Below are 120,910 nucleotides of genomic sequence, written 5' to 3'. Positions count from 1 at the left end.
CTAGAATGACCATTTTAATCTAATAGTTGTAGAAAAGAAAACTGTAAGATTGTTCAGGTAGAGAATATTGTATCCCAGTCTAAATGCTACCTGATCTGCAAATGAATATACTTAACAAAAATAATTTTAACAAGCAAAGAGTTACCAACAGAATGTAATCATACTGGGGTGCTTTGATTTTTACCAATCTTTTCATAGCTTTATTAAAGATGAAAAACAGATTGTTTCAGAACTGGCTCTAGATAGGAGGTTGATAGTTCATTTAATCTGTCACATACGCATACAAGCACAACATATACTAAATGTACCCTGATTGTTCCAAGGCTATTTATGGAAAAATAGGAAAATGAAAATAAAGAATATTTAAAAAGATAAAAAAATTGTTAATTGCTATCACAGCTAATAATGCTTTATAATTAAACCGTGCATACAAACTGATTATATTTTATATTATTTTGTCATTCTAATAGCATAGCAGTCTATAAGCAGCTAAGTGCATTATGCTAACAATATTAAATGTGCAAAATTACTGATGTGTGCATTAGTAATTCGTTTAGTCGCAGCATTTGAAATACATACTTCTGTCCTTGTGTGTACTCATTGAGCATATTTATTATAGTGTACAACTATTTAGAGCTTTGCTTGTTTTCTAAATTGTAGGTGACTTGTAGAATATAATTGCTGATTGGTTGCTATGGGCAACATCACCAGTGATGTTGGCTTACACACTATAATAAATATTGCCCCTAAATGTGTGTGTCTTATAGAATAAAAGCATACAGTCATGCGGCAGGTAATGTCTTTTAGAGAAATGGCATATACTACCTACATATAAAGCATTCTAGTTTAATACTAAATTCTAGTTTAATATCCTGGAAACTGTACCTCCCTGGATTATGATTTGGGTTAATACAATGGTGCAGCACAGTGCATTAAACACCTTTTTGGAGTGTTATAAATGTGCCTTTTTTGTGTAATTTTTTGGATGTATTTTTGTTTCTTTATTAGCGTTACTATTCTCCCAATTTCTAGTCTGTACCTGAAAATGCTATCTGGTTTTTGTTATCATAGCGCAAAAAATTATCTGTATTGATATTTTTAACTACTCAACTTCATTTTCAGGCCCTTTCATATTGCTCTCTCATTCTGGTGTCTGTTGTCTATGCGTGGTTGCTAGGGTAATTTTTTCAACAAGGTAGCAATTTAAATTCCCAGTAAGTGTAGCTATAAAATATAAATATCAAAAAACCACAAAAATGCTAAAGACTAATTCTAGTTCTCTTAGAATACTGATGTCATCATTTTAACATGAACTAACCTTTTAGTCATCCATCTGGCTGCTGTGACTGTTACCTTTGTGTAAGCTGTAATGGTATTAATACTGAGATTAACTGCCCCGCCCCCCAGGCTGTAAAGACCCTGTATTTTTCACACCTATAAACTCCTGCATTGTTCACACCTCAGATTCAGGCTGTAAAGACCATGTATTGCTTTCACCTATAAGTTTCTGCATTGTTCACAGCTCAGGCTCAGACTGTGGGCACCCACATTGTTCACACATATGTAGGAGCAGAGCCAAAATTGTGTCACTGTATGCACAGCAGTACAAAATGTACATAGGCATGATTTCCCGGTCTCCTTCCTGCTCTGCCTGCCCTGCCTGTGTGTGCCATACTGTCTGCCCTATGCTGCCTGTGTGTGCCATACTCTGCCTGCCGTGCCATGTTCTGTCCAGTGTCAGACTAGCCCACCAGGAAACTCTTGGTGGGCTCAGGTGTCAGTGGGACCATCTTGCTTCTATCTATTTAGCCTATTTCATGGTCATTTCCTATTTCTGTATGGGGAAAAGGGAAGCTTGATAGATAGAAGAATACATAGAGTACAGTATGTAGAGAAGAGATTAGAATAATAGTTTGAGGGAGCAGAGGAGGAATTAAAGTTTTGAGAGTGGGCCCATGGTCCCGAGATTTCTGGTGGGCCCCTGCCATCTCAATCCAACACTGGTTCTGCCCTAGGCTGCCTGTGTGCGCCATACTCTGCTTGCCCTCCCCTATAAAGCATTTGTTGTCATACTCTGCCTGCCCTATGCTCCCTGTGTGTGAAATACACTGCCTGCCCTACAATTCCTGGGTGTGCCATACTCTACTTGTCCTACAATTCCTGTGTGTTATACGCTGCCTGTGTGTGCCATACTCTGCCCTATGCTGCCTGTGTGTGCATACTCTGCCTGCCCTATGTCACCTGTGTGTGCCATACTTTGCCTTCCCTAGGCTGCCTGTATGTGCCATACTTAGCCTGTCGTATTCTGTCCCTGTGCCATACTCTGCCTGCACTAAGCTGCCAATGTGTGCAATGCTTTGCTTGCCCTATGCTGCCTATGTGTGCCATGCTGTGCCTGCCCTATGACTCCTGTGTCTGCCTGTGGGACGTGAACCTGGCGGGGGTTGTTCTGGAAGTTTGTTAGCATTTGGAAATAGTTGTTAGGGCTCCCTAAGATGTTTGTTTATGATGTGCTTGGGGTTGCTGTTCTACTCACAGGGGAGGAGGAGGCATATGGTTTTAGGGGTGTGGCTTTGTATGACTTCATTTTGCATAATTTATGGGGGATATCCCTGCAGTGAGCACCAACCATTAAAAAAGTGGAGTGGACATCTGTGGCCAAAATTCTGGCCCTCAGTACCACAGAAGTTGGACAGCACTATTCTAAATAAGTCTTGTCTAACTTATTACATGTAGTGGGCCAATTATTTCTCATTCAGCATGTTGGAGGCAGATCATCCACTGCCAGGGGTGCAGGAGCTAGTGTAAAGTGAGTGCTGTGCTGAGCTGCTCCAGTTTAATACAGGATCCTTTATAATTTCTTGCCCCAGATGGCAATCTGATTTTGCTGCCTAAAGAAATAGGGTGGTGAGATCAAGCCTGTTTTCCTACTGAAAAAGGCAGTTATATTAAGGTGCTTTCTGAGCCTGCCCTTGCTGTAGAGTCTTGATTTTAAATTGTAGAGGGCTGGGATCATGAATAGTAAGATAATACTAAATGTAAATATTGTTTCAGCTTTTTGGGACCTTAAAAACTATAACTGATCATTTACAGTAAATATATTTTTCTTTTTCATTTTTTGGCATGAAAGTAGTTAAAAACAAAATCACAAACCAATATAAGTGAATGCATGATTCACCATATGAGCAATGTATGAAACAGAGAATTTCCTGTGACAGTTTCCAGACTGCTGCTCGCTCCTAGACTCCTCCTGCCCAGGGAGGTGCCAGATAGACAGAGTAATCAGTGCAGGATGAGAGATTGCAATACTCCAAGCAGGGGCAGTGCTGATAAACACACTTGCTAGTGCTGAGCTACAGGTTTTGCTCCAAGGAGTATGTGGTGCCTGGCTGAAAAGAACAGCTGAAGTCTCTGATAACTCTGGCATGCCAAACTCTGCATGCAAACACTTGGGAATTAATATCACAACAGAAACAGGGCAGAGAAGCACACGAATTTAATTCAATTGTAGAAGATGGATTGGAGATAGAATATTGATGCAGAACGAATGACACCAAACTGCCGTTGCCTGGAAGTGTTGAAGAAGACACAATGATTTTGCTAAACCATTCAAATCAAACATTTGAAGAGCCTTGTTCTGACTATATGAAAATAACTTTACTTCTGACTTTTTAACTGGCTTGCGTGTAAGCTGTACTTTAGATGGCTGTGCAATCATTACATTGTTTAATGGATGAGTAACTTCTCTAGTGCCTGCAATTTCCCCTTGAAAATGGAAGCTAATATTCCACCCCTGGTCTTTCTGCTTGTGACAGCTGGTCTGTGTTTATGCAATGGCCACATATCTGAAGAGACCCTACAAACTGCACAGGTAAATATCAAAGGCATACTTTATTGTTCTGTCTTATTTATAGCATGCTAGCGTACTCTGCAAGCTGAGAAAAATACACTACTTAGCCAACCTTGGCTCTACTGCTATTTTAAAACTACAACTCCCATCGTCCTCCCTCAACCTTGATGAAAATTGTGTTTCTGCTGTTGTTATTGTCGGTAACAACCTACTGCAGAATTCTTCTGTAGCTGCCTATACCTCTGTACCCCTGGGTGGTAATAAACCCTGACAAAACAAATGTTGGGAGTTTGTAAAAGGTATGTTTTACAGTTACACCTGAGCTGTTGCCATTGATGTTATTGGGTGCTGTGAGGTCTTCAGTAGAAATTAGACCACAGTTTTGGAAATACTTATTAATGTAAACTGTTAATGTTGCCATCTTGCAATTTACAAACCATTCCTATATACTATTATCTCCACTTCTAATTCATAAGCTGTATGCAACTTACTCGGTCAAGGTGTCATCAGTGTCAGATGTCATGCCTTATTCAGTTTTTCACATTCAATCTATTTACGATGCCTTTAGGGCCAAACAGCAGTTTTTCTTGCTTTGACTACCACCTCCAACAAAAAATTCTCTTTGCCCCTTTTTTCATTTACAATCTTTGCTCTTCCATAAAGAATGCAGTTTAAGCAAAAAATATGGAACACATACCAATTTATCAAACAGGTTACACTTTGTTTTCAAGGAATTGTTAACTTCTTAAAGAGATTGTGCTGCAGCTCCATTCTTACATATATGAAAAGTGCTACTTGAAATCTTGGGAGCATGGCTCGTTAATAAATGAAACATTGTTGAGCCTAATCAAACAAAGTTACTACGTATGTAAGAACCTGCAACTGAAATTCCATAAGGGATATGTCGCAGTTGTGTGAAATAGTTTCTTTGGACAGTGTTTGTAACTGGTAATAATGTCTTCTTAAAAATGTGCCCTAAAGCAACAGCAGCTATTAGTATAACTCAACACAAGCTTTGCTGTGTTGAGTGCAGGCATGAATCCTAAGAGTGCAGGGGTGGCCATGTGTTACCAGTACAGCGTCTACTTATACTGATGCTACTCCATCATCTATCTACCACCTCAGTGGCATTGTCAAGATTCCATAAAGTATGGAGCAAGTACATTCAATTGGGAGAAAAAAAACAAACCTATAATGATATTCCTAAACCTTTTTTTTTTTTATATAAAGAAGAATAATTGCAGTTACCCAGAAAGGTAATCTAATTAAGTTGTTTCTGGAGAATACTTCTGGAGATATCTTGAGATCTGCTTATAGCTTATGATCTACTTAGACGCTACTGTCTAAAAGCATACGAAGCAGCCAAGTTTATAAAGTAATATGGCTTAACAAAATCTATAAAAGAATTGTTTCAAGGTGTATAATTAACTATAATTAGCTTTATATTTCTGTTGAATTTGATGTAATATGCATTTTTACGAAGGGCTAGCCTGGTAAAAAAAAATATATTGATATCATAAACTGTTATCCACAGATCACAGTGTCGACTTTGCTGTAGTGGTGCTTAAAGCTACAATTGTGGTTATGCTCTGCGATAAAGTGTCTTAACTTTTCACTGTCTACAGCTCATTTCTCACTAATCCTATGGATGATGTGGCAGAGTGTCAGTATAGCTTTAAAATTAAAAGCAAACAAAACCTGTATTCTGTAAATGCTCAATATTAGCCCAAGGTGTTGACGTTATGTTTTATTAGTATGTTTATTGTTTTAATTGGAAAACATGTAGAGGGTAGCAATAGGCAAAGCGGACAATTTAGTAAATTCTAGTAATGGAGAGATGTTGTAGTGGTTATTATTGTTATTTGAATTAAACAATGTGTAGAGCACTGTTTTTTTATGGACTTGACTGCAATCTGTGGATTCTGGTAGATTCCAAATGGGCTGGGGCTATTTGGGCCTCTGTATACTGGGCCAGGACCTAATTTGAATGCCAGTATGTGCCTGACTCTCTCTTATTTATGTAGTCTCTGCCACTCTTGGCCCACTTTTGCCTTCTTGGCACATTCTGCTCTTGTTTTCATATGCAGCAGCCCAATGCAACATCTCTTCACTTCACCCCTATACCTAGTCTTTCAATGATGCCATGCACTTACCTTTAAAGTTCACATCAAAGTTCTCTAGTCATTTTCAGTGCATTGCACCAGTACTTTGTGAGGAGGCAGACCTTAGTAGAGGAATAATGAGGTGAAAGTTTTGGGAGACTGGGCCAGTATGGGGAAACTGTTAAAACGGCTTCATTAATTACTATAGACAAGAGTTTAACCATAGAGACAGCTAAGACAGATGATGCTGGGGGTGATGTGAGCACAGAGGTCCTGGTGATACGCTTTATGATAAAGCAAGCTGTCTTTAAAGATTTTGTGAATATAGGGACCTAAAATTATTTTGAACTGACCTGGTAACAGAGTTGTTATGCCTCTAATTAGAAATAAAAAAAATATATGACTTAGTTCGGACCTGAACTTGCTCTTTTAATTTTAATGGATCACATTGAGTCTGTTCATACTCAAAATCAAATCTGTCGTAATGGTTGATGCAAAAAGAGAGGATTCACAGTTCTTCCTCACCCAAACAGACTAGAACTCTGCTCTTAGTCCTCCATACGCCTGAATGGTCACATCACCCATTATGTATCCATTTAGCCTGGGGGCTGATCAGTCAGATGCCTTGCAGGCTGGACAGTGCATTAAAAGATAATTCATCTAATTGAGGTCCCAGGGGTATGATTTATAGGCTAGAGTGTTGGTTTAGGTCAAGATGTGGTGTAAGTTATAATTAGCTAATTACATGATAATTAAAGGCTTCTCAAAACTTTGAGATCTCAACTGTGAACACCTGGTTGTATTAATCAACTAAAATTAAAAGGCAGAAAAACATTTCCTTAAGTATATCTTGCCTATACCCACCTCTGTCTGAGTTGCTCTGTTTGGCTCTTAATCAACTTAAATAATTTTTAGTAAACAAAGACAGGCCTGCTTCTGTGTAAACACAACTACTGCTTATTTCTCACTGTGCAGTCCCTAGGCATCCCCAAATATAAAATGAAATCAAGTGAACTTCCAGCTTTGCAAGGAATTGAAAATGTATTTTAGTATAAAAGATTGATCCCTTTGCAAATTCCTGCTTTGGTGGTCAGAAACTGCCATCTGCTGCTGTCAGTACAAGGGCACACTGTAACATTAGTTGCAAACTTGGGGAGGGGGTTCACAGAAAACACACATTCTATCTTAGAACGGGACTGGTAACTTAATGATAACATCTGAAAGTGGTACATTTATATAATAAGAGCTAGCTGGGATCCTACAAACTTAAGGGTGAAGACACATGGAGATACTCAGTAGCAGCTACTTGTCAAGGCTACAAAATGTCAGAATATACCCTGCCATAGACAATACTGAGAATTGCCTCTGCTAAAACACATGACAGTTATCGGTAAATGATCAGCATTGTTTATTTTTGTAGCTGCTACAAGTATCTCCATGTGTCTAAAAACTTAATTTAGTGACAGAAAATGTCTCCTGGCTTGGAGTGTGTTGCCATTATTTCATCTGTATATACTGGATAAAAATGTTGTTTTTTGATGCACTGTGTTTAGAGACAGCCCCCTGCATATTGATGCACTGTGTGCTTCCAAGGGGTACTCTGGCACCAGGATAGTTTAGCCAGTTGCAAGCTCACTCTCCAGCAATTTGTGCTTGTATGGCCATAGTTGGAATGAGGTGGAGATTATGATCCCAATGGACCACAGGCAGAATTAAGCCTTTAACATATCACTTGAATGGCTTTGAGTAGAAGCAACCTGTATATATTTTTAAGGAATTATGGACTTTGTTTATGGCTCAGCCAGTATGCAATTGTTGAAAACTTGCATGTATTTTAAATTATTATGTAATTAGTATATTATAGAATAACTGTTATTGGCTGTCTTGAATTGAAATTAACAGCAGCCATAGATATACAGCATGGGAATTTTTTGGAGGATCATAACCTTCTGATAGACTACCACTTTAATGATTCAAAAAAGTTAGTAATAACAGAATGATTTCAAATGAACACTAAAGCGTTAATATTTGGGCTTTGTGTAGTTTTAAAGGCACAGTACACCCTTGTTTTAATTGTTTTTGCTTTTTATTGCATGAAACAGGGGAATCTGAAATAAAGCATAAAATCACATTCTACTTCCTGTTTGTATAAACACAATCAAAACAAATGAGCAGTCAGCTGAAAAGCATTCTCTATAAAAAACCCTCCGTTCCCCTAGCTGCAGTCTGTTAATGTTTGAGCTAAGGAGCAGCTTATTAGAGGACTTGTTTTGATTGTACACTGAAGAACAGCAAATAGAATATGACTTTTCATTTCCAATTTTTTTTGTTAAGTGAAAAAGAAAGTTTAAAACCATTGATATAATTAAAACAATAGGCAAAAAGTATGTTTAGCACAAGCCATCCTTATTGAACTAAAGTTGAAAAGGGGGGTATACTGCTCCTTTAAATTTGCTGCCTGTCTAGCTCCAGGTACATAATGACATGTTGGACCCATGGAGTTCCATCCATTCAAAGTGAAGAGGTTATGTATCATTTGAATAGACCATTATAGATAAAAACAACTATATAAACATTAACTTAGCGTTCGTACCCACAAGGATTTTTGGCTGGCCAAACTGGGCAAAGATCTGGTCGATTGGTGCATCTAACTTTGCCCTTGTATAAAAGAATACTTCTAACAAATATCATTATTTGATCCTTTCATCACTTTTTTAGAACCTTAAAATCCTAAACAGCTTTTGCATTGGTAAGTGGTGTTATCATTCAGAGTTACAGAGTGATACCCTGCTGGGTTTTGCAATAGCCAGGAAGCTACAAGTAGCTCATTAGCATCTAAAATAAATATCCTTCTCAAGGAAAGCATTTATGTGTATATGAATTTGCCGTTGCTACCCCAATCCATACTCCCCAGTGCATTTGTTGAGTTCTTCCCATTCTATTTTGGTGTGACCTAGGTTCAAATTAGAAGTTAAAAAACATAAATCCTGTTTCATTATAAAGGAAACATAAAAATGATTGTCTGAAAAGCCAATTACTAAGTCATTCGACAGTGTTCATGTGGGAGAAACAGACACACTCAAAAGCCGTTTGTGAGTTATTTTCTTCCAAACAGTACATGGAGTATAATAGTGTGAAATTAGCCGTCTCTGCTTTTGTCTAAAACTTTGTATGGGCACTTTTGTTAAACTGACTACCATGCTGTGCTTAATACAGTGCCTCTCTGAGTGCTGCTGTATCCTTTCATTGTGTACAACACACTGCAGGAAGTCTTTCATGTTCTCAGCAACTGGGCATGGATTCAGGCTAATGGACTGCCAGATGGGATTTTCATATTTACTTTCTACAATACAAAGTTGTGTGCACTCTGGGCACACCCTGTGATCAGTTTTGTTGTGAGGCTAGTCTGTCTAATTTAAAGAGATGGCAGGTTGGGTATCATTGTTTTTGCAAAACTTATAGCCCTATAAGTAAATTGGCATAATCTGCTCAACATCATAGTGACCTGGTTGGTTTGGTCTTGTCCCCTTCCACTTCAAATAATTATTCTTAGTTTGTTGGAATATCTTGTGCACTAACGAATATGGGTAATGTTGCAAACAGCTACTGAAACCTGACTTAGCCCCACAACTTATTTTGTGCCACATGGCAACCCCAAAAAAAGGTGCTTGCTACCCCCCTACCCATGGATCCTTACCTTTTACTAACAATCCCCCTTCCCTACCTACCTATCCCCTGGGTGTTATATTTTGTGATATTGAGTTGTTTGTACTTTATAATTGTGGTTATAACCATTGCAATCGCTTGTCATTGAATAATCAATAAATATCTATTACAATAAATACGGTAATGTGTATGCAGCTTAGGAAAAGGTAATAAGGAGGCCTGCACTTAGATTTCAATGGTAAGCCTTTGTGGTTATGGTTAGCAACTCTAAGTAAAAATAAATATTCATCAGCTAAAAAAAAATCATGTAAAAAAAAAATGCAAGGTGTTAGTAGGAAGCTATAGAGGGGCATCTATATTTATATTGTTTCCTAATGCCCTGTTATATACCTTATGTGAGGCAACCAATCTGTAAGACAAGCAAGATTTTAGTAAATATGTACAAGATGACACTCTCTGGATCCAGTCTTCTGCTAATATAAATATTTTTAGTTTGTTTGACTGCAGTATTCTGTAATATTTATATGTTTTGTTTAATTTAGAAATCAGAAAAAGAATAGCACACAGGCATTGCCATGTTTTTACACTTGGCCTATCTCCCAAATATCACACACAGCCTCTGGTCTCAATGATCTTTTTCAATTTACGGGATTTAATAAGCCAGTAGGATATGTTGTGCAAAATGTATTCACAGTCCCAGTGGTGCAGTTGTGACCATAATCAGATATGGTAGCAATCAACTGGGAAGCAATTTTAAGTGTATAGGTTATTTTTAAATAATCACTTTTTTATTGTCCTGTAACTACCTGTAAAAACAGCACACTGGGTGACCAAAGGTGGATATACATGGGCAGATTTAAGTTGGCGATTTGGCATCTTATCTGTCTGTGTGCGGGGTCCCCCAACGGGCCTACCCGACCAATTTTCTGTACGAAAATCAGGCAGATGTCGGTCAAGAAGGCTTGCTTTTCCATCGGATTGGGGACTGCATAGCTCATTGATGCTGTCCTTGCTCCAATGGCTCCTATAACCATGGTTGTAATTTTGATTGTTTGGCCCTAATATTACAGACTAAATTAGGAAATACATCAACATTAATGATAAAACCACAGGAAACATGAAACAGAACTTACTGTGTATTCAACTGATAGATTAAAAAAGGTATTCTTAATGGTAACTACAAAAGGCTTTTCCGGATAACAAGTATGTTATTGTTTTGTATGCCATCTCTTTTGTAAAGAAGCATATGTCCTGAGAATTAGCTATTTGGTCTACATTTTTCTTCAAAGAAAACAGGATCCAATTCTTGCAGATTACTTTTTCAACAAAACCTGAGCCTGGAAAGCATCTTGGCAACCTTAGGAAAAACATTTTATTATGTATAGCACTGAACTGTCGAAAGGACTTAACATAATTTTGAAGAACTGAAGAGTTGTGTTAGAAACAGTTACTTATGAGGGTCACAGTTGCCAAATGAGTACTCTAGCAGCCTGCAAGAAATGACTGTAGGGATTCTACTTGCTTTTCTGCCTACCCCTCGTTCAGCTTTTCAGCAGTCAAATAATGGTTTGACATCTGGTAAACAAAAAATGCTTATATACTATAATAATAGCATATGTTGGCATTTTGCAAGGCATGTAGAATTAGCATGAAATTAACATGGACAAGTGTTACCAGCATCTTGGTTTTATGAGGAAAATAATCAAGAGTTACTTGTAGTTCCTGCTCTGTTTTGCACATCATGTCCAATTGTCAGAAATGGCAAAATATTATCAACACAAAAATATCAATCTTATGTAACAAGAAACAAATTGAATTCCATCATTTTAGCCTGTGTACATTTAAAGGGATTCTGTCATGATTCTTATGATGTACATTTTATTTCTAAACTACACTGTTTACATAGAAAATAATTTACCATTTAAAATTTTATTCTTGATCCAATAGATATTTTTTAGTTGTAATATTGGTGTGTAGGCAGCCATCTCAGTGCATTGTGCCTGGGTCTGAGCTTCCAGAAGGAGCCAGCGCTACACATTAGAACTGCTTTCAGATAACCTACTGTTTCTTCTACTCCCATGTAACTGGAGGAGTCCCAAGCCAGACTTGGATTTTTTTACTATTGAGTGCTATTCTGAAATCTACCACGTTTAGCAATACAGGCATCAGGGAGCTGCTGTCTTGCTACCTCCCCATTGTTCTGCTGATCGGCTACTGAGGAGGAAATGGAGGGGGTGATATTGCTCCAATTTGCAGCACAGCAGTAAAGTGTGAATGAAATTTATCAGAGCACAAGTCACATGGATGTGTCACCCTAGGAAAATGAAGATCATGGCTAGCCCCATGTGAAAATTTGATGAAATATAAAAAAAATCTTTGCTTTTTTGAAAAACAGATTTCATTGCAGGATTCTGCCGGAGAAGCACTATTAACTGATGTGTTTTTTGTTGTTGTTTTTTTTCAAAAAAACATGTTGTTCCATGACAGTATTCCTTTAAACATGATTTAAAAATAGGAAATAATGCAATGTTATTAACCTTCAGAAGGAACATCAATCTCAGCTAAGGGCATATTTGCTATTAATCATCCCAGGGTCAGCCGGTTACATTTATCAGCTGTAGCCCCTCTTGGGTCTAAGGTCACAGTAATTAATTCTGTTATCCCTCTCCCACCCACATGTTAAATGATCATATTCTTTCCAGTGCATCCTAATATGAATATAAGAATGCTTTCCTTACAGCTGCAATAAAGGCTATTTTGGGATTGTATGTAGAAAGTCTATGCTATATAATTTTACTGTTATTTAATATGATAATCATTATGGTTATTGATAATAATTAGCATTACTGTATTTAGAGTATTAGCTTATGTTTCAGTACCCAAAGGTCTGACACCTCTTAAGCTAGATGAATGAAAAGGTATTTAAGGTATTATATTATCTGCTGATGAAATTTTGCAAAATAATAATTGGTCACCTGATGGTTTTGTGTATTTCCTGTATAGAATTCAATAGCTAGAAAATGACTGTAATCAACAAAATGCATTTGTTTCCTTCATTTAAACAGGAAACTAAAAGAAGTGTCTTATTAAGCAGCAAAACACTTTTAGACACGTTTGATTATAGAGCATGACAAGCTATTTTCTGGGCAAGATTAATGAGCTTCAGTTGGATTTGGAAGGCATTTGAATATTATAGCTGCCAAAGTTATGTGAACAGAATAAAGTAGCAAAGTAAGTCCGGTTTGATCGCAGTACCTTTGTGCTCCTCAACATGAGTTTGCTGAGGCAATCCTTCACCTTTACCCATGACGAATGAAGCCTTACAGCTCAAATTAATTTGTGAGACTGCTTTGGGGGCACCACATGGCAGGAACTTGCTCTCCACTTAATCAGCTCGGTTGCTTTTTTGTATATCAGCAGTGTTTTCTACCAAAGAAATAGTATCCTTTTATTAATTCATAGTGATACATTTAGTTTGATTCTGAATCAAAGTTGGGGCAGTTTGCATGTAAACGTATCTAAGAATTCTTATGAGTTTAGTTAAAGCTCATTATTATTAATGCAATCCATATTTCTTTACTTAACCTTATAATTAAGGAAGTATGATGTAGACTGGAAGTTTCCAACTGTGGGCCTGTGCAGCATGCCAAGGCTTTTCTTTACCTATACAAGGGATTTAGATACTTCTCTGTACGACATCTTGATTTTATTTTATTCTGGTCCCAAATAAGTGGCCTGTGCAAATGCCTTTCTCTTTGCAATGATACCAGTATAGTACAAAAATAGACAGTTTTGTGCAAGCATCATATATGATGGCATAATAACTTATTAAATGTAAGGCTTAAAGGAGGAGGAAAGGATACTAAAGAGTATCTAGAGTCATAACTCCAGTGCTGTCATCCGTGTCCTCATATTCTGCCTGTTTTTCAGATCAGAAGCCTCATATAAAAAAAAAGTTCTTTTATAAGAATACCCATCATGCCACACTCCTGTATTGTGAGTATTTGTGAGCGCGCTTTCACACACAACAACAATCTGTGCACAATACTTTTAAATGTACTTGCGTCTAGGGGGAGGCTGGAACTTTGCGCATGTGCATTTAGTAACACGTGCCATCTTTGTTGAACTTAAATATGCAAAATGGCGGCTGCAAAGGAGATGAAACATTGATATCTTTGAAAGCGGACTGTGAGAGATACAAATGCTATGAAGACAAAAAAAAGTTAGAAATCAGGTAAAGGCAAGGGAACTCTTTCCAAGTATAAAGTTTAACCCTTTCCTTCTCCTTTAATAAATAATATTGAGAACCAACAGTGACAGTTATGGAATAATAAGATAAAAACAAAAACTAAACTAGACTCAACAGAAGCCATATGCATATGTTTAGAACACTTCAATCTACAAGATAAAAAAATCAATTTAATTTATTTAGGGGCAAAACATCAAAAAGGTGCAGTTTTATTCTGTAAGGTACATGGAACAGTTATGTTCTAACCTACAAAATAGATAGAAGTTAATTTCTACAGAAGATAGTGTCCATATCTAGGCTTACCACCCTCTTGCTAAGTATATATAATATATATTGCTGCCCCTTCCTTTCTCATGTGCAGGCATTCATTAGAGGCACATAGAAGGTTTAAAGTAATTTATTTTCTCTGCTTACAGACTCAGGGACAGTATACCCCGAGTTATTGGGGGCCTGGGAGTATCTTTTATTTTAATATATTTTGTAACATGCAATTACTCCCTGATTTATGAACAAATTTATCATTTGGTACAGAACTCCATAAGCAGAAGACAGACAAGATGTATGTGCTTTCCTTATCAGCCTTCTTGAGAAATATACTGCTCCAACTCCCAAAACCAATGTAAACATAAATCAGACTGCCAGTGTAGTAATGTGTCTCACTGATAAGCTGCTACTCACCCTGTTGTTGGTCAGGTCAGCAGGAAATTACCTCCCTGCCTAAGCATTTAGTAGTTAATAGGCTGAATCACTGCTTGTTGTATTTGTATATATGAGGAAAAGGCAATGGCAAGGATAAGAGAACGAGAGTAAAAACTGATAGGCACAACAGAGTTCACCGAAGACAAAGAGTAAGGTTATAAAAATAAAAAAAATGAAAACTGTTTATATAGTGGATACATAACAGAGTTAATCTGTTTTAATGAAGAAGAGCAAATAGAATATGTAAATATAAGAGGCTTTCTATTACAATAACAGTTTTATTACAACAACATTTCAAATTTGTTAATGTAAAGATGTGTCCTCTTGTTCAAGCACTGCCCATAGAAATAGCTAAAACTAGAGCATAGGCACCATGAGTCTCTCAGCAAGAACAGAAGTAATCAAAACACCCTTCTCCATTGGAAGCCTTTAAACTGTTAAAAGAGGAACCTTGTGCCTATGGGCAAGTATTAGTCTGGTATACGGAGGTCAGAATCTGCCACAGACAGCACATTTACCATTTCATTGAATCAGAAACAACTACTTTCAGAGGTCATACTTTGGCTTCTGTGTAATAGGGCAAGTCAGTTTGTGCCATTGCCCTTAAAATACTGAATTTGTTTGTGATCCTGTTTCCAGAACTCATTTTCCAGCTGATTATTCTATGCCTTGCTTGGAATTTAGATTCCAGTGATCCACCCTGTGTGTCTCTTCATACTGTCCAAGGCACAACCTAAAAATAAAGGATCTTTTTTTAAATGAAGGTCTTCTGTTTTCTGGGCAGATAGAGAAGCAAAAGGTATTGTTACCTACACAACCTTTTACAATTAAACTGTTGACTTATACACATTTTAGATTTGTTGAGTTTTAGATATATGGATTTATATTTATACTGTGTGTTGTAATTTAAGTGGCAAAAATGTGTATTAGAAAAGTCAGTTCCCATGTAGTGGAAGCACATATGCCTGCTTAATGTGACAACCTGCTCAGAAAAAGCTATTTTTATATAGGACTTGTGGAAATGTAATTACTTTGTTTGTTGTATGTCTTGGTTTCACACTATTCAAAAATTATATTGTCTCTTTTTGGCATCTTAATCCCATTTCCTCATTGACTAACAGGAAAGTTTTCGTTTCCCCCTGCTACCAACATAACGGAAATCTCTGACTAGACCTCAAAATTAGTATTGTACGTGGCACTAGTATAATAAAGCAACTGCAAAGTTCCTGCGTTTATTATTCTAATCTGTTAAAGAAAATGGGTTATCTTTGGCAAGTGTCACTGTGTATGTAGGCATTAGTGTGACAGTGTACACAGACGTTTAAACAATAGAACTGTAGAACATATGAACAAGTACTGTTATTTAATATTTTTCTCATTATAATGGTCTACAATAATGGCTTTGAGGTTTTCTCTACTCATGATATCCATTTTTTTCAAATATTTTAGTGGCTTTGGATTTATTTCACAGTTTGTATATTTTATAATCCACTTGACTGTATCTATCATTTTTATTTTGTGTTTATGTATCGGAAGTGTTATTAATATTGATTTTGTTGTTGTGATGGTGATACTGAATGCCTTGCAGCTGTAATGCTTCCTTATTAACTCATGCCCTTATATTGTGTTATTTACTCCCTTTGAACCTAGAATGGAGTGTGGCTTAGAAATCAAGGGGAGCAGTATGACACCTTAAAATATAACAGGCTTAATTAGTTATTAATTTCTACATTTTCTTTTAACCTTTTCTGCATAGGTGTTTTTGGAAAAATATGGTTACCTTAAAGAAACAACTAAACATCATAGTGGCAAACAACTTGCATCAGCAGTCAGGTATGTGATCATGTTTTTGTATATTATTAGTAACTGCTGCCGTGCTAAGCCTGATATTAGGTGCATAATCCTGCAGCCTGTGCAATCCCACACCATTCATGCCCATGGCAAGCTAAAGCTGCTGCAAGATGTATTTTACACCCACTGGAAGAATATGAGATTGGCACCAACTGGTCCACGCTAACTAATTCATTCCAAAATATAAAGGTTTGCAGATGCAAATTATTCGTTTCCCTTTTTAAAGTTACTGATCCTTTAATATAGCAAATTCTGGTGGTTTACAGAACAGTACAAAAATTGTTAAGTGGCACTGTTGTACATAGCTCTGGTACTGATAAATACAACTCAGTGCACAGTTTTCTCCTTTCCCACTGAACTTGCTAAGGGAGGGCCTGAGGTACAGGGAGTTTGTGGCTTGCAACAAGGAGTCAACATAGCAATTAATGCCAGCCCTCAGCTTTTGCCAAATGACAATTTTACCACTTTTTTTTAAAGCCCTTTTCCCACTGTTGTTTGGCTGTCAAGAACTGTTATCATTTAGAAAAGACTTATTGTGCAGAACCAACACATCAGGTAGAGATAATAATTGTTGTACATGGCAGAATACAGAAGGGCCTATGTTAACCCATCAGAAAAGGACCACATAAACATACCAATACATCCTATCCCATATATATATATATATATATATATATATATATATGGGTTTGGAAACACAGGTCAACACACCATCACCATGTAGGAGTGCTGTACAACATATTAACCTACGTTGACATAAGCTATAAATCTGGTCTTGGTTATGGACTAGAGCATTTTTGAGATGAGGGCCTCTAAGATTTGCATTGTTCTTATTTAAGCCAATGGGAGCGATCACAGGCAGGGACTTTTCTTCACCTGAATATTTCACCCCCTCATGAGGAAACTTCTGGTGATTTTGGAAAATGAAGTGCCATGTATGTTTTCCCACTTGCAATTCACTTTATTGCTGCTATGAAAGCATTTTGTGGTGATTTGTTGTCACCAAAACAAATCTTCCAGTGTGCCATGAACCTTAAGTGTTTTCTTTCAACACTTTAGGGCTCTGGCACATGGGGAAGATTAGTCGCCCGCGATTAACTCCCTGTTCGCGGGCGACTAATCTCCCCGAGTTGCCTAGCCCTGCCATCCCACCGGCGAACATGTAAGTCGCCGGCGGGATGGCAGACGCGGCGGCGCGATTTCGCGCAAATCGCCGAAAAAGACTCGCGAGCGCCCGCGAACAGGGAGTTAATCGCGGGCGACTAATCTTCCCCGTGTGCCAGAGCCCTTAGTTCAGTGTTATTAGTTCACATAGATTTCAAGTGGACTGAAATGCTGTTATTTTGTCTGATTAACTCTCCTTTTCTAAAACTGTGATAATTTATGCTTATAATCCTCCTATATTCTCTTTCTCTAAAATTTATATAATATGCCAAGAGCCACACTATCAAGTGTTTGTTAGTATTAGTATTTATAAAGGGGCAACATATTTATCAGTGCTGTGCATTAGTAGGTGTAACCATGAAGCAAACAGAATACATACAAATACTAACCCATACAGTATATATTACACATAATGAGCCCGATTCACTAAAGTGCGAAATAACGTGCGCTATTTTTAGCATGCGTTAAAAATTTTACCGCTTCTTAATTTTGGCGACTTTTTGCACGATTCACTAATAGTACACTCGCGCTATTTTACGCGCGGTATTTCATGCGATATCCTTGTCGCGATAAAAAGCGTGCGCTGTATTTTCCGTATGCACGCTATTTATCGCATGCGCTAATTGTCGCGACATTACGCACGCGACAATCGGCAGCATAAAAATGGCTACATTTTGCCCTGGGAGAGCACAGAGTGCTAGAGAGTATAAATGTTTATTTGCAAAAAAAAACCCCAAAAAACCAATAAAAATATAAGTAAGAAAAAAAAAGAAATGCTAGAGATAAGAATATTTAGCCAAATACTTAGGGGTCCGTTAGCTAAAGTGGCTTAAATTAAGTTAGAGATTTTAGACACAGAATAAATGGCAAATATGTTATGGGCACTTTATTAAACGGGGACAAATATAATATTGCAATTATTCTGGCAACAAAACATTGGATTGGCAGTTATCACACTCGCCAGAAAATACGCTACGTACTAATTAACGCAAGTTTTACTATTCAGCAAAATGGGCTAAAGACAAAATTGTTGCCAGAATATTTGCAAACATTTAACCCATATATGTCTATGAAGATTCTCATTCATCCAGGTCATGATATACAGTATCTAGTAGAATTAAGTCTAAAACAACTGGACTTCTCTGAGTTTTTCTTGAAAACGTTTCACCACTCATCCGAGTGGCTTCTTCAGTTCAAATGACTGGTAGGGAATTCCCCGGTATTTAAACTCTTGATGGTAGTAGAGTCACTGACATCCAATCACAATGGTTCCATTGAACTTGTTCAGTTAGGTGTTAGCTGAAACTGACAGGTGTAAGAAGGTATGATCCAATCACAATGGTACCAAGATTCTCATTGATGAAGGTGTTAATCCTTCAAAGTACATGACTGGAAGTGTGAACTGTTGTGAAACTGCCGGGGTAAGGATGTCAACGCGCCATTGTATGTTGGTGACAAGCGGTGTCTCAGGCCCCCTCCTCTGTTCAGGGATGGTTTTTCCAGGTTGTGAAAACATCCGGTTAAAAGTATCAGCAGCCCTAGCTAATGCTAAAGCTCCCCCTTCCAATCTAAGTCTGCAAGAGAGGAGGGCTCTGACATCACTTGCCAAGGACTCAAGTGTCACCATCCTGCCAGCAGATAAAGGAAGGTGTACAGTGGTACTGAATACATCAGACTACCATGCCAAAGTGTCCACACTGCTCAACGATTCAGACACATATGAGCAACTCAAGAGAGATCCAACAAGCAACTACAAGAAGAAGGTTATAGACTGCTTGCAGCACCTTGAGAAGGAAAAGGTCATCAGTCCAGCTTTGTACCGTCGCCTTTACCCAGGCGAAGCCACTCCATGCCTATATGGACTCCCAAAAATACACAAAGAAGGAGCCCCTTTGAGGCCAATTGTCAGCAGCATTAACTGTGTGACTTATAACATTGCTAAATACGTGGCCAACATCTTAGCCCCCTTAGTTGGAAACACAGTACACCACATTCAGAACTCCATGGACTTTGTCAAAAAAGTGAAGGAGTTAAAGCTGGAGATCGATGATACAATGATGGTGTCCTATGACGTAACATCTCTGTTCACATGCATACCCACTGCCGAGGCAATTGATACAGTGAGGAAACGGCTGAAACAAGACACCACCCTCAGCAGCAGAACAAAGCTGACCCCAGAACAAGTTTGTTCCTTACTGGACCTATGTCTCAATACCACTTACTTCAAGCACAAGGAAGTTTTCTATAGACAAAAACATGGCTGTGCCATGGGTTCGCCTGTGTCTCCAATTGTAGCGAACCTTTACATGGAAGAAGTGGAAAAGAAAGCCCTGGACACCTTCAAGGGAACAACACCAAGTCATTGGTTCAGATATGTGGATGACACCTGGGTCAAAATTAAAGAACGCGAGGTTCCAGCCTTCACCAAACACATAAACTCGGTGGACAAAAACATCACGTTCACAAGGGAAGATGTGAAAGACAGCAAACTGGCTTTTTTGGACTGTGCTATAGTTATCAAAGAGGGGAGGGACCTGGATATTGAAGTATAGAGGAAACCCACCCACACAGACCAGTACTTGCTGTTTGATTCCCACCACCCTTTGGAACATAAACTCTACATCATCGGGCTGAAACTGTGGCATCCAATGCAGAGGCCAAGGAGAAAGAATATAAACATCTAAAAGGAGCTCTGAAAACTTGTGGGTACCCAGACTGGGCCTTCATCAAAACCAAATCAAAGACCAACAGAAAGACCAGACCTACAAACAGAAGGGAGGAACACAGCAGGCGAAACAACATAGTCATTCCATATGTTGCTGGAACATCAGAAAAACTTAGGAGAATTTTCAACAAACATCGCATTCCTGTGTTTTTCAAACCCAGCAACACCCTGAGACAGAAGCTGGTGCACCCGAAAGACCCAACACCCAAGCACATGAAAAGTAATGTGGTCTATGCTGTCCAGTGTAGTGAAGAGTGCTCAGACTTATACATTGGGGAGACAAAACAACCTCTCTGTAAGAGAATGGCCCAACATAGGCGGGCAAACTCCTCAGGACAAGACTCAGCGGTCTATCTACACCTCAAAGAAAAAGGTCACTCTTTTGAGGACAGTAACGTGCATATTTTGGACCGAGAGGACAGATGGTTTGAAAGAGGTGTGAAAGAGGCCATTTATGCCAACCTGGAAAAACCATCCCTGAACAGAGGAGGGGGCCTGAGACACCGCTTGTCACCAACATACAATGGCGCGTTGACATCCTTACCCTGGCAGTTTCACAACAGTTCACACTTCCAGTCATGTACTTTGAAGGATTAACACCTTCATCAATGAGAATCTTGGTACCATTGTGATTGGATCATACCTTCTTACACCTGTCAGTTTCAGCTAACACCTAACTGAACAAGTTCAATGGAACCATTGTGATTGGATGTCTGTGACTCTACTACCATCAAGAGTTTAAATACCGGGGAATTCCCTACCAGTCATTTGAACTGAAGAAGCCACTCGGATGAGTGGTGAAACGTTTTCGAGAAAAACTCAGAGAAGTCCAGTTGTTTTAGACTTAATTCTACTAGATACTGTTAACCCATATAGCATATGATGCTGTTACTGATAAATGTAAGAGTGTAGGGGAAACTACATGAAAGTATAGAATACCATATCAATGAAGGATAAATAATGACACATTACTCTGTTCAAAAGTATAAAACTAAAAACTTTTACTTAAAATAAAAAAGGGGGGGGGAAAACGTAGGGCTTGCTGCCCTTGAGTTCCTCAAAGTCCCTCCTGAGTTCAGCAACTTCCCCCCGGAGCTGGGCCAGCTCAGCCCTCATATTGTCCAGGTCCTCCTGCATGGACCGATGTTGTGGGCCTTCCTCGGCAGGAGAACCTGGTGGCTGGCATCCGGGGGGCTGGGGGGGAACCCAAGGGCCAGGGAAAGTGGGCTCAAACAGGGGGAGGAGTAAAGGGGGGGGTGTCCGGGGCCTCCATGGCCTCCTCGGCCTCGGGGGCCTCCTCTGCCTCCTCATCCTCTGGGGCCACGGGGGCCTGGCTCAGTCCTGAGGCCTTGCTGGGTCCTGAGCCCTTGCTCTGTCCTGGGGCCTTGCTGGGTCCTGGGGCCTGGCTTGGTCCTGGGGCCTTGCTGGGTCCTAGGGCCTGGCTTTGTCCTGGGGCCTCTGGGGCCTGGGCAGGTCCTTGAGCCAGGTCTGCCTGGGGTTGAGCCTCCGGAGGGAGGAGAGGCGTGATGTCGATATTGAGTTCTGTGAGACAGTATTGCAAGATGTTATTTAAATCTATTATACATATATATATATATACATTCATACACAGAGGGCCACCATCCTAAATAACGGGGCCCCTCACAACAACAGCTATTAGGTTGCGCAGGATAGCCCTCTTCCTCTCATGGATAGCCCCAGCGGCAGCCTGTCATACCCTGAGCGCAGGAGGAACTCTATAATGTAGTGCCTCTCCTCCATTAGCAGCTCTGACACCCCAGGCATGATGCTCTCAGTGTGGTGACAGCAGGCTCAATGACACAAAATGGCCACAAGTCGCACATGTCAAAAATCGCCTCAAAATGGCCGCAAGTCGCGCGTGATTACGAAGTCGCGACAAATCGCCAACATATACCTAGTAATGTATTTTGTGCGACTAAATATTTACCACTATTGTACTGTATAATATCGCGACTAAATTTTTACCGCTATATAGTACTGTATATTAGTAGCGAAATTCCATACATGCCAAGACTTTAGTGAAATTGAGTAAAAAGACACATACTTTAATAAATAACACTGTAAGTCCATATTTTATTGTACTTTTCTATAATTTTTCGCCTGCCTGTAGTAGGTGTTAATTTTCGCATAGCCGAATGCGATATTTAGCGTGCAAAAGTTATAGTGAATCATGCGATCGTATTCTTTTCAGCACGGAAATTAACGCATGCAGTAAAACTAGCGCGATAAATACCGCATGCGAAAATGGCGACATCGCATGTGGTAATGCTGTAGTGAATCGCGCGCTAATTATCGCGTCTTTTTTACCGAAAAAAAGCGTGCGATCATTTTTATCGCACTTTAGTGAATCAGGCCTATAGTGTAATAGTCTAAAAGAAGATTTTTTTTGGCTGATTTTATAAAAATGTTCCCATGGGTCTTCTCATTCTTTGCTTGTAAAAATCAATTTCATGCTTTAGGCCTCAGTTTCACCTTCCCGCCTCTTTTCATTTGCTACAGCTGGCAGCTGGAGATATCTTCAGAGAATCCATGCTTCTTCCAGATCCCTGCTTTGTCTGTCTCCTGTAACTATGCTTCTTTAATCATCTTTAACTTAACTGAACTTGACATCTTTTTTAATGCCTGGGTTTTGAAAATGTTTCTCTCAGAGAGTGAGACAGATAGAAAGAACAACATTAATAGCTGTGTTATTGGTATCTTAAAAATAGATGAAACGTTTTTGTAGACAAAATATGACATTTGATATATAAAATAGATAGATTAGAGTGATATATAGAATAGATTCAAGATAAATAAAAAGGGTTTACAAGATGAATATTCATAATTCCACACAGTATCTTAAAAGCATATACTGTATTTCATGAAATCTCTAGAGAGAGAAAAAAGCAATTGGACAGGGCTCCTTATACATGAGTATTATGGTCTGACTAAACTAAAACCAACAGCTGGTGAAATTCATCTTAGGTTTCAAAATTAATGAATACGTGAAACAGGGGGAAACGTGTGCCAATGGGGGTGGGGTGTCATTTATTTATTTGCTTATTTTCCTTTATATTTAATCATTTTCCACATTTTTTCCTAGGTCCCTATAAATATTAAGGCCTCTACATTGAAGGCCATCTGACCCATGTAGTAATCTGGTTTGGATCAGGGCAATTTAGTTCTCCCTGTATGTGTCCATATTGAACAAAGATATCTGTCAAACTGGTGTAAATGTATCCAGCTTTACCACTGAAATCACATTTACATGATCGTTTAAAGCCCTGCCCCCCAGTACCACAGTGGTTTCACATCTCATCAAATGAGCAGATCTTTTAGTGTATGGCCAGTTTTAGAAGATATGTTTTAGATTTTTGTGTTTCATACTCTATATAACCTAACCAGAGAGTGTTAACCCTAAATTTCACCATATTCTGCAGCATAAGGCCCCATACATTGCTGACAAAGCTGGGCCAGAAGTGCCTGCTCCCTATCTACTTGCCTCCACACCCCTGGACCTGTAATCACTTGAACCACTTTCTCCTCAAACTCTTTGGCTGTGCTAGCTTACCTGCAAAAAGCACTGGGTGTGCAATAGTAATAGTACTGCTAGAGAGAAGGCAGCAGTGACATGTGTTCAAGCTTCTACCTACCCCAAAGTTCTGGCTCTGCCACTTATAAGACCATGTTTTACCCATGTTCGTTCTTTCTTTTGTTTTCTCCAGATTTATGGGTGAGGTGGGTAAATCAACCTTGCATGCAAACTTACTGACAGGAACAACAAGAACGCTGTACTTTATTGCTTGTACAGTGCGTTTTAAGCATCCCACATTTCATTATATCCTATATCTGTTTCCTGCATGGTTGCAAAAACCATATATAAAGCATACTTATTAAACTAAAAAGTTGGGGGCACAGGAATTTAAGTAAGCATTTTCTGCCCCTAAGTTTGATTTGTTTTTCATTTATACAAAAGTGGACTTTTTTTTCCCAAGTTTTTCAGTGTTTCCCGTTATTTACTAAAGCATTTTTTTCTTAAGTGTTTCTTTTTTTTAAGTGTTAACAAACCCTATCATAATTTATAGCCAAGCAGCACCGTGGACATAATACTTCACATATAGGCTACACATAAATACTACTTATCCAGGTCCCAAACTTTCTAGGATGGCCACCATGTTGTTCAGTCAATTCAATAAATGCATCACTGAAGAATCACTTGTTATTTTCTTGCAATAGATTTAAAATACAGATATTATTCTGGGAGAAAGGAGGAGTACTTGTAAAGCAGAATCTATCAAGTAAGGCAGTTACATATTAACAGAAGATGGGGAGGTGATCCATTAGATCATGAAAAACATAACCATGGCACCACGGGAATTTGTTTTTAAAGTCAGCTGTTTGTGCCCCTGGTAAAGTACCGGTAGTTCTGTGACAGGTTACTTGGCTATCACATATATGGTTGTCACACAATTAATATAAAGCATACCCCTTTGTACAAATAGGTGATAAGCTGTAATGAATGAAGTGTAAAATGCATCCATTACAGAAATAGAAAGAACAGAAACACAATGAAATTGCTACATATATTTGTTTATTTTAAGGTGTTTTCATTATTTTGTTCAGATGACTGGCTGTATTGATGCTATCAGAATGTTTTATTGCAGAGAGTTTCAGTGGCTGTCACACCTGCCTGTCAGTGGAGATCTGGACTTCTCTACAGTAAAACAGATGATACAGCCTCGATGTGGCATGAAAGATGATGAATCGCTAGAACTGGTCAAAAGTCACCGTCAACAACGCAAGAAACGTTACATTTCCAAAAGTAAGTGAATCCATTTCCAAAAGTAAGTAAAGATATTGGTGTTTATCTTAAATAAAGACTGGCAGCTAAAGTAATGTTGCTGTTCAGTATCAAGTTTGTAGTATCAGCTAACAACATAAATGCAGCTTAAAGGCAAAACAACATGGGGCATTTCACAAAGTAACCAATTAGCACTTATCTATTATTAGTTTTAATGGTTGGTTGCTATGGGTTACTGGACTGGGGTATACTGTATAAAAAGAAGCTTATGATAGATCTGACAGTTTTGCTTGCTGCCTGTGTATGTTGTGTTCTCTGGAGTTCCAGAGTTTTTGCTTGAACTTTCTGTTAATTGTATGCCAATGGGTGCTATAGGCTTGTTTCATTTACTAAATAAAACTTAGTAGCCTTAACCTGTCGCCTAGAGGGGGACAGATACATTTGGGTCATACATCCTACGTTTAAGATTAAATAAGGCTCTGTGGTTGATATTTTAAATTACACTCCAACCAACCAGTAAGGCAGCACAAATTTAAAAAAATGAATGAATATAAATATATAGAAAATATGGGTTTTAATGCAGAATTACAAAAGAAAATGGACATCACCAGATGTCTAGGCACACCAGAGCTGGCACTCCGCTTGAGCACAACAAAATCTTGGGAAAATGGTATCTCTGATGTCCTAAAGCTTTTATTGTCTAATGTAATTCTGCATCAAAAGCCATATTTTCTTATAAGGCCAGCTGTCACGGAGCTGTGCAGGGCACCTTGAGTGGCTGAATGTGGAAGAGTGTTTCAGTCATCAGAGGTAGGGCTGCATTTAGGGGTTTATAACCCCTTGCATTGTTTAAATAATTAAAGTGACCTCCTATAACTTCTTCAGTGTCTTTCTTTCATTGATGTGTTGGGTTGGCTATTATTCACTGGTTAGTTAGACTTTCAGCTTAGTAATCACATATAGAACATCTGCCCTTAAAAATGTGTGTCCTGGTACAGAATTACATAAGATGTGCACATTTGTATGGTGAAACACCAAACAGATAATGCTAGCCTTTTGCCAGTGTAGCATCTGGTGTCAATACTTTTGACTTGGGAGCAAGGCCACTGACAAACTCAGGGTTCCCTTTTGCTTTGTTCCAATGAGAACACCCATGCTTCATCTGCATAATACTCATAATAATGCAGATGTCTGTATTATAGCATCATTTTTGCCTAGTAATGGTTGCAAAATTTTGTGATGAAAATGTGCAAAATGGTGCAAAGAACTGGCAAGAGGGGGGGACACATAGTGGATTGCACCCCTACCCCCCCCCCCCCGCAGGGGCCTCCACCCGACATCCTCCCCTGAATGCGCATATGTGAATGTATCAGGGGAGGATATCGGCGGCCAGGGAAAGCGCCAACAGGGTCGGATCTGAGCCGCTGGGACCCACCAGGGCCGGGGCCCACTTGGTATTTTCCTGGTGTCCCAGTCCGACCCTGTTCCTAGAAAAATAATCAGTCTGGACTCTAATTAATATATTGTATGGAATGCAATGTGAACCAACTCCTAAAAATAGAAATTCATTTCTTCAGGAAACAGGGTTCCAAACTTGTTTCCTGCTGCAGGGTTCTCCAGACTATACAACAACTTGAAATACGACCAGAAAATGTTCATGTACAATAGATGCCTCAATGCCTAGAGGGAAAGCCTCAACCACACTTTACTTTAGAGTGGTCGTGAAAATTGCAGTTCTTCCCCACCATATACTGGTAATGTGGTTATCATTATGCACTAGTTTGGTAGAAGGAAATTTGTTGTTGTTTTTCACAATTATTCACACACTTCACTACATAGTTATGTATTTATCTTAACCATAGGATTCAGCAGTCTGAGATCTGCAGTGCCTGAAATGTTTGTCTGTTAAAGGGCAATTAGCCTGGGGGGATCCTCTTGAAATAAGCTTTCAATCTGCCATTCAGGCTACACTGGAAAGAATGTAAAACATGCACAGATCTTGTCTCTTCTTCAAACAGAAAAAAGAAAACAGAAATGTATGAAGCAATAATAAGATTAAAATATTTTTCATAATCGGATTTTAGTTTAAACCTAATTATGTGTTCTGTAATATTTATTAAAGGAAGCATAAAACTTTTATGCTTTCAATTCAAAGCCCATTAACTCATGTCATAATATATTTATGTTAAAGCAATAGCACAGATCTTGCCCATTCAAGGGGATGGAAATGTAATGAGGTGTTGGAAAACCACTCACACTCGCCTTTATACTATAAACATATAGGTTTGTCCTGTGCCAGAAAGAAAATGCCATACTGAGACTTCTGGTAATGTAGAAGAAGGTCAGGGTGACAGGGTAAATCAAAGGGTCTCATGATAGCTATAGGATTGCACATTGCAGAATTACTATGCAAATTCAGCATGAACATGGTATCCATCATTTTGGCACTCTTTACCTTGCTAACCAATCACTCTCTGTCTCTTATTCTAATAAATCACCACCAGTCCCACTTAATTTAGGGATCACACAAAGTTCTGTACTTGGCTAGTTGTTATTCTCTCTAAAAATGCTGTCTTTGGGAGGCCTCATCTGCTCATTTGGCTTTCAATATTATCTGTAAACTCATCCGAACAAAAGCTGAACTGATCATCTATGACTCCTCCCTCACCTTGTCTGACACAATAGTCAAGTCAAGTTAGGGTAGGTGATATTGAAATACAACAACAGGAGTAGGACCTGTTGGAGTAAGGACCACATCAATGAGCCGATGTGGTCCCCGGCAAAATCAAACCTGCCCGATTCACATCTGCCCACTTTTAGGCCAGATAGTTGACTAGGCCAGTTGGGGGGTGGCCATACATAGGCAGATAAACTGCCAAATTCATCTGAAGGACCTGAATTTGCTGCTGAAATGTATGACCACCTCATGCATGCTCTCAGCCAATCCCATCTAAACTACTGCAACTTACTTCTAACTGGCTTTCCTAGCTCCCATCTCTTCACACAACAGTCTGTATTTAATTACTGCTACCAGAGGTCTCATCCAATAGAGTACAGGCCCCTCCACTTCAGATATCAGTATCATGCCTTCTTATAAAACAAAGAATAACCTATAAACATCTTCTTGTGACCTTCAAAGCCCTTCATTCTCCTGCACCTCCTGCACTGCCTGGTAACACCATCCACTTCTACCCATTTCTACTTACATTCGGAATGCCATCACTACATTTTCCTAAAAAAAAACACGTCTTGGGGAACTGGCATAAGATCTCACTCAGAACAGGCACTTGGCAGTAACAACCTCTTTAAACTACAGCACTAAAGGTGGCCACACACGTGGCGATCTGACGATGTTTCGTGCGACCATCAGTCGCACGAAACATTGTCAGATCTGCCACATACCATCAGGGGTGAAACAGGCAGATATGGAGGTAGAAACAATAGGATTTCTACCTCCTTCTGCCGATTCAGCCCTGACGGCAGATTTTGGTCAGACGCCTTCTATGGCGCCCGATCAAAATCTTTTAACCGGAGCTTCCTGCGATATCGGTCGACTCGCCGACATGCCATACACGCACCGAATATCGTACGAAACAAGGTTTCGTACGATAGTATCGGTGCGTGTATGGCCAGCTTTACTATCCTCCTACTGTGTCTGTAATTTAGATAGATACTAACTAGATATCAGCTGCTGTAGGATGCTGATAGTTGCAAAACAACAAATGCTGATGTGCCGCATGTTAAAGATGTAGTAAATCACTCTGTAGTAATTCTTATCTCTTGATACGCATGACATGAACTCTGAACGATACTCCAAAAAATTACTTTTCACAAAAAATTTTTTGTTTGTTTGTGTAGAGGCAGCTTAAAGAATCAATCCTAAAAGATTATGGTAATACCCATAAGCACTATTGTTCTCTTCTTTTGAGGTCTGACATTTTAGCATGTATAGCAAACACTAAAGTAGTCTATGGTCTTTAAGGTCATTGTAGGTTACTAGCTTTCCATGAACTGTTTACTTTACATGCAAATCTACCCAGTGAAATCCTTAACAGCCAGTGTTTAAATGAGGAGAGTCACAGCCCAGGGCTTACAAACACACAAAAAATGCAAAGAATTTTATTTAAGGCTTTTCAACAGATCCCAGGTGTTATTGAGCCATAAGCATAAAGATGTTACAGGCAAACATAGGTCTATCCAATCAATTTTGCTGTGACTTTAGCAGGTAGAAAAAGAACAATGTACTCATATTTATTCCACAGATTAATATCTGAATGTAATGAAATAATCACAGGGATGTGTGTCCTAACATGTTTTATTTAGATCACACAGAATCCTGAAAGAGAGGGCCCTCTTACTTGTATGCCAAATGCAGAGCTGTACAGTCTGCTTGGTGGCCATAGTGTGTATAAGCAGGAGCTGTAAAATATCTCAGATTTTCATTACTCCACAAAGAAAACTGTTGCTTAGTTTTCTTTGTGGTTGATTTTTACATACTTATTGTACAGTGCATTCTCTCTCCACCAATACTTAGGGGCAGATTTTTTAAAGTGTTCAATTAGAGCAAGGGTTGGGCCAAGCTGACCGGGCACCCTAGGAAACCCAACCAGCCATCTTGCCCCTGCACCCTCCTAAAAATCTCATAGGAATAAATAGAGAGTGGGTGAATTTTTCTGTGGTAAACTGTAATTTCTAATTTACTTTGATAAATTTGCCCATTAGTCAGTGCCTTTCTAGTAGGAATAACTAATAGCAGTCAAAAAGGCAATCGTTTTGCAATTTAGTAACTGCTAGAGCTTGGCTTCTCTAAACAATCTTCTGCCTCTTATTCCCTGCAAATCTGGCTGATTCCCAGTTGGTGGGTGTGAAACGGCTGTATCTGAGCTTGCTTTGACATGAGTGTTAGTGATGAGATCATTCTTCCAGTACAAAATATGCCATATTTCATGTACTTGCTGAGATGTTCCTTGTCTTTTTTTTGTGTTTAAACTGGTGTGCTTGGTATTTCAGTGTGTTCCTGTCCCTGCGGTTTCCAATAAATTATATTCTAAGTTTGATGACTAAGACATACAAAAAATACTGTAGGTGTTATTTGGCAAAATAAGAGAATTTTGGTTGTAGAACTTAAAGTCATTGACTAGATTCAGATAGGGCAGTGCAGCTGGTTATGGGTCCTGATATTAACCCAACAGGGATGTTTTTATATTTAGTACAGCCTGGCTCCAGTTAATAATAAGCTTTACCAATTTTACACTGTGATTTTAACATTATAACGAGGGCTTTGCATATGGAAACAATGTGCTATATTTGTAATATATAGGTATGGGACCTGTTATCCAGAATACTCGGGACCGGGGTTTGTCGGATAAGGGATATTTCGTAATTTGGCTCTCCATACCTTAAGTCTACTAAAAAATCATTAAACATAAAATGAATCCAATAGGATTGCGTTCCTCCAATAAGGATTAATTATACCTTAGTTGGGATCAAGTACAAGGTGTTTTTTATTATTACAGAGAAAAGGGAAATTGTTTTTAAAAATTTGAATTATTTGCTTATTATGGAGTCTATGGGAGATGGCCTTCCCATAGTTCAGAACTTTCTGGATAATGGGTTTCCGGATCCCATACCTGTAGCTGAAAGGTTATTTTAAATATTTTCTTTGAATAGAAACATGTATCATCTGTTTATTATTATTACATTTATTTTTAAAGCACCAATATATTTCACAGTGCTGTACATATGTGTACATAATTTACAAACAAACTGATACATGAGGTAATGAGAGCCCTAGTCGCAGGTTACAACATAATCCATCTCTTTTCTGATGCTGCCATCAGATTGGTAACTGTAACCAGATATGGCCCAATCTAATGTAACCAGCAACAGCTTTAAGCTACTACTAAACCAAATTCATAATCACAATAATATGGTTTCTGCTTAATCATAAATCAGTTCCTCAGTTCCCCATTCTATGGTTTAAATGTACAAGATATAATTAATAATCATTTGGGATCTTAATCTGTGATCACTAAACTCTAACCTTATGACTTTTATTCATCAGACACAATAAACACTGGATATTTCTTTAACACAGTATTGTTCCAGTTATTATTTGTCAGCTTGAGATCGAACTCTCCCTGCTTCATAGTCAGCCTGTTGTGTTGGGCAGACAAAGAACAATTATTGGCTTTGTCTCCAGCTGCCTTGACATGTTGCTGTCATTAATGTGCACTAAGAGTTCAAGTATGCCAACCTGAGCTTCATTTTTTAATGAATCTATGAATCAAACAGCTAATGGCCTTTGATCAAAAGACTAGGAATGTAGGCCGACATGTAGAAGATTATATAAAGGGAACCTTTAGTAGAATATGGAAATTATGTGAACAGTGTTTGACCCAGCATGTACAGAAGGCTTTAGCAGATATATATCTTATATATCTTATTATGTCTTTACCTGTAAGTGCAGCATATTTATAAAGAGCAAATTAAATCCTTTGCAGATTGAATGAACTGGTGCATATACCTGAGGCCAAAAAGAGGCATCTGTACATCTTATTTATGTTTCCTAAGTTTTGGATCACACATTCTGACAAAACACTTGTGACAATATTCATACGTATGCCATCTCAGAAGAACATGGCCATGCATGCAAGGGGCTTTTTTTATTGGGCCCCATTTACTAGTTGGCAGACCCCCACCAAGGGGGTCCAGGAGACCAGACTTATCAAAACATGGATGCTTGTCACAGAACTATGACCTGTATGAAACTAGTCTCCTTTATTTTACAGGTAAGAAATGGTACAAGCAACATTTAACTTATCAGATTGTCAACTGGCCCTGGTACTTATCCCAGCATCAGGTCAGGCAGGCGGTAAAAGCAGCGTTCCAGTTGTGGAGCAATGTTTCCTCTCTGACATTTTCTGAGGCTCTAAGAGACCCTGCAGACATCCGTTTGGCATTCTTTCATGGGGATCACAATGATGGTGCTGGAAACGCTTTTGATGGACCAGGTACTGAACTATTAATTCCTGTTAATGGTTCTTTTTTTATAACTTCTTGATTGAGCAGTTATCAAAAGCAGCGACATCCCATTTATGGCATTTTTATCTCTAGATAACAATGATGTTGCTCTTAGCTTGTACTTTGTTTTTCTATGACATAACCATTTTGACAAAAAAATTCTTGTTAACTTTTTAAGGTATTTCCATGTGGTCACAAAAAATATTTAACAAAGTGTAAATTCTCTTTCTTTTTTTTATCAACTCTAGAATATAAACAATTGATTTATTCCTAAATGCTGGACCAAATTTTCTACGTGCTATACACAGATATAAGTACTGAGTCCCTAAAAGAGGGAGGCTAGACTTCGAATTGGCACAACCATTCCACTTTGGAATCATGCAGAATGTTGTAAGCAGAGTACCACATTTCCTCCCTATCATGGATAATACAAACACTTTGCTAAATGAGCCGCAAGACCAGACAAGTTCCCAGTATGGAGCTTTCAGTTTAGGCATGTGCAACGTGCCTTAGTTTGCAATCAGTGTTCAGTGCTTTCTGACTGTTTCTTGAGGTAGTTTTTTGCTTTTCCATTTCCCATGTCGTCTCCTTAAACTCTTGCCAGATTTAATCCTCATAAATTGTGCTTTCTTCCATCCCTGCATAAGTTCTATGATGGTATATTTTGCAGGTGGTGCCCTGGCACATGCTTTTTTCCCCAGACGGGGGGAGGCCCATTTTGACAGTGCTGAGCACTGGTCATTGAATGGTAAAGGCCAAAACCTGTTTGTTGTATTGGCACATGAGATCGGACATACTTTGGGACTTCAGCATTCTCCCTTCAAAAATGCCCTGATGTCCCCTTACTACAAGAAACTGAATAAAGACTATGTACTGAACTTTGATGATGTCCTGGCCATCCAAAATTTGTACGGTATGTATTTGAATAATGTCATACCTGCATTTTTTGTTTTAACTGCTGATGTTATAGATTACATTTGTTGTGTTCTTTAGCACAAGTTTCAGCTTCCTAGTACTGAAAGCCTTGCAGACCTGATATCTGATCAGGGCATGTGCCCTTGCTCTGTGCTTTTGAAAGTACAGGTATAGGAGCTATCCAGAATGCTCGGGACCTGGGGCTTTCTGGATAAGGGATCTTTTCATAATTTGGACCTCCATACCTTAAACCTACTAAAAAATCATTTAAACATCATTTAAACCTAACAGGATTATTTTGCATCCAATAAGGATTAATTATATCTTAGTTTGGATCAAGTACAAGGTTCTGTTATTTTAACAGAGAAAAAGGAAATCATTTTTAAAAATTAGAATTATTTGCTAATAATGGAGTCTATGGGAGAGGCCTTTCCGTAATTCAGAACTTTCTGCATTTCCGGATAAGGGATCCTACACCTGTACTAGTAGAGTCAAACCCCAATTTTATGTATTCCCTATTTTACATTTTCACAGATTTGAGGGTTTGGTTTTTTTTTACAGCCACTTCACATTTCAGTGCATTTCAGTGTAGTATAAACCATTTTTACCAAATAAACAGATTTTACGTATCCCCATTTTATGCTTTCCCGGATTTTACTTTTATTTTAGCACCTCTGAAAATGTTGGTTTGACTGTATAACATTTTTATGAACAAGTTAGAACTCATTCAGCTGATTAAAACAAGAGGCCTGGCATTTCTGGGACAAAAAAATAACATTTAAATGTTGTGGATGAAAGGTGGTGGGCCCTTCTGTCCTGGTGTGCCATGAACAAATGTCCCTTTTGCGCTTTTTTAAAGTGACCCTGCTGTCAGGCAGTAAGGTTAAAATAGCAAAACACATATTCTATAATGTGTTGCATTAGTTAGCATTGATTAATTGCATATTTGAAGAATGAATCACAGAAAATATACAGTTTGCTGAAGTCCATATTTATGGAATACTGAGATCTTAGCTTTGGCAAACACTAGAAACTACAAGAGGTTTATAAGTACATACCATACTGTACAAAGTGCTACACCAGACAATTAGCCCATTCTTGTAGTACACACCTTGTGTATTACTTGTTAAAGATAGCTAGTAAGATTCTTTTATTTAACAAACCATGTAAACATTTAATATTTTGCCTGAATATCTGCTAGAATCTATTCATCACTAGCAAATAAGTCCACGTGCATCTGTGTTCATCCAAGTCACTCACTAATCTGATCTAATTAACTGATATCATGTGCATGGGATTATCCTTTAAAATTCTGTCATTTATTCATATACTTCTAGTATTCTAACATGAGAAATGTGCTTTCAGTTAGATTTTCTAGCTTCTTACTAGTGAAGAAGCAGGGCAGAATGGCAGACAAATATTTGTACAGTTCAGCTACACATATGTGTGGTTAATCACTATGCGGAACTACAAGCCTATATAGTTCTGTGACTCCTTATGATTCTAGAAATGTAGTCGGGTCACTAGTTGACTGAATTATATGAATAGTTAGTTTATGTGTGGGAAACTAAGGGGGGATTGCTTGTCTGTGCTATATTGGTCATGGCTAGTCCAGGCCCTTGTCTCCCTACTGCCTCCTCATTATTGTCGCAACTGTGTTGTCACTGTGCATGTGCGCTCGTTCACACAAGTGTGCCAATGCACATACATGGTAAAATGGCCAGTCGAGTTGCCTAGAGCACCCAGCTGGCCTGCCCGGCACTGATGACTGCTCTGTCAATGTATGTACAGGATCAAATACAAAATTCACAGAGAAAATGGAAATAATTTTTAAAATTGAAATTATTTGTTTAAAATGGAATCTACAGGAGATAGACTTCCAGTAATTCAGAGCTTTCTGGATAACAGGTTTCCATATAAGGGATCTAATACCCGTAATATCCTGAGTTATGTAAATACATAGCATGTACTTTGCTATTAACTATTTTATAGTAGCCTGTTGTATTTATAAGTCTACCAATGAAAATGTATTAGTGCAGGTAGTAACTATAAATAGTGGTTCATATCATGGAAAATAACAATTTGTTATTTAAGTCCACTGTCACACTTTGATGCAAAAATATGGTGTCTTTGCCATATATAAATGTAACAAAATGAAACAGTTTTGAAATGAAAACAGCAGACCAGTTTTGGTCCAGTTGAATTACAACAGACTTTTTCTAATAATATTCATTAAACCTCATTATTATGATTTGCTTATGTTTTTTGTCACTACAACAACATAACAGAATGTATAACTGCATTTATAAACCCTCTTATTCTGTACCTGTCTGCTGTCTTTATTTTAAATTGTTTGTATTTCAGGAGCGCCACCTAGTGGAAATCTTGTGCAACTCCCTGGAAAACAATTTGCCTTTTTTCAGGATTGGAGTCCAGAATCACATGAAGATACTAATTCAGGAATGAAACAGTCTTCCTACTGCCACTCTATCTTTGATGCCATCACATGGGGTAATAGTGCCAACCCTGTGATATTAAGGTTATGTGGGGCCTATTCTGTAATCCGACCCTCCCAAGATTATCTGCAATCTGGCTATGGGTGCTGGGTATTGTAGCTAACAGCTGTGGGTTTGTGAGCCTGCTATACTTGTTTTATAGCCATGAAATCTAGGGATCCCTAACACAGCTAGATGCATAGCACAGAAGTATAGAAATGGCAGTGACATGAATAGCAGATACATTTATACTGCACTCCTACAGTCAGGCTGTTTTAGATTTACATTACAAATTCTCCCAAGATAAAAAGCCCAAATTATTATAAAATTATTATAATTATAATTATTATAAAACATAATAAAATAATCATCTACTTAATAATAAGTAGATTTTTGTTCAGATATATAAAGATAGATCTAAAATACATTATTAGCTACTAAATTGCATTATACTGCAGACAGTTTTTAGAGGATTTACATATATTTTAGAACATTTTTAATAGAAAAACTTACAGACTACACATATAGTAAATGTTGCACAATGTCCATCAACAAATAAAGTAAAACAGGAATCTGTTGTTCAGGTATGAAACTGTGTTCTGCATATTAAAATGTTTTATGTGAGGTATTTTAAAGATACCTGCAGTGTTTAGGGGTTTAGTTTCCCTTTAAGTTTTATCTTATAAAGATCATTAGTCAGTAGCAGGCTCTAACAAGTCCAGGCCCCTCAAACCAGACACGCAGTAGTAACTACAGTGCTAACATTTTATTAGTGAGTTTATTTAGGTGACATTTCCAAGAGAAATGATTCAGCTGATACATCGCTTATTAATATATATATATATCTATGTAAACTGCCGGCAATGATTCACTCATAGGTAGAGCAATGTTTATCTAGGTTGCGTGCGGCTCTGTTCTAGGGCCTTTGTTAGGTAAAATGTTTCTTTGCATATCTGTCTACAGTTAACTCTTCACTTTTTTCCTAGATTTGAAACATACATTATACATCTTTAAAGGTCGTCACTTTTGGACAGTCTCATTGGATGGCAAAATCTCACCACCCCAAACTCTTCAGATGCGCTGGAAGAAACTCCCTTCTTATATTGAAGCTGCAGTTGTGTCTGGTTTTGATGGAAAATTCTACTTCTTTAAAGGTGAGGTTTAGTTTAATATCTTAGTAACCTTTGATAGGCCTGAATGGAGAACAGTAAAATTAGTTGTTTTTTTTTAAATCACCCAAATCCAAACCTGGAGACTGTGGTAATGCTTGAAACTGCTCTTTTTTGTTTTTTTTTATAAAATATCCTTATTTCTTATATAGACTACAAAGATGAGGGATGGCCCATGGAGGAGCAGCTTCCTTCTTAGGCCTGCACCATATTAAAATGATACAAGACAAGGGAGAAAACCGAACTCCATATGAATTAAATAGATCATAAAGTAGAGGCAATGCATGTGGGGGATCAGACTTCTCCCTAGATCTGTGTGCCATATTAATATGACAGAAGCCAAGAACACACACTTTCATTGAAAAATGGAAAAATTTAACTTCACCATAATACATTGGACTTTTTCCTGAAAGAAGCATTGGTAGCTCCTTAGGTACATCAATACCTTGTTATGAGATATGGGGGGTCCCTGACCAAATGCTGGATCACAAAAAAGAGAGATTTAAACAATTCTCACCTGACTGTTCAGTGCCTTACATGTCTAATATCTGCTCTAAGCAATGGAAGGGACTTCATATCTGGAAAAGATGCATTACTGTAATAATGAATGAGTAAGATGCTGTAATATACCTTGGAGGGCCCCATCTGGCCTGCAGGCCTCCAGTTGGATAGCCCTTATTCAGACTGGTAAATCAGGAAATAAATAATTGGTTGTTTCGCATTGTGTTGTGTTCTCTAATTATGGGATAAAAAATAAGCAGAAGCTATTAAGAATACCATAGAGTGACCAGACACTCTGTATTTAAGTGTGACTTTATACCATTTGCTTATACTGATGTGGAAAAGAAGAAATGCTATGGGAACAAATCCCGACTGTAGCTGCTCTCAGAAAATAAAGGCTCTGTTGTTCTGCCCAGTGATTAAGTGTTAAGAGGCATGCTCCTGTGCTCATTTGCCTATAGCTGACCAAGAGGCAGATTATCTGCCATGGTATTTTATTTATTATATTGTTTTTCTAGGAATTGTTATAATAAGTCTGTTTTAGTCCCATTCTGTGCTTTAGAACATGGTTTACATCTTCTTCCCTCAATGGATCTGTATGTTGTACCCTTTTCTATGTGCATTTATTGTAAACCATAAGCAATAGCTGCTCTCTAACAACCTATGTTCAGGTAGGAATTATTTGAATTATATTCTTGTTTATACAGTTTTGTGTTTGTGATACTGCTGCTTTCAAAATTTAATTGTTGTATTACAAAAGCATATGGTATTATGCTCTGTTTATCTCCAGGAATGAAACAGCATAGCTGTATAGCGCTTGATATCTTACAATGCATATCGTTAGAAAACATTAAAAACATAAGAAACGGAATGTCATAACTGTTTTTTTGTGAAGGCTATTTTTATAAAATATCTGTTTACATTACTTGACAGGTGGAAGGTGTTGGAGGTATAAAGATTCCATTTTAGAAGAAGGTTTTCCTCAAAAATGCAGCATGAACGGTTTGCCTCGTCGTCCTGACACTGCACTGTACTTTCAGCCTCTTGGTCACTTAGTCATTTTCAAGGGCTCTAAATATTATGTTGTAAATGAAGAGTCCCTAACAGTGGAACCTTACTACCCACGGACCTTGCAAGACTGGAAAGGTGTGCCAGCCAACAGTCACAGTGTTCTGACCCATCCTAATGGAGCTGTCTACTTTTTCAAAGGTGACAAATACTGGATATTTGACCAAAACAAGCTAAAAGTAACTACTTCTGGAAAGTGGGCTGAAGATTTGTCTTGGATTGGTTGTAAAAAGCATAAGACCTGATTTTTCTACAATGTTCAAATGGATTCACAATGTTAGGAAGCTCAATTCTGTATATAGGACATACCAAAGAAAAAACCTGGGACAACTTTAAAGGATCCTGGTGACCTTGTCATGTAGTGTTTCAGTAACTAAGCATTTGTATAGTTTTCTAGACTCCTTTTTGTATAGTCTTCTGATTATCTGATTATCTTAAACTTGATAATGAATGGTCCATTTGCATTGCAAAGAATATATTTATATGAACATGGGCTTCAGCTTGGATATTTGCCTAAGATAGATATAGATAAGATAGATAGGCTTAGCCTTCCCATCTGCCAAGTCTATGCCATGATTAGTATTGTAAGAATCAGATGCACATGGACTAACAATATTCTGAAGAGTAACATTTCAACGGTTCAACTGGAATGCAATGGTGTCCACCCGCTACTGTCTAGATTTTTAAACATTTCTTGCACTTTAACAAACACTGCAGTAGAAGATAATGGATTAGTAAACAAGACATAAGGGTAGTGCCACACGGGGCAGATTCTCAGCCTGCCGATACCGAGAATCTGCCCCATGTGGCAGTAGCCTATCACTCGAATGAAAGCTCAGATACAATTTAATACACTGACCATTATTCGCTGGAGACTATGGACAACCTTGGTCAGTATGAGTATAAGTGAGTATAGCACTGCACTCTGGAGATGTATCAGCTAGTCATTTTCCTCAACATTCTCAACATTCTGTGCTCTCATTGGTACAGTAAAATACAGTTAAACTATATAGTGTGGCTATTTTACTTTATACAGTGTTAGCTGTGAAATGTCATTGCTAACTTCACCTGATTTAAGTTGGGGGATAATATATCTTTACAAATAAAATGTGTCAGCCATATGATATATGACATATATATTTAGTGGTAGAGTGAGTTGAACATTGTTGTTAAATACAAAGATATAAATTGGGATATTTCTATTAATAGGCTTGTACATAAAGTTCAGCAAGGAATGTAGGAAATGCATTTTTACTTTGGACAAAAAAGTTCACTGTGGGCTATGGCATATACAAAAATAATCCTGCTGATTTGTTTTTAGTGGGCACAGTTTTGTGGTTTGTGTTTCTGGGCATAGGTTTAGGGTTTCGCTGAATATTCTGTTTGGTCGGTGGTCTATGCTGCAGTTTTGTTTATGAAAAACCTTTAATGTCCGTTGGCTTGCAAGCCCACAACCCCTGCTAGCCTTTTTTAAGGGGGTTATAACCTTATAGGAGGACAAAGGAGAAAGAGATTTCCAATTTTTCGTTTAAAGCTCCCCTATAAAGTCCAATGTAGTCAGGGGTCTTGCAGTTGATATAAGTGTTATATATACAGTACACACCTGTTGTTATCCAGGGGTATCAACAAGTTACTATTCACCTGCAATTTTACCTCATTGGCACATTGGATGATTTGAAGGGTTTTGTCACCCTGGTGTTTGGTAGCTCCATGTATGAGTAAGATTACAGGTGATTTATAGGTCATTTTAAACAAACAGACCCAGTTAAAGGAACAGTAACACTAAAAAATGAAAGAGCTTTAAAGTAATAAAAATATAATGCACTGTTGCCCTGCACTGGTACAGCTGGGGTGTTTGCTACAGAAACCCTACTATAATTTATATAATAAGCTTCTGTGTAGCCACGGGGGCAGCCATTCAAGCTGGAAAAAAGGAGAAAAGGCACAGGTTACATAGCAGATAACAGATAAGCTCTGTAGAATACAATAGTGTTTTATCTGTTATCTGCTATGTGCCTGTGCCTTTTCTCCTTTGAATGGCTGCCCCCATGGCTACATAGCAGCTTATTTATATACATTATAGTAGACTTTCTGAAGTAAACACACAACTTTTACCAGTGCAGAGCAGCAGCACATTATATTTTAGTTACTTTTATACCCTTTCATTTTTTGGTGTTACTGTTCCTTTAAGAGCACTGCTTAGTACAGGTTCATCCATCATGGGAATGGTTGAGACCTGGGGCTTTTTGTAAACATGAAATAAACACAATAGAATAATATGAATTTTTGCAACTCAGTTGAAATTAAGCACAAGATACTGTTTTATTATTACAAAGAAAAAGGAAATATACTGCCTTGGTGATGGCATTCCCATAATGTGGGGTTTTCTGAATACCAAGTTCCAGACAGGAGATCCTATCATACTTAATGACATGGTTTTTCATACATTAACTAATTGTTTCTCAGATGAAACCTCTGAACTGATATCAAGACCAAAGTGACATAATTTATTATCTAAGAACATGTTGTTAGTTGACAGCTACATAGAAGCTTGAATGTTCTTTTGGGGGCAAGTGCAGGCATTTCTGTCACTGAGCCCAAGTTTTTGTTGTAGCACAGATCAAAGGTTGAACTTGGTAAATGTTTAACTGCAAGATCTACAAACTTTACCTTCTGCCTTGTAACATTCTTTCTCGGTTCAGGTAGCTATGTGTCTGCTGCTCTTTTACCTTGCCGCTTGTTCCTTAGCTGCATTCAGAGTAGCTCACACAAGCACAATATACATTAAGGAAATGCCAGCACATGTCAGACAATGGAACAGCCAGTCACAAACCAGCTGTCCTCCCGCAATGTCTGTTCGTTGATTTATGTGGTTAATTAAAGGTTATGCATAAAGAACAAAGCTACCAGTAAATGGTAGACATAAATATAGCCAGCTATATGTACACATAAGAAAGTCATGTGTACAGATAAGACCAAGAAAGAGTAACAGTTACGGAAAGAATAATTTATCAAATCTAGAAGCTATGTGGCCAAGTGTGCTTGTGTCTCTAGTTTAATTGAAATCACAGAACCATTTCCTCAATTGTGTTGGTATAGGGCTGTGACATACGGGGAGATTAGTAGCCATCCCACCGGCTAGAATGTAAATCGCCAGTGGCATGGCATACGCGGTTCCACGTTTTGCCGAAGTCGGGGAAGTTCCCTCTCAAGTCAACTTCGGCAAATCGCGGCACCACGTATCCCAACGGTGATTTACATTCTAGCTGGTGGTATGGCATTTCTGGGAGATTAATCGCCTGCGACTAGAGAGATTTGTCGCGTGGCGACTAATCTCCCCGTGTGTCACCGCCCATAGTGTAAGTATACCTGCTGGGAGTATCACCCCTGCGTCTGTCATGCTTTGTTTAAAAGAACTAAGACACTGACATTGTAAATTCTATATAAAGTAAATAGCATATTGCACAACGTGATTGTGTTTATTCTGTGCTCTCTTTGGTACAGGTGTGCACTATCAGTTTTGTTGCCATATACCCTACATTGTCATGACTTCTACTGGGTTAATAGCAGAAATGCACAACAAATCATCATGAGAGCACAATTGTTCCAGTGTTTGCTTTGGTCCGATGTGTTGGTTTTTATATTATTGGCAATCACAATGCACAATACACAAATAAATGAAATTCTGTTCTTATCTCTGATACTGTAAAATAAAAAACCTATCCAACTTTTGTGTTGAAATTTTATTTTCTTGAAATAGGGCATAGCTTAGTGTTAGCACTGAGTATGTATTGTCTTGGTCTTTCTAAATGAATATTTATGCTGGTACTCTCCACAGTTTTACATGCTATGGGCTGATCATTTAAAATACAAAGTATTTTTAGGATGAGTTTATTTAAAAATTATAGTTTTATATAGAGCTGTATATAAAATCCATAGGCCAACAAGGGACCTTAAATTGAACTTGGAGGACTAAATTGCTTCATTTAAGAAAAATTCCCTTAAAAAGGTTGCTCGCCTTTGAGTTAATTTTAAGTATAATTTAAAGAGTAATATTCTGAAACAATTGGTCTTTTTTATTATTTTTATTTTTCAATTATTTCACTTTTTGTTCAGCAGCTCACCAGTTTGGAGTTTCAGAAATGATCTAGTTGCTAGGGTGCAAATTACCTTAGCAACTAGGTAGTGGTTTGAATGAGATACTGGTATATGAATAGGAGAGGACCTGAATAGCTGAATTAAGTAATAAAAAGTAACAAAAACAATAAAACTGTTGCCACACAGACCAATAGCTTTTTGGCTGCTGGGGTCAGTGACACCTATTTGAAAGCTGGAAAGAGGCAGAAGGAGGCACATGATTCAAAACTATACTAAATAAATAATAAAGACCAATTAAAAAGTTGCTTAGAAATGGTAATTTTATAACATGGTAAAAGTTAACTTAAAGGTAAACAACTCCCTTACATACATACAGACTTACAGACATAACCAATTACAATCCTGCATGAATATAATCAAAACTGAGGTTGCTCTGTGAGCTGGGGCCGTGTACCTTTCTTCTTCCACTCATAAGTATTGTTTTAATTGCAGAAGCTCAGCTTTGGTTTGGGTTTCCTTGCTATGTAATAAGCTGCTAAAAAAATCACAGCAAAACAACATAAAAAATTACTATGAATTATCATATAAATCAACACATTGGTGACCTTCTAAACTGGAGTGAAGTCCAGTTGTTGAATCCTTAGTTAATGATGCCTAGGAAACTAACTCCATATCAATTTTTGATTCCTAGCAGAAAACACATCATTTGACATATCTATTAGAAACATTGATTTTGTTTCCATTAATGAGAATCTTCACAGATGTACCTTGTCTTACTGGTTATTAAGGCAAACACAGACAGGAACACAGGGCAGGAACCATAGCTGTGCCCTAGCTCTATACATAACATGGGTGTATAAGACCATTATCAGTCCCATAACATCCTTCAAAGGCAACTCTGGAGAACTGCTTTGTTTATGAGGTATGTGCAATTCATTTATACAGGTCTTGGATCCATTATCTAGAAACCCATTATCCAGAAAGTTCTGAATTAGGAGGAAGTCCATCTCCCAATTTGAATTTTTACAAATGATTTCCTTTTTCTCTGTAATAATAAAACAGTACCTTATACTTGATTCCAACAAACTTATTTGAAGCAAAACAATCCTATTGGGTTTATTTAATGTTTAAATAATCTTTGAGTATGCAGATCCAAATTATGGAAAGATCCCTTTTATTCTGAAAACCCCAGGTCCCAAGCTTCAGGATAATAGGTCCCATACCTATATTTCTACTCAGTTATTTCAATTAGCTACCTTCTCACACTTATATTGCTAAGCTACTGGGACACATACAACTGAGGTGCATGGAATAAAAGAAAAAAAAACTACAAATGTTATTTCCTTTATCAGCTTCTATTCTATTTGCCCAGACTTGCTGTAATGCTAGGCATTACATATTTAATCACACTTAATGATAAGTTACGGTAAATTGGTTTGTTTGAACCAAGATTTGAATTTGTAATGTTATATAATTTATTTTTAATAATTTAAATACATTATGCGTAAAAGAAATCAATGTGACCAACACAATATTTCAATAAAATACATCTTTTAATCACTTGCTCTATTTTGACATGACATTTTTAAGATGTCTGTTCTGGTGTGTTTATGTCTGAAGGTGGCTATACACACGTGGTTCATTTATAAAAAAATTTGCAACTTGGCAGTAACCAATGGCAACCAATAAAATGTTTGTTTTCATTCAAGCTGCAGCTGGTTGAAAAAAAGACAGTTACTAATTGGTTGCTATAGGTTACTGCCCAGGTGCAAATTTGCCCAGTGTTTATAAATGAGCCCAACTAATATCTTGAGCAAGTAACCCATAGATCAAACAGTCAGATTTTACCCATTTTAGCCTTGTCAGCACCCAAGAAATTACCTTGGTGGTATGAAACATCTAGAACCATAGGTTGGGAACCATTCTTTCTCTCTGTAATGCAGTTAACTCCCTGTCTGTAGCATATTGCAAATGTGTGGCTCTTTTAAACGTTTTGCTTACATTGTGTGACAGTGCTTACTGTCTATGGAGTCACCAGTACCATTGCAGGTATCTGAATTGGTGGAGGTACAGCTACAAATTGTTGTTGCCTTCTGCTTTATTGAACACTAACCCCCATATGTAATAAAAGGCACTTTGCACAGTAGCAGTAACCCATAGCAACCAATAAAAATTTTGCTTTTAAACAGGTGACCAGTAAATGCTACCTGCTGATTGGTTGCTATGGGTTACTGCTCCTGGGCAAACTTAGTTCACTTTGGACAAGGAAGCAGTATGGCTGCTCTCACACATTTAGATATTTATAGATATAAACATACTTTTCTGCTTTTTGGCCACTTTGTATCACTTAGCAACAGTGAATGTGAACTATACACCCATGGGTATTTTAGCTGCACTAAGTTTGTGCCACTTTTTAGTCTCTTATATAACATCAATTGGTGGTACCTGTATCTTAAGGTGGCCATACACTGTAACATCCACTCGTTTGGTGAGGTCAATAAAGTTCTGCATATGCAGATTTCCATAATCTCCATACCTTAAGTCTACAAAAAATAATTTCAACCTTAAATTGAAGGTTGAATCCAATAAAGATTAAGTACAAGGTGCTGTTTTATCATTACAGAGGAAACGGAAACATATTTTATTATCTTGAATTATTTGATTCAAATAATTCTATGGAAGATGACCCCATAATTCGGAGCTTTCTGGATAAAAGGTTTCCATATATCAGATGTGGTGATGAGCAAATTTTTTCACACATCAAAAAAAGTAACGATTGTGTCAAAATAGGCCAAGCCGTGTCAAAAAAAAAAAAAGATGCGGGCAAATTTTCTTGTTGTTTTGCGAATTTTACTGCATCGAAATTGGACAGATTCGCTCATCACTAATCAGATGCCATACCTGTATTTTAAACAGGAGGGCGGCATACTTTGTACAGGCAGAGCACTGAAACTTCCCTTGCTCAGTATTCTTTCCTTAGCACAGAAGAGCTTCATCTGCCCAACCGACCTTGATTTATATCTTCCAGGATTTTTAGTAAAATACTCCTGTCTGCATGTAACTGCAACTTAGCCAAGCATGACAGTAAACCTGTAGGTCAGAGACTTTGGTTTGGAAAGGGTTTCATTTTCCAAGCCATTTGTTTGGGTGAGACACTCAGCTGACTGGAGTGCAGGGCCTGGAGGCCTCACAGAGTTAACAGGGAGTGTTTGTAGCAAGCTTTTTGTCACCAAGGAGAAGTGTGTAAGCTATTGGTAAGGAAACAAAACACTTAGCAGAACTTTGTGAATAGGCATTTCTACCCGCTGTCATGTGGATAGAGGAGAGCAATGTGCTGTCAGAGATTCAGGGCTGACTGAAGGAAAAGACATTCCATGATATGGCACAAAGGATGATAGAAAACTGCAGAGGTGTGAGGATTTCTGTCCAGCGGGCAACACGTTGTGCTCCTTGGGGTGAGGATGTAAGTCTGGCTCTGTTCAGGGAGGGCTGTATAATGGAGAAACAGACTTATAATAGTGTAATACATATGATGGAATTGAATCTTTGTTTGTGCATATGCCATTATGGCTCCTTTGTTATGCACAGATTTAGAAATGCATAGGGGTGCTGCACAGAAGAATCATTAATAAATGCTAAATTAACACAAATTCATACAGTTACATTGTGCATGATATACATACTGTTTATAAAGTGGCCAGGGCCAGCCTTAGGCCAATTGGACCTGCGGGACTGCACCCACAGGAATGCTGCTATGTGTTCTGGGACATTAAACATAAAGTGGGCATTGCATTCATACTGCTATCCCAGAGTATGCACAGTCTTTCACTGTGTGTAGTGTGCTTGAGCGGCTAATAATCACTGACTCACACTGTATATAGTATGTTTGGTATGCCAGTGTCTAGTGCATGGGGCCACATTGTGCCATGAAATTTTGGGGGCCAATGGAAACAGAGGTGAAAAGGCAGGGTTACAACATCAGTCACATGGAGAGAGCGAGAGGCAGGAACTATTTGCCCACCCAGCCCTGGAACCCTGTGCTGGCAATAACTTGTGTAGGGGGCCCTGCCAAAATGGTCCCAAATGGACACTGTAGTTTATAAGACCAGCCCTGATAGTGGCAACATATTACTGCACTTTATAACCTGTAATTAATGAGTAGTACCATATTAAGCTGTAATTATGTTCTCCTATTGTGATCTGCATTTATTCTGTAAATTTTGTGTGAAATAGGTAGTCACTTCCTGTGTTAGTTGCCCCCCTTTGTTTAACTACATGGGACACAGACAGCGACAGTCCACATTTTGACAAAATTCACTTTTAAAAATCCTTTCTATAAGGTATTAGGGAGGGAGAATTAAAAGAGTGTTAAAATTCTAATTAGCAGCTTCTTTTGTTTGCCAAGCAACCATAATTACTTTGTTGCTTTAAAAGGGCTGTGCAGTTCCCTAGAAAAATATCCACTGCTATGTCCGCTAGAATGCGTCAGCACATTCCAGTGAAGCTGAAAATGGGGAGGGATTATAATTTTGTGATAAACAATATACATTACAATATGCAGTTGTGTGTCTTCCAGCAGGTGTTAGTTTCTATTCAGCATATGATAAAGCAGGGGGTGCTCGTGCCATAGGCAGCAAAATTCTTGTGGCAAAGTGACCACTAGTGATAAGCAAATTTTTTTGCAAGGGATGAATTCACAGTGAAATTCTGCATTTTGCCATTGCCAATTTTTTCTGCGAAACTGCAGCAAATTTTTTTTTTTTTACTTTAATGTATTTGGAGTGAGAAAAAACACCCATTGACTTTAATGAATTTGGAGTTAATAAAAATGACCATGAGGACCTGGAGGACTGCAAAGCTGCAACTATCCTGTACATGGAGGCAGCTCCAGGCTTCCCACCCTGGGTATAGGCATATCTGAACTGGATAAAAATTGTAGATGCGTGCTCTGAAAGTTACACAACCCACTCTCTGAAAATGCTAGACACAACTTGCACCCAATTTTCATCAAATTGCAGCCAAATGCATCCATACTTACACATGGAGCACAGTTGTGCCAAATGCAATTCAGGGTGTAGCTGCAATTACTGTGGAATTATTGGGAAAATTATATATTATGGGTAAAAAACATGACAATTGGTGTCCAGAAATTGCTCTTGCACACTGCACTGGAGTTCGTAAATGACCCCTTATGTCCCCTGCAGACAAAAGTAAAGATTGGTACAGAGTTTGGCTGGATAACTCTGCCCCAAAAAGCAATCTGTTAAAGCCTAGTAAATCTTGCATAATACAAAATTCTGTACATATATGTTTATGTACATGTCTTAGCTGCTGCAAATTTTAATCCAGTGATCCCCATCTAGTGGCTGGGAAGCAAAATGTTGCTCACAAACCCCTTGGATGTTGCTTCCAGTGATCTCAAAGCAGGTGCTCATTTGTGAATTTCAGACCTGGAGGCAAGTTTTGGAGGCATAAAAACCATGTGTACTGCTACATAGAGCCTCCTGTAGTCTGCCAGTCCAGTGTTTCTCCGCAATGTGTTTTTATGTTTAAATGTTACTTATGGGTAAGAAAGGTTGAGGCCTCTGGTTTTATCCTACGTCCACCATATCTACTAGGTTATCTACTAGGTTTCATTAATGACCAGAATAGTCTGACTCAATGAGAAAATGCATTAAATTCTGGTTTGTGGCCATGAGGGAACATTAACAGATAGGCTACATTTGTTTCTGTGGTTATATAAAAAGCACTTGTCTGAGTTAGGCCTCAACATCTTTAAGCAAGGGATGAATCAAGTTGTACTTTTATCCATAGTTGTCCTAAAAATCCATTGATATATTTGTCCTAAAATCACAAGAACGTCAGTATTTATTTGCCGGAGGTATTAGAACGCTCTTTTATTTGAATGATAAGAATTCCAGTGACATGCTTAATAACCACACAGATGTTATAGTATTGGTTTAGTCAAATATTTCCCTTCAACCTATATTTTTGTTGCAGATATGCCAACGATAATGGTTGTACATAGCCTTTTGGAAGCTTGGAAGCAGTAGGTGACAGAAGATTCTGGAAGGTGTGTACGAGCCTTTTCTCCCTGTGGCTGCCTTCAATTCTGGCATCATGTCAACTTATCAGGGTGGCAGTGTCCGCAGCATCCGGCCATTTAAATCCAGTGAAGAATACCTGTATGCCATGAAGGAAGACTTGGCGGAATGGCTTAAGGATATGTATAATCTCGAAGTTTTTGTGGATAATTTTATTGAGATCCTTGGAAATGGATCTGTGCTCTGTCAGCATGCCAACAATGTAACAGAGGTGGCAAGGGAGTTCGCTGTACAATACCCTCACCTGGCAGAGAAACTGCAGCTGCCTAAATCAGGAGTCAAGCTCAATATGATGGCCCAACCAGGGACTTTCCTGGCAAGAGATAATGTGTCCAATTTCATCCAATGGTGTAGAAAGGAAATGGATATTAAGGGTAAGAGATTTTGATGACAATTTTAGGTTTATTTTGGTTTGTTTTTATATCAGTGTTTAACACAGGCAATCACTTCGTCATTATTATTGAGAACTGAATTTGGTGGTGATTTAAAACAGTAAGTAGTTTAGGTCACTACAAATACCATTCCAAATGCACAGCAAACACTATACGGGCATGAAATCTTATTATGTGGAATGCTTGGACATGGTATTGTAGTATGCCTTAAAAGAAAAGGAAAATCATTTTGGCATTTTACTGCCAATAGATTCACCACATTAGTGCCACCTGCAACAATATATTTATTCTGCAGAAACCATTACCATACCTGAGTAAAGAACGCTAGAAACTTTCTCTGTTTGCTTAAGATTGCAGCTGACATTTTAAATAGTTTCCTGCTGCAGCTCTAGCCGTTATAGCTCAGATCGCACATTCCTAAGGGGGGGGGAGGGAGTTCTTAGCATTCTTGTGGGAGGGGGGAGCAGGAGAGAGCCGCACAGACTCTGATCCTGGGAATGAAGGATTTTTCTGAGAGAGGAAGTCAGACACCTGAACAACATGTTTGCAAAAAAGGAGACAAGAAATCCTGTGTTTCTTTTGATAGAGGACTCAGTGCAAGGTTTCTGTGAGTGCTTATGGCTGTATTTACATAGACCTTTCTGATAAAGCTTACTTAGTTTTTACCTTTCCTTTTCCTTTAAGGCTGCTAAAAAAATAAAAAAGGAGACATATTGGATAAATGGGAAAAACCTTAATTGTGTAGTGCTGGTTTCACTTTCTGCTAAAAATTAATCCTATTTGTAAAAATTTCCCCTTTATTGGAGCTCCCTATAGATCCTATTAGTTCTCTGTCTGTGTTTGAAATTAAGAATTACATTCTTCATTTTATAGGATATGTCTCCTTTAAAAAGAAAGAATATTGTTTTGCTGCCAACATGGTATATACTAAATTGGTGATCCTCAACCAGTGGCTCGTGAGCAACATGTTGCTCCCCACCCCTTTTGCTGTTGCTTCCAGTGGCCTCAAAGCAGGTTTTTATTCTTGAATTTCTAACTTGGAGGCATAAAGACCATGGGTACTACCAAACAGAGCTTCCTGTAGTCTTCCAATCCACATAGGGGCTATAAAATAACCAATTACAGCCTTTTCTGGTCACCCCCGGGAACTTTTTTCATGCCTGTGTTGCTTCCCAACTTTTTTTATATTTAAATGTTGCTCACAGGTTAAAAAGGTTGGGGTCCCCTGTACTAAATATAAAAAGTCCCCTGATACTTTGTATATTTGTCCTTTAGTATTCTTTATACAGGTTCAACATACTACAAAGCTTTATTAGTCACATCAGTCCTGTCCCTGTCCTAGTTGAGCTTTCCCTACAACACACACAGACGGGTTTTATGAGGAGCCAATTAAGGGAGACAAAGGGGCACATTCATCAAAGTACGAGTTCGAATCCCGAAATGGGAAAAATTCAGATTAGATACAATAATTTCTGATCGCAAATATCACGAAAATGTTTAGTCAAGATAATATCATATTGGCGATCCGAGAGTCACAAAATTTTCGCATCGAACGATCGTAAATGGCAGGAAAACCTTTCTGACTTTGATCCTTCTGTGCATGATTTTGGAAGCCTCCCATAGGAATAAATGGCAGTCTGCAGCTCCAACCTGGCCCAAGGAAAGTCTCCCATAGGAATCAATGGCACTCTGCAGCTCCAACCTGGCCCAAGGAAAGTCTCCCATAGGAATCAATGGCACTCTGCAGCTCCAACCTGGCCCAAGGAAAGTCTCCCATAGGGCTCAATGGCACTCTGCAGCTCCAACCTGGCCCAAGGAAAGTCTCCCATAGGGCTCAATGGCACTCTGCAGCTCCAACCCGGCCCAAGGAAAGTCTCCCATAGGGCTCAATGGCACTCTGCAGCTCCAACCTGGCCCAAGGAAAGTCTCCCATAGGGCTCAATGGCACTCTGCAGCTCCAACCTGGCCCAAGGAAAGTCTCCCATAGGGCTCAATGGCACTCTGCAGCTCCAACCTGGCCCAAGGAAAGTCACGATACTGAAGCTTGAATGAATCCGAAACTTTCATACTTGGCGTGGCAATACGATTTTTTTGCATAATTTTTGACGCAAGGTACGAAAAAGTTTTGCACGATTCGGACCGATCGTACATTAATAAATCTGCCCCATAATCTCATTTAGTTGGGTTTATGTAAATAAGAGTGCATAAATACTATATATATATATCTCCTGAGAGGAAACAATGATAGTCTGCATCTGACTAGGCTTAGAGAGTCATTCAACTATTCCTTCATCTTGTCCCACAGTGAATTGATAAATTCTTGAACTTGAAGCCCTTCTGCTTTCCATGGTGCATGTTGCACAGATGATGAAAGCCATAGGCGGATTTTCAATAAGGCTTGGGGAGGCTAAGCCTCCCCAAACCTGCTCTGGCACCCTAAAAATAAAAAAATAAAATAAAAAAACCTGGCTCTGTTTCTGCGCTGTCCTGCAAATCTTCTCCTGTCCCTGCAAGCTCCGGGTTCTGCTCTAATCAGCTGTGCTCTGATTGGATCTTTCTTCTTGTATATTCTCCAATCAGAGCACAGCTTTCTTGACAGACAGTAAAATTGACCAATCAAGACACAGATGCAAACAGGGATCGGGAAATTTTGCAAACTGCAGAAATGAAGACTTAAAAAAGAAGAATCTGCAGACTGTAAGTTTACCCATGAACCAGCTTTGAACTTTGCTGCAGTTTTCATCCCACAGGTACTATACTGTATATGTTCTAAAGGCTGACCCACTAGCTGGAATTAATTTGTTTTTTGTCATCTGACATTTATAATATCCCCTACCCTAACAGATGATGGGTAAGTTAATTTTTCCCCCTGACAAAGCTCATTGTGCTTTTATATATTTGTTATGGTTTTTTGCACATTCTATTTTTTTTTTACTTTTGTCATTGTTTTTTTCATTTATAGTAAGTTACAGTGGGGCCAATGCTGTGTATCAGTGCCAGTGTTATAGTGCCAGGGCCTGAATATCTGCCATCTGTACCCACTGCTACTCATGGCATATAATGTGCTGGTTTTGTATATAAAGACTGTGTCTCGCTGTATATAACGTGCCTGGGATGTCAGTACCTGCTGCCTCACTTTCTATAAAGCTAACTTAAACACATCTAATGGGGAGGTTCACTTTTAAGTTAACTTGTAGTATATTATAGAATGGCCTATTCCTAGCAACTTTGCAATTGGTCTTCCTAGTTAATTTTATATAGTTTTTGAATAATTTGCCTTTTGCTTCTGCCTCTTTCCAGCTTTCAAATGAGGGTCACTGACCAAAAAGTATTGCTCTGTGAAGCTACAGTTTTATTTTTCCATGCAGTTCCCTTAACTATTCATATTCCCATCTCTTGTTTAAACCACTACCTGGTATATAAGACCCTAGCAACCAGATAGCTGCTGAAATACCAAATGGAGAGCTGCTGAACAAAAAGCTAAATAACCGAAAAACCATTAAAAATAAAAGAGGACCAATTGCAAATTGTCTCAGAATATCAGTGTCTACATCAAATTAAAAGTTAATTAAAAGGTGAACTACCCCTTTAACCTAACTGAACACAAATGTATAGAGAACCCCTAACAGAAGTGCACGTATGAATGCTTTTACATCCTAAGCATTTTAGGGTTAAAAAATCCCCCCCACCCGCACTTTTGCACAGTATCCCTGGGAGTCAGTGGGAACTGCCAGAGGCAGTTGGGAGGTTAATTTTTTACACCAGCAGTGAATCCACTAAGTGTCACATTAGCTGTAGGTCAGTCTGTGTATGGGCCATCTTTAGCCTCCCCAAACAAAAAAGTCATCCTCCGCCTATGATGAAAGCAGAAATATTTTTATATTTGCTTGTTCTCACAGTGTTTGTGCACCTTTTTTTACATAACCCTGACTGCATAAGCTTATATCAAAAAGGGGGGTATATAGTTCCTGTATATATATGTAACCTCTTCAGGCAATACCTTTTATTACTGAAGGAGTGGGCCATTTACAATAGCATCACTGGCTCGTATTAGCAATCCAGTGTTAATGGTGATCTTGTTATATTGTCAACATGTTTCTTGTTAAAGATTATGTTGTTACATTTCTGTATAAGGTGTGTGATATAATTCCTTAACAAAGTTTAACTTGTAAATACCTCAGTACACTACATGTAGATGTAGAAACACTCCCCATGGAAACCAAAGCCTTTGTGCAGGTTTACACTCTATAATCTGATTATGCTGCTAACCACTGAATAAATAACTAAAGGAAAAAACAGATCTTTGTTTAAAGTAATTATCGGCCTATCATTAGTCAAGGGGGTAAAGTAGTAGGAAGATAATTACAAGATACAAATGTCATAAATGCATCACAGAGAGTATATTTTCCATTTTAAAGTGAGTGAATTAGTGGCTGCAGGGGGGCATATTTGGTCTAAGCATAATTTTGGTTATTTGCCAAGAAAAAAATCTTGTGATTTGCAGCTAGCAGGTTTCACTTAGGCATTTTTTATGCATTCTTCATCAGAGGAGGTTTCAAGAACATCTTAATGATAAAATATGTCTTAAGAGGTTTGAAAACATTATGGCAGTAATCAGGAAATTTCAATACTCAAGGGTATTTAAACATGTTTATCATGGGACTGGCTCACTGGGATACTGGGGGTATCATACAAGAAGAGACACGGGGATTGTTTGAATCTGCTGCTGCCTGTCCTTCATAGCTATTTGTTTTAATTGGTGTAATACCAGGGTCATCTGGGGCTAGTGCACAGCTCGTATGACATACAGATCTTCTGCAAGGTCACAGCCCATAAGGAACAGTATTACTGCTCTGCCTCTTTCCTTGCTTACTTTTAACCCAATGGTCTGTTTTAGCCTGTTGAGCACTTTGAGCAATTTTACATGAATTCGATTTAAGGGTTTACATTTCATTTAGGACAGTTTCTATGGCATTTAAAAATCTGAATGTAGTTGGTGGGCCCTTTGTACATGTATCTCTGGCAGGCCCGTGCTACCCCTGTACAACACTGCATGTGTTTGTTGGGCAGTGAAGTATTGTGTCTGAACTAATGGGAGGGACCAAAAATACTGAACACAGAAATAACAAACTTTTTATTTCTCTGCTAGATGTCTTAATGTTTGAGACGGAGGATCTGGTGCTAAGGAAGAACGAGAAGAACTTTGTTCTATGTCTGCTAGAGCTGGCTAGAAGGGCTTCTCGTTTTGGTATGAGTGCTCCCATGCTAATACAAATGGAAGAGCAGATAGAGGAAGAGATCAGGGAAGAAATGGACCTACCTCCACAGGAGATCCCAGTTCCTAAGCCCCAAAGAAAACTCTGTGACTTCAAAAACCTTGACCAAATGGTGAGTTATTTTCCCACATTAAAACTATGGGTTTTAGACATGTTCTAACTGATCACAGGCAATCGATCAAAATTCCTGGACGCAGATAATGTAAGAAGTTTCTGGGAGCCACAAGAAAATACACATCAATCTTTGGAGTTTGAAGATAATGAAATAACTGGCTGTTTTGACTTAGCTTTGACTTAGCTCTGATTGGGTGCACATTTGAGTCTCTCTGCACTTTATTCCAGCAGAATAATGTTCTGATGTGCCTCTAAAGTTGTGTAAGTTATTAATGAATACACAGAATTATGCAGGACAATGTTTAAGTGTTTGTGCCTTTTTGGACATCAATTAGTGGCCTTGAAGGGTGTCTTAGTTACCAGCAGCTAAGTTGCATCACCTTGACTTGCAGAGAAGCAATAGAAATTGTACATCCTGGCAACACATATACTATGTAACATGAGCCTAAGCTGTGTTTCTTTGAGACACAAGTATTTGCTAAGATTACTCATCTCATGGATTACTTGTATCTTTGCAGTGGATTTTTTATAGTTTACTCAAGTGATGAAACATAAGAAACTTAGCTGACAAATGAATTAAGCTTTAAAAAAACAACAACAAAAAAACAACAACTAAGGCCATTACGCAACAATGAAATAGAAACAGAAATTAGTAAGGCTAGGTACATATGTGAAGATTTGCTCTTGTGACCTTATGTCTAATGCATAGATCACTAGCCAGTTTGGGCTGCACACACTGTTAAGAATAAGTCCGATTCCAGTTTCTTGTCCAGAATAGGCTTGTTAATATTATAATATACACAATCATACAGTCATTGCATTTACCAATATATCCAGTCTTACACTGCATGGCGTTGATTAAATGACACACAATAAGTTGCTGGACAAAAAATTCTTCACTCCTCTCCAATGAAAGGAAGTGACACATCTGGTGTAAATGTTTTTAGCATGTTCTGGCACATGTACTCTTTGCAAAGGCATCCCACAATGCAACTCACTTATTTATCTTTTTCCACCAATTTTCACACCATTATTTTGGCATCATTCATTTTACACAGTATAATAATATGTGATTATAAATGATTTTCTGTTAATACATGTAAGCCTGTTCATTCCAACCATAGTCCATGTACTATCCATGTACATAATTAAAGTGCCAGTGCGCTGTGATGGCTAGTGGATGGTTAATCACTAGGTGAGGATGGAATGGAAATTCTTGGCTAGGAGCCTATTTGTTACCCCTGATGGACATGCAACATTTCCTCCCAGTTCAATAAGTTATTAATACCAGAGCTTTTTTATTTATTTATTCCATAGGTGCAGCATTTGGTGAGCAGATGTACTTGTCCTGTACAGTTTTCCATGATCAAAGTCTCTGAAGGAAAATATAAAGTTGGAGAATCCAGCACACTCATATTTGTTAGGGTATGTATGTGGTTGTGTCATCGTTTTTCATCATCATTGAGTGTGTGTGTGGGGGGTGGCCTTATTCATCAAGGTGTGAAATGAAGTATAATGGAACAATTTTGGTAAAAAAAAACCGTTAACACAAGTTATCACAGTTATCTCTTAAACCATGATTATTTTACCAACATTTTACTAAATGATTCTTATTCAATACACATGCATTACTCTAAATCAGGGACCCCAACTGTTTTACTTGTGACCCACACTCAGATGTAAATAATGGAATAAATATTTTTTCTCCTAATAATTTTTTTAATCAAAGATGTCAACACTCGCTGTTTTTTTAGAGGTCTCCCGAATTCAAACGTGTGTTTAGGGCAGATACAGTGCATGAAAGTGCAGCATGCAAAGTGCAAAAGAGGCCACAATCATCCATTTTTTTTGCCTATTACATGCTGCGTTTGGAAATGTGCAAAGAGCTTTGAAACGAGTGCAGAGACCTGCAGCTCCCTTCCCTAGTACAGCTCTGTATTATTGAAAGGTGGGTGGGGGGAGGTACCTGGGCTATAAAGATGTTTACCTAGGTGTAATAGATTGGGACCATGGATAAAAACCTCCCAGAATCTATAAATGTTATTACCTCCATTTAATGCAGTGTATGGTTCCCGACTTTTACGGTGCTTACTGATATAATGAGGAATATATTTTTATTTGATTTTTATAACTAGTGAATAATCTTGTGAATTAAATAAGAGTAATGATCACTACGAAATCACTATGGAAACTGTATAAGATACCTGATCATTCACAATAAGGAACCAGGCATGGCTGAGCACTATTACCATTCCATTTCTTGGTCTCGCAAGAACCCTATTGCTCCACAAGATCCATGGATGTACTGACAGTTCTACTTAGCCTTTTTCTATGGTTTTAAGATTTTTATAGTATTTTACTAGACAATATTTTCTGTACTTTCTTTAATGAATGTTTTATTTCATGTCATAGATTCTTCGTAACCATGTGATGGTAAGAGTCGGTGGAGGATGGGACACTCTAGAACACTATCTGGACAAGCATGATCCATGTCGCTGCACATCTCTTTGTAAGTAACACAAAAGCCACTCTGACACATGCAATTTCATAGTAGATTAAATTGGCAAAGGCTCACAGAGTGAGCTTTCCATATTTTATGAGAGAATTCTTAGTACCCCCGAGAAAAAAAGGATGTAATGAGTGGAGGGTACATTGATTCCATCAACTCGTTTTAACATTTTGTAAATGCTGTTGATCAATGCAAATTGTTAAATCTGTAGAGTAGTGTTGTGTAATATGGTGAAAGTGCTTATGAAAGTAATTTAGAAGGCAGCATAAAACTCTGCATGCAAAATGTCAGTAATGACTTTACTGCAATCTACAGCACCAGCTTTAATTTGTATAATGTGCTGGAGATCTTCTCCCCTACCTGTACCTGGACCATTGCACCTCCACAAGCAGCCTACAAGTCATTTTCACACCTAGTTATTTTCAATTCTTTCATCTGAATATTGTTCTCTTTCCACCTGTAAATGTTTGAAATCGCTGAGGCTACATGAAGGGCACATCAAGTGTGTTTTTTTCATAGAACATATCCAGCAGAAATGTTTATTTCTGATGAACCCTCACAGCATCATGGCCAAGACTGTCCTTGCCTTGGCATTGAATGTCTATGTTGAAAAAGTGGCAGCACTTTCTTGTAGGAGGGTGTTGTCATTTAGTTGGTTTTAGTTTATTAACTGGGTCAACTTTAATTACCCTACAGGAGGTATGTAATTTATAATGTTGTAGAGGATTTGAAAAGTAGCCAAAATAACTACTAGGTGCAGATCAGCTAATGTTGCCTTCTTTTATTTCCACTACTTCATCAATCCTCAACTCTGCTTTTACCTGGAGCGCAGCCAGCAAGCTGCCCATGTCATTATGCTGGGTAAGGTGTGAAAAACAATCTGTCTCAGCACGCTCCATTAGCTGCTTATTGTTTTATCCATTGTACCAAGTACCTGAGACATTGCCTCTGCAACATTCTATTTTTGTCTCCATTAATTGCCTCTTCATCCAAGATATTTGTTTTTGTGCTGAGTGGTCCATGTGCAGTCTATCTTACTGCCAATATGCCAAGACCTTAACAAATGAAGGAATAAAAACTACAGGGTCATATTCAAGTATATTGTTAAAGGTGGGACTGCCTACACACCTGCAATGTCTTATGTCCAACTACAGAACACGTGTTTAAAAGGAAACCGTTTTACAGTGCAATTTTCATTTCTAAATTGCACTGTTTACATAGCTAATAATTCACTCTACTAAAATGTTGTTCTTGAACCAACAAATGTATTTTTTTAGCTGTAATATTGGTGTGTAGGCAGTCATCTCAGTGCATTGTGCCTGATTCTGAGCTTTCAGAAGGAGCCAGCACTACACATTAAAACTACTTTGAGGTAACCTATTGTTTCTCCTACTCCCTTGTAACTGGAGGAGTCTCAAGTCGGACTTGGATTTCTTACTATTGAGTGCTATTCTGATATCTACTAGGAGCTGCTATTTTGCTACCTTCCCATTGTTCTGCTGATCGGCTGCTGGGAGGGGGTGATATCACTCCAACTTGCAGCTCAGCAGTAAAGTGTGACTGAAGTTTATCAGAGCACAGATCACATGGCTGTGGCACCCTGGGAAGTGAAGAATATGGCTAGTCCCATGGGAAATTTTAAAATTAAATATAAAAAAATATGTTTGTGTTTATGAAAAATGGATTTCAATGCAGGATTCTGCTGGAGAAGCTCTATTAACTGATGCCTTTGACATGTTTTCCCATGACAATATTCCTTTAAATGATTTAGTTAATTGTAAAATGCAGCCAGTTTGCTTAGAACTGTAACATCTATTGTCCCCATCACAATTAAAAATGTAAGAAACCTTGTTCATTGTTTGCTTAATCTTAGGTACTTCTCTGTTGGTGATTTTACATAACAATCAGCGACTGCCTGTTTCCACGTAGCTCCTCAGCGACTATTGTTTATGTTTGTAAATGTACATCTTTTGGAGCACATCCTGTTTGTCCAAATTCACCTGCTGGCTTTCAATGACCATTCATACTCTCTCTTTCTTACATAAACATCCTACCTGCTTGTGCTTTATGCCACCAGTAATAATGAGAAGGAAGGTGGAGCTGTATGGTGCACTATGTAAATCCTTATGCAAACTAACTCAAGACTTGCTGGCGTCTTGTAGCATTTCTGTTTCTCTTCTCATCATCCTGGTTTCTGTCTAGTTTATCCATTTCCCCATAAATTAAAAATAATACTGGCATGTTAATTTGAATGTACTGTAATTGCTTGGCAAAGACTGATTGATAATTATATAACCTAGTATTGTTCAAGATGTGATGTGATCAAAAGAGGTCAATAGAATCTTCTGAAAGGCTGAATAGAATCTTCTGAATCTTCTGAATCTAACACTTGGACCTCAAGTTGGACTGCTCTGCCATAGGACATTACGTAGGTTTATAAAAAGTTAATACTAGCAGGGATTTTTCATCATTTTAAACAGTAATGTAAACAATAGTAATGTTACAAGTGTGTAAGGAAAGGTTTTTTCTTTATTAAAGGGACAGTATACACCCTTTTCAACATAAGCTGAATGAATAATGTAGGTAATGAACATACTTTTTGCCTATTGTTTGCCACTGAACAAGAATATGAAGTCAGTTTCACTTTAGTGATTCCTGTCACTTCTGGACACACAGAACCTTAAAGGAGCTTATAAAACTAATTATCAGGCCACTGTGAAGCCCCAGATACTGAGCTGCTCAAAGGCTGCTTACTGAAAGTAGAGGTTTGTTTAAAAATAGAAATGGCGCTATGAACAAACTGCCCTGTTTATACAGGAAGGGATGGGGATGGGTTCAGTGAATATAAGCCAACTTTTAAATGAGTGCTTCATAATGGCTAAAAAATAGGCAGAATAGGCAGAGTGTAAAACACAACAAATGAAATTTTAGTTCACAGTGTAGGGACCCATAGGGTTAAATGGCCCCTATGGCTTTAAATCCCTACAGGTTCAGTTCCCTTAGTTGCTGGGTGGAAGGGAATGTATCTAAATGATGTTCATTAACATACAGGTATGTGTGCTATTGGTTAGAAGGTACGGTGACCACATCCAGCCTCACTGTGGTATAGTGCTGGGAAAGGAGTGGCACCTTCCTGTTTGCTTCCGCCTAAGGAACAGGGCGGACGTCTGCTTTGAGACCAGGGCATTGGCCCAGGCCCAGTTGAAGTCTGGGAACAGGGCCCCGTGAATGAGGCATTAGATAGTGGCAGGTGTAGCTCCCTTTATATTGTTACAGTAGGAGTGTAAGGCAGTTAGGGTTGAGCTAGAAAGAGCAGTTCTGAGCTCCTACATTTTTGGAGGTATTTCTCCCAGGCTATATTGCCTGTAGTATAGGGATCCAAGTGAATAGGGAATCAGGACAGAGAATTCCCTGAGGGGATCCACTATGGGGTGTGGGGAAGTGAGATTCCTGCCAAGTCTGTCTGCAGGGGGGTGTCAGTCTGTATTACACTCTGCGTGCGGTGTTACCTGTACCACTGGCCTCTGAGAAGCTGTATTGTGAGTAACCCCGTAACCTTCCTCTTCCACATAGCGAAGGCCCATTCTGGGTAAGCGAGTCCAGTGTAACCCATGTTCTACTGGTACTAGTCCGGGAAGGCAGCTATTGAGCTGAAAAAGAGGTTACAACTGCTTTTCCAAGGCTGATCTGGGAGCTCTGTCTATTTCTTCTTGGCATTCACTGATACACACATATATCATTTTTAAGTAATTCTTTTAATATAGTAAGTACAGGTATGGGACCTGTTATCCAGAATGCTCGGGGACCTGTGGTTTTAAGTCTGCTAAAAAATCATTTAGATATTGAATAAACCCTATAAGATTGTTTTGCCTCCAATAAGGATTGATTGTATCTTAGTTGGGATCAAGTACAAGGTACTGTTTTATAACTACAGAAAAAAAGGAAATAATTTTCAGAAATTAGAATTATTTGCTTGTAATGGAGTCTATGGGAAGTGGCCATTCCGTAATTTGGAACTTTCTGAATCACGGGTTTCTGGATAACGGATTCCATACCTGTAATATAGTACGGTTATATATATATACAGTAGATATAGATTTTCCAAGGATGATTTTATGTAGATAAGCAAGCAGGTATATTCGTAATGAAATTTTGTTGATAGAGTCAGTAGCGTAACTATAGAGGAAGCAGGTGACACAAGCAGAGCTGCCAGATGACTTTGGGGTTGGGTTTCTGTCATTGTGCAAGCCGGATTCCTCCACAGATTTTTTTTCGGTGGGGAGCCAGGCGTGTCTTAGTTACGCCACTGTGTAGAGTCATTTCTGTGGTATTGTTATATAATTAGAGCATTCGTACAGGAACAGTCTCATTTGTAATATTGGCCTAATTTCTAGACGCAAAAGGATTTTTAACACATTTTTTATTTGATTAAAATTGTCTTTTGCATTGTTGTCTATAATAAAACACATTTAAACATTAGATAAACCCAATAGGATTGTTTGCCACCAATATGGATTCATGCAGCTTAGTTACCCTTATTAAGTACAAGGGCTCATTTAGGTCAGCAGACGCAGTGGGCAACTTGTGTCTTTTACTTCAGTGAGTTACTTCTAAAACCACTTTCATTTTAGCTACCTGCATCAAAATGCAATCTTCACACTTCCGTATATTTGCGCTCATTGGGCCTCATTTATCAATGCATCGCAGCACACAAACCGACGCAATTATGATTATGCGCCATTTTGTGGGTACACGCAATTGCATATGCGTTACATTGCGTTGGTTCATTTATTTTTCCGCCAGTTCTTTTTATGCGCATGTCGCAAATACTGGGCAATAATGTCGCAAACAATTATATGTATTTTTGGGGTGTGGCTAGGGGCGTGTTTTAAGTGCTCAATTTTTGCGAGAGTGCGCCCTTTGCGCCTATATATGTGCTATTTGCGCATATATAGGGGCAGATTTGCGCAGGCACGGCTGCATTAAAATCTTTATGCCTGTTCATTTGTGGCGTATTTCTGACTGCGCGTTCTTCAACATTTGCGCTAGTATATTCGCAGATTTGCGCTACAATAAACTAATTTAGGTATGTCATTAATAAAACCACGTTAATGTTAATTTATGATATGTTGATTAGCATTATTAGAAAAATAAAATTTTAAATAACATTTACCCTTTTTTTTAACTTTGTTCTTATCTATAAAGGCAGTTTCCCTTGTTAATGTGATAGTTACATAGTTACATAGTTACATAGTTACATAGGGTTGAAAAAAGACCAGTGTCCATCAAGTTCAACCCATCCAAGTAAACCCAGCACACTTAACCCACACCTACCAATCTATACACTCACATACATAAACTATAAATACAACCACTAGTACTAACTGTAGATATTAGTATCACAATAGCCTTGGATATTCTGATTGATCAAGAACTCATCCAGGCCCCTCTTAAAGGCATTAACAGAATCTGCCATTACCACATCACTAGGAAGGGCATTCCACAACCTCACTGCCCTCACCGTGAAAAACCACCTACGCTGCTTCAAATGTTCCGTTCCTCTAATCTAAAGGGGTGACCTCTGGTGCGCTGATTGTTTTTATGGGAAAAAAGAACATCCCCCAACTGCCTATAATCCCCTCTAATGTACTTGTACAGAGTAATCATGTCCCCTCGCAAGCGCCTCTTTTCCAGAGAAAACAACCCCAACCTCGACAGTCTCACCTCATAGTTTAAATCTTCCATCCCCTTTACCAGTTTAGTTGCACGTCTCTGCACTCTCTCCAGCTCATTAATATCCTTCTTAAGGACTGGAGCCCAAAACTGCACTGCATACTCAAGGTGAGGCCTTACCAGGGACCTATAAAGGGGCAAAATTATGTTCTCATCCCTTGAGTCAATGCACTTTTTTATACAAGACAGCACTTTATTTGCTTTAGTCGCCACAGAATGACACTGCCTGGCATTAGACAGGTGTGGAGTATGGAGTCTTTCATATCAATTTTCCATTTAAACACCACCTGACTAGGTTGTTAAGTTAGGAAGCATGTAGTTGGTACGGGTTTATTAGAGCATTAGCTTGCTCCATCTATGCACACAATTTATTACAAGTTTTGCGTCATCATATGTGCAGTTTTGCGACATCATATGTGCATGTTTGTATGGCGCAGCAGTTTGCGTCAACACTAGCGCATGAAACTTTAAGCGACCGTGTTTGCACTATACTGTTAAATCTGCTTATGTGCAGGGCAAAAGTTTTGCCTCTGCGACTATTATAGCGATGCATTGGTAAATGAGCCCCATTGAGTCTGTGGACATAAGTGAGTGTTACTGTTTATTATTACAGAGAAAAAGGAAATCATTTAAAAATTAATATTATTTGCTTAAAATGGCCTTCCTGTAATTTGGAGCCTTCTGAATATTGGATTTTTCAATAAGGGATTATATACCTGTACAGGGAAATTCAAATGTAGTTAGACTGGTTTAACTCAATTGCATTTTTGAGACGTTTATGGAAAAATTTAAAATTGAATTAAAATCTCTGTTTATTTGTTGAAAGTATAATTCGCTCTTCATGTACAAGAAATTTTAGTATTTTCCTGAATATTAATTTGCTAATTTTATTATTTCAATAAGTGCTTGGCTATAAAGCTGCTTTACATTTCCTGTTGTTTTTTTCATACATAAATGGGCAAAAATGAGGTTCCTTAAAACCTTTTATTACAGAGTTCAAAGATTTGTCATTGTAAACTAAGCAATATAGTATCCATGTTGAATTGGTACATAACATAAATCCATTCTTGTTATCTCCACAACAGCAGTCTCAAATCTGGGTTAACTAGGATGTTGGGAGTTGGAAATAGCATACTGAGTATTACTGCATTTCATTTCAATTTCAGCCCACAAGCCAGCTATAAAACTGGGAAGTCTACAGAAGCAACTTAGTGCTGTGCATGAAGTCAAGACTCGATTAACGCCAAGGTTAGACAACCCCAGCAAACTGGAAACAACCCTGATTGTGAGCAGGTCCCAGAGTCCTTTGCCCCCAGTGGAGTGGAGAACATATTCATCTGGCAGAAGCAGGACACTGTCATCAAGTAACTCACTGGACGATAATGAAAATAGTCCAGGTTTTAAGACTTTACAAACACCCCCAAATGACAGGAGAAGCATGTCAACCAGGTAGGACATATTATAAGTTGCTGTTTGCTTTCACCTCTTGTTAAAACTCTACTTTTGGTTGTTGATGCAGAACAAGAGGAACTCCATATCTGCTTGTCTCTGTTTGTGGCACTTTAGCTTTAGTCCAGTATCGACAGGAGCATTTTGCTGCAAGAAAGCCTGCAAATGCAATGTCTCAGTATGGCATCATCTAGGGCAGTGATCCCCAACCAGTGGCTCTGGAGCAAAATGTTGCTCCCCAACCTCTTGGATGTTACTCCCAGGGGCCTCAAACAGGTGCTTATTTTTGAATTCCTGGTATGGAGGTAATTTTTGGTTGCATAAAAAACAGGTGTAAAAGACAGGTGCCAAAAAGAGTCTTCTTTGGGGTACCAGTCCACGTAGAGGCTATCAAATTACCAATCACAGCTGGTACCCACAGGTACAGTTTTTATGCTTGTGTTGCTTCCCAGCTGTTTTCACATATAAATGTGGCTCACGGGTAAAAAAAGATTAGGGATCCCTGATCTAGGGCTAGGCTGTAGCCTAGTAAGTGAGTTTCAGCTGAGGCACTCTCTGGGATACCCTAAAGAAAGTGTTCCCCCCTCAATACTTTTTTGTCACTGGAAGACTCTCCTCTAGCTGACCTTCATGGGCCCCATTTCAAGAACTGTGGCACCGATTAAAGCATGCACTGCCAATTTTAAAAGTAACAAAAAAAAAAAATGGTTTAAACCAGTGCTGTCCAAATTCTGTGGTACAGAGGGCTGGGATTTTTCTGACCTAAATACATTGGGGTCAGTGAGGGTGCTAAGGTTAAAATAATCTCCCTTGCTCTGTGTGTGATCTTACACATGTGCTGCACTGTTTACATGCAGTACAGGGCACATGTATAGATAATGCAGTCAAGCCAAGGTCAGATAAAGGAAGGATTGAGAGTAAAGGCTTTGAAAAATGACACCCACAAACTTGGTGAAGTCTAGACTAGTTTAGGATGTGAGTGGAGCGTCTAAAAAAATCCAAGACAGTGTTTAAGGAGAGGGGGCAATTACCAATACCAACAGAGGTTTCTGTAATCCTGACTTTTATTCTCCATTAAAATTAAGATTTAGTTACAATCTGATACCTAGATTATAAATGGAAATTCAGTCTGAATCTCCCATAATTAATAGTCTTGTTTTTTTTTCTGAAACTTTAAACAGCCCAAACTATTAAACCAGTGCAGAGTTAACTAATATTAATAGCTCACAACACTGACACTACTTTACCATCAGATTATGTCTGATTAAATCTTGTAACAATGCTTTCCATATAACTGTAGAAGACAGACGTAACATTTTGGGAAAGATAAATATGTGTTGTAAGCATCAATAATGCCCCTTTTGCCTGTTTGGTAGAATGGCCCTGACTGGTATACATTTAAATCTCATGTATCTAATCCTGGTGTGTATGAGTGTAATACAGTCTTTTCCAGGGATCCACTAACATGTATACATCTAGGTGGTACAGTGAAAATGTGCCTTGTATATGTCACCAAAACAAAGACACTTTTTTCAGCTGCAACTGCTCCAGCATCTACAGTACTGTATGTTTATACACAGAAAAGGCTTCTCACTGAACAATCCTGTTAATTGGGTATCTTTCCCTTGGACCAAAAAAATGGTTTGTCAAGCAGAGTTTGACCAGCCCTGATGTTACTAGATCTCAGTGCCAGGCATGTTCTGCTTGCACTTTCATTTAAAAGTAAAAAAGAACCTCTTCATTAATTTCAATAGACACCAAAGACTGTATGGTGTTATATTTTTGCAGTGTTTAAATTTTAACTGCATTATAAATACATCGATATCATCATATAACAGGCTACATTCAGTTCCATAAGAAAAACTTATCTCATGGTTTATCTGATAAAGCTCAATAAATGTCTGTTGGGAAATTAGGAATTGAATTAGGAGATAAATTATTCTCATCAAATTAAGGACAAAGAAAACACTGGGAGATTGTAGTCAGTTATAAAATAAAAAGTGTTTTATCATTATTTTATAATTTTTTAACACTGGCTATTTTAACAAAGACATTTTCAGATTTGTAGCCAGCAGTAGCAACTGGCTACAAATCTCACTGTGTTATTATCCTAAATCTGGCTCAATATTGATACTGAATTTTCAAAGATCTTCAGATATTTAGGATGCTTATGTGGGCCTTCATTGTGGTCTCCTAGATAGAGAATCTGATATTCCTTCCCTAACTTTGCAGTTCTAACAGTATGTGCCGTTTCTATAGATAGGTGTTTTAGTGTTGTAGAATATTTTGATATATTTAAAACTAGCATTACAAACAATGTCTTTCTTAAGTTATAGGGCACATGAACGATCAGCAACACCCTCTAGGAAATTATTCACAGAAGACAATCGAGAACCCCAGCAGCTTGCTACCCCCCGGCCTGGGCATTATAGACACCACCATTCTACATCTTCCTTGGCGTCCCAGTTAACTGGAAGTGAAGAAGAAAACTCTTGTATTTCAGAAGTTTTTTCTGAATCTCAAAGTGGAAAACAGATGGGAAAGAGCACTTTTACGAGTTTAAAAGAACCATCAGTGAAAGATGCTTCATATAGAAAAGTAATGTCAGCAACAGAGCCAAGCAATATACAGCAGGGTTCAAGAAATGTCCACCAATCTATCAATTCACAGGATTCAAGACCAAAGACACCCTCTCGTTTTATTCGGCCACCCAGCCCTTCTAAGCAGATCCATTTTGTACAGAATCAACAAAGCAAAGGATTGGAACAGAACCCCAAGGCCCAGACTATTGGTTACACAAGATCTCCTTCTCCAGTAAAGCAGACAAATCTAACATATAGCAGAAGACCAGCTACACCAAGCCGAATTAGCTGTGGCTCTTCACAGTACAAAGAAACGGACAAATCTGTAGCTAATGAAATAATCACCTCCAATAATTATGTAAAAACAAAACCAAGTGTTTCTAGTGAAGAAAGAATAATAAGAACAGGTAGAGCAACACCAACAATTCATCTTAACAAAAATGGAATAATGCAAAGTGAACATAAAGTTTCTAATTTACCTCTGAGAATGCAACGTAAACCAGAGGCTATAGAGACTTCACAAAGCATAGAACGAGATTGTATGTACACTCCTTTACCCATAGATCCCGAACAAGAGAAGCAGATATACAGGAGCTTAGAAGATGAAATCCTAACAAATATTAAAGTCCTAGAAGGAGAGTCAGAGGAAAGTAACCCAGAGAACAGGCTCAAAGACTTTACTTCAGATTGTGGTGTAGCTAGTGATACTGCTGCCCGTGACTTAAATATGCCTGAAAAATCAACTCAGCTTTCAAGTTTATGCACTTTAAAGAAACCCATGGGCCAAGAAGGAGTACCAAGAAGTGGGGTTTATATAAACACAACATGGCAGTCAGGAGCTAGCTATGATGATGTCATTACAGAACTCACCAAGGGCCATGTGAAACTTAACAGAGTTGATGTAGAAAACTGGATTTCCAAAATACCTTCAAAAGGTATAGTAAAAGAAGCAGATACATCTCAGAGAAATAAGGTATGTGAAAATGGCCATTCAGCTGCAGTGCCACAAAGAACACTTGCTAGAAAGAAAACACTGTCCACTGAAATGAAAGGAAGCAAACCGAAACAGTTGCCTTCTCAAAGAGCTAGGCAACTGGCACTGGAGAATAAAAAGAAAATGGTGGAAAATGTATCTGAAAACCAGGCTTCAACAGTCAGTGGAAACAGTGAAGATGCTGTAGAGGAGAAAATTAAGTTGCCCCAAGGTTTAAAGCCTAAAAGATCCCTAAAGAAACCTGAAAGAGTGCCTTCCATTTATAAGCTCAAGCTTCGGCCAAAAATACGCCCACGTAGGGACAACAGGCCAGAAAAAAAGGCATCCAGGATTCCAACACCAGTTTCCTACCGACAAGCACTAAGTAGAAAGAATTCAAAAGCTTTAAAGAGGACACAAAGCTATCAAGCAAAAGCAAATAATACATCACCAGCACAGAATTTGAATGAGTCAAAGAGCTCAGTAGTGATCTCAGAAGATGTGGTTTCTGATGATGAAACCTGTGAGAACTCTGTACCTTTACAGGCTGAAGCACCACTCAATGTTGGAAATAGCCAAAGTAGAACTGATGAGGAGGAAGAGTCATGGGTCTAGATGACTGTAAATCCATTCAGCTTTGCATTATTCAGTCAAGTCTCAGACTTACTTTAGCTATTTTTTTTTAGCAAAGGCTCTCATAAAGTTATTTTATACTAATTTTTAAACAGGGAGAACAGCTGTATGTTCAGTACCTCTATGATGATCATGATTTACAGTTGACAATAACATTTTTGAATTAGATATTCATAGTTGAGAAGAATGTATAATTCCTGTAGTTAGCAGGCAATGTAAAAAAAACAACTCACTCGTGGTTATTAACCAATAGCTGCCAATCAACAAGTAGCATCTATTGGTCCCTTTCTTTGATGCTTACAGATTTCAATTCCAGGTTGTCCGGGACTTTGCTGGAAGTTAACAGCAAGTATAACCTTGGAACTAGAAATTTAGAATGCTGCCCATGGGGCTATTATGTTATACTGATACATTTTTCCAAATAAATGCAATTATAAAGCAGGCAAGTCTTAAACTGAGCAGATGTTATATATAGATTGAAATGTACCGAACACCTTGAGGGTAGGTAACAAAAAAACACACAGTGCAAAGTTTGACCAGAAGGTTAAATATACTTGTCCATCTGCTTTGAGTAATAACTCCTAGTACAACCTTTTTGGTTTTTTTAATTCACTCACACACATATATTTATATATAATGTTTGAATGTTGTTTTTCCAGTATTAAAGGTACTATCCTCCATGATATTTCCCTTCTTAGAATCAGAAGCAGGGTAAGGGCAGGGTAATTTTACCAGCACCACCAAACTTCAGTGTTAGGCCAATACCTGGTTTACATTATGATGCCCTCATTGCTGATATTTTTAGACTCATTATCCTACCTATATTTAAGTGTGAAACATGATCAAATGGTTTAGATTCATATATAAAATGGTGTCTGTGGAGATATATATACAGTATATATTACTAATATTACTTAAGGTGATGGGGAAATGATGTAGTATAGCATACCACAAGTGTTCACATCTTGGCCAACTTGCCATTGAGTTTGCTGTTTCCTGCAATTAAGGAATATTACTTTCGCTACACTTATAGTGTTCTTTTCTTTAAAATAATGCTTCACATTTTCATGTAAGGCTTTTACATATTAACATATTTGCAACCCCGGGGACAGTGTCTTAATGTATATTGTCCAGCATAAAATACCATATTACTATGATAAACAAACTCTTCTGTATTTGTTCATTTGACACTTCTCTTTTGTTCACTCTTTTAGAAAATGTAAGGGCAACTTTATGCCAAAATAATCTATGCCACTATGACATCTTTGTACAGGCTTTGAGCAACTGTTAGGGAGTTGAAGTACACAAGTGCTTCTATCTTACTTCTATACAGAGATCAAATTGGATGAACAAAGATCAAATAGGTCAAACATCTGTTATGGTGAATCTTGTGAATTCAGGTGCAAGTGGGAGAGTAGTCCTTTCACTGGGAAGGGTGGCATTAACCTTATCTGCCCTATAGTGTGCTAAATATAGATTATGCCAAATATTATATGGGGTTAATACAATTCCCTGGAGGGTTCCATCAGCGGGTCTCCTGTAACACCATAGTGTAAGAGCATATCCCAATGCAGTTGTGTGCTCTGCTAGAAGATTAAGTTGGAGCCTTCAGAGAAGCAAACAGCTACTGTTGTAAGTTTCTGGTCCACGCTTCTATTTAACCAGGAAAATGACAGGAAACAAACATTTCAAGTTATTCCAAGTGACAACCACTTTAAAGGAATACTGTCATGGGAAAACATGCGTTTTGAAAACGCATCAGTTAATAGAGCTGCTCCAGCAGAATCCTGCATTGAAATCCATTTTCCAAAAATGCAAACAGATTTTATTATATTTAATTTTGAAGTTTTACATGGGGCTAGCCATATTCTTCATTTCCCAGGGTTCCACAGCAATGTGACCTGTGCTCTGATAAACTTCAGTCACACTTTACTGCTGAGCTGCAAGTTGCGGTGATATGTTCTGCGATTTGGCTTCTCCCAGCAGCCGATCAGCAGAACAATGGGAAGGTAGCAAGATAGCAGCTCCCTGACACCTGTATTGGTAAAAGTGATAGACTTGGGAATATCACTCAATAATAAGAAATCCAAGTCCGTCTTGGGACTCCTCCAGTTACATGGGAGTAGGAGAAACAAATGGCAGAAAGCAGTTCCAATGTGTAGTGTTGGCTCCTCCTGAAAGACACAAAGCACTGAGATGGCTGCCTACATACCAGTATTACAGCTTTAAACAGTGTAATTTAGAAAAAAAAAGTACACCATAAAAACCATGACAGTATCCCTGTAACAAAAGCAAATCATTTTCTTCAGGTCTTTTCGCTAATTTTTATGTGTTCAAAAACATGTCTTTATTTTCATTTAAGTAGTATCTAAATATACACTAATAATAAGGTTCACAAATTGCGTGCGTTGTTTTGTTTGTATGTGTTGATCTGCCTATACCCATCAATTATACACTGTGCACAGTAATGTGATTCGTGTGCAAATTCTGTATTGTATATAAACTGTACCTATATTTATGAATATTTGGACATATATTGATATTCCACACATCTATCAGATTTGCTTGTCTTGTAAATATTTTTTTTTACTTTGAGAAATAAAATCAACATTATACAAAATATATTTTTACCAAAAACTTATACAATATATGAAATCTGGATCAGAAAACAGTGTAAAGAGTCCTTTATTTAAAAAGAAATGCTATGTAAGATATAGTATACTCACATTACAGTTTTCAGATTTCTAAGGAGACACATAGATTTACACATTTATCAAGTCTTTCGCATTTTGATTAAAATATTGTGAAAATTAAAAAAAAAGAAGGTAGGAAAAATAATAGTTCCTTGGAAATGTGCACTGGGTAACTGTAGGTCACTAAAGCATTCTCCGAGGAAGATTCACAGTCAAACTGGCATCAGGAAGAATTATTAAAAGGTTAATGTATAATCAATAATGCAATAATACGTGGCTGTTACTAATTCATCTCTTGAGGGTGATTTATAGCTCCCCATTTGATTCATTGAACATGGAAGAAAGGCATAAAGCATTAATTCCCAACTGCAGAAAGCATATATCACAATTTTATGTCAGCCATAGTATTGGAGTTGCATAGTGTCAACATAATAACTGAACCCTGTGATCAATGTGTATTGTCCTTTGCAGTGGCCTGGCATAGTGAGGCATATGGCTTTGCAACCCTTTTGGCAAAAATGATGAATTAAGCCCCTAGGATTTATGAAAATGCTAATTTTGGAGATACTTTAATCAAACCTAAAACATACTTAGAGGCCATAATGATGGTGGTTCAGTGCTAAAAGTTGTAAGAACAATACATTCTGGCTAGGGTTACCTTGTTTATTCCGGTACCCTGGACATATTTCTGCTGTGGCAGCTACCTTGCACTAAAGCAGCACATTCTAGCATTGCTTATCTAGCTGAACCATTAATCACAGGGCCACATATTTGGGAGGTAGGCACAAGAAGCAGCTTCCTTGAGTGCCATTAGGGGTGGGTGTGCAATTTCAAAGGCAAAATGTACTGCATCATACATGCCACTCCCTGCATCTTCTTGCTAAACTAGCGAGCAGGAGTGGGTTGTGAGTGAGCAAGCATGGGGCTGGGGCAGGGAGTAAAAGGGGGTCACTTGTGGCATGCTGGTGCTGGGCAGGCAGTGAGCAGGCAGGAGCTCAAGAGGTACTTGCCTTGGGAATCAATACCTAGCTTGACTCTGTAAGCAGATTACAAATAAATTATTATGTCATAAAAAGAAGTCAATATACACCTTGGGCAGACTTGAGTCCCTAAAAATCTGTTGGAAGTCCATATCTATCCCATGAGCATCAATTCTGACAGCCCTGAACTAATATACTGCAAGCTCCCACTGTCTTCAAAGGGATTTGAAAAAGATGAATGCTCAAGAAAGTTCTATATTAGCTTTTCCGTGCTAAAAACATGACCTGTATTTCTGGAATGAGAGAAGCCTGAAAACACAGACCCAGCTCTTTTTGTAGTATCAGAAGCAGGCTTGCCCCAGCAAGGAACAACGAACAGCAACCGTACCATGCTCCTTAATGAGCTGGGTCTGTATTTTTGGATGGCAGTTGTCATTGAGTCTGGGTCTTGGCACTTCTGCATAAATTAGAAAATCCATTGTATCACCTTTGTTTTAAGCTGTTGTCCATTGTAAGAACTATTCACTTTTGGGTCTGCTGATTAGGGCAATGAAACATGGGGAAATTTATCGTTGTTCTCTAAAACTCACAAGTGGGCAACAACTCTCCCTACAAATGCCTTGCACTTCTCTATAAATGTGACGATGTGGCTTAATCCCAGGAAATAAATTCCGGTGTCAGTGCCCTTTAAAGAAGCAAGGATGATAGGTGAGGGGTTTACAACATTTCAATCTAAAAAAAGAAAAAGAATGAACCAATAATACAATACAATAGAACTGCTTATTATATGTCCAGAATAGGAAATGGCTATATAGGATATTTGCCCTAAATCGACAAGCTCATTGTCCAAAAAAATGATGCTTGGTAAAATATCATATTATTGGAATTAGTTAGGTTTTAGTTTATATGAGTGATTTAGTAGCCATTTTGTTGTTCTACCACTATAAATATAGCCCTTTCATTGACAGAAAATTTCTTAACAGAGGAACAGCTTTCATCTGGGGCTGCAGTTGGAACAGCAATTTCTCTCTTATGGATCACACCTTTAGAATATGTACCAAAAGGTTTGTTATGTTACACTGAGCTGCGAACGTATGGTTCTGCTACCTGTTCTGTTATGGTCTTGTAAATCTGTTATCAGTGACTCATATATATTGTACCAATTCCATTTCCTACAAGCATGCAGATGCTGTCAATATACTGTATAATATAAGGTACTATCAAAGCAATGTATTACACACACTCATACCCTGCAGTCTTCATGTTTTAAGGGAAGGTGGGGGTTGTAATTCCTCAAAGGCTAAAGGAGAATAGGACAGTGTTCCCTGCAGTAAGCAAACTATTTCTAGCAACATCCTTTCCAGTTTTAAAAATATCATAATTAAATATTAATTTATAAAGCTCTGTTCCTTAGTACAGTCCATTAACCAATTCTTAGTTTTACATTACACAAGTGGATGTGTATTTGCCTTTCGGGTTACTGGTCTATGAATGTGGTATTTTATTTAATCACTAGAGGGAGGTATTGATATAGGGAACAGTCTAACGCAGTTGTCTTTACAGATACCTCATTCTCATTTAGCGTATTTATCTTTAGTAAAATGAAAAGTATAACGTTATGACAGGGCTGCAGGCAACAGGCTGACAGCAATTCTTCTAGATTAGCCTTATCCAGATTATTCTCCTTATTTTTCAATAAATTTAATATGAAACCATAATAACAAACTAAAGTTGCATATTTTTAAAAAAGGATTTTTTTATGTTATACAATAATATTAAAAGGAACTCTCGCTTCTGAAGCTATAAAGAAGCTTTCTGCATAGGGAGTTAAGCCCTAACCTGCCCTCTAGTGACATATAGGTTAGGAAAAACATAACCCACACCTGATCCTGACCCAAAAAATTTAACCCACATCTAACCCTTGAAATGTTGTTATTGTAGGACCTACGCCTGTATCTTCTCTCTACGCTACTTCTGCATTCACCTCTGATTAGAAGAAAGGGAATCTTCAGGATCAGAGGAGGAGTGTACTTCTGCTGTCTAACCCACACCGATTTCCCAAATTTCAACCTAAACCTACCCGGCCCACAGGTAAACCCGTGGGTCCTGCAAGTTTTGGGTCTGACGGCACATCACTAACACCCTCCTCTAAAAACTGTGATATTTAAAGCCTGTCTTGTCCAGGGCTGGAATTAGGGGTCGGCAGAAGAAGCACCTACATAGGGTGCAACGATTGGGGGGCGCCAGGCAGCAAACTCTACTGCCTACCCCTAGCCCACGCTCCCTTCTCTTGCTCCCGCTGGTTGTCATTACACGGTGGGGGCAATGACTCCCCCCTGCTCCCCACTTGACAGAACTGCACACACTGAAGTTTTGCTCCCATATGGAGCAATGGGGACCTCTCCCCCACTGCTCTGTATGCGTTTAAAGGAAAAGTAACACTAAAATTTTGTAACTAAAAAATCTATTCTACCCTCCCCCAATAATTGCCCTATCCTGAAAAACATTTTTTAGTTAAAAATTTTTAGTTACTTTTCCTTTAAATGAGCGCGGGGGGGGGGGGGGGGCAGTTGCAAACGCACATGTGCGGTTGGGGGTGGTAAACAGGGTTGGCCTCGGGGCACCCGGATAAGAAATCCGGCGCTGGGTGGATGACTGGGTTGCCTAGGACCATCCTTTTATATAAGTAATAAGAACTTGCTTATTTTCTGCAAGGCAATATTTCTTCTTTGTGTATTTGCTTTAGACACATTAGGGCTATGCCAAACTGGAGCATTTTTAGTGCTGTTTAATGGAGGTTAAACTGCTCCAAACAAGCATTTCAGAGCTGATCTCTGCCTCTCGCTAGTGATGAATGAATCTGTCAGCGAAACAGGAAAAATGTTGCACGTAAAAAAAAAATTGTCACGTGACAATATGTTTGACAAGCGACAAATCTTTTGACGAGAGACGATTCTTTTTCATGCAAGAGACAATTCTTTTGATGAGAGATGATTCTTTTTGCCACAAGACAATTCTTTTGATGCGGGAGACAATTTTTGGACAGCATTTTTGCCTGGCGAATTTTTTCACCAATCACTACCTCACTGTTCTATGTGTTATTATGACCTTCACTGTGTCCCACCCAGCTATAGCAGTAGTCAAAGTGCCCTGTGTGCCATTAGTTGAGTGAGTTCTACCATATTCTGTGACTTTAAAAAAGGTTATTACTGTGACCTAAATGCTACTTATAGGTTACATTTCCATGTAAAGAGGTAGTTCACCTTCAGGTTAACTTTTAGTATGTTATAGAATGGCAAATTCTTAGCAACTTTTTGGTTGGTCTTCATTTTTTATTTTGTATAGTTTTTTAATTGTTTACCTCCTTTTTCTAACTCTTTCAAGCTTTAGCCAAAAAAACTATTGCTCTGTGAGGCTACTATTTTACTGTTGTTTTTTATTACTTATCTTTCTGTTCAGGCCCTCTACTATTCACAGCACTGTTCAGTCTCTCATTCAAAACACTGCCTTGCTAGGGTAATTTGGACCCTAGCAACCAGATAGCTGCTAAACAAAAACAAAAATCATTTTAACAAAGGCAGTTGCAAATTTTCTCAGAACATCATTCTCTACATCATGCTCCATCATCAATTCAAAGGTGAACTAACCCTTTAATAGGGGTTTGACATAAGACATGCTTAAATAAACCTAAACAAACAAGACCACAATATTTCAAATGAATATAATTTTATACAAAGTGGATCCAAAAAAAAAATATAAAAGATTAAGCCTTTTTAGGTTCATGGGAAGATTAGTCGACTGTGGTTAAATGTCTTCTTTTACAGAATCCTAGTGTTTCTATATGTAAGATTAAAGGAAAATTCTTGGAGCACATGGAGCTTTCTTCATAAGGTGACTGATAAACCCCAACTTGAACAAGAAACACACTTGCCTGGGTCTTCCAGCATGGCAATTATATTGGAAAACGCAGTGTTTTCTGGTGATTACTACCTGCTCAAGATAATATGCAAAGCCCTCCAGCCATATCAAAGGAACAGTAACAACAAAAATTTAAAGTGTTTTAAAGTAATTATAAATATAATGTATAGGTGTTCTATACTGGTAAAAACCTTGTACTGCTTCAGAAACCACTATAGTTTATATAAATAAGCTGCTGTGTAGCCAAGGGGGCAGCCATTCATGCTGGAAGAAAATGAGAAAAGGCACAGGTTACATGTAATATAACAGATTATCTCTCTAGATTAGAATGGGATTCTAATTAACTAATAACTAATTATCCGTTAACTAACCTGTGCCATTTAGCCCTATTTCATCTTAAATAGCTACTTCCATGGCTACACAGCATCTTATTTATATAAACTATAAAAATCTTTCCAAAGCAAACACACAAATGTTACCAGGGCAGGGCAGCAGTACATTTTATTATAATGATTTAATACACTTTCATGTTTTGGTGTTACTATTCCTTTAAAGGGTAGAGATATATGATAGCTAGTGACCGTCATGATTGACTGTAAAAGTAGTGGTGATCAAAAGACTCTATGTTTGACATGTGAATTGCAGCTGACGACTTGCCATTATAATCAGAGAATGTATTGTAACATATATACATGAAGGGCTTTCCACCGGCGAGTCCTATTGTTGCCGACAGAAAGCCTTTTCAGAGCGGTTGAGTCCCTGTGATAGATCTCTGCTTTCACAGGCGACTCAACCGCTCCATGGGTTCTTACCCTAAAACTGACCACCAATTAGCTTTGGTAGAACACTGGCATCTATCATCCACCTGACATCATCTATCTACCACTGATATGTAGCCTGAATGTCACCGTCTCTAAAAACCTTGCTACTAATTACAAATATTACAACACACTCTCTAACAAGGAAGTTTTATCTTTTTATTAAGCAGAAAAATTCCCTTTTGTGCTAAAACAGCAGTAAGAAATAAAAAGCAATTTTCCACAAATAAAAAGATATTGAAGCACATTTTTATGTGGCCACATTAAAGAAACTGAAGGTTGATCTCACTTTATATTATAGTAATGGTCATATATTTTAATTTTAGGAATAACCACATAAGTTTTTATTAATAACAACTTCTTATTGAATTCCCAATGTGCAGATGATGCCAGACCAGTCATTTGTTCACAGTGACCCTTATATATCAATTCTTCACTGCCATGGTCATTATTAAGTGTAGGCTAGACATAGAAAACCTTAGGTGCTCTAACAGTTGTAAAACTCTTCCTCCAGGAGCCTTTGGAAGAATAGTTCTGTAACAGCTGTGGTCCCAATGGGTTGCCAGTCCTGGTATCAACACAAGAAACAATAAAGGAAAAAATAGCAAAACATAAGCTGTAACAATCCACAGCACATGACAGGGGAAAGAACACAGAGCTAATGATACAGACAATGATTTTGGAAGCCATCACAAATTACCTTTTGCTTTCCGATCTGCAATTATTGAGTTTTTGCTATTACAATGAGATCTCTACAAGGACATTTAAATAGGAGACTTTAGATTAAAATAAAGAAACTTCACAGTTAAATACACATATATTACCCTCTGCCCTGCTGAGCACATCAGCTTTCATATGCTATTTTATCTCTGGCTCCCAAATAAAATATACAAGACAGACACTCAAACAGGACTTCCTTATCAAAGTGGGTCTTTCACGCTAAAGTGGATATATTCTTGTGTATGTTATTGGAGCCTACTTGGTATCTATGAATAAAAATTATATCTAGCAACAAAAAAGCTAGGGCAGCAGCTGAAGAATGCAGAGCCCATAACTAGATCTATATGTGATATGTAGGAAAATTATGAAAATTCCCATACTGTGGCCACTTTAGCATTTCTTGGGCTATTGATATTTTGATACATCCACAGAAACAAATATAGGAAGAGTGAGACTGAGTGCAGCCAAAGCTGATAACAAGATGGCGACCCATCATTATAGGAAGTGACATCGTGGGCCCATCTGCCTGAGAAGTTTAGTATTATACTGCATTTATCTTGACCGACAATAAGTTCATTGTATATAGCTGTATCCTGTGTAACAGAAGCTACTTCTTTATCACCAAGAGTTTTCAAGCCGAGGAAAACATATCAGAGAATTTCAATTTCAGGATCAGCACCTGATGTTCCAAATTTAGGCTGTTTTTCTGTGCTGCAAGGAGACAGTTTCAGTTCTGCACAGAAATGACTAGGATTAGGAGGAGCTGTCCATTCACACTGATACCCCAATGAAATTCTTCTAATTGTTATTCAAATCCACCAATTGACATACAAGTCTGGGACAGATTCTCTGATATCCAATAGTCCTTTTTTTTGGACTGAAAGATGCTCCTAAGCTTATCAACCCGATAATGTTTGATGGCTTCACAAATAAGACAGCCCTATGTAGAGAATATATCTTCACATAATAGAGCATCGGTTGCGGCGCAGTGCTCCCTGGAAGCGTATCGCAGCATGCACGTGCTTGCATCTTGCACAGCCTACACTCTTGAGTAGTTCACTAAAGAGCAGCAGTATATGCCAGTTATACTTGGCTGAGCATTCAATGTAACCACATTTCCAGGTTTTCTTTACCAGATGGGACACATTCCATCGAGGGATGACACGGCCTCTCTGAAGGTCACGTTTGTTACCCACTATAATAATGGGGGTTTCATTGGTACCAATTACTCTGAAACAAAGATGAAAAAAAAGATAAAAGATCATAAACATGTATTTAAAATTATTTATGCACAAGCATGGAATCCATCTATCCAACGTTCAAGTTTTAACCTTCATCTGCCTTTCGATAACCTTTTCTGACAGAAGGAAGAATGCATCTGCCATAGGGCTACAACACAGGATGGTTGACTGCCTTGGTGGTCAAAAAGCCCCTGCCTCTAATTTTTATATTTTTGTTATATATCACTGATATATTTTGAAGGAGTTTATGGAAATTATACATGATTCGTCTCAGTGGAGTCTAAGCTCCCTACTGCATTCACACACAATATGATCCATTTTATCAGGAGCCAAATAACCTGCCTGCATGTTCTGGGAGTGTGGGAAGACATTAGAGAACCAGGAGGAAACCCAAATGCCTTGCAGATAGTGCAGTGGCTCAAACTAAACCTAGGAAACTAGCTTCTGATGATAAGCACTGTTAGTTTATACATACACAATTAGTTTATACATACACACAAATTTAGGATTCCCACATCCTAAATACATTATATATACAGGGTGGGCCATTTATATGGATACACCTTAACATAATGGGAATGGATTCCCATTATGTTAAGGTGTATCCATATAAATGGCCCACCCTATAGTAATCAATGGTCTTTAATACCTCTCATACAGTGAAAGGCAATGTGTCTTGCCAACCCAGTCATGCTAACAATGCACCCACAGGCAGAATAGCAACCAGTGGCAGAATAGGAGAAAAAACTCTGTCGTGGGTGACAGAAAGGGATAGATTTGATGGTCAACAGATGAGCCTCTGAAGGCTGGAACTAGGGATAGGGAAAAGAGGCACCTGAATAGGGTTCAAGAATGGGGGCGATATGCAACCGCTTGTCATTGTGCAAACACATGTAGGGGGGGGGGTTGCAGGGGGCCGACTGGGATGCCTAGGGCGCCCGCTCATATAAAACTTGCAAGTGCTTGTTAAAGGTCAATTAAACACCCACTTAAATGTCAATTAAATTGCTCCCAATTCCGACTTCATTGCAAGTGTATTGGCTCAGGAGAGCTCCAAAATCTCAAAACAAAGTAAAACCTTGCAGCAAATATGCTGCCAGTCTCTTCAATGTTGCCCATGATACTGGGGCACAGCGAGTTTGTTCAAGATCTGAATTTTTTGGTTTAGGAAAAGTTCTGGGAGCTAATGTAATAATGTTAAATATAGAAAAATGACCACAAGGATTACATTCCCCTCATGCCATTTTTTTTCGTTGCACAATAACAATTGCTAAGAACCAGTCAATTAAAGATTCAGCTGGCATATTGTTTTGCCTAGGTTGTGTTACCAATCTAAAACATGGCAGGAAATTTTTGGATTATCACTTACCTTGTCTCCAAGATTTGCTGCCTCAGGGTCTTAATATATTCAAAGCTGTCAAAGCAGCAGATGTCATAAACCAGTATGTAGGCATGTGCACTTCTGAGCCCCCGGCAACATGAATCTGCCCACTCCTGCAACACACCAACCATATCAAACCACATGAGATTGCTACCCACATTCACAAAGGTTGCTATCTGCCCACTGCTGTGACATATTATAAAGATATATACATACCCTGTATTACATATACAGCTGTATTCAACATGAGCTCAATAAAAAGGGTTTGTGTTGGCAATGCATTCTGTAGTACTGGCACTAAGAGAGGGTTGTACTCCCTTTCCGTAATCTAACCTGTGCACTACAATGGCAACTTGTATGTGCTGGTCCCATATAGAAAACTTACCAAAGTAGTCCGTGTTCTAAGTTCTACTAATTTGGGATTGGCTGCACTGTTTTATCTAGCAGGTGTAGCTCATTGCCTCCATGTGTCTTGCCTTTAAAAACCTTGGGCTCTGTCTATAGTCAGCACAAACTGTGTTATTCTGTTAACTCACACTGATCAGAACTTCAGTCTTTTTTGTAATACAAGAGCAAGTTGAGCTTGTAATACAGAGCAGTTGTGCCTTTATCGCTGTTTTTTAGTTCCTGACTGACAAAGTGCCCAACAATAAAAAAAACAATAAAACTTAATGTCGGTTGGAGATAAAACTCACCCCATTACCCTTTCAGGCTGTGTAAATAAGAAAAAAATAAAGCAATACTGTAACATTAACAAAAAAAAAGAGTCAGAATCTCAAAGTAGAGGGCTGTTGTGTTCCACCTGTTCTGCTATCATTGGCCTCACTGACCTGGGTAGATGGTATTTGTTCTGGAATCTGTACAAGATGTCTGTGAATCCTACATAGAGTCTGCCCTGTATCTGTACATATGACCTTGTGCTTTGTCTGTGAATTACATTGGCAGGACTTCCCAAGATTTGGAACTTAGAATGCAAATTCTAGTATTGTCTGACAAATGTGAAAGTTCTCTGGAATGTTTGGCATGAACTTAATTTCTCCTGGTAACATTAAGCTTTTTGTATGCCCCCCACCTTCCCGAGCGCTTTGGCGCGCATGTGCAGTTCGGGGGGGGGTGCGATGCAAGGGGTCATTGAGGAGGTAATGACAACTCTAGAGCCACTGAGAAGGACACTACTGATTTCAGAGAATTTATAAAGAAATTCTAAGTATGCAACATGAAATGGCACGTTTGTCTTTTATCATTATTTAATCATGCTGTATAGCCTTGGCTATTTGAAACCATGAAGCATGACTAACTCTTAACTAAAGTGAGACTTTACCTATGCCCTGTTGCGCAATAGTAATAAGAGGCTTGTGATAAGTCTCTGCTTAAAACTGATTACCATACAAATATTCATGATATTTATCCTTATCTATTTGTGCATATAAAAGTTGTGTTGAAGTCAGTGCACTGGAAGCATAACCCACTGGCAGCCATGAGTCATTTGTTTTTTTAAAAGAAAAACAATAAGACAATACCCACATCAATGGTGGTAGCGCAGCAAAACCCCAAATGGTTAGAGCTCACTGTAGGGATATCACCCTTCATTCATATGTGAAATAATTATATTATGTCATATTAAGACACAACCTTAAGTCCCTATGCCTCCTCTTCCCCTGTGGATAGCACAGCAACCCCCAGCACATAATTACACACCTTAGGGACCATATAATGACTATTTTCAAATGCTAACAAACTCCCAGAACAAACCCCTGCCAGGTTCACCTCCCACAGGCAGGCAGAGTTTGGCACACACAGGCAGGGTAGGGCAGGTAGAGTATGGCACACACAGGCAGCATAGGGCAGGTAGAGTATGGCACACACAGGCAGGGTAGGGCAGGCAGAGTATGGCACACACAGGCAACATAGGGCAGGCAGAGTATGGGACACAAAGGCAGCATAGAGGAGGCAAGTGTGAACAGTACAGGAGATTACATACTGTATTTAAACAATACAGGGGGATTACAGTCTAAATATGAGGTGTGAACCATGCAGGGGGCCATTTAATCTCAGTACTGATACCATTTAAAGCTTCCACAAAGGTAAACCATCAAAGCAGCCAGACAGGTGGGGGGCCACACAGAGGGGGGTTGCGGGCCGCCAGTTGGACAGCCCTGCCTTAAGGAAAATTTTAATGTCTGGGCTCCTTTGTGTTCACGCGCACTGTACTCTGCAGCTTGCAAGTAATCAGAGTGAAAGTGATATTGTGCATATTTGACGCTACTAAATTAGATACGTGTGTTTAATAAGATTATATTATTCTTCATATAGATAAATAACCAAGTTTTGTTTAGAATGATCTTCTAATTTTTTAGAGTGATCTTCTAACATTCTAATACTGTACCATCACTGTATACATTGTTAAAATGCTTTTTCTTTGCAGCATGAACTGCTTTGACATATTCATTGCATACCTACCAACATTTGAAAAATGAAAAGAGGGACAAAAAGATTTGGCGCGAGCAGTGCGACAATTCTTTGACCATGCCCACTTTTGTGCCCACGCCCCAATTACCATGCCCCATTTAAAAAAAATACTCCTTTTATATAGTTGAAATGGCGGGATCAGACGCAAATGTGCTATACCCTCATACTGTACTACCTAAGGAAAACAATATAGCAACTCCTACATATAAAATACAAGGCAGTCAGTTATAAGTGAGTTATAACTATGTACCAGTTTTGCCCCTCCATACACAGTGCCCCCATACACAGTGCCCCCAATGGCCCAATAGACAGTACCCCCATAAACAGTGCCACCATAGACAGTACCCCCCATACACAGTGCCCCCATAGAGAGTACCCCCCATAGACAGTACCCCCATAGACAGTACCCCCCATAGAAAGTGCCCCCATAGAAAGTGCCCCCATAGACAGTACCCCCATAGAAAGTGCCCCAATTGACCCCATAGACAGTAGCCCCCATACACAGTGCCCCCATAGAAAGTACCCCCATACACAATTCTCCCATAGAAAGTACCCCCATGGACCGTACCCCCCATACGCAATGCCCCCATAGACAGTTGCCCCCATAGGCGCTCCGGCTTCTTCTGCTGCTCTGCTTCTTATGCCGCTCCTTATTCGGCGGTGACAGGCCCTTTTATAAGGTTGCGCCCTGTGCGTATTGACAACACACGTACGCACGGGACGCAACCTTATAAAAGTGCCTGTCGCCACCGTACAAGGAGCGGCATAAGAAGCAGAGCAGCAGAAGAACCCGGAGTGCCCGGCTTCAGCCAGCGCATCCCACTGTTAGGGATAGTTCCATGAATGCCCCGCATTTCCATAATCTAGTACAGAAATGCAGGACATTCATGGAACTATCCGGGACATCGGGATGCGCTATAAAAACCGGGACTGTCCCGCGGTAAGCGGGCAGTTGGGGGGTATGTCATTGCACTAGACCTCTCACCATACAAACACATTTATATTACTCTCTTTGCAGAATTAATGTAAATAGTATCATTGGACACAATAACCAAGTAAATTTTTTCTACAAAATTACATTCTGTATCCAAAATATTCCCGGTACACAGAATGAATGTCTCTCAGGGTATGTACAGAGTTATTAATTCTGTGGCAATATTTTTGTATACAGAACATGTTTTTGTGGACAAAATGTACTTGGGACAAATGGCACTAAACATGCACATGCTAATTCCAGTCTTTACCTTGTATCATGTGTGCCATCAAAGCAGCCTAAATCAACATATTGGTGCTAGGACAAGTTGCAAATAGCTCTGTGAATCTCAGTTTTGTGTGCTATTTAATGTTTTACTATTGTGTTCATGAATGAGCTGAAAGGGTGCAAAGTTTGCTCCAGGTCTAGTCACCTATAGCAGTCAATAAGCAAGAAGCATTTTCTGGTCTCTAGCAAAACATCTATTTTCTATAGGCTGTTCAACCCAGGTAAATTAGTTCCAAGACTAAAAGCGGCCATACATTGAGATCCACTTGATGAGGTTGCATTGAATCACATTGATGGTATCTAGGCCCTCAGGGCAAGGACTGCATCAACTAGCCAATGGGTGTCTCACCCCGACAGGATTTTTAAACCTGCCCAATTGACATCTAGCCAATTTTCAGCCAGATATCAGGTAGGCCCATCTGAGGGCCCCATTCACAGGCCAATAAGCTACTGACTTAGTCTGTCAGAAGCTTTTTTTGGCAGTGTATGGCCACCTTTAGAAACAAACTAAATTTTAAAAAATGATTTAAATGCTTACAATGCTAACAACATAACTCCACAGAAAGCTGTCTTTGCCAATATGAGGAATTAACCAGGTCACTGGTCCCTTTTGCCTCTGTTATGCTCCCAAGTGCTCATTTATTCTCTAAGTAACCTACTGTTAGTTTCACAGCTAGTGCATTCAGCTAACAAGACATTACATCCACATGTACAGTGCTGCTCAGTAGTGAGATAATGAATCTCTCCATGCCTGATCAGTGTTAAACAGTTCTGGGAATGACAAAGTGCTTTTAAATTGATCCCCCTTTCTTTTTTCTCACTACTCCTGTCACTCTATCCCACGCACAGCTCCTTAATAAGGCTAGAAAGAAGAGGGTCATCCCTTCTCCCTCCAGGGGATGTTGCACAAGACACATTGAGTGGGAAGATGCTGAGGGATACAATAACGGGGGAGGCATCTTCAAAGGTCGCTGAGTGACATGCCTGTGGCAGGATTCCCCCTGCCTGAATATATAAGTCTTACATAACCAAATCTGAGGGATGTGAGCTAGAGAATAAATTGTATGGGGTGTGGGGACACAGAAAGTACAGCACGGAGGAGGAAACAATATTGCTGGCAAGATTTGAATAGAAAATAAATGAAAATTTAAAAGCATCAGCATTGCTAGTTCTATAGCTTGAGGACCTTGAGCTGGCTATTCTAGTATGCCTCTGGGGTATATAAGATGACTGAAAAAGGGTCTGCTAGGAAATCTACAATTCATGGTTGTCAAAGAAATAACAGGTTATTCTAGTATGCAACATTATTACAAAGCATTAATACAAAAATAGACTTAACCTCTACCACACTGAAAAAAAAACAGAATCTTCCTACCTCACCTTGTCTGTCTACCATCATCATAGCAGAGATGGTCACACAATTCGCTCAAATGTCTACTATACTTATGTTATAGACCCCTGTATAACTAGGACTTTATAACCTAGCAAAGAGACAAAGCATTGTGCTTTGAAACCTTCTTTTATGATTTTTTTCTATACATTTATGTTTGTGTGATCGAAAGGTGTTTAGAAGAAGAAGTTGAAGTCAAATAAAATACACTTATATAACATGGAGAATGAACACAAATCATGCAGCCTTTGCATAATAGAAAGCTGCATAAAACATGCCAATGCTTGCAAGGCCTCAACCTGCGCAAAAAGACCTTTAAAAAATCATCCTAAGATTTTGGACTCTACATTTATTGGGCACCACAGGCATACTTCTAACATATATTAACTGTACTGAATTACTAAAGGGGTATGTAGATTAGATTATTACAGATCAAAGTTTCTCCACTGCATTTCATCACTATGCTCACCTGTAAAGTGTTGACCGGGAAAGAGGTTATAGGAGGAAAGTCCATGATCTGCAATTCGTGGACATGGCCATTCATGACAACAGCAGGCAGGAAGACACGGCGACCCTTGGTAGGGACACAGGCCTCGCTGAATTCGTTGTACATGAATTGCCGCACAATAGCTGTCTTTCCCACCCCCTGGGCTCCGAGCACAGCGATCTTGAAGGTTGTAACCATGCCTCCCGGGGCCGGTGGTGGGTGGCTCCCTCACGCGGTCCGTGGCTTTGGCAGGACAGCCCCCCTGAGGCATATTCTGGTAGCTGCAGGCTCAGCCACATTCAGGAAGCATCTCCTCACACAACAGAAGACTAAAAAGACATATAAAAGAAATCAATGTAGACCTGACAACCTTTAATCTATTATTGTTGTAGTTATAATAATATAATATACAAGTATTTGGGGTAGTTTGGGATTACACTCATCAAAATCTTGATGCAACATTGCTTTACAGCTGAGTTTTAGTTTGAAATAAATTCACACTGACATAAAACTTGTATAAATGAAAGTCCTGTTTTATTCTAATTGATATAAACTGTCAGTAACAACAATACACACAAAGCCATAAATAAACTGTTCAATATATCCGTATAATACTTAAAAGCCATGTAAAAAGGCAATGGAACCCATCAGTGACTTATAATATTCATATAGTTTACAACAGGGGGTACACACAGTATATAAACAGTGCTTAGTTATGTCATTGGTCATAATTGGTGCTTGGTGTTGTCAGTTACCTCATACAACTTAAATAAAATTTGTGTAATGCAAGAAAGTAACCCCTATAATATAAAAATATTGGATATGACCTTAAAATTCAATAATATCTATAAAAGCAAATTGATGCTCTGTTCAATGGTCAGAGAGCTTCACTGTTACTGCTCACCTACATTTCCTCTGTTAGCACAAGTTAACTGAATTGGACAATGCAATAACCAAAGTTTCACACTTTGCTAGTCTGTTAAGCCCCAAAACTTATCAGTGACTGGGTAAATAAATAGGCTGTGCAAAATCAAAAATGTTTCTAATATAATTATTTAGGCAAAAATGTAATCTATAAAGGATGGAGAAAGTGGATGTCTAACATAATAACCAGAACACTCCTTCCTCCTTATAGTTTTCTAACCTCCTAGTCAGTGATTTTAGGGGGGGGGGGGCACATGGGACACAACTGTTCATTTACTTTGCTTTTGATCCTGACCATACAGTTCAGATTCAAAAGCAAACAGTTATGTCCCTTATGGCCACCCCTCACATCACTGATTGGTTACTGACTCCTAACAGGTGAGAGAACTGCAAAGGAGGAAGTTATTATGTTAGACATCCACTCACTCTAGCCTTTATACAGTAGATTACATTTTTGGCAAATTTACTATATTGAAAATATGTTTTACTTTGCACAGTTTATTTACACAATTTTGTTTTTACACTGAACTATTCATTTAAGGCTGTAGCACACCGGCAGCTGTAGTCTAGCAACAACAGGACTCAATTATTTGTGCTGTCCACACAATTTCCAGTTTGGCAGGCAGCTAAACATTCACAATTGTCCCTCCATTTACCTGAATTGTTATCCCTTACATCCCACCAGTGTACTTGTGTCAGGCAGTTATGGTATTGTGCTTGGGTGAGGTAATCTATCCTTTCAATCTGTCCATTTTGCAGTAATCTTACTGGGGTCTGGTCTGGATTGCTCATTGGCCATTTCTGCAGTGATCTTACTGGCATGAATTTCAGGTGGCACAGTGTGTCGTGGAATGCTTTGGGCCACAATATGTCATGAAATGGTGGAGGCCACTGTCTCTATCTTCTGGTGCAATTTGTGCTTCTGCTACTGACATTCCAAACATGTAAAAGGTTGTGTTTTTGTAAAAGGGAATTGCGTGTGGGGGTGTGGTCACAAAGTGGGCGTGGTCACAACAATTTCGCCGCACTATGTGTGGCATATCATTGTTTCTCTCTTTCTATTTCTCTTAAGGTGTGAGCCAAGTGGAACTTGGGGGCCAAATCACTGCCTTGCTTTAAGCTCCATTTAGTCTTAAGCCGGCTCTGCTAGCAGCAGCAGATCTGCATTTAGATAGTGCTGTTAATTATCATTTACTAATGTTACCAGTTGTCAAATAATTTTACCACTTGTACAGACAGGGGATCTATTATCCATAATACTAAAGACCTGATAATTATCATACCTTAAGGCTACTAAAACCATTTAAACATAAAAAACAGTTAGATTGTTTTCACATTAACAAGGCTTTATACTATCTATGCTATTATATTAAGTATAAGGTACAGTGGCTTAACTACTATAAAGGAAGGCCCACTGCCCCAAGCGACCCACAGTCAATACAATCAGTTCTGTTCAGGTACAGCGTGGGTGGGGGGCCCGTTAACAGGTTCCCTCGTTGAATATGAAGTTGATGCAGACAATGCATATAGGAGCTCTTCCATTCTTTCGAAATCCCTACATCGTATCTTCTCTTAATCTTTGCTTTGAGCATATTGACAATAGATTGTTTATATCAGTTCTGGTGCATACTGCCCTGTAACCTTACATTTGACTATAAAGCAAGATCATAAGCAAGTGATCTGTAATGTCTCAAAAGATGCTTAGGTGGGGGGATTGTTTATATATACAAATCCAATCATTTTCTTCTGAACTATGTGACTGATGTATTGGCAGTTTGGGTAACTCACCATAACCATACAGATTAAACCTGTTCTACAAATGGATGAGCTTTGAAATGACTTGTACTTCTGTCAATGTGAGCTCTATCTAGAACACCAGCAGAAATCACATGAAGCAAGTGGCACTGCAAAAACATTTTTAAGTCATTCACACCTTAATACAAAAGCCTACAATATTTTTTCAGCAAAAATGGAGAAGCATATTATAGAAATACCTTACCATAGCAAGAATGGAAGATTCCAGACACAAAATTGAATCCCAACTGTCCAGCACACTTGAGAACAATATTTCCAGATGGTTTTGGTGCTTTGCAGTCAAATAGGCCAATCGTTCTACTGATGTACCACTTTATCTAAGTCAACAGCACAAGGACCCATGAGGTGCGAGTGGTAAAACAGCTTGAAACCACTTAGCTGGCACCATCCAAGCTTGCGCAAACACCGTTATAATAAGATCCTTATGTATGCCCATAGAAGTTTATTGCAATGCAAAAGTGTACTTCCAACACAGGTATTAATACAGGGATCCACTCTTGATCAAGATGTCATATATGGAAAAGGTTTAATGCCCTGTAAAAGCAGGAAATCAAAATATTAAAAAATATTCTACAGAAAAAAATACATTTGTATGTTAAAGCAATACTCAGCCCATAATTTAAAGCACTACTTAAGACTGTTGTATTTTTACCCTTTGTTTTAAAGATACAGTATACCCCATTTTTAACAGGAGCTTGTGTTAAACATAGAAAGAAAGGTAAAAACTAAGTAAGCTTTATCAGAAAGGTCTATGTAAATACAGCCATAATCACTCACAGAAAAAGATTTGTTGTGTCTGTAATTCCTGTGCTAGAGACACACAGCTCTCTGCTCTCTCCCCTCTCCTGCTCCCCCTTCCCTCAAGAATGCTAAGAACTCTCTCCACCCCCCCTTAGGAATCTGAGATCTGAGACACTCAGCAGGAAGCTGACTCATAGGGCCTGATTCACTAAAGTGCGATTTAACGTGCGCTATTTATAGCGTGCGTTAAAATTTTTACCGCGTCTTAATTTTGGCGATTTTTCGCACGATTCACTATAAGCATACTCGCGCTTTTTTACGCGCGATATTGCATGCGTTATTTAACTCGCGAAGACTATTTCAATGCGGTATTTGCTGGTACATGTGCTAAATTACGCCCGCGAATAGTCACCGCATATGAATGGTAGCTTAGAAATAGTGTATAAAAATTGTCGCCGCATATAAATGGTGTATATAAATATTAGCCACATATAAATGGTAGCATATAAATGGTATCATATAAATAGTAGATGCTTATAAATAGTAGCCACTAGTGATGAGCAAATGTGTTCTGGTTATCTTTAGTCAAAATAAGCAAATCTTTCGAAAGATCCATGAAACGGCAAAAATGTTGTGCGGGCAAAAAAATTGTTGCTGTGACTATTATTTTTTGACGCTTGTATAAATTTTTGTATGTGCGGTGAATTTTTGCGTGGCAAATTTTTTCAGGCGTTTCGCCATTGGCGGATTGTTTTGCGAAACGCATGAAAAAATCCGCCGCAAAAAAATTCAACGCACGTCCAAAAATTCGCTGCGAATCCATGCCTGGCGAAACATTTCATCACTTGTAGCCAAATATAAATAGTCGCGCAAATGAACGCACGCCATGTTAGCCATACACGCCAATACTTGCAGAAAATTACTGTATTAAAAATGACCATTTCCCTGCAAACTGGCGGCTGCGTCACTCTAGGGGAAACACATACTTGAATAAATAACACTGTAAGTCCATATTTTATTGCAAAAAATCATTTACTGTACTTTTGTATAATTTTTCGCCTACCTGTAGTAGGTGTTAATTTTCGCATAGCCGAATGCGATATTTAGCGCGCAAAAGTTATAGTGAATCATGCGATCATATTCTTTTCAGCACGGAAATGAACGTATGCGGTAAAACTAGCGCGAGAAATACCGCATGTGAAAATGCGACTTATCGCATGCGGTAATGCTGTAGTGAATCGCGCGCTAATTGTCGCGTCTTTTTTACCGCAAAAAAGCGTGCGATAAACTTTAGTGAATCAGGCCCATAGTCTAACTAACTGAGCATGTACACTAGGTCTGGGTATCTGTGCAGGAGTGAGGCATTATGGGAACTTTCTTTACAAAGCTCAGCATTTTTTCTTCCTGATCATCTGAACGGGAGAAATATGGGGAGACTTAGGGGCAATATTGAGACAACTGAAGGTATGCCAGAAGCTTGAGATTAACTCTTTATTAGCCTTTCCTTCTCCTTTAATGATGAAAAGTTTTTTTGTTATTTCTTGAGCTAAACAGGGCAAACAGGGAAACTGAAGATGCTCCATGTTTGGTTATTTCGTGGCAGATAATTACCAGCACACAGATAACCCTCTTCATAATAAACTCCTACTGACTAACAACAAAATGGAGAAGAGAAAGGGGATGTATACTGGTTCAGGGGCGCAACTATTGGGGGAGTGACTGTGACTGCACTCACTGTTTAGTACAACAAATAAAAACAGATGATCAATAATGGAGAATTATTACATTTTTTAAAAGTACGATAGTTACACTGTCCAGAGGCTAACGCTGTGTAGCAACCTATAAGTAGCTAACCTGTCTGAAATCAAACATTTCATTGGTTGCTATGCGTTAATAGATGCAAAAGTATAGCAAAGTTTGTGACTTTTCTCTACCCATATTAATGCCCTTTTAGATCCTTTATTACTTGGTTTAGTTTCAGTTGTGACAACTGCCTACTAATGTATAATTTCTTAGAAATGTTGCCCATATTGCTAATTAAACCAAAGCTAAATATAAACCTATTCTCCAGCAAAAGAAAAATCTGGGCCCTGCGCCGCTGGCAAGGAACTAGGAAGGTCACTCTAAGCTGATGCCAGGTCACAGAAAATGAGGCATAACAGCTTTAAACAGTCACATTTCTGAGCCCACGTAAACTTAGGAACATGATGATTTCATTACATACTGTGGAACAGCCAGCTCGGAACACAAACAGGAAATACACAACAGTTGCTATTGTTAATTGGATTTGGGTGGCAAAGCTAGCCTGGTATGTTATCATTTTACTACTAATGCAGTTGATGTGGTATTAAAATGCTGGCAAAAAGCCGCTCCTGGTAACTTTAAGAGCCAAATTTCCATTTTTAGGAATGGAAATTTGTCTCTGCTAGTGCAATTGCACTCTCTAGACTAGCGATGTGGCCCCTCTGGACCCCCTCCGGCGCTGTAAAGGTAAAGGGGCTTCTGGTGACCCAGGGGCCAAAATGCCTTTGTGCAATATGAGCACATTATTATATAGGCATAGACTATTAGTTCTGTCTTAATTTGCACATGGCACCTGGACTGCCATATAAATTGCCTAATTTTTTTGTCCAAACAGTACATTCATAGCAGATCCCTAGTGATCAGATTGGTGGTTTGCTATATTTGTCTATGGAAAATGGTACCGCAGGAATTAAACTCAAATATGCAGAGTGCCTATGTTCTTTATTATTAACACTATATACACAATAATCTGCAACCAAATGATGGGAGAATATACACTGCTCAAAAAAATAAAGGGAACACAAAAATAAGACATCCTAGATCTGAATGAATGCTGGCATGCTACCTGAGCCATTTGTGTGGGAGCATGCCCAGGCGTTGTAGGGAGGTCATATAGGCACGTGGAGGCCACACACACTACTGAGACTCATTTTGACTTGTTTTAAGGACATTACATCAAAGTTGGATCAGACTGTAGTGGTTTTTTCCACTTTAATTTTGAGTGTGACTCCAAATCCAGACCTCCATGGGTTGATAAATTTGATTTCCATTGATAATTTTTGTGTGATTTTGTTGTCAGCACATTCAACTATGTAAAGAACGAAGTATTTAGTAAGAATATTTCATTCATTCGGATCTAGGATGTCTTATTTTTGTGTTCCCTTTATTTTTTTGAGCAGTGTATTTTCCCTTTAAGATGGAAGAGCAAGCCCTGAATATCTGAAAAGAACTGCACTTAAATTTTAATAAAGTCAGAAGCAACACTATCATTTCTTGGATATCTGTGCATCTTTTATTCACTACTAGAGGCCGGATGAAACAGAGAATTTACTGTATAAGTATCACAGTTGCATCAATCCGTTAACATTGAGGTCACGTTATCAATTTCGTAGCTGCCAAATAAAACGCTGTGTCTGGGCTGGAGTAAATCTTGTTCATCAAGGAAAAGAAGTCAAATGCGTTGCACTTGATCAAAAACAGCATGTGACGTTAGGTGCAGAATAATTTATAGCTTACACGCAAGATGACGTTACTGCCTGCAGATTAGATAGCGTAATCGAACCTCATTTTAGGCATCTTCTCCATTCAGCTCATTCCATGTCATGACTGCCTTGTGCCCTCTATTACAGATTCTAATCAGGATACTCATAATAACTCATTCAGAGCTGGCCTTCTCTACATAGGTATCATATAAATCAATCACACAAAAGAACTATCAGTGTTTAGCATAGCTTACTCCCAACAAGGTATGTTTAAAAACTGTTTTTAACTGTTGTGACTAAAGTTACATTTGCATGAAAATAAAATGAATGTAGTTTTTAGTATATCCATTTATAAACTGCACTCACATCTAAGCAGCAAGTGCATAGCATTGTAACATGTATGTTTATGCAGAAAGCTGCAACTGCCCCCTACATTCTAGCCTGTAATGGAGTAATTGACATATAGGGGCAGATTTATCAAAATGTGAGTTTCGAGCTTAATACAAATTCCTATGGGATTTTTAGAAGCATTTTTATCAAAAGATGAAATTGGTGACCTCACTTACGCTTCTTAAAATCCCATAGGGATGAATAGAACGTGGGTGAGTTTTTATGTATTAACCTCTAAATTCACATTTTAATAAATCTGCCTCTAATATTGTTTTCCAACACCTTTATCTCACACAGCTCTGTAAACCGCCCTCATCAATAATATGCTACTACTTCTAACTGATAATTTCCTGTTGCACAGGAAATTTTATTTCCTAAGAACAACTCCCTTCTTCCAGTTAAATATGTAGCTATGCTTCTTGTTTTTAAGAACAACTGTCCACTTCCTGTTACATATGTAATCATGCTGCTCCTTCATAAGAATATTTGCCAACTTCCTGTTACCTATGCAATGTACACATATGTAATCATGCTTTTTAATTTAAGAACAACTGGCTGCTTCCTGTTACATATGTAATCATGCTTTTTCATTTAAGAACTTCTGACTGCTTCCTGTTACATATAAAGTCATAATTCTCCTTCCAGAGAACAACTGTCCACTTCCTGTTACAAATGTATTCATGCTTTTTATTCCAAAGAACAAGTGTCTGCTTTCGGTTAGATATGTAATCATACTTTTTCTTAAGAACAACTACTTCCTGTTACACATGTAGCCATGCTTTTCCTTCCTCAGAACAACTGCCTACATTCTGTTAGATATGTCGCCATAGTTCTTCTATCTTAGAACAACTGTCCACTTCCTGTTACATATGTAGCCATGCTGCTCCTTTATAAGATAACTTCCAACTTTTTGATACATATGTAATGTATACATATGTAATAGTGCTTTTTGGAGAACTGTTGCAGCAGCAGGCAATCATTAAAGTGCATGGAGATACCTGTAGAGGAGATATATATTTTGCATTTGAGGGGGTTTATTTTCCATACTGTTCACTCTAATTTATGCAGAGGCAATCTCCCATAGACTCCATTTTAATTAAAAAATGTACATTTTTAAAAATGATTCCCTTTTTCATCTTCCCTTTTTCTCTAATCAGGGCCGGAACTATGGGTAGGCAGAGGAGACACCTGTGGGGGCGCCAGGCAGCAACCTCTCCTGCCTACCCATAGTCCACGCTTGCTTCTCTTGCCCCCGCCAGTTATCATAACATGGTGAGAGCAATGACTCCCCGGCAGGGGCGAAATGGCCTGCCCCTGTCTCTAATAAAACAGGATCTGATACTTGATCCTAACTAAGATATAATTAATCATTATTGGAGGTAAAAAATACTATCTGGTTTAATTAATGTTTCAATGATTTTTTCCCCTCCAAATAAAAGTTAAAAGAATTATTCCATTTGGGACAAAAGTAAAATATTTTTATATGTATTTTTTCAAGATGAAATTAAATATATACTCCATTTGTCACTTTCTAGAAGCTCAGGTACTTAAAGGAACATAACCACCGACAAATAAAAGAGCTTTAAAGTAATAAAAATATAATGCACTGTTGAACAACTGCCTGGTAAATACTGTGTGTGCTTAAGCGAACCTGTACCACTACTATTGCCCCCCACCTGTACCAGCAGCACCCAACATATTGCCCCCCACCTGTACCAGCAGCACCCAACATATTGCCCCCATCTGTACCAGCATATAGCCTACAGATATACTTTAAGAAAATGTTTTTACTTGCCCGTGTGGTCTCCGTGCAGGGCCCTCCTCTATTCACCGGCGCTTAGCTGTGGCGCTGTGCGCATGCACAATGACACGCATGCGTATGGGCATGCGCGTCATTGTGCATGCGCACAGCGCCACAGCTAAGCGCCGGTGAATAGAGGAGGGCCCTGCACGGAGACCACACGGGCAAGTAAAAACATTTTTTTAAAGTATATTCGGACCATAAGACGCAGGGACTTTTTACCCCCACTTCTGGGGGAAAAAAAGTGCGTCTTATGGTCCGAAAAATACGGTACTTAATAGAAGAAAAGGAATACAGTGTTTCTTTTCACAAAGGATTTAGGGCAGCAGTACTGTAAGTGTTTATGGCTGTATTTATATAGACCTTTCTGATAAAGCTTACTTAGTTTTAACCTTTCTTTCTCCTTTATGCATTCTCCTTTTGGTACATGATAGCAGGAGTAGCCATAGAAAAGCAACAACGTGAAAAGGGTAAATAAAGAGCGGTATAAACAGAAGAGAGGATACAAAGGAATGAGGAAGAAAGGTGGGTTTCCATAATGCATGTAATCCTACAATAGGCAGTAGTAGTTATAATGAGGCAATTCATAACCAATTTTCAGGTCACGAGAATTACGTCTTCTTTCCAGGCATCTTCTGCATCCCTTTGGAAAAAAGTGCCAGCATACCCTTTAAGGGCTTGTAGTGACAAGCGTTTTTATCTGCACTTCTCTGTGGGGGCTTTGTCCACCTGCATTCAGCACTTACATTCTCCTGTGTGAGTACGGTCCTATATGGAAGACTGGGATGCATTTGTTCGCAGTGGAATTCAGGAGAATGCCACCGCAGGGGAGTGCAGAACCAAATGCTCATCAGTACAAGCCCTTAGAGTGATGCTGGTTTCAGCTGAATTAAATTCTGCAAGCAATATGGACACTGGGTGGCAACTGTACCTTAATTATTTATGTAGCATGCAGCACAAGCACAGGCTAAGTGCTTTAAAGGAGAAGGAAAGGCATTTTGGCATTTTTTTACCAACAGATTAGTTAGAATAGTTCAAGCTAGGATGCTATATTTAGTCTGCTGAATGCCATTAACGCTCCCTCTGCTTGTTTAAGAACTTGCCATTTTAGTAAGTCTCAGTAACTTCCATGCTGCAGCTCTAGCTGCTGGTAGCTCACATTACAGTAGAAAGGGAATGGGGAGAGAGCAGGGATGGGAGGGGAGAGAGAAGGGGGGGAAAGAGGAGAGAACTAAGCAGACTCCGCCCATGTCCCGAGGGATTTTTCTGAGAGCAGTAAGTTTGACCCAGAAGATCATGTGTACAGAATAAAAGGAAAGAAATGTGGTATTTCTTTTCACTGAGCAGCAGTTCTGTATGTGTTTATAGCTGTATTTACATAGACCTTTTTGATAAAGCTTATTTAGTTTTTACCTTTCCTTCTCCTTTAAATAAAAGCTACTTTAGATGCCAGTGCTTGTTCTACTATTAATGGATAACATTTCCATACTAACATACAAATTTAGAAAAATGTTCACTACTGGTACTAAAGAAAAATGGACCAAAAAGTGTAACAGTTTCTCTACACTGTACAACTCAAGAACTGTCATCTATAGTTCATCTAAGAAAGAGCACTTTGTGCTGAGCAGTTTTATTTGAAAACAGTAGATGTTTGGTGTACGTAGCACTGCTCAACCTAAAATGAGCAAATCCCAATTCTCCATGTCATAAATTAACAATACCTTCCTGTACTGCATATTGTCCTTGAATAAGGACATGAAAATGTCTAAGGTCATCAAAAACAAAACTTGCCCGTAACAAGTACTTCTGCGGGTTAAAAAGCTAAATATAAGATCTTTCCTGAAGAATATCAGGTTTTTTTGGACAAATGAGGCAGCCAGTACAGAAAGGAAGCAGAACTAGTAGAGCAAGTACAAATAATAATAATCATAACAAATCTTTTAATTTAAACCCTATTGCTTGAAAGCAAATTCCTCGGTGAACACTTTTCTTTGAGCAATTATTCCTGCAGAAGAAAGCTCAGTTCAAAAAAGCAGACTGGGAGCTGGCCTATATTCATGCAGCACAAAAGTAGCCTATAGCATTCCATTTCTTGATGGACTACAGCACCGGGCCAGTGCAGAACTGGGAAGGCTCGAGGATGATCATCTCTAATCTTGCAAGCATAGAAAGACTTAAATCCTAGAGTGTAAGTTTCAGACATATATTTTGGCTTTGACTTCATACAGCAGAACACTATAATACCAAAGGAATTAAACAAAAGGTACCAAATTGATATATTGGTACACCACATATAACCACTGGATTTGATGCTATAAACAATGATATTGATACATTTTTTAATTATAGTATAAGCAAACTCTCTTGATACACATTTGGAGCCTAACAAACAGGTCTATAAAATTAGGCACCACTGAGCTCCACAACTATTTTTGAAAAAAATCCAAGTAACTGCTAGTCACAGCAGGCCTGATTAACTAAAGGTGGCCACACACGTGGCGATTTTCTATCTTTTGTGCGACCATCGATTGTTCCCACCCTCCACAGACATTCAGGGCTGAATCGTCAGATTTGGATTTCTACCTCCTTCTGCTGATTTAGCCCTGAAAGTAGATTTTGCTCAGGCTCACCAACTTGCCATACACTCACCGAATATGGCACGAAACGATATCATCGGTGCGTGTATGGCCAGCTTAAATCCACTGGACTATGGCTATGCTATGGCTTTATCTGCACAGCATGCCACCTGATTCAAGGTAACTAAGATTACCTTTACTGTAAGTGCTCTTAACAGTGTGCAGGAACTTACAAAGTAAACCATAAATACCTTGCTTGGACAGAAATATACTTGCTACATATCCCTAGAGAAAAGGTGTTATTTACTGTATTGCTAAAAAAAGCCTGTTTACTTAGCCAGTGTGTCTATATTTTATACTACACTTTCTTTGCCAGTGAAAAAGTATCCTTTACAGTTTAATTACCCTCACTTGTTACACTGACAAGGATCTGCAAAGCTGATGTGTTTTTTATGAATGCTATACTGACCTTAACAGTACAGTACATAATGTGTAATGGTCAAAATATATTTATGATAGTGTGAAAGCCTGAAACTTGCCTAATTTTGTGATACAGTACACTAAGGGGCACATTCATTCAAAAATTCATTGAAAAATTCTGATTAGTCACGATAATATCGTATTGGCGATCCGAAAGTCACAAAATTTTCGTATCCGAACGGTCGGAAACGGCGGGAATACCTTTCTGACTTTGAACCTTGTGTGCATGATTTTGGAAGCCTCCCATAGGACTCAATGGCAGTCCAACCTGGCCCAAGGAAAGTCACGATACCGAAGCTTGAATGAATCTGAAACTTTCGTACTCGGCGCAACAATACGATTTTGTCGCAAAGTATGAAAAAGTTGCGCAAATATACGAAAAAGTCACAGAAAAGATGCGCAGTATGAAAAAATATAAATCAACCCATAAGTAGTTACTTGAAAGCACTCACATACTATTTAACAAAGAAATTATTCAACATAGATTTAACCAGGCATTGCATGGCTTGTGTCCTACTACTAAAGCAGATGGAGGAAAGCAGGATAGAAGGAGTGAAGTATGCCTAAATGTGGGGTTCCAACTGTATCTGCTTAGGTACAATGGTCTGCTGTACCTGCAAGTGTGGATGTATGTAGGGCCCACCATATAAATTTATGGTTGTGTTTAAAACAACTAGACGTGACTCAAAAAAGCAGCCTAAATGTATAGCAGAAACATCTCCATTTTCAGTAGCTCCCACCAGCACATAAGTCCATTAATATATTACATTAACATTAACATTTATTTATAAAGCGCCAACATATTCCGCAGCGCTGTATATATAGCTCTCTAAGAAGCTAATTTATAGTTTAAAAAAGTTACAGGGCCTGACATCTAGATAAAGTATAGGGCCAAAGAAAAGGTAAACACAGATATGGAATCTGTTACCCGGAAACCCTTTATCCAGAAAGGTTGAAGTACAGGAAGGTAATTTCCCACAGACTCCATTTTAATCAAACAATTCAATTTTTTAAATTGATTCCCTTTTCTCTGAAGTAATAAAACAGTACCTCATACTTAATCGAAAGTAAGATATAATTAATCCTTATTGTAGGCAAAACAATTCTAATGGATGTATTTAATGTTTAAAAGATTTGTTAATAAACTTAAAAGAACAGTAACACCAAAAAAGGAAAGTTTTTTTAAAGGGGATATATACCATAAATTTTTACAATGCACTAAACCATGTCAAATAATGTAAAATAGAAGTAAGTGCTTTTATTTTAATACCTTTGGGTTCAAATATGTCCATAACTGCTTGAAAACTGTGCTCTACCCAGCCCTTTTGCAAGCTTCCAGTTTAGACTCTTCAGTATGTGGCTCAGAGCCGCCGGCCCTCATAGACTTCAGTAACAGAGCAGAGCTACTTAAAGAGCAGTGAATATGCGTCACTCCCATCTTTAATTTCACTCTGGCTTCTGATCGGTGAGGTTGTATATGCAGCTTTCATATAATGACAGTTTTAGGAGGTAAAATGCTTTCAAAACATCTTTCTTTCTGCATCATTTCACATTTTGAGGGAGGATGAATATTATAACGGAATATGAACTTTATATAAAATATCACCTTTAAAGTATTTAAAATATAATGTACTGTTGCCCTGCACTGGTTAAAGTTGTGTGTTTGCTACAGAAACACTGCTGTAGTTTATATAAATAAGCTGCTGTGTAGCCATGGGGGCAGCCATTCAAGCCGGAAAAAAAGGAAAAAAGACACAGGTCCATATTAGATAACAGATAAGCTCTGTAGAATACAATGGTGTTTTATCTGGTATCCGCTATGTCACCTGTGCCTTTTCTCCTTTGAATAGCTGCCCCCATGGCTAAACAGCAGGGTATTTATATAAACTATAGTAGTATTTCTGAGGCAAACACACCAGTTGCACCTGTGCAGGGCAATGGTAAATGATATTGTAATTACTTTTATACATTTTCATTTGTTGGTGTTACTGTTCCTTTAAGTTATGGAGAGCCAAATTATAGAAAGAGCCTTTATCTAGGTCCTGAGCATTCTGGATAACAGGTCCCATACCTGTATCAACTTTTATTCTAGCTGGGTAACTCTAAGTTCACACAGATGACAAGTGACATTGTGACATTAGCCTTTTTTTTTTACCATATCAGAGTATATGAATGTGGGGCATTTGGACTGCTGTGATTTGCCTTCATCGCAGAATTGTGGCCAACCGATGGCTAGCCAATAAATGTCTAGATGAAGAGGTTAACGAAAAAATACATTATTTGTAACTCTAGGTGGACTGTGGAATATGGCGGCACTAGATAAAGAATAATATAAATAATAATAAATCATAGAAAAAGGCATGTGACCTGCCCTCAGGGCACCCTGAAATTGTATTAGTTTAACACTAGTGTAACTACCAGGTTTAAAGGGGGCAAGGGGTGCAAATCCGCGACACCAAGGACAATATTGATAGGGGGCAGCAAGTAGTTTTGGCATGAAAGAAGTGTGGTTGCAGGGCAGCCTGGCTGCAGATTTTGCCAATGTGCTTGTGAGTGTCTAGTTCTGCTTCTAAAGATCATATTGCATAAATTGGCACGATCATTTCAGTAATAAAGGATAAAGCCCAAAGTAATAAAGCCCATTGCATGTGTAAACATGTAATGAGGAAATCTAGTTAAAAAGTTACCAACAAAAGCATTTTTTTGCACAAATAAGTACAAAGATTTGCTTTTGACAAAAACATTTTCTTTATTAGACAGTATCCACTGTGCATAGCCCATTTTTTTTAAAGCTGCTATGGCACGTTCACACAGAGTAAATGCCAGGACAGCAAAAAGTCTCTTAAAGAAAAATGTTATTCAACCAGCAGCGATATATGAAAAATAAAGGCGGTTTTGCTGTGGGAACACAGCTCGGAATGAAAAGACAGCTTACATCAGCAGTCCAACACAAAAATACAACTGTTTTTCAAAGTGCTAACTTTGCAATGTGCCATTTGTAAAACATACAATCTTTTTACTGCTATAGATGAAGCACTACAGGTTTGCAAAACCTTTAAATCAAATAAGTACAAAACCAAAATTATGGAGCAGAATTTTTTTTATTAAATGCCCCCATAAATATGCAATAGCAAAAAGAAGAGAAACACTTCTGAATTGTTTCCTTCATACATACCCATAGTTCTGTAAAACTACAATTCTGTATATACAAGCTATGCACAACATTCCATCACTTATTATTGCTACATATCATTTATCCATTCTTACATTGCATTCTTCTATATATTATAGATCCAATGTATGTACTTTACATGTTGTTTTTACTTTTCTCAGGTATAGTGTATGGATTGCAGTGATTTATAGGATTCTACTAATTACATGGCCTTCAGTTTAACTGTCAATTTATCTATGACAAGGCTTTAATTTTCTTTTACAAGTCTACTGTTATCGATCAATGCGTGGCTCTAAATTTCTGCCCTTAAATAATTAAAAGAACGAAATGAATTATGTAGATGTAAACTGAATGCAGGTACTAGAAGTTTTAATCAAATACAGGCAGAAGTGATTTGAGCTTATCTGGGTTATTCGGAAATATATACAAAAATTGGAGTACAAAAATTATGCATTAGCATTAAATTGTCATGCTAGGCTCTACATTTCTAGGTTGAAAGTACCCTTTAAAAAAAAACACACAAATCTGTCAGACCAACTTACGGCAATCTAACGTTTACAGTGGCTTGCAAAAGTATTCGGCCCCCTTGAAGTTTTCCACATTTTGTCACATTACAGCCACAAACATGAATCGATTTTATTGGAATTCCACGTGAAAGACCAATACAAAGTGGTGTACACGTGAGAAGTGGAACAAAAATCATACATGAATCAAACATTTTTTACAATTAAATAACTGCAAAGTGGGGTGTGCGTAATTATTCAGCCCCCTTTGGTCTGAGTGCAGTCAGTTGCCCATAGACATTGCCTGATGAGTGCTAATGACTAAATAGAGAGCACCTGTGTGTAATCTAATGTCAGTACAAATAGTACAAACAGCTGCTCTGTGACGGCCTCAAGTTGTCTAAGAGGATATTGTGAGCAACAACACCATGAAGCCCAAAGAACACACCAGACAGGTCAGGGATAAAGTTATTGAGAAATTTAAAGCAGGCTTAGGCTACAAAAAGATTTCCAAAGCCTTGAACATCCCACGGAGCACTGTTCCACCGATCATTCAGAAATGGAAGGAGTATGGCACAACTGTAAACCTACCAAGACAAGGCCGTCCACCTAAACTCACAGGCCGAACAAGGAGAGCGCTGATCAGAAATGCAGCCAAGAGGCCCATGGTGACTCTGGACGAGCTGCAGAGATCTATAGCTCAGGTGGGGGAATCTGTCCATAGGACAACTATTAGTTGTGCACTGCACAAAGTTGGCCTTTATGGAAGAGTGGCAAGAAGAAAGCCATTGTTAACAGAAAACCATAAGAAGTCCCGTTTGCAGTTTGCCACAAGCCATGTGGGGGACACAGCAAACATGTGGAAGAAGGTGCTCTGGTCAGATGAGACCAAAATGGAACTTTTTGGCCAAAATGCAAAACGCTATGTGTGGCGGAAAACTAACACTGCACATCACTCTGAACACACCATCCCCACTGTCACATATGGTGGTGGCAGCATCATGCTCTGGGGGGGCTTCTCTTCAGCAGGTACAGAGAAGCTGGTCAGAGTTGATGGGAAGATGGATGGAGCCAAATACAGGGCAATCTTGGAAGAAAACCTCTTGGAGTCTGCAAAAGACTTGAGACTGGGGTGGAGGTTCACCTTCCAGCAGGACAACGACCCTAAACATAAAGCCAGGGCAACAATGGAATGGTTTAAAACAAAACATATCCATGTGTTAGAATGGCCCAGTCACAGTCCAGATCTAAATCCAATGGAGAATCTGTGGCAAGATCTGAAAACTGCTGTTCACAAACGCTGTCCATCTAATCTGACTGAGCTGGAGCTGTTTTGCAAAGAAGAATGGGCAAGGATTTCAGTCTCTAGATGTGCAAAGCTGGTAGAGACATACCCTAAAAGACTGGCAGCTGGAATTGCAGCAAAAGGTGGTTCTACAAAGTATTGACTCAGGGGACTGAATAATTACGCACACCCCACTTTGCAGTTATTTATTTGTAAAAAATGTTTGGAATCATGTATGATTTTCCTTCCACTTCTCACGTGTACACCACTTTGTATTGGTCTTTCACGTGGAATTCCAATAAAATTGATTCATGTTTGTGGCTGTAATGTGACAAAATGTGGAAAACTTCAAGGGGGCCGAATACTTTTGCAAGCCACTGTAAACGTCAGATTGCCGTAAGTTGGTCTGACAGATTTGTGTGTTTTTTTTTATCTTGGCTTAGGGAGGTGTATAAAATCTGAAACTAGAGTTAAGATGAATGTGAATTTGATGTTAGATGATTTTCTGGCATAGAAGAACACTTTACTTTAGGTTTAAAGGACATGTAAACCCCACACACAAAAATGTAATTACTGAATAGCCTCTTTAAAATCTTTCAATTCCTGTCACTCTGGTTGTCCAGAGGTTAATAGTAAGGCTACAGCATCCCCTTAAAGGACAAGGAAAGGTTAATACAAATTAAAAGTAAGTCTAAAGGCATTATTTTTAAGTACTTACTGCATATCTAAATTCCCAGATCCCTGCTTGCTTTTCTGAGATATGGTGCTGGCAGCCTACAGCAGTGTGAAGACTACAGTGACATCACTGAAATCTCTCTTCCTGTAGGTGCCAGCGGCAGCCTTCCTATTCTCTGAGCATGTAACTTGATCTTGTCTGCTGTTCTGAGCTACACATGCCCACCAGCCAATCAGAAGCAGATCTGGCAGAGGGGAGGGGGAGGAGGGAATGAAACACATGCAGTATGAAGCAAGGAAGGAAAGGAAGGGAGAATACCTTTTTAGAGATGGCTGCCTGTTCTAGAAAATGTGAAGTAAGTGTGACTGAGTAAATATTTGGTGAGCCAAAAGTGTGGGGTTTTTACTAAACAATAAGAGGACTATTGGGCAGTATGCTTTTTAAATTTTGACTTGCATTCTCCTTTAATCACTTAGATTTCCTTCTCCTCCTCACTCGGCCCCCTCCCTTAGGAACTTGCTTTGACTTCTGGCTTGTGGGCATGCTCAGTTTACTAAACACGCCCTCCAGTCTAGCAGCAAGTGAAGACATGGCATTGCTGGTTCCCATAGAAACTCGGCTCTAGCTGTCTGCTTCAATTTTTTTCTCTTAACTTTCTCTCCTGAGCTCAAGCAAAGCAGAACTTTTATCAAAGACAGTTGTGCCTGTGTGAGCCTGTATTGTTGACAAAATGTATGCTGAATAAGGGTCTGTGTGTGTGTATGCTGTTTGCTGATTTAAATGTATCTGATTATGTATATGAGGAAAAATGGCCACCAGGTGAAAGCTGCTATTTGTTTTAGAAAAATGTGATGGTGCTGGCAAATGGAGGAGATATATGCAGTACAAATGATACCATTTGGGTGGGGGAGGCGTGCCCAACTGATATACATTGTAGGCAAATATAGGCTTTACATGTCCTTTAAGTCTGAGCTAATTCCAATTTTGTGAAGTTTATCTACTCTATACAATGATCCTTCAAGGAGGACTTTCCTTGTAGAAAGCAGACACAGTGTATACACAGTAGCTATAATTTATCAAGCCATGATCAATATTACGTACGCAGACACTGAGCATTTACAGAACAATGTCTAGTTACAGTGTTACAAACACCTTAATTAGTGTATTGCACTAAGAGTAATAACTCAGAGCAGCATCTGTGAGACAGGAACTGCAGTGATTCAGTGGGGAGTACTACTGAAAGCACATGCCTTCCAACATTCCCCTGTAATGTAGGGCATCACTTTGATTTATTTTTCCTAGAGTGTAAGAGATGAGGGCATAACTTGCTATGTGCACAGAATATTCCTTTTTTTATATATCTATTTGCATTATATATGAGTGATCCGGGCCATATTGGTTGCTTTTCTAAGGCACTGTCCATAGGTAGCTACATTTTATTGATAGCTTGATTTTGAGTGGCTGTGGGTTACATGGTAGAATATACTGTAGGCATGTCTCTGCAACATCACAACAAACAATGCAATTACATATAGGACAGAAAGAGAATTATCAGTCTCGCCAACCGCAGTGGATAGCAATGGTATTTCAAAAATGAAAAGTAAATTTCTCAGGCTAAATAATAAATGCAGACTTCACAAGAAATGATCTTGTGGGTTAGGGCATTCCCAAGGGAAGAAAAAGTCTTGGCATTTTTAGGAGTGTAATCATATGCAGCTATATTCTTGCAGCTTTCATAGGGTAATATAGAATATATAGGGTAATATAGTATAATATAGAAGGTGAGCACCAAGAGCCCATCCACAAGATAAGTAAGTCTTTTGAAATCAGTAATGTAACAAATGCCTCAAGGGCCACAGTGAGAAACCTGCACTGGGGGTCCCACTTAAACCATCTTCAATTCTCCTTAGAAAGTGCAGATTACAATCCTATTATTACTTTAATTCATTGTTCCATTACTGTCATAATAACCAAACACTCATACTGTCTTTGTCATTTGCTTCTTAAAGGCTCACTACTGAGAAGTTTTTGCTACCAATACATTACATTTTTACCACATGTCCAAAAAAAAGGGTAGAATAGAACAGTGCATGTTCCAATAGTCTTTACAGTATTGAAAAAAAGTAGCGTAGATCCCCATTTTATGCAAAGTACTGGGAATCCCATTTATTGTATAGCCATGCAAATACATCTCATGGTTCAGTTAGGCTTTAGTCAAGATGGCCATACACATGCCAATAAAATCACAAGGTTTTATACTATTTTGGGAAGATGTATGCTGGCCGGACATACACTGACCAATATCTATGTACTAAGAAAATGCTGGCTCACTCTTGCACATTTGAAAATATTGGTGAACCCTTCTGCAGCCCAGAATAATTTAAGGAGAAACAAATTTAGAGTGCAATATATAAATAACTAGAATAAACGCCACCCTTAAAATGCCTCAGCAGTTACCTCTGCTAACTCATTGGCTTCCTCCTATTAAACCTCTCTTTTAACACAGTAACAGTCCTTTATGGTTGAGAACACTGTCATCTTTTAAATATTCCAGCCCCATCAGTGCACACATTTCTCAATAAAATAATTATTTGCGGACCAAAACCATGCAATAAATGCCACCCATAGTAACTTACAGTGACCACAAACATTTACTATTTAATTCATGTACATAAGGCCTAGGAATGCTTTTGTGGCTTCATGTTGGAAATTGTTTACATGGACATTGTGTGCAGGATGACATAATCACTCCTGTCAATAATGACAGGTTGTGTGTATATAGATTTATTCACTTCTACTGCTGGTCCATATCTTCAGCAGCCTATAATACATCACTGGAGCACCCCAAACAGTGCTTCTCTTTGGAGCAGACTACAAGTTTTGACAAAAGATACGTTTTAGAAAAATTACTGATTAATTATAATTATTGTGTTCTACTATTTTGTAAAATATGCAACCTCTAAATCAGTGTAACAAACTGGTACTAGTATACTAACAATTCAGTCTAGGAATCCAAAACCACACAATTTTTTTTAGAACACAGAGGGCCCGATTCACTAAAGTGCGATAAAACGTGCGCTATTTATAGTGTGCGTTTTATCGCGTCTTAATTTTCGCGACTTTTCCCACGATTCACTATAAGCATACTTGCGCTATTTTACGCGCGGTATTTCATGCGATATTTTTGTCGCGACAATCGGCAGCATAAAATTGTCGACATTTTGCCCTGGGAGAGCACAGAGTGCTAGAGAGGTGCTGTATAAATGTTTATTTGCAAAAAAAAAAACCCCAAAAACCAATAAAAATATAAGTAAGAAAAAAAAAGAAGTGCTAGAGTTATCACACTCGGCAGAAAATACGCTATGTACTAATTAACGCAAGTTGTTGCCTGCGACTATTATTATTTGAAGCCTTTGTCAATTTTTGGACGTGTGTGGAATTTTCGCGTGGGGATTTTTTTAATGCGTTTTGCCATTGGCGGATTGTTTTGCGAAACACATTCGCCGCACGTCCAAAAATTCGCTGCAAATCCATGCCTGGCGAAACATTTCATGACTTGTAGCCGCATATAAATAGTCGCGCAAATGAACGCACGCCATGTTAGCCATACACGCCAATACTTTCGTAAAATTACTGTATTAAAAATGACCATTTCCCTGCAAACTGGCGGCTGCGTCACTCTAGGGGAAACATATACTTGAATAAATAGCACTGCAAAGTCCATATTTTATTGGCAAAAGCTCATTTACAGTACTTTTCTATAATTAATATACCTAGTAATGTATTTTGTGCGACTAAAGATTTACCGCTATTGTACTGTATAATATCGCGACTAAATATTTTGGCGACAAGATATTCACCGCTATAGTACTGTATATTATCGCGACAAAATATTCACCGCTATAGTACTGTATATTAGTAGCGAAATTCCATACATGCCAAGACTTTAGTAAAATTGAGTAAAAAGACACATACTTGAATAAATAACACTGTATGTCCATATTTTATTACCAAAAACTCATTTACTGTACTTTTCTATAATTTTTCGCCTGCCTGTAGTAGGTGTTAATTTTCGCATAGCCGAATGCGATATTTAGCGCGCCCAAGTTATAGTGAATCATGGGATCGTATACTTTTGAGCGTGGAAATTAACACATGAGTTAAAACTAGCGCGAAAAATACCGCATGCGAAAATGGCGACTTAACGCACGCAATAATACTGTGGTGAATCACGCGCTAATTATCGTGACTTATTTAACGCAAAAAATCGTTCGATAATTTTTATCGCACTTTAGTGAATCGGGCCCTAAAAGTTATATTATGGCACATTGCCAGGCATAGAGAAATAGGCTCATCAGTGTTCCCTATCTTGCCTCTAAATGTGAACCGATTCATCCACAATACAGTATGATATGTAAATCCAGATTTTTCTATATATATGCCATAAACAGAAATCTTTTCTCTGTGGATGTAAGCCTGAATCCACACAGTGTGAAAAATATAACAGGATTATCAGAGAGGTTTTATTTTTAGTTAGTTTGCCCTAGTTATTTCTTTATTAATATGGTTGACTGCCAAGTTCTTTATTAAGTTGTAATCGAGGCTTTGAAATAAAAAAAGAAAGTAACAAGATACTGTGTTCATGCCTCATTAATATCCCACATGTGCTTAGGTGATAACACTGATAATGCAGTCCAAGTATTCATGAAATGTATTCATTGCATTTATCCCATATTTAGTGCCCTAACTTTTAACAACAACAACCATTTCCTACATGTAGTACCAATTAAAGCTGATCAACCACATTTTCTCCGACCTTCTGTCTCAGTAAATGCTTCTTTAATTCCCATGGTGTTATGCAATTGCAGCTTTCACAACTGTGTTTCTTTTACAAAGGATGTTGGCTATTTTCTTGATCATATGGGCCTTTGTGTTGCTGATTGCATTCCCTTTCTCCAATTCACCAGATGCACAGCTCTGTTCTCTTCTCGCTGAGTCTGCTTGAACTCGCTGATTGCTACGTTTACTAAAATCCTTTTTTATTTATGTTTATCATAGTAGCCACTTCCTATCAAAAGTACATATTCATTTTTCTACTGATCTAAATGGTTTTGGCCTCCCTCTAGGCACTACAATGGGAACAGAATTGCACTAGCCAAAATGTCAATAACTGAAGTGCTTAAAAGAAAAGTTAGTTGGGCACTCATTATTACTACCTGTGTATGGACCCAAGTGAGCGTATCTTCTCCTGATATCACCACCTACGGGTGGGCGATATTGGGCTAATGAGAACAATGGGTATAGGCGATATATAGGTATAGGTATATTAGCCAGATCTCAATCAGGCAGGTTTGATTTTTCTGTCGGATCAGGGACCGCATCAACTACCCGATGCGGTCCCTGGTCCAACAGAAAAATCAAACCTGCCTGATCAAGATCTGGCTGATTTAAGGCCAGATGTCGGTCGGGTAGGCCTGTCGTTCGTGCCCATACACAGGCAGATAAGCTGCCAAATCGGTCTAAGGGACCGATATCGGCAGAAAGAATCAGCCTATGTATGGCAACTTTAGATCGAATGCCCCTGTGAACCAAAGAACCATATGTTCAAGAAACATATTTTAAAAAGAGGCTATTTATACTGGTTATGTAAAGTCGATAGTACTCTCAAGTGTACACCTATCATGGCTTCCGGCTGCCAGAAATCCTGGGAGAGAAAAATGAAACGTGCAGTGACTGATGAAAGCTGTGGCCAATTAGTTCTATTGTCATCCCTGTCAGTGTGCAGTGATCCCATACATGACATCTTATGACTTGAAAATGTTGCAGAGTACATTTTAGGTTGGATTTATATGAAAATCACATCTAACAGATTTATAGCTAAAAATGCCCATTCTTCAAATTGTATGTAGTGGCATAATGTTAATTGTCCAGGCTTCCAACAAAAACATTTTTCAAGCCCCAACATGGGCTTGCACCCATAGCTGCACAGTAGCATAATAAACCCTTGTTCCATCACTCACTTGTTTGAGATGGCCGGGTTGCTGGAACCATACAGCAAACCCGTGACCATCTGGGCTCCCTTCTACCCCATGGGTCTGCAAGTTACGACACTGACTGTAAGTCAGTCAAAGCAAAGACTACACAAAGACATTGTGTAGTCAAAGACATATTTACATTACTGTGACAATCCTTATAACTGAGACAAATAATTTGTTATAATCCACTGTTTATGGGGAAAAAAGTCGTTAAAAGTTATTTTAACTTTTAGTATGTAGTTAAGAGCAGAATTCTAAAACAATTTGATTAACATAACATATTTGGTCTTGGACTTGAAATGCAAACTAGTATCTGGTTGCACATTTAAAATAAAACTGGAATATAAATAGGCTAAGGCAGTGTCGGACTGGCTCACAGGGATACCAGGAGAATTCCCAGTGGCCCAGGTGTCAGTGGGCCCTCCTGCTTCTAGCCAATTGGCCTAATTTATGGTCATTACTTATTTTTCTATGGGAACAAAGCAACAAAATATATAGAATAGATTATAGTATGTAAGCGCTGAGGACCTGAGTTCAATCCCAGCCAGGGCACTATCTGCAAGGAGTTTGTATCTTCTTCCAGCATTCTCCAAGTTTTCCGGTTTCCTCCCACAGTACAATCTTTAGATTGGAAGCTCCTCTGGGGCAGGGACTGATGTTAATTATGTATAATCTCTGTAAAGTGCAGAAGTGTTTCACCGCTATAGCTATAACAATAAATAAATAAAATAATCAATATACCATGACTAGGTGGTGAAGAGTTGAGTACAATTTTGTGAACCACTGAATGACTAGTTAGATTTAAATCCAGAGATGGTGACTAGATCCAATTACCAACAAACTGGACAATAACAGACACACAGCACATATGGAGTTATTTATCCACTCTGCACAATCACCATGATACAGTCTCATATTGTGGAAGACCCTGTAATTTGAGTCATTTTGATAATAGGCGTAAAAAATACCCTTTATAAATCACAGGGAAGGAAGTGATTTAATAATGTTTTGACTGCACTGTTAGTTCCATGGGCAGATGCACATGGAAAGCTGTGACATGCTCATCTATATTTGACAGCCTGCTGAAACCCGCAAGGTAAAAGCTGGCAGCATACATAGCACTGAGAATAAAGTAAGGATCTTTTTAGCAAGCATTTGCAATGAGTCTTAGATACTGAAGTACACTGTGCTATACACTGGGTTTCTAGTTAAGGGATGATAAGAAATATAGTTCAGGCAGATGTACAGTCACAAGTATAAACTAGAATATCTGCAGAGAGGTCACCTAATTGTAGCAGATTGTTAATTGCACTGCATTTAAATGTTCTCTTCGTGATTCTTTGGTTTCTTCATAATGATCTGGTTTCCTGCAACAGTATAAAAATCACACTCTCATGGTTACTAGATTCTGATGAAATTGACCATAGAGTAGCTGTGACAATACATTAAATGGATAAAAAAAACGCATGGTTTGTTTATGTGAATAATGCAAAACACCATTCAGCATGCTGACAATAGACAATATATATTTATATGATATACAGTGGTGTGAAAAACTATTTCCCCCCTTCCTGATTTCTTATTCTTTTGCATGTTTGTCACACTTAAATGTATCTGCTCATCAAAAACCGTTAACTATTAGTCAAAGATAACATAATTGAACACAAAATGCAGTTTTTAAATGAAGGTTTACGTTATTAAGGGAGAAAAAAAACTCCAAATCTACATGGCCCTGTGTGAAAAATTGATTGCCCCCCTTGTTAAAAAATAACTTAGGCTGATGCCACACCAGGCGTAGGGCTGATTTTTTCGGCAAGCGGAAAAACGCTTGCCGAAAATTCAGCCCTACGCTGCTACTTGTGCCTGCACCCGAATGAATGGAATACGCTCGGGTGCAGGCACATGTAGCCGATATACGCACGAAAACGAGAGACTTTGCATTCTCTCGCGTTTTCGTGCGTATATCGACTACATGTGCCTGCACCCGAGCGTATCCCATTCATTCGGGTGCAGGCACAAGTAGCAGGCGTAGGGCTGAATTTTCGGCAAGCGTTTTTCCGCTTGCCGAAAAAATCAGCCCTACGCCTGGTGTGGCATCAGCCTTAACTGTGGTTTATCACACCTGAGTTCAATTTCTGTAGTCACCCCCAGGCCTGATTACTGCCACACCTGTTTCAATCAAGAAATCACTTAAATAGGAGCTACCTGACACAGAGAAGTAGACCAAAAGCACCTCAAAAGCTAGACATCATGCCAAGATCCAAAGAAATTGAGGAACAAATGAGAACAAAAGTAATTGAGATATATCAGTCTGGTAAAGGTTATAAAGCCATTTCTAAAGCTTTGGGATCCAGCGAACCACAGTGAGAGGCATTATCCACAAATGGCAAAAACATGGAACAGTGGTGAACCTTCCCAGGAGTGGCCGGCCGACCAAAATTACCTCAAGAGCGCAGAGACAACTCATCCGAGAGGCCACAAAAGACCTCAGGACAACATCTAAAGAACTGCAGGCCTCACTTGCCTCAATTCAACTCAGGTCAGTGTTCACGACTCCACCATAAGAAAGAGACTGGGCAAAAACGGCCTGCATGGCAGATTTCCAAGGCGCAAACCACTTTTAAGCAAAAAGAACATTAAGGCTCGTCTCAATTTTGCTAAAAAACATCTCAATGATTGCCAAGACTTTTGGGAAAATACCTTGTGGACCGACGAGACAAAAGTTGAACTTTTTGGAAGGTGCGTGTCCCGTTACATCTGGCGTAAAAGTAACACAGTATTTCAGAAAAAGAACATCATACCAACAGTAAAATATGGTGGTGGTAGTGTGATGGTCTGGGGTTGTTTTGCTGCTTCAGGACCTGGAAGGCTTGCTGTGATAGATGGAACCATGAATTCTACTGTCTACCAAAAAATCCTGAAGGAGAATGTCCGGCCATCTGTTCGTCAACTCAAGCTGAAGCGATCTTGGGTGCTGCAGCAGGACAATGACCCAAAACACACCAGCAAATCCACCTCCGAATGGCTGAAGAAAAACAAAATGAAGACTTTGGAGTGGCCTAGTCAAAGTCCTGACCTGAATCCTATTGAGCTGATGTGGCATGACCTTAAAAAGGCAGTTCATGCTAGAAAACCCTCAAATAAAGCTGAATTACAACAATTCTGCAAAGATGAGTGGGCCAAAATTCCTCCAGAGCGCTGTAAAAGACTCGTTGCAAGTTATCGCAAACGCTTGATTGCAGTTATTGCTGCTAAGGGTGGCCCAACCAGTTATTAGGTTCAGGGGGCAATTACTTTTTCACACAGGGCCATGTAGGTTTGGACTTTTTTTCTCCCTAAATAATAAAAACCCTCATTTAAAAACTGCATTTTGTGTTTACTTGTGTTATCTTTGACTAATAGTTAAATGTGTTTGATGATCAGAAACATTTTGTGTGACAAACATGCAAAAGAATAAGAAATCAGGAAGGGGGCAAATAGTTTTTCACACCACTGTATATATATTTGATAGTGTGGCCTACACCACTTTTGTTTTAGGCCTTTAGTTGTCCTTTGTAAGAGTTTATTCAGAACTAAATCGATTTTAAAAAAAACAAAACTCTTTTTTCATGTTACACTTGCTGCCTTTATAGTAGTCCATCTGCTATTTTGTGGACTATAATGAAATCAATACTGGGAACAAGGACAAAAACAAATGATTTTATAGCCAATTTTCAATTTACTGCCCTATATAAAAATTTATCCGGAGAAAACTAACAATGAGTGGTTGCATGTTCTCCAGTTAAATGAGGATGTACAAGGCTATGTCAGGGGCAGGCCACTCTGACCTCTTGTCTTGGTTAAATATGTTTGTTTATTTGTGGTTCTAACAATGTTTTGTGCAAAACTGTGAATTTAGATATTTTATAAATGGGCTATACTAACTTAGACCAGTACTATGCAGTTTCTTTCTTCTCAAAAAAATTTCATGTTCATGTCAAGAGCACACAACTTCTCAGTAGACAGTTCTGTGAATACACAAGATTCCCAGCACAAGCCAAAGTCTTAAAATTGAGCCCAATCTGAAACTTTGCTTAGCAGACAGGGTTGCAGTTTACTAACCTTGCTGTACTTGACAACAGACAGCACATGGGACTTTCCTTTACAAAGCCACATAGCTACCTACACATATGCCTTATGGGCAACTGAAATGAAGATGATAGCTGACTGACAGATATGTAAGCAAAACCTTATTTTGGTTGGGCTTATAGACACAGTAATGTAAAACAATCTGCATATAATATATATATATATACTAATATGTATATTTTAAAATTTAAAGTTTTATGCTGCACATGCAATTCAGCATTGAAAGTGCTTCACAAGCTGTAACATATTTGATAGATGTTAGCTCCTTTCTAGCTGTGAATGCTAACATGCACACCCTCAGGGGTTTGTTTTCATGCCAAATAACTGATAAGTTATTCAGGATATAATTATTTTGTGACATTTGTATAAAGAGAAGCCAAATATCATTCATAGCTGTCTACACACATATAGAAGTAGCATCTGCATAACAAGGGAGTATTGTTAAAAAGATAGTAGAACACATATAAAAATGTACCCTTTCTATGGTTTGTTAATAAATCGTCATCTTTACACTGAAAACTGAATGCTTTCTTCAAATAGATCTGGCACAACAGTCAATGTTTCAGTAAGGTGCAGGGAATGTTGTTTTGAAACACATATTGTGCTTGCCACCTGTTGCTATAGTCAACTTGCACTTATTTCAAGGAAAAAATCTTAACATTCACACTTGTTACATTTCATGAATTCTACCCATACAGCAGCCAAGAAACTGAAGCACAAACGCAGCTTTACCTGACATACTACAAACCAAGGATATATATTAGTACTGAATAGGGCATGCATAATTGCTAACTAAAAGATTATCACCTTTTATAAGAAAATGAATCGGCCTAAAGTGGTTTTATAATTTTGTGAACCCTTGCCCAGAACTAAACACTGAAGGGAAGATATTCAATGCCATGACAAAGGGATCTTCAGTCTCCAGCCAAACAAGGATCTTTAGCTCGTACCTTGCACATATTTTGACTTTTTCCTTATATACTAATTACTTAGGTTCTGATAAATACTTTGTACATTTTACCAACAGATATGAAAGAGATAATAAAATGTTTGGCTCAACAGAACTTCTTAGGTATCTGACTTTCTTCTCAATTTATAGATGAACTGAACAGAAATGTAATTTCCTGTACAATATGAATAATAACATGTGTACAGATATTTGAATAACCACAACTAGTTATGGGCCCTTTTCTTTTGCAATCCCCCCCCCCCCTTCAGTTCTCATGTATGTGGCACTGGCAATGGATCTGAACCCGCACCAACACCACCCCCTCCCCCCACGTGCACGCATGAAGGCCACTTAACTCATATGGAGCAGTGGGGAGAGGACGCACTAAAGTTTCTGCGCATACTCCCCCCATTACTCTGTATGCGGGCAAAATTCTGGTGTGGCTGGGCGGCATGCCACCGCTAAATTTCCTTTGTCGCCTCGCCGCAAATCCGGGCCTGAGGGTGATAGAAGCTCCAGAGTTCCCCTGCATCTACAGATGCACTGTATGGGATTTGCCAGATGGGGGTTGGAAAGATACAGCAGCACTGAGCTCAACTATGTGAAAGTGCAAGAAGCAGCTTAAGACACAAGTAATGAATGATATTTTTAGGGCAATAACTGGAGCAATATTTAATCTACTGCGCTTTGTAAATGTCCCCTCAAGTCAATTATATTTATATAAGCATGTTTAATAAGCAAACAACTTTTGCTCACATGAGACTGTTTATAATACATTGCGCTCCAGTAGTGACTTTAGTATATACCACCTGAGTATCTCCTATTATATGGGGAGATTTACCAAGCATGCCTGACAGCTGCCACCCACTGCACATAAAATATTGCAATAAGAGCAACCTGTGGCTCTATATGGACTGTTAAGATATTCTGACTGACTGGACACAGTTTTGTTAATAAGGAATCAGTTTTTTATTATACTGAAGAAAAATCACTGCTTTGCTTCAGCCTCAGTGGACGGGATTACTATGGAGCAGCAATTATAGCCATCTAATGTCCCCCAAAAGACTACTATGCTCTACAACTGTCAAAATGTCTTGCCTGTCTGAGTGTGCTAGGAGCTGAGGAGGAGAACAGACTCTGTCCATACTGCTTATCAAAGTGACCTCCACTTCTTCCTTCAAAGACTTAACCACAAAGGGGGAAATGTAATAAAAGATGCTAAGTTTGACCAGGTGCAGTAACCTATAGTAACCAATCAGCAGGTAGCATTTTCTGGTCACCTGCTTAAAAGCAAACATCTAACTGGTTTCTATGGGTTACTGCTCCTGGGCAAACTTAGTGCATTTTATTATATTTGGGGGGTAAGTCTCTTAGAATTTGTCTCACTCAGCTAGATAAAGCATTTCAACAGGGGACACATTGTTCACCTAATATGGCTATTTAACTTGAACCCCACTTGCTATGCTCAAACCCCACTTTGAAGCATAGCAGCTTCAGCGGAAAAGAGAAATAAGCAGGCCTCTACCATACCAGGCACATTCTGCCTTATACATAAACGACTGCTGCATACATTAATGCTAATTCTAAAATATAATAAATGGCCTTGTTCTCCCACAGATCTTAATAAATTACTTAAAGTACTTAAAGTTGAGAAAATATCCCATAAGTGCATATTTTACTAAACTGAACTTTTTTTACATTCTTGGAGAATCAAAATGGAAATATGTATTCGGAAATTCAAATTTCATTTGTTAGAAAGTCAAGCTGTTGCATTAAAGTAAACCATGGGCAATTCACAAAAACATCCTTTGTATTCCATAAAACAGTTTGCACTATCAAAGTTAATTATACAATTTCCAACCGGCAGCAAAAAGTTTAAGCACAGGTGATTTGGTCACAGCTAATAAACTCATTAAGTTCAGGCATGGATCTGAGAGGCAAATGTTATACTGTATGTGCCTATCAGAGGGAATGTAAACTCAAATATAAAATTTTGTATAATGAAATAAAGTGTACTTCTAAGCAACTTTTAACATACAGTAAAATAACAGTTATTGGTAAATATAACTGCTATTAAAAGCAGTATCTGTCTGTCCTTTGCTGTTCTCACCACTGCTGGTTTTGACTACATTTACCAAATACTGGAGAGTCAGCTCTCCTCCAGCCAAGACTGCAATTCCTGCAATGCCTTTGCACATTTTAAATCTTTCAAATAGAACTTCCTAAAGGGCAAATGGGTCACTATATCACAAATGTTATAAAAAGCTGGCATTAAGCTCTAGTTATGTACAGGTGTGGGACCCGTTATCCAGAATGCTCAGGACCTGGGGTTTTCTGTAATTAAACCCAATAGGATTGTTTTGCCTTCAATAAGGATTCATTATATCTTAGTTGGGATCAAGTACAAGGTACTGTTTTATTATTACAGAGAAAAAGGAAATAATTTTTTAAAAATTTTAATTATTTGGTTATAATAGAGTCTATGGGAGAGGGACTTCCGTAATTTGGAACTATCTGGATAATGGGTTTCTGGATAAGGGGTCCGATACCTGTAATAAATTCTTTGTTGTAATGAAAAGTATTAAAACTGAACTCTTGATGTCTATGTGATTTTTTCCATCAGTGTAAAACATGATCTGCTGCCTTCCTCCCCACATTTCCAGTTTTACACACTAGTAGCGGATTTTGGTGCAAAAATATATACTTTTAGAAGAAGAAGGTAGCAGATTGTGTTTTTGCACCAATGTATATATGACATTGGAGCAGAATATATAGAGGATGGGATTTTAAAATAAACTGAAAATCCACATAGTGCTATGTTGTATGCATAAGCAAGCGTCTTTGACAAGCCAGTTAAAATATTAATAGGATTACTTGTTTTCTTTTTTGTGATGCACAAACTACAAGCAAAAATGGAATGCAAATCCTGATGACTTCAACAGCACATAGCCCAGTACATCTAGAGACAGATGGATAAACATTGATGTATCCCACAAGCCTAATCAGCAGTTGGCCCACACATGTTTTGGGGGTTTACCCTAGCGAACTATTCATTTTCCCAATGTGGTGAAAATCTGTTGGGGTGCTACCTGATCACATACATAAACATGCAAATGGCACAAATGTCCAGGCTAATTCGGCTCAAATTATAACGATGGGTATAGGCAAAGTCGTTTCGGGGACCGCATCAACTAGCCGATGTGGCCCTAGATCTGACTAAATTTTTTAACCTGCCCGATCGATATCTGGGCGATTTCAGGCCAGATATCGGTCAGGCAAGTATGTTGGTAGTGCCCATACATGGGCCGATTAGCTGCCGAATCGGTCTAAGGGACCGATATTGGCAGCTAGATATCACCCACCCGTAGGTGGGGGATATCAGGAGAAGATCCGCTCGCTTGGCACCAAACGAGTGGATATGAAGGTGTATGGCCACCTTAAAGGTTGGAACACTACTCTCCTGTAGAGTAGTCAGCAATACAACAGGAAAAATCCAGGAGCACACCAAAATAAGTGATAAAATATGAAGGTGTTTATTTAGCCCATATATATATGTCTTAAAGGCAACATTTTGGTCCCCCTGAGCCCTTTATCATGGCCCTCCCAGGGGGGGCCAGAAACATTGCCATTTTGACATATGTATATGGACTAAGTAAACACCTACACACTTTATCACTTATTTTGGTGAGCTGCTGGATTTTTCCTATTTAAAAACAGTGGGGCATGTGCAAAGTGCAAGAAGAAACTAGCACAAAACAGGGTGTAGAGTGTAAAAACAGGGGTAAACTGTCATATCTTTAACATTTTGCACCCTGCTCCATGGTGCCTACCCATAGATGCAGGCCTTGTATCTGCACCAGTACCTGCTCAATAAATACAATGTTGACAGTACCTGAATTCATGAAGGGCTAGGTATGGTACATTGACACCTCCTATACCACCCCATCATGTAAATCAAAGAGACAAGCAAGTTACGGAGCACCAGCAAGCATTTGTGCACTTAAGCCCTGCAGCTCTGTGCCTTACACTGTGCTCTGGATTCAGTACAAGGTACAAGGAGACATCTGCGCATGTGCTCTGTAACTAAGCACTAAGGGCAGTGATTCTGTGATTTTTCCTCCATGCTGCTTCACCATTATCTCAGTATGAAAAGGCTGTGTTAAGGGTAAATGAATAACTTTGAAGGACTTGAGTGTTAACAGCCAAAGTAGAATCCAGGATCTGACATTAACAATCTGCTTTAGTATTTAGAAAATGCAAGCAACAATGTTTTAATTTGCATTCTACGTTTATTTTTGTACACAGAATTACACAAATTGATGCACACTCTAAAAATTTAAAAGGCCACAAAAAATTGACACAGGACCATCAGTTTGACAAAACTAGTAACTTGCCAGCTAGAAAGCTCCAAAGCAGTTCCAAAACAGAGTAATCTTATGGAACATGAAATTGGATGAATCGGCTAATAAGCATTTATTCTGTCATTTGTTATCATTACCACCTTATACCTAAAACTTTTGTTTAGGTATTGGGCTATGAAAAGTTGCAGGACAATGGAAAAAGGTTTGCAAGTTCAAATAAATAGACTAAAAAAGAAAAGAAATGAAAGTGAATGGCAACCCATGTGTTGATGTGCAGCGTTGCCATAAAAGCAGCAGTGTTTCTGAGCAAAATGGGTCATTGTAATAATAACACAAACATATAGGCTTACAGTCAATAAAAACTGTAATAAAGCCTTTCTCTGGGGCAAATTGTTCTTTAGCTCTAGGGTTGCTGAGCAGTGACAAGTCTTGCAGAACAGGCCTAATAGGTTTTGCACAGCACTGCAACATTATCACCTTGCAATGAGGGATGCACACTTTAGAAAATTATGGTGTGAAGATTATGGTGTGTGATCTGATTGTGTCAGAAGATGTAATGAATAAATGTCACTTGTGTCAAATTGAAGACCAATAGAATATAACTCTTTGTTAAAGAAGCAGTGCAGCTCCAGGTCTGCTCAGTATATGCATTAAAGAAAATGATGCCAGAAGCTATCCAAAGGCAAAGCAAGATATGTTTATATAAACAGAACAAAGGGCTGTCTGATTGATTTCTATGGCTAGAGTGATTTTGAGCATGCGAAGGCTGCAGAGTATTTTAGTAAACGATTTTGGCATAGCCTCTAAGGGCATTGTGACACAGACACTAGTTGTACATAATGGTATGTGCATTGGCTATCTCTAACACAGCTCTCATATACCTGCCAGTAGAATGGCATTAAGCACATCAAGGGGCTGAGCAGAATAGCGCTGCACAGGAGAGGGGCAGATCCACAGCTGCACAGGAGAGGGGCAGATCCACAGCTGCACAGGAGAGGGGCAGATCCACAGCTGCACAGGAGAGGGGCAGATCCACAGCTGCACAGGAGAGGGGCAAATACACAGCTGCACAGGAGAGGGGCAAATACACAGCTGCACAGGAGAGGGGCAGATCCACAGCTGCACAAGGGAATGGCCCCTATCAGCACCGCTTGGGTCCGGACAGCTCTATACACAAGGTCCAGCCATGTGCTGTCAGCGTTGTTCTTGTTCAGCACAACAGAACCCACACACACCTACACATGTATTCACATAAACACACACACAGAAATACGCACGCACATATATATACACACACACAGGGTACAGACAGTGCACAGGTAATGCCAAATCCTAATAAATGGCACACGCTTCCTGGCAGACTTTTAGCTCCACATGAGCTAGGAGATGGCACGCAATGCGCTACAGGGTAAATGCACAGGCGCAGGTCACAACACTCACACTCACTGCAGCCTCTCCAAGGCAAAACACCCAGTGCTCTTCTATTAGCAGGTGAGAGGGGTATATCTTATTCCTACCTTAACTGATGCCAGTATTGCCCTCAGCCTTGAACTGGTCCTCTGGCTTCAGCTTCGCACTGACCGCGATCTTCTCCACTCACTCCCCCCCTCCCGCCATCTATCCACATCCCCCTCCTCAGAGCACGAGTGGAGGCAAAGGGGCGGGGCCTCCCGTTCTGCAGTTCTGCGGGATCCTAATGCCCCTGTGTATCAGCGGTAGGTAAGGGCACCAGGGCAAACACCGCCGAGCCACTTCCATTACGCACTTACTGGGTTGTCCTATAACCCTTTACAGAGGCAGAGAAGTTATATGGCCGCTTAGTTACCTAGTAGCCCTACCATAGTATGGTGCCTACTCCCTGACTTGATAGGCACAGATACAATGAAACCATCACTGGAGCAGGTATATAGCAGTGACCCGTTATAGTAACACAGAGGGACAAAGCAGGAAGTCACCTAATAAGCCTCAAACCGATATCATAAATAAAGTACTTTTGTGTGGGAGACTGTTGTGTTTCTCAGTACGTTCAGTCATGTCTCCGGGCACTGGGGGCGGAGTTCCAACTCGCT

At 38.7% G+C, this 120,910-nt stretch overlaps 3 protein-coding genes across 5 annotated transcripts; 2 read left to right on the top strand and 1 right to left on the bottom strand.

The window, feature by feature from the left end:
• The first annotated feature begins 3,292 nt into the window (after positions 1–3,292).
• On the top strand, positions 3,293–40,097 carry mmp28 (matrix metallopeptidase 28). 2 transcript variants are annotated; one of them, XM_002933831.5, is made up of 8 exons: positions 3,293–3,871; positions 16,323–16,399; positions 24,971–25,128; positions 31,899–32,120; positions 32,801–33,043; positions 35,410–35,556; positions 36,527–36,694; positions 38,144–40,097. In XM_002933831.5, the coding sequence occupies exons 1-8, from the start codon at positions 3,734–3,736 to the stop codon at positions 38,521–38,523; spliced, it is 1,533 nt and encodes a 510-aa protein (XP_002933877.3). In that variant the 5' UTR covers positions 3,293–3,733; the 3' UTR covers positions 38,524–40,097. The 2 variants fall into 2 exon arrangements, with proteins under 2 accessions (XP_002933877.3, XP_012812903.2); XM_012957449.3 differs by lacking the exon at positions 3,293–3,871 and adding an exon at positions 22,827–22,891 and having other exon boundaries at positions 16,327–16,399.
• A 5,531-nt stretch (positions 40,098–45,628) lies between these two features.
• Positions 45,629–69,927, top strand: gas2l2 (growth arrest specific 2 like 2). 2 transcript variants are annotated; one of them, XM_004911630.4, is made up of 7 exons: positions 45,629–45,831; positions 48,377–48,854; positions 54,022–54,260; positions 55,580–55,687; positions 56,675–56,771; positions 63,671–63,953; positions 66,284–69,927. In XM_004911630.4, exons 2-7 carry the CDS (start codon positions 48,497–48,499, stop codon positions 68,121–68,123), a joined length of 2,925 nt encoding a protein of 974 aa, XP_004911687.2. In that variant the 5' UTR covers positions 45,629–45,831; positions 48,377–48,496; the 3' UTR covers positions 68,124–69,927. The 2 variants fall into 2 exon arrangements, with proteins under 2 accessions (XP_004911687.2, XP_002933878.3); XM_002933832.5 differs by having other exon boundaries at positions 45,629–45,839.
• A 6,761-nt stretch (positions 69,928–76,688) lies between these two features.
• Positions 76,689–120,460, bottom strand: rasl10b (RAS like family 10 member B). Its single transcript, XM_004911629.4, has 5 exons — positions 120,359–120,460; positions 88,423–88,772; positions 85,482–85,828; positions 79,881–80,005; positions 76,689–78,500 (listed from the first exon to the last, which is right to left on the bottom strand). The coding sequence occupies exons 3-5, from the start codon at positions 85,695–85,697 to the stop codon at positions 78,230–78,232; spliced, it is 612 nt and encodes a 203-aa protein (XP_004911686.1). The 5' UTR covers positions 85,698–85,828; positions 88,423–88,772; positions 120,359–120,460; the 3' UTR covers positions 76,689–78,229.
• Between the last annotated feature and the right edge of the window lie 450 nt (positions 120,461–120,910).

This window comes from Xenopus tropicalis, chromosome 2, assembly GCF_000004195.4.
Source record: "Xenopus tropicalis strain Nigerian chromosome 2, UCB_Xtro_10.0, whole genome shotgun sequence".
Taxonomy (NCBI): Eukaryota; Metazoa; Chordata; class Amphibia; order Anura; family Pipidae; genus Xenopus; species Xenopus tropicalis.
The sequence above is the reverse complement of the archived record's forward strand: the minus strand, read 5'-3'. Positions and strand labels throughout refer to the sequence as shown.

Bases quoted from the DNA above. Each gene is read 5' to 3' on its own strand.
- rasl10b (XM_004911629.4), bottom strand. From the start codon at position 85,697: ATGGTTACAACCTTCAAGATCGCTGTGCTCGGAGCCCAGGGGGTGGGA. The intron at 80,006-85,481 runs GTGAGCATAGTG...GGTGTGTTGCAG, and splicing joins TCCCGGTCAACACTTTACAG to GAGTGGGCAGATTCATGTTG. The intron at 78,501-79,880 runs GTAAGTGATAAT...TCTTTGTTTCAG, and splicing joins CAGCAAATCTTGGAGACAAG to AGTAATTGGTACCAATGAAA.
- gas2l2 (XM_004911630.4), top strand. From the start codon at position 48,497: ATGTCAACTTATCAGGGTGGCAGTGTCCGCAGCATCCGGCCATTTAAA. The intron at 54,261-55,579 runs GTGAGTTATTTT...TTTATTCCATAG, and splicing joins TCAAAAACCTTGACCAAATG to GTGCAGCATTTGGTGAGCAG. The intron at 56,772-63,670 runs GTAAGTAACACA...TTTCAATTTCAG, and splicing joins ATGTCGCTGCACATCTCTTT to CCCACAAGCCAGCTATAAAA.
- mmp28 (XM_002933831.5), top strand. From the start codon at position 3,734: ATGAGTAACTTCTCTAGTGCCTGCAATTTCCCCTTGAAAATGGAAGCT. The intron at 16,400-24,970 runs GTATGTGATCAT...GTTTTATTGCAG, and splicing joins CAACTTGCATCAGCAGTCAG to AGAGTTTCAGTGGCTGTCAC. The intron at 25,129-31,898 runs GTAAGTGAATCC...TTTATTTTACAG, and splicing joins GAAACGTTACATTTCCAAAA to GTAAGAAATGGTACAAGCAA.